This window comes from Gavia stellata, chromosome 5, assembly GCF_030936135.1.
Source record: "Gavia stellata isolate bGavSte3 chromosome 5, bGavSte3.hap2, whole genome shotgun sequence".
Lineage (NCBI taxonomy): Eukaryota > Metazoa > Chordata > Aves > Gaviiformes > Gaviidae > Gavia > Gavia stellata.
Window position 1 is genome coordinate 40,850,942 of NC_082598.1, and position 114,252 is coordinate 40,965,193.

General features: G+C 36.7%; 1 protein-coding gene across 3 annotated transcripts; it reads left to right on the top strand.

Annotated features, from left to right (window-relative positions):
- Positions 1-24,288: 24,288 nt before the first annotated feature.
- Positions 24,289-51,635, top strand: HPGD (15-hydroxyprostaglandin dehydrogenase). Of its 3 annotated transcripts, none has more exons than XM_059818044.1 (7): positions 24,289-24,381; positions 24,563-24,686; positions 28,736-28,842; positions 39,529-39,625; positions 47,854-47,934; positions 49,919-50,078; positions 51,179-51,635. In XM_059818044.1, the coding sequence occupies exons 1-7, from the start codon at positions 24,289-24,291 to the stop codon at positions 51,312-51,314; spliced, it is 798 nt and encodes a 265-aa protein (XP_059674027.1). In that variant the 3' UTR covers positions 51,315-51,635. The 3 variants fall into 3 exon arrangements, with proteins under 3 accessions (XP_059674027.1, XP_059674026.1, XP_059674028.1); XM_059818043.1 differs by having other exon boundaries at positions 47,854-47,930; positions 49,915-50,078; XM_059818045.1 differs by lacking the exons at positions 28,736-28,842; positions 39,529-39,625 and having other exon boundaries at positions 47,854-47,930; positions 49,915-50,078.
- The last annotated feature ends 62,617 nt before the right edge of the window (positions 51,636-114,252 follow it).

A 114,252-nucleotide genomic window follows, 5' to 3' on the forward strand; every position in this document is an offset into this window, starting at 1 on the left:
AAAGATTGCAGGTAACTTCTCTTTTGCCATTGAGTTTACTTTTATGTTTTCAAAATATGTATAGAAGGCTATTAAAACAACTATCAACATGACTAATGAGTTGTCAGAAGAAAGCGGGACAGCAGACAATAATTTCAATGCATTTCTTTTAACTTTTAATATGATGTTCCATGGAAACAAATCTTAATGTGAATGTGTTGTCAGTGTATTTTTTTCTGACTGTTTGGTTTCTCCTAATAGCTCTTGAATGGTTTGGCAGATTTTAAACAAATCTCATAGAAGGGTGGAGATGGTTTCCATGAAAATAGGTGGCCAGGGAGAAAATCCAGACCATGCAGTTTTTCAAACTTTGAGAAAGGATGCAGAGTCAGTTTGTACATTATTAAACATGAACAAATTCACATGTCATGCCTGCCATAGGAAAAGTTGCTGTCATTTTTAGAAACCAAGACAAGTCAAATGTGAGGCACACATTTCTAGCAAAGCAGGGTAGTCCTTGTGATAATTGAGCTATCTGGACCAAGAAACCGCAGTATTTTTGAAAGAAAGCAAAAATATGTACCGCTTTTTTGTGAAAACAGGCTTTTTGAAAACAGGCTATTTCTTGCTGTACAAATCAAACATTATTACTTGCTGTCACTCTAAAAAATATGTTGATCCTGGTAAGAATCTAAATTTATTTTGCTTCTTTAATGATTGGTTTATGTCCAACCTAATGTTTGCTGGCTTGATTCACTGGCTTGTAAATCTGCAAATCATCTAGGGCAAGGACACAATTTAAATTTTAGAAAGCACTATTCAACTCTGAGTTACAAAAAAATTACTAAGACCTCAGTGATACGTTAATTCAGGAAAAGTTGGTAACTAAAAGGCTTTAACCTTTATTTTCTTCCATAAAAGCATTTTATTTTCTCTTGTCTAATTATACTGTTCTCAACAGACATTACCTTCGCTTTTTTTATGCCAAGCGTTTGCCCCTATATCTCTGTACCCTACAAAAATGAAGATATCTTAGAAAAAGTCTTCAATAGCTGGATTTATTTTTCCTCAGCATAATGCTGTCAGCAGAGCAGAGGCTTTACCTGCAAGGAAGACATGACAGCATATGACAGTACATCTCATATTAGCTTACCACATAAAAAACAGGTGCTTTTAAGTTCATAACCCCTAATGTTCTTCTGCAATATAACTTGGGCAGAGTTCTAAAACTTTCATTAGTGACAGCCAAAAGTAAATATTCTATTGTAAGTGATGTAATTTTCAAAGCCTCTTTACTTTCTCTTTGCAAATGTCATAACAAAACTCGATGGCAGCTTTTATAGCTGACATCTCACAAAATCCCTGTTGGCAAAAATAACTTGCTGCTGTTTTAAAAAATCTACTTATTGTCTATAAATACCAATGAAACCCTGGGTTCCAGTGAACTTCTGGTCAGGTCACACACAGATTAATGTCCTTTAAGACTAGAAGGGAGTATTAAGATCATTTGTTAGAATCTGATATGCGTGGCAGATCGGTAGCAGATCAGCAAGTAAATGCCACATCAAGTCAGCAACTTGCTCTTGAATCAGAATATATTACAGTACAGAAGAATTCAACTTCTATCAGTTAAATTTCAGGACCTTAATGGAAACATATGCTGGGAATGTGTGCTGGGAAGAGGGCTTGGAAGAGAGTCTTTACACCAGGACCCTTGCTACTAAAAGCAACACAACATCAGACTCATTTGGTAAACCACATTTAAAGGGAAAAAAGCTGGTGCTAGAGAAATACACCTACAGGGCTAGGCTTTCTGCTTTGTTTGGGCTATCCATGCTCACTTAGAGATGCAAATCTCTTTGCTTCAGGTGCAGGTGTACGCTGGTCCTCCTTGCAGGATGGCTATGACTACTTGAAGAACGCTGTATTAATAGTTAGCAATAGTCTTTAACATCCAGTCCAAGATTTTTCAGGGTCAGCCTATATCTACCTGTTCTTGCGCCAACGTTGTTCCTTGACTTAAACAGATCTGTTCCCTCGTGGTGTTTATCCCTGAGGAGAGCAATCTTATCCCTTCTCAGCCTTCCTTCTTCCTTTTGCAAAGTTAAACAAGTCATACCTTTCCACATCCTCTCATTAGTCAGGTTCTCCATTCCTCTTGTCACCCTAGTAGCCTTCTCTGCAAATGAACTAGTTTCAGTTCATTTTTTTGCATGACTGTGACTGGACTTTTGACTATGCCAGATGACTGCACACCAAAGCCTAGCACCATCGACCCGCTCCTTGGCTCTCCTTCTGGAATTCTCCTGGTGGAGAATTTTTCAAAGTTGCATTTGCCTTTTTTCATGGCTCCATTCCATTAGCAATTTACACCCATGCTGTCATCATCAATAATGCCTTATATTTCTCCTCCTTAACTACTTCCAAGTAAGAAGATGCAAACTTACAGCAAATCTTTTTGTTATCAGTCCCCAAATCATGTGCTCATAACCCTTGATGAAACCCCATATAGATGACGTTCTGGAAGAAATGTCTTCTGGACAGATCAAACAGTAGCAAGAGACATGCATGCATGGGTAAAAACAGTTAAAGATGAAAGCATGGAACAAAATTGCTAAGTTGCCTCATTTAACCACAACAGGATTAAGCATAATGCTTGCTCATACAATAATAAGCATTTAGAGAGAGAGAGAGGAAAAAAAAAAACAAAAACAAAAACAAACTTAGCAGCATCCAAGTGCAGAGAAATATAAGCAAATATTGTAAATAAATCCACAGTGGCTAGATTCTTCTTTCTGGTAAAATGTTTAAAGTTTGGTAGGGTTTCTGTCAAATACCAAAATACTGAATACAGTGAATTTATTAAAAATTCTGCATGCTTTCATACCTTAGAAATAAGGAAAGGATGAAAAGAAATACAATTTTTACTTCCCAAAACTTGAACATACGAATAGCAAGCACCAGCCTGCATAGAGAAGGCTGCTTGAGATTAAAGTTGTGAAAAATTACTTCACAACTTGCTGACTATTTGTATCTCCCACCTCTTACATGAACATCCTTAGCAGTAGGAAGGTGTGCTCAACTTATCCTTGCAAACAATAGTAATTAAAACACTGCAGTGAAATGGGAATCAAGGTGCCTCATTTCTACAGTGAATGTCCCAATGACCAAATAGAGTCACTCTTCTCCTTCCTGTTTTTTGTGTCTTACACTTTTCTTTCTGCAGTTTCCATAAGACAAACCGTAACAGGAGTAGTTAAGACAGCCATTCAGCACCCAGGTAGTCAGGATGCTCTTTCAGGAGGTAAAGGACATGATTTCAAAATCTCTCAGGCAGAACAGAACACCAGACCCCTGACTCTATGTCTGAATACCCTAGCCACCTGCAAAGGGAAACATGACTTTTCACTGGTTTTGTGAATACACTCCTTCCTTTCTTTTGCTCTTCTGTCAAAACCTGGAAAGCATTCCTTTTGAATAAAGTGTTTTGCTAAAGAAGTGAGGGAGGAAAGTAAGGATCAAGCTCATTTCAGTACAGCAAACAACAAAACATATTTTGATTCAATAGAAAACATTTTTTTCTTTGAATTTTCTGGTTCAGAACGAAAACAGAGAACTTATTTTTTGCTTCATTTTCCATATCTTCGTCACCGCAACTTCTTGCAGCTGCGTATTTTGACACTTTGACAGAAACTTCCAGGTCTGTCCAATGGCCGAGGAATGACTCACTTGGAAGCACTGTCACATAACTGCTTTTTAAGGGGGAACTCTGAGCTTGAGTCTGAGCTAAGTTTTCCCTTACTTTTTAGATCTTTATGTGTAACAGGGAAAGAAGCATTTTGCAGTGCCTTGTCTCTTACATCAAAATGCTCATTGCTACCACCAGGAAATACTGGCCATTTGATCTGATTCTGTATGGGATTTTGTTATTATGCTATTACCTATTATGGCGTTATACTTCAGGCACTGCTTTCAGCTCTTTCAAAAACTGCAGCTGATCAGCTAGAATTTCCCCAACAGTAATTTAAAAACAAGAAGACTGTGTTTCTTTGTGCATTCATGCATTCATGCATTCACATAAGGATGACTGCTTTTGAAAACTTATACTAGATGAAGTTTACACTTTAGTCTCCCAGATCAAATCCTGGATCTTTTCTTCAGTTTATTCACATCACTGAAGAAACATTATGCATTTACATCAACCACACTTACTGTGTTCACCATGGCTTTTTGTTCAAAGCTTTTTGGTTCAGAACTGTCACATCAATGTCTCTGGCTTCTTTAACATGCAACCTTTCAGTCCCTTTGGTTGTGGTCTGGGATGTCTTCAACCCAAAGCATATCTTCTAGCACCAGACATTCCCCAAAGAAACACACTCCTAACTTCCTCAAAGAGAGGCACTGCTTTTTTTTTTAAATGTTCATTATGAACACTTTCTCAAGTAGCAAGAACTGTGTTTTCAATATTAGACAGTTTAGTTCCTGTTATTTTCTGTACCGTTGTGCAAGGTCTTGGAGGTTATCTGTCCTTTGTCCTAACTTAGAGAATGTGCTTTTGTAAACAAGTAGATTTGGCTAGAGATGTAAAGCTGAAGTCAGTTCAGCCTTTTTTTAAGAACATGGGGTATTTATGATTTTTTAAATTCTTATCCATTGCATATTAAATATGAATTCTCAACAAAGTAATGCCAGCCTGTCAAAGTAGTGACTAAATTTGTATTAACAGAAAGTTTAAATTTCATAAAGAATGTTTCACAAGATTAATTTTTTTCAGACCAAATCATTCCTTTGATTTGTATAAGAACAGCATAAATATGAAGAACAGTTTTCAGTTACACCATTCAGCAGTGATTTTGTAGTTGTTTTTTAATGATAATTTGGTTTATTTAGGGTTTCTCTTTCCGGAAACATTTTTATAATTGTGGTTGTTATTTTCATTTTCACAATTAGAGGGTGGTGCATGAATTTACTTTGACTTGACAGCATGCAATTACATGATGCAGTGCCTACAATCATGTATATGATTGTGTCAAAACCAGAAAAAGAGCTGCTAGGTTAAAAGAGTTAGAGGAACACATCTTTTTAGGTCATTTTCATGGTCCCATCCACAGGATTAAAAGGAAGATGCATATGTTGCTCAAACTGCAACCAAAAAAACTTCAATATGGGTTTTGTAGCAAAATTTAAAGGCCAATTCTGTCTGATGTGCATACTGTCTTGAACACACATAGATTTCAGTGATGTCTGTCAGGTTTTTTTGGACTTTTTTTCCCTTGCATTGCTGCTTCGTGATGAAAGAAAGGAAATAGCAACTGATGCATCAGTGTTCTGGCTCCTGAATGCACAGAAATGCCGGTTTGCTAGAAGAGCAAAAAATATGACTCACTTTGGATTTTAAAGCAACATCAACCATCTGGAAAATAGGTCTACAAACATTTTAGGAAACTTCTCATTTGTCATGCTAAAAGTTATCATTTTGCACTGCCTATGAACTGTTATTGTCATGTTCCAAAACCTCAGCAGAAGCTTCTCGGGATCTCTTATTCATGACACTGTGCTTTTCCATAGACAGTGTTGGGAACGTGTTAAAAATGCACCACCTGGTAAACCGTTCTTTTAGGACCTGTTCTCCTTACCATATGTTTTTATTTATTCGATCGTGAGGCAGTACCATCCTACAGACAGTTGTTCACCTGGTAGGTGATCAGTTGTATTCTGCCAACAACATCTCTGTACAGTAGTGCTCTTTTCATGGCACTATAGAGCCTGGCAACTGCCCTTTTTAACAAAAGAGACTATGGGGAACCTGTCACTGGAGGCAGCAGCAGCAACAAAGCATCTAATGTCTCTGCTGTTCCCAAGAAGAAAGCGTAACTGTAGTCAGCATCCACATACATTACATGGCCAAGTTCATGGCTCCGGGGTGTTGGCAATGATATTTTTGCTGCCTCTGAAAAGACTTGCTAAAGTCTGTTGAGCCATGCTGCTGGAATGAGCTGATGAAATCATGAGAAGCAATAGTAAGTGTTATATTCATATTGCTAGCAGACACAGTGCTTGTCTCCTTTTCACCTGAAATAACCTTCTGGGGCATATTTGTTCTGTGATTGTTTTTAATTTGTTTTATCATACCTCATGTCCCCACCCTTTTGGGATCACAGCCAAAACATCTGCACAGCCGGCAAATAGCCCTTGTGCCATTCAATAGTGTTAGATTCAAAAGGTGACGGAATTTAACAATTACAAGTACAGATGATCTCTACCAAGTAATATGTCACTTGATCACCTAGTAGGGAACTCCCCTGGCTAGGTGCTGTGAAAAAAAAACATTCTTGCCAGAACTGAAAGCAGACCACTGTTACAAATATTTAATTGATAATCTCTGGGAAATGGCCGGCAACTGTTTAGACTTTGGAGAAGTTATCATCTCAGGTGATCCTATACTGACTGGAGATGCTCTTCTTCGTCCACATCATTAATGTTCTCAAAGTGGTGGGCTGTGCCTCAAGGTCAGAGTTTGGCTTAGGCAAACTCATATGCACTGATTCTTGGGATTCATGTCGCAAAACTTCCAGATTAGCAATTCCACTTAGCAACCTTCCAGAAGTAGAGGACTTCTTTCTGTTTCTCCTTCTGAAGTACTGCTCAGAGGAATGCAGCCTGTGAACAGCCTGTACTGCTGTTCCTAGAACCATAAACACAGCTTGTGGCTTTGGGAACTGTCAGGTTGCCAGATCAGGCAGCAATATTACATTATCAGAGATAGTTCTCTTTCTTTCTTGAGACTAGAAAAATTAATAACTCCCAATCTTCTTTTTCATCATTCAAAAAGTATACTTATGTATGCAATCAGCCTGCTTTTCTAGAGAATCCTCTTCAGCAACTGCTGCTTCTACTTCTGTTCCTCTGGGCAGTCCCTTCCCTGCGCAACTGTAAACAGACACAGTTTCAAATGGACAAACTTATAACTACAATAAGGGGCAGACTTCAAGTGTTATCTCGGTTTGCTACAGTGAACCACGTGTATCAGCAGTGTGAACTCACACAGTCAACAGACACATGCAATAACATGTAACAGAAGTAGAACTTCCTGAAGTCAAACCAGAAGCAAATAGTAAAGCCACAATGCTACCAAATAGGCAACGCATTTTCCAATTAACTCAACTACTACTACTAGCAATTTTTCTGAAGCCAATGTAAATTATGTGGCTTCAGTTTACCAGTATTTTCTGTGGAAAAATGCCATTCATTAAAAATTTGGACCAGCTTTAGTGAAAACCTCTTGCAAAGTGCAGAATAGGTCCATAAAAACTCAGAGATCTGATCTTCAGAGTATTCTCTGACTGCCTGAAAAATCTGTCCTCTATTCAAGGGTGATACAATGGTGTTAGCATTCAGGAAAAAACTGAGGAGCTAAAATCCTGCTCAAGACACATAAGTGAATAGTTACTTGATTGTACTTGTGCAGTAAAGAATCTATATAGCAGCTATTGGCATATAGTCACCACAGCTAAATTAAACACTAGTAATGAATCCATTAGGTAAACTGAAATGAATAACAGACTCTCGCGTGCCAGAGGCAACATTTTTTTTAAATCTTCCATCTTCCAAATACAAATATAATATCTTCTTGGAGTCATCCTGAGGTAATAATTCATTTCATACTCTAGCTGTAAACATCCTGGTATGACAGACAAAATTTATCACCTTATATTGTTCCATGGCTAGGATGCCTTTAGCATGAGTTTTTCTGAGGTGAGAGAGCACGAGACTTAATCTAAAATTACTTCACAATGGGCTGAGAATTAATCATTTATTTGATCTCAAATATTTCATGCTACCATGAACTCATTAACTCCTTGTCTCCACCTATGCATACGTAACACACATATGATTCCAGAAAAACAGAGAGAACAGTTGTCTCAAAGTAGGCTGATACTCAGCTGTATTTATTTACCTCATTTTTTCAAAAAACCCCCACCTTTTTAAACACTAGTCACAACTATTTAATGTCATGACAACTGACAATTCCTGTAGATACAACTTCTAGGTTAAATGAACAAAAGCAATCCCAAATAAGATCAATAGACTCACAGATCCTTCTACTTTACTTCTGCATCTATCCCTCTTATTTCATTCTGTGCTCTTCCTGAAGACTATTTTAGCAATATCTAGATGCAACAATTAATCCCCAGTTATGACAAGATGGATTTTCTAACTGGAGTTGATAATTTCAGGATTTGTTTGATTCCTCACAGGGTGAGAAAGAAGCCTTTGCAAGGAATTATTTAGTTCAGAGTTTAAATGAATCATGTCGGTATATATTTTAACTTAAAAGCTTAAAAACAAATAAACAACAAAAATACCTCACATAAGTCTGGCTGTTTCGGCAGCTACATAAAATGATCATTTAGTTTAAAATACACAGACATACTTCAGGAAGCACTATTTAAAGTGCCTTAGTTTCAAAAGAAGGGCAGTCCCCCATAACAGAACAGTTTCACCGTACACCCTCACAGCCTTGTGGTTAAGACACTTTCTAGGGAGATGTGGATTTCAGTTCATCCATTTTGTGGAAAGTCTTGAACCCCTTAGCCCCATATTCTGTGGGAACGCTCTAATCATTCAGGTATTCCACAAAACAGAGAACAGCTCATCTCTCCTACCTACCCTGTAAATTTAAAGAAAGTGGCCAAAACAACCATGTTTTGTCCAAAGTTAATGTGAAGCAGGACAGGTAAATACTTGGACAGAGAAATATCAATTTTCAGACTATTGATTGGATTTAAGATTCAAACAGCTACCAGTCTTAATCCTAACAAAAGATGGCAGTCACTGAAAAGAGTGGAATCTTCTGCATTAGAGGAGTTTTACTGCCAAAAATATAGTCCCTAACACTGTTCAGCAGGGCTTTTGAGAACCATAGTCTTGGATTTAGATGCTTAAACGATCTACAGATCCACTTCTGGCGCTTTAATATTTTTGTGAATCTTGGCCTGAAACTCCCTGAGCCTCGATTTAAACTAGAATAATTCTAGTGCTACGAGAAACTGGAGAGGTCTACTACGGGAAAGTTACTACTACTTTTGACCCCCACACTATCTGCAGTCAGGCATGCCAAGAGTTACTGGTGCTGGTAGTACTGTATCAGCTACCATGAGGAGTGCTTCCTCACTAATAATAATGGTTGAAAGATGTAGGGCAAAAGGCTAGTATAGACACATCTCCGATCATTTAGGCTGATTATTTTTTCTCAGAGCAATAGAAGGAAGCTATGCAATGAATTTGTGCAATAAATTAAAAGCGTTAAGCAAAGTGTTTTCCCAGTTACTGATATTTTCTCCAACTTTGCTGATTTCTCCAGCTCTCTCTCCCTTTTGAATTTGCTACTGTGTTAGCTCTGCCTGATTAGTCATATACCTAAGTGAATCAGCATGAAATAATTCATGTGTGTCTTAGTTTCATTGGATTATATTTAGTCATGCAATATTTGATTTGTCTTGATTCCTAGATTCCTAGTGTATGATTTTGAATTTGCACATGGCTATTCTCTAAATTTTTGGACATCTTTGCTGGCTGTTGAGACATCCTGCCTTGAACTTTCTCTGCTCCAGATGCCAGATGTGGTTAGTAACTTTGAGCTAGAGCCCAGAAACTAAAAAGAGGCCAAAACAGATATGGAAAAAGAACCTCCAGTGGTGCCAAGATCCACCCTCACTTTTCATGTGTAGAAGGTAATCTGAAAGCTTTGAGCAAAAAAATGCTCCATCCACAGGCCCAAAGCTGCAAAAAAATGTCCTCAGAAAAACTGCCAAAAGGAAACCTGAAAGCTCCAGCCTAGAAGTACAATATGCACTTACTAGCCACCCCTGGTTCAACACATAGAGAGCTGACTTTTGTGCCTTATACCCGGGAAGCCCCTACATAACCAATTTCAAGAGAACGTATTTCTACCCTACAGAACATAGACACGAATTAAATAAAAAGGAATAAACAGGTTTATTTGTAAAAGCAAAAAGTCCAAAATTAAATAAATAAATATATTCAGGAATAGACTATCTGATGATAAGAGGCATTGTGCTAGTCTCCTTCTACTCATTCTTTTACAAGAATTCAATTAGGTCAATAGGCATTAAGGTGGCAGAGAATACGTTTTGCATATTTTTAATGTCTTGTAACTCTATAATTTGTGAAAATAACACATTTATGAAAGTCTCTTCCAACTAGTGCTATTCTCTTCCTTCATCGCCTATAAAATATTGGTTGCGTGTTGTTTTAAACCATATTATAAATTCTGTGGTGGAATTGTCTTTAGTGTGTGGGATCATGATCACACCGGATTCGCAGTCCTTAGAAGCATGAGAGCCACTAAATAACTCCAGCTTGTCTGGAATTAATTTAGAATCACACAGACACTGGATTTATAGGCTTGACCTTAATCTCACAAAGTCCAGGAGAAAGAACAAAATCTTTTACTTTAAAAGTGCTAAAAATATCACATATGAAAATTTCTTTCTTCTCATTTAAACAAGAATAATCTTTTTAAGGTATAAAATCAGATAAGTTCATTAAAAGGCACTCTGAGATACATACATATGCTTTTCTTGGCACTGAACTCTATCAGCCCCACCTAATGTCACCTAAGCCAGGAAGAAAAACATAAACTCACTCTGTAAATACTGTTGCCCTTTTGCCAGGTTGTACCAGTTTGGGGAGTTCGAAATGGGCTAATTTATCTTTCAAATAGAAATTAGTGACATGTAGAACCAAACTATTTCCTAGGTATAGAAAGGTATGCAGGCTATGTATGTATGTACACACACACACACAAATATATTTTGATTATTGAACGCATATTGATATATAGAGAAGGACAGAATGGAATATACCTAAATTAGGTAAAAAAAACCAGACATTCTTCAAAATTACTCTGTTTTCTCTTGAAAAATGTTCTGAAAAATTTGTAGAATAGATTTAGTTAACTTAGTAGACATTATAGTACTGCCGTAATACTGAAAACATGACTGTACATGTTCTGAACAAAGATCCACATATTCTAAAATCCTGTCTTTGATGGTAACCAGAACAGAACAGAACATATATGTATTGTAATTCTTCCACATCTTGCCATCTCACCTTCAGTGATGGTAATTAGGTGTCTAATTAACCTACATTTGATAGATCATTTTTTGAACCCATGGTAAATTACCACAACATCCTATGGCAATAGGTTCCACAGTCTAACCACATTGTGCATGTTGTAATGATTTCACCACCATTAACATCTGTCTTTTGAATAGCCAAATATTCCTTTCTAGTTAGACACTGATGCTGAGAAGGGGTGCTGGAGCCAAATGAACAGACACCCAAAGCACAGGGCTCAGCGCTACATGGTGCTTAGCATTCTTACTTGCAAGTTCTAAGCAGCTCAGCAGAAAAGTTTCCCCTTTAGATCACCCATCTCATTCTCTCCATGAACTGTGTAGAAAGCTTATGTATAGAATGCCTCACATAAGTGATCTGAATCAACCAGCTTGGAGTAGGTGCCTCATATCTTGGCATTGCATCTCTTACTTGAAGGTGGTTGAACAACATTCTGTATTTTGGTCATTAACTGTAGATTTATACGTGTGATATATATATACATAACAGTGCCAACTGGCATCATGAGCCTGAGAAAAAGGTCTGTTGATGTGGACTTCTTTAATTTCAGTGCTGGATTATTAATATCTTCAGATCACCAGAACGCTTTAATTAAACTCTGTTGAAGACTTCTGCTGCAATACTGTAAATTGCCTTACAGATTTTGCTGTCTCAGCTGCTTAGAAATGGATTACGTAGTTCTTTACACCTAGGCTGAGATTCAAAAGCCAACACAAATTTTCCCTCCAAAACTGGGAGGATGATGTTTTTATCATATCCTGGTATATCTGATAAACATTTGTATAGCACAGACTTCAGTATCTTGTGGGAGCTTCATGATTTAAAGCAAAAGAAAAGGCAATAATTGGAAGACATTGAAAATTATGGGGGGATTGAATGGAACGTTTCACTCATGGGAATGCAGTCTAGTAGTATTATCTTTATTTGTTCTCCAGGCAGACGATCTCTCTAAACGCGTTTGTCTAACAAGCCTTAAAAAACCCTGACTAGAATTGCTGAGAAGTTGAAGTTCAATTTTATGGAAAAATCTCACATTTCACAACTACTTTTATCACTACAAAGGAATTCATAGTCAGGACATTTCACAATTATTCATGGAATATGAAATTGGAAATTCTTGGAAAAAAACTGCCAGGAAATTGAAACATATCAAGAAATATTATATGTAACAGAAACTACACTGTGTCATAACACAACTAATAGAATATAAAAGCCTAAATAAAAAATAACAAAACAAATTCAGAATGAAACACATTCATTTTGCCGAAAGAAATTTTACCATTACTAATGAAATAAGAACAGTCTTGTTCTAATGATTTTTTTCTTTGAAACTTGTCAAAATACATGTGGTTCCATACAAGATTTGGACTTTCTTAATACTGAAACACTGAACATCTCTACTTACAGAGAATAGTGACTTGAAACATGGTTTGGTACAGGGAGGTAGAAAGGTGGAATGATTCAGTCTGATTCACTTCACAGTTACAAAAATACTTAGTTTGTCACCAGGACTCATTCTGGTCTTACATGAATCACAGATTTTTGGTAGAGTATTTCCCTATGTTCATTCTCATATTCTTATTTTGGATTTTTAAGTTCTCAGTTTTCAGGATTTTTTCTTGTCTTTTGAAAAAACTAAGAAGAGATCCTTAACATCTCAAACATTATGCTGTTATTCAATAATGTTACAGGGCATGAAATAATTCAAATAGGAGCAATATTTCTCTCTTAACTGATAAAGCATTTCACAAAATTAGAAAAATTTATTTAATAGTATAACGCTAAGGTATTGACAATCACCGTTCCAAGAAATGAAATTCGGTCACATAAGGATGAAGGTCTAGATGCATAAAAAGATGTCTGTATTCAGTAGTTGTGTATATGTTTCATTTATATAGACCATCAACAGCACTGCATTGTAAAATACAGGAGAGAAATTAGGTATCCCAAAAAACAGTCTGCCTAGCTTAGTACAAGATTGTTCAGCTCATTTGCTGTCCACATTTCTAAATATGTTCAAAGGCAGTAAGTAGGAAACAATAAACGGAAGGTATTTGCTGTGTCCCTGTCTTTATATTTCACTTTGTATCTGGCCTAATGAAATACCATTGTTGTCCTGTATCACAAGAATGCTAGAAGCACTTAAGCCCTAAAGCAGCTTAAATTAAAGTGGTAAATGATGCCTCTCAAAAGGGAGAGATGTGGGTTTGAACCTTCCCCTCTCTCTGATAGGAAAAAGAAAAGAACCACAGACTAGGCAAATATTTCGCGATGGAATTATTTTGAAAAGTAGGAGTTTCACAACATAATCTAGCGTGAGAGACATTGCCATGGTATTATGTACAAAGCCTAAATCAGTATCTGTGCCCACTGCTCACATCACAGCATATAGGACCGGTCAGGAGACCAGAAGATATTACACAAATGGGTTTATGAATGTACTAGACAAAGATTAACACACAGTTTACACTTTACACATTAACATTGTCAGTGAGACTGTTTTCCTCGTAAAAACAAAAACATCCAAAGGGTGCAGTGGCTGAGCAATTGTTTGAAAACTACTGAAGTCCTTTTGCAGGTGTAGCTCTGCATGACACGGCCAAAGTACACGAGGCATGCAGCTGAGGGAGAAATACAATATGTATGTGTATAAGTCTACAAAAGGTTACAAAATTAGGAATTCTTTCAATCATCTTGTCCTATGCTGCATTAACAGTTTGAGTATACCAGCTACCATATCTAATCTGTGTAAACATGACTGGCAATGTCCTTACCTGTTCATGTATGTTCACCTTCTCCAAGGCAGCCACTGCTTCATAATCTCAATGTTGATATATTCCTGACTTAATCCCACCATCCACACAAATGTTGTCGGGTTTAAATGGAATATCCTTGTGTTAAACTAATTTCCATGCAAATGTCTTTATGTACATTAGTTCCATCTTCACCTTATCTATGTCTTTATTTTTTAATTTTTTTTATTTTAATCCTCAACCTTCTAACACACTCCTACCTATGCAGTTTTAGCACTAAACATCATCTTCAAAATGTTAAAATAAAGGAAAGGTTTAGGAAATTAAATACTATTACATCATGCATTTTATCCCCAAAAGAGAGTTTCCTGATTTATTTGTTCAGACTCATGCAGATTTCTCAATGCTGCAGTGAAATATTAACCAAAACAAAGCAGAACTGGAAAGCAAAAAATAATTATTAATGCTGTATTAGAAAATCAAACATTTTTGTCAGATTTAATAAATATGGAAATGGAGTTAGCCATCATAAAACAGCCATTGATATCACACAGAAAATATGTGTTGTAAGATGTTACTTATAGTCACTGTACAGCCTTTTGGTACCGCTGCTTAACCATGGAATGACATAGCTAGTATTGGGGTTCAGAGGGAGGAATGAGCAGGAAAGTGGAGCCTCAACTTTGCAGAAAAATGTAATGACTCATTAATTGTTCCAAAACAATGGAACAATGTGGACTATGAAACTTCCAAGGCTTCCTTTCCCTTCTTGTGGAAACTCTATGGCAGACCAAAGATAATTCAAATTCCTGACTACTGTTCAATGGACTTTTTTAAATTTGAAAAAAATGGTTTGTGCACTGCAGTAATTTCAGTGCATGAACAAATCAAATATTTTCTGGAAATCTTTTTTATTGTCCCCAGTTTGTAGACATATGTGACCTTAATCTTTTCATACCATTCTTTTTATGAATGTGCATATATGAGATGAAATAAGGTTAAACTCTTTTTGCTGCCAGTAACTGTCTGATTTACCTCAAGATGGAATTAATCCAATAATTGTTAAGGTCTTTTTAATTCTGTACTGTAACTACTAATTGGGAAATATGAAAACATTAAAAACAGTGTATCAGTTGCTCTTCTGTCAGAAACTGTCTGACTCGACCTCCATGGAGGTGCACAGTATGCATCAGAGACATATCTGGACAATACACACATTGCACATCAAAGCAGCTTCCTAAGTGAGAAAGCCTGATGCAGAGTTTTCATGTAATCCAGCAGACCTTGGTATTAGTGAGGGTTCTTCACCGTTGTAATCAATTACTTTCCTAGTTTGAAGTAAGTGCATTGCTTTGTTGAACACCTTAGTTGCTGTGACGCATGTTCAAAGGTTCCTTGTACAGTTGTATTACTTCAGTAAAAGCCTTTTTCTGATAAAGGTGGCGAAGTGATCTGCTTTCCTTCTTTGTTTCTGCAAAGTGATCCCAGGTTGCTTTGCAAATGTAAATGCATAATGTTATATTAATGACATATTTATGGCCATAACTCTTTTGTACACTGGAAGCATTTATAGTCTAACCATACCCATGTTCATATTAAACAATAAACAAAAAGTATTTACGTGTATTTTGATCTACTGGCTGGTGATTTAGCTTGATAACATTACAAGTGGAAACTGTCCTTAAGATATTCATAGAATCACAAAATGTTAGGTGGGCAGCAACCTCTGGAGATCATCAAGCCCAACTCCCCTGCTCAAAGGAGGGTCACCTAGAGCAGGTTACTCAACGCTCTGTCCATTTAAATTTTGGCTGTGTTCAAAGATGGAGACTTCACAAGATCTCTGGGCAACATGCTCCAGTGCTCACACTCCCAGGAAAAAAGGTTTTTCTGGTGTTTGAGTGGGATTTCCTGGATTTCAGTTTTTGACCATTGCCAATTGTCCTGTCACTGGGCACCACTGACTTTGGCTGTGTCTTCTTTACACCCTTCTATCAGGTATTTACACATACTGATGAGATCCCGCTCAGCCTTCTCTTCTCCAGGCTGAACAGTCCCAGCTCTCGCAGCCTCTCCTCCTATACATTAGATGCTTCAGTCCCTTAATCATCTTAGTGGCTCTTCACTGAACCTACTGGACCTAGCACACCAGATGCATCTCATCAGGGCTGAGCAGAGGGGGAGGATCACCTCCCTCGACCTGCTGGTGATGCTCTGCCTAATGTAGCCTAGGAGGCTGTTCGTCACCTTTGCTGCAAGGGCACAGTGCTAGCACATATTCAGCTTTTTGTCCACCATTATTAAAATCATTGTGAAAAAAAAGCTTCACAGTCAACTGCAATGGTACTTTATGTTAGTTTGAATCTGTTCTTAGATCTTAAATAAATAGTTTGATTTACTTCAGACCACAGTCTTAACAATGTGTTATGCATTGCCCTTTGCACATGACATTCTAAAATTCCAGGTCCTCATTTATTTCACAATAATACTTTATTAGGTTTTCTGTGTTGTCATTTAAAATTGCATACTGGTAACCTTATTGAATACCTAAGTATGTTACCGTATTTGATGTGGCTGTAGATTCTGGTTTTAAATGATTTCTGAAATGTCTTGGAAGACTTATTTATATGGCTTCACATAAAAATTTTTGCAATGCATTATAGGTTTACCATCCCAGCAAAACTATGTCAGGAGGTTTTCAGTTTCATAACATACTCAGAGATATAATTTTTCCAGTAGCAAGAAAATGGATGTTTATTTCTGCATGTTTGAATAGCAGAAATATAAAATGGAAGAGAAATATCTAGTTATTTATATTGTCTTAGAGGAATGTACTTATTAGTAAGATTTTCAGATATCCTGGAATATAACGCCCAATTTGAACTTAGCTCAATAATTACATTGAGAATTTCAGTTTCTTGCTATTGGTCGTATGAAGTAAACACTATCACACAAATAGGAAATAATTTGTAGGTCTCAACAAATAAATTCAGCATGTGCAGGTGATGCCTGATCTCCACGTAGAATTGTACTAAATATTTCAGTCAGAGCTTTTAATTTGGACAGAAGGAAGAGTGTGGCTGCATTCATAAAAAATAAAGGTGCTTATGCCAGCATAACGTGCTCCTTTTACCAAGCTGCATAGATGAGTTCCTTAAAAGACTGAATGTTCCTTCCTAAGTCAAGATTCATCTGAGGATCTCAGCTAGAAAGCCCATAATACATTATTCTCAACTGATTAGCAAATGCAGGTTATTTTGCAACTGTAAACATTTTAAATTATCAGAAATAATATCCAGTAATTGACTGTAAACTTCTAATAGTTAAAATACTTCATAAACAGGTTACTGGCTTAAATTTTAAGTATTGGCTATGGTTCTTCCCTTCGACATAGAACTACTTTATTACATATTTTTATAGATTTTTTTTAAATAACTGCTGTTATTTTTAATATCTACATTTAAGGTTACATTGACTATGCCTGAAATAAAGATTTATGGGTTGTTTTTGTATTTTCACCAACTAATATCAGCAGTTACACTTCCTTAAGAAATTAAGAACTTCATTCTGGTAGTTTTATATAATTTGTTGTTGTTGTTATTATTACTCAGTTTCTGATTAAATTTCATGTATTGCATAACACTAAGCATAAAAAATAATCTAAAAGCATGAACTTCTTATAAGCAAAAGAGCCATGGTGTTGACATTTGAGATTTTCAACTCATTTCTTAATTTCATCTTAAGTGATAAGTGTCATTCCTAGTAAGTACATCACTCATCAGTTCTTTTGCTTCCTTTTCCATACCTTTTCTTTGAGTTTTCTTTCACTTTTCCATATTATTTCTGAATGTCACCACATCATTCCTCTGACCAGGCGGTAATTTATAGTACATTACAAGTATTCTGTAGCACTCCCAAGTTTTTGCACAAAAGACAATTGTGAAAGTTCTCTGGTTTCCCTAAAACATACATATAACGATCACTCCGCAGCACAAAGTATTCTGCTCCACCTGAAAAAAGCTTCGTATGTGATTTTTTTCCTAAATCAGAACACCCAGAAACTGATGTACCTAGACAGTGATTACGTGTAGAGAAAAAAAGAAGGAGCCAAAACATTAGATTGAAGGACAACTTTCACCATCAGACCCTACAGAAATTTGGAGAGCAGAATAAGGAGGATTCGTTGGATTCATGGCTCCCTGCTAATTCATTATATTTCAAAGTTGGAATAAAGGTTTTCTGGGATATATTTCTTTTTTTTTTAGATTCTTACTTTTTAAAAGTTAAAGCATAATCAAAAACGTATTCCTTCTCTCTTCAGCTGGATATTAGTCAAAGAAAACACATTAGTAGTATTTATCAAAAAAAAATAATTAATAAGAGTCCAGCATTTCAAGAAATATCAAAAAGCATGAGTTTTATCTATATGTGGTTATAATCCTTTGAGGAAGTAGACAACAATTCAGTTGCACTAGAATTACACAGTTCTAAGAAACACAGGTTACTTTACTGCATGGCTGGTCTGATTTTAATTGATCACACTAGCTTTTTAAGAAGCCTTTTACAGTTTGAGTGTAAGTCTACAACAATTTCTTTCCAAATGTATAGATATCTGCACTGCTCGATGAGTTGATAATCAAATGAATAGGGTAGACAGTCCTTCATGTAGTGTGTTGCCAAAGCTGCAAGAGGCATGGGAGGGGTTCACATATTTTTGTTTTGTTTTTACTGCCAGCTGCCATACTGCTGTGGTGTTTAAAGCCAGTGCCAAATACGGGGTTTTAAAGGTTCTCCTATAATTATATCAGATAGAGAAAGGGCAGGGCATGCTTTAACACTGAATCCTTCCTTATTCATTTAGAGCCTGGCTCGAGGCTTGAGAAGTTTAAGACGTTGCAGAACTGCCTTCCTAGCAAGGCCTGTACTGCTCTGGCCATACACACTCGTGCTGATATTCTCATTCTTCCAGTAGGCTATAATTTTTTAAAATGTGTTATTGGTTCTCAGGCACGGAAGTAACCCTAAGTTTCTATATTCCCTATATTCCTTAAGTTATCAAGTGACTTTTAAAAAGTGATTTAAATAATAATACTCATATCTTCATTGAGCTTTGTGTTACCTTAATTGCTTTGAGCTTTCTTTTTTTCTTTAAAAGCATTAAGTATCATCTAAGGCGAAACATTAGCAGCTTATTTTTCCCCAGTTATTTCACCTATATGCAGGACAATGGATTGAAAAATTTACCATTGTGATGCCTAAGATACAGGCTGTGGTAACATTGAGCATGACAGTAGGAATTTGATCAAGGAAAGGCATGCTGAAGAGCTAGAAAGCCTCTCTGAATAGGTATCCAAGGCTGGATTCCTAAATCCCCTTGTCCTTAGCTTCCTAGGCAGCTATTTCCTACCACTCTTCAATAGTTATTTTGCACTAGATAATTTTCTTTACTCCAAAACTTTTCTTTCAGTCGTAGTAGATGTTTCCAAAGTCACAGGAAGCAATCTGACTCTTAGCATTCCTTCTTCTCTAATGCCAGTTGAAGGCAATCTAAAGACCAGCCATCACCTCTCTTACCTCTCATTTACTGTAATATCATCCCACGTGCTCTGACAAATCTTTTCACAAAAACTGCATACTTTCTAGGCATTCTTACAAATCAGGAAGTTGCACTGTACAAGATTCTCATTTCCTTTTTTAATGTCTCCAAGTGACTTCTCTTTTCTACTTTATAAAGCAAAGCGATCTAGTCTTCACTTTATGATCCTCCTTAAGCTGCTAAACCAAGCCTTTTTATTCTCATATACTGCTAAGGCATGAACTTCCATTTCTATTCTGACAATACTACTAACTTCAATTGCTATTTCTCATATTTTCAAAAAACACATTATGCTTTCTCCTATCCTGCCTGCTATTTTTGAAAAGACAGACAACCACAGGGCTGTTGATTTTAGTGTCCATGTTTTAGACCATGGAAGTCTTGACATCTTGAACAACTTATGTAGTATGAGCTCTGGTAATAGATTTTTTATAACTATTTTCTTGTACTCTGCTTTGATGCATCCTGTCTTCTCTTATTTTCCCCAAGTACATGACATTTTTGTGCATGTACTGCTGTTGTCCTGGATGAGCAAAATAATCTAGCCACTGACCTAGCATGAGCTGATATGATGTTGTGCTGTAAAAATGCATTTTGGCAAATCTCTGAACCAGTTGTTCATTCAGTTTCTTGCCTTCTAAGTTAGTTTGACATTTCTGGCAGCCAGTCTAGCTGTCTTGAATTATTTTGTATACACAGCTAGGTATAATATCCTAAATAAAGCATAGCTGCATAACCTCATCTTCTTATGCAGTAATTGCTGCCTTTCTAACTTAGTGCATACAGAGAGACCATACAGAAATGGCATTATAAAAAAAACTCTTGCACATGGAAAACTGTCTTATACTTGCTGAACGCTTAAGTTTCTTGTTAAGGAAGGTTTGGTCACAGCACATTAAGTATGTGACCTGAAATCTGTCTTTTAATTACCCTGCGCAAAGCTAGACATTTGGAGCGTTTCTTTAGCTTTGTTTTCCACCCATTCTTCTCAGCAGAAGTTGGGGAAATGCACTAAACTACATGTTTGGATGCCCTCCTAAAGGTGTTGCCTGATAATCCATTCACAGGTGTGATGTCGCTTATTTAGTTTTCATAGCAACTTGAATAGCACCTTGCAGAGTATGAAGAGATGGTAACAAAAATGAGGCACGGGTTGCTTTTTGAAAAACTATTTTTGAATGAACAGGGTGACATATGTCTGAGAGAGATCATATTCCTGTCTCCTTTTCAAAAACAGATTAAAACCACATGGAGTTTCTTCACGCTTTGATGCCGCTGTGGTCTATGCGGAACAGTGGAGCATAAGCCATGGGCCGTGAGAAAGAATAAATGTAAGTAAATGGAGGGAAATGGAAGAGGAAGCACCACAGGCATTAAAGGAAAGCAGAAGAAGACATTGTATTGCTAGTCAAAAGGTCTACTAGAAAACAGTAAATGAAATCACATTCTGCACACAAATAATATGCAAATGTTAATATGCATTTGGCATTGCACTGTTAGCAGGAGGTGTGTGTGAAAGATTTAACCTGAACAGCTTCGGCATCTAAAACATTATTTAGTATTACTGTTGTTTCTTAACTTTGAACAGAAAGTGCAGATTACCTATATGGAATTGCTTGTCTCTCAAAGCACCCAAATCAAACAGTCATGGAGTCATTTAACATGTTTTCATGCCTGTGATTTCAGATAATAGTTGTTTTTGATATTTTTGAGTCTAGCTAACACACTGGATAACAAACCCCTAGGGCAAGTGTTAGCGCACCTTTCGGTGAAAAAATCATAAATGTGATATGATTTGGTTTGACTCTGCCATTCAATAATGCAACATCATTTTAAACTATCTCACATTTTCTTAAATGAGCGTATCAGCTTCTCTCACACACAGCATGACGTACCCAAAGCATATACTCAGCCTTCTATAAGCTGGCCACTTAGGAAGATAGATCCTTTATAGTATGTTACTGCCCATTGTGACAGCTCTTCCAACTTTTCATGTGAAGTCGGGTATCAGTTTTTCTTAAGGATAGATTATCTGAGAAGGTGGACCACTAAAACATTTAAAAGTGGAAGTCCTCGTGCTTCTATTAAAGCTTTCATGACAATTGAAGGCAAGGTTCAAAAACTGTCAATTTATGAATCACAGAGAAAAAATATTTCATAACTACGCCCCCAAGTTTCCACGAGAAGACTGAGATGCTAACTCTGGATTTCTAATAAGGTAAATATCTACAAAGAGCTTTTTCCTATGGGTAACATTTTATCTTCTATGCAGTTGGTCATATTACAAACTTAGTGTGGTAAAGGACCTGTGGTGAGTTGGTAGCAAATCCAGTGCAATTTGAAGGACCAGAGCACACACATCCCTTACAGCCAAGCGATCTCTGCTGGCTCCAGGGGTAAATCACAGAGCCATCCTTCTATTACTTCCTCCTGGATTTGGAGGATTGGCACACACTAATCTAGCTAGCAACACTAGCAACAACTCTAAATTTAAATTTTTTTTGCCGAGGTTATGGGTATCGACGTGGAGCCCTTTTTTGCCAACTTGCAAGATGTGTTGTTTAGATTCTTGAATGGAAAAATGGAAAGAGTCCATTCTGCCAACAAAACCAGAGTTAGAAACCCTGGGTTAATTTATCACAATACTTTTAAACAATTTCAACCTATAATACCCAGGATTATATTCAACCAAGCTGATCTTTGGGACAGAGACTCATGAGATTTGGTTTACGGAAACAGTGTGTGCACTCAGATCTTAAAGCATTCCAGCGTCTCTGAAGAGTCCAGATTGTTCTTAACATTCATGCCAAGTTATCAACAATTTAGAAAACAGTTGCCAAAGGTCATTCCAACTACAGCTGTCTGGAAACACAGAGGGGTTTATTGATCTTTTCCTTTGCATAGCACTTTCAAAAATGCTAATACGTTGTGGAAATAAAGACCATGACAGATGTTGATGATGACTTGGCCAAAGGTTGAGGGGGGGGGGGTAGAGCTTATCAGGGTTGGGTTGAGGGTGAAAGACTCCACTGTAATGCTATTGTTAGGTCCCTGTGTGGTAATACTGTTCTCATGATGTGCCTTTGACCTGGCACTGTACTTGTCTCTCAAGAAATTAGGGAAGCTGGCTCAGCGGGTTGGGAAAGAACTCATTAGGCATGGCAGTTTAGGTGGCACAAATTTCACAGCTCCAAAGCAATCTGGAGCCCTCCCAGAAACACAGGTATCATATTCAAACAAATCACTAATCCCAGAGGCCAGCTCTGACTGCTTTTATGAAGTACTGTGAATCATGATCTTTAGGAAAACTAAATGGCTGCCATCCAATTTAGCAGCTGGATTATATTAGTTCACATTTTTAAGGACAAAGGTTATAATAACAAGATCTTGTGTTACTCAATTTACTCAATTAGGTAACATAGTTACCTTAATGGTTCTGTAACAGTTTGCTGGTGTTAGGAGCGATAGAATTTGTTTCTTCTAGGTAATACAAAAGAAGGGAATTCCATCCATGAAGGCAGCCTAGTAGAAAACAGGCAGCAAACAGAAACAGGGCAAAATAGGCACACTGTTGATGAGAAGCAAGGAAAAAAGGCAACAGATGTTAATGAGAGAGACGAAGTCTGAGTCAGAGTGTTTCAGGGCCTTGAAAGCACAAGCAAAAAGGTTAAACCTGATACACCAGGCAAAAGAAAACAGAGAATCCAAAAGACGAGTGTGTGTGTGTGTGAGAGTGTGTGTGTGAATACCGACGTGCACATACATGATCTCCACATGTTTATGGAGCTTAGGACTGGAACAATGGATCTACAAGATCTACCCAACACTCCACAATGTTGTATTTTCTATGGGATAACATTTGTGAATCTCGTACCAGGGTAATGAACAAGAAAATGGATTTCAGCTTGTAGATCATTAAGGTTGCTCTTCTTTCTACTATATGGTGATACCTATCAGTATTGCTAAATTTTAGTTGCATATAATTCACATTCTGTAGCAGAATTTGGCTTATAAGCTGTAAAAGTGGACAAACGTTTTTTAGGGTACAAGTTATGTTATCCACAGTCCTGAAAATTTCTAGAAAACACTTATCTCAATATGTCTAATATCCATAATGTTTAATGGCTGCTTTTTCATACAAACAGATTCCACTTACTGACAGAATGAGAGGAAGAAGGCTGGTAGGGTATTTTGAAGTGTGAAAAAGGGCTCTAGGTTTGTTTTTTTTGAGACTGAACTTTCTTTCAATTCCTCACCCTGCTGCTCACGCAACTTGGGCCAACCAAAACGCACACAGCCTTAGGAGCTGCCAAGAGCCCTCATCGAAGCTTGTAGCCGCTTCTCACGCGATTTATGGAGGCGCAAAGGCTCTTCCCCCCCTCCGCGGGGAGCTGTCGCGGCCCCGGGACCCCTTCCCCGGGGGCCGCTGCGCGGGAGCCGGTCCTCGCCGGAAAGGCCGGGGGGCTGAAGAGGGGATGAGGCTGGTCCCCTCTCTGGCCCTTGGTTTCTGGGGTTCATCCAGGCACTCGGGAGAACGAGTTGATGACCTACTCCACCCCTGCTCCCCCCGCCCAGGCAGCTCCGGGCGGCTCTCGGTCACACGAGAGGGGAGCGGGGGGGAATGAGCCGCAGCAGCAGCCGCGGGAGGAGGAGGAGGAGGAGGAGGAGGAGGAGGAGGAGGAGGAGGAGGGAGGGCAGGAGGGAGGGAGCGAAGGAGGGAGGAAACCGGGCAGGTGACACCGCGCTAGGTTGCTCCGGCTCGGCGGGCGCGTGGCCGGCGGCAGCAGCGCGGCGACCATGCACGTCAATGGCAAGGTGGCCCTGGTCACCGGCGGGGCGCAGGGCATCGGCAGGGCTTTCGTCCAGGCGCTGCTGGGCAAGGGCGCGAAGGTAAGCCCCGGGCCGCGCCCCCGCCCCTCTGCCTCCCGCCTCTCCCCTCCGAGCGGTGCCCGCGGGCGCGGGGTGGCGGCAGCCCCCTCGGCTGGGCCGGGCTGCGCTCGGCGGGGGAGCCGTCCGCCCGTCCGTCCGTCCGTCCGTCCGCCGCTCAGCCCTTCCCTCCCTCCGCGCCCAGGTAGCCCTGCTGGACTGCAACTCCGAGGCCGGGCGGGAGAGCAAGGCGGACCTGGACGAGCAGTTTGAAGCGCAGAGGACGGTGTTCATCCAGTGCGACGTTACGGATCAGGAGCAGCTGAAAGGTAAGAAGGAAGCTGTCAGCGCTGTGCTCCGGCGTAACATGCAGCAACCTGAAAGAGCCTGGGCTGCTGCACCAATAAGTGTGCAATTAAGGTTTCTGGAGGACAGCCTACTCCCAATCGCTTCTGACAGTGACTCAAAGAGGATTTGTTTCTGAACCTGCAGATGTGGAATATTACTACCAGCATGCATGTATTCCACCGTGTTACTTGGCACACCGTAAAGAAAAACCAAAGAAATCATTTCCGTTGAGTGCTATGTGTGATATTTTTGCATGAAAGCCTCTGCAGAAGATAATTGTTATCTTATGAGTAATATATATAAACTTTAAAGCACGGACTTGCTTTTTATGAGGTTTCAGTACAGACTCCAAGCTGCATTCCCTTGTCACAGGAGTAATGAATTCTGCTCTGGGTTGCAGTGCTCTTTCCATACAGCACACTTCCTTTCAACGCGTGCTGCCTTAGCTGAAAGCAGAATTGGCAAAAGATGGCACGGTGCTTCATCACAGTGTTAAACATGGGGGGATAACATTTCGCACACATTTTGCAGGTGCAGGGAATGGCAAGGAGTTTCCCTCATGTATGATTTGTATTTATGTTTTCACTTAGTGAATAAATCATGTTCCCTACGGAGTTCTTCGAGTACTGTATAATGTTGATGTACCCTTCACAATATTTCATAACAGGCACATCACTTTATCAAAGTTTCATTATTAAAGAGATACATTCATAGGTAGTGACTCAGATTCAGATTCTGACATCACTTTCGTCAGTGCCCATTTGTGTCAGGCTAGATGTGAACATGTTTAGTTCTGCTTTTATTCACGACACTTCAGTGGCTGTTTTCTCAACAGTGGTGATTGAGCATATTCATTCCTCTTTCACAAAACATTGCAGCTAGTCCAGAATTCATCAATATTGTTCACTGCTCCAGCTAGCATGATTATGCCTAATTCCAAAGTTTTACATTGTCTGTCTGTAAGAGAGATGCTGGACTATAAATTTGAGATCTGCTCTAACCAGTAAACAAAGTTTTTATCAGCTAGGTTGATTATTGACTTTTTCTCCAACTGGGAGGAGTCACCTAGGAGCAAGAAAAAGCATCCTAGGGGTAGGAATAGCATGTGCTGCAGCATGGGTGTTACCGCAGTGTGCTTTCTCTCTCATGATTCCTCCTCTCTTTAGTGCCAGGCTAGTGCAGGACCAAGAGGGTGTGCACTGGGAACTGGCAAGAGCAGGGCAGGTCAGCAAGGGAGGTTTTGGACCAAGTTAGTAGGAAAAGAGCAATCAGAGTAGGATCGGACTGGGCTCTCGCAAGGAATGAGAGCAAGAACAGGTGGCTGCTTCTTACGCTTATCTGATACTGCATTATTCCTGCTGCAGGTTTCTTAGCATAAATTTGCAATCATGTCTGACAATCCTTTGGGGTTTCTGGGGTATTTTTTAGTGGGTTTGTTGGTTGGGGGTTTTCTAACTGCTTTATTTTCCTATTTTCTCACTTGTAATTGCAAGCCACCAGTTAATAAACTTAGATTAATTTCACATGTAGTGTTTAAAGTTCTTAGTGGATGCATCAAGTCCTGTATTTGCTTTTATGCTAAAGGTCATGTGCGTGAATGAAGTTCCTCTTATTTTAACTTTAGCCCTTTCGGTATGAAACAAGTCACAGTACTAGAACTAGTATCTATAGGTACATAAGGCTTAGGGGTAGGAAATCAGCTGCTTCATCTACTTTCAAGTCTTACTTGTGCTTTTTTCTCTGGTGGCTTTATCACATAGTCCCCCACAAAAAACTTCTATCTTGTCCCACTTTTGAAAAATTACCATAGATTTACTTTTGCTTTCCATGAATATTTAGGAAGCTCACATATAACTGGTGTTTGTACTTACTTTCCACTGTTGTTCTTACCTCTCCTTTAAAATGGATCCTCCTCTTTATTTCTCATTTTTCTTCATTCAATATTTCATACGATCATCTGCTTTTCATTTTTATGATTCCATAAGCACTAACTAGCGGGCAATGTAAACAGAGAATTATTCTACATTTGAAAAGGCAAGAAAAAGTCAATTTACACTGATGTTTGGGTGATAACTTTATTAAGAATTTATAATGAGATTCTTCTTTTTGTGGATAGGTAATAGATGGGATTACTGTAGGCAGGTAAAATTTTACCAGAAATAATCCAAATTTGGTAATCATTAATAAATCATTAATCATAACATAGATATGCAAAGGGCTGAAAAGCATTTGGCTCTTTTCTCAATGTGTAAACTAGAAAACTACAATTAGTCAAGATTGTGTGAATATAATAAACAAATAATTGGCAAAAGTACTATTATGCATGGTGTTTTTTGAAGGCAAAAGATTCTACTAAGAATGAGGTTGATGAAAGGTGCTATTTAAAGAAGGCTTAAAAGGGACTCAGAGAGCCAGTTTCCAAAATCTGAAAACTAATTGAGGACGAAATTGTATTTTACTCATTGAAACTAAGTTAAATAATCAGTTCTGCTCCTAATAAATCAAAGGTTTTCATTCGCCCTTGCTGATGCAGGATTGGAAAGATGAGAAGTGATTGAAGAGTTAAGTGGAGAAACCAGAGAATGAATTAGCAACAAACGTTAACAAAAGCTAAAAAGGCAGACAGCCAAAAATAGAGGCTTTAGTAATATTAAAATATTCTAGTACAGAATAAGAATATTAGAAAAATCTGTACAATAAAGGCAGCTGGACAAATAAAACCTTTCCCATCAGCTGCCCAGCTCTTGTTCTGATGACAAGATGATGACTGTGATGGACCTGCAGCATTCAGGTAAAGAAAAGGCTGTAACAGGACCAACCATCTGGTGCAAGGAAAAAAACTTTGTAAACCCCTGCAACTGCTGCAAAAAAGGCAGATGTCTCAAAGCTGCTGCTCTGCTCCTGATTGACACTAATAGCCAAAGGCTAAAGATCAGAGAATAAAGATGGTCCTGGGATCACCTTTCAGTGAAGTGGTTTCATTAAAGCCTGTCAAGCATAATTTCAGTATACCTGAAATACACTAGATTTTTGGTCAGTCACCATATGATGTTTTTTAAAACAATATTGGGGGTGGTTTCTTGGTTTATGTAATAATAAATATTCAGTGATGAGGAACAATATTTGGAGGGAAAAACAAACAAGCTATATACACGTCAGAGAATGTCTGCAGTCATGGAAAAACTTAGTCTGGAATGAACATCTGGAGGTCATCTCATCCAACTATCCTGTCAAAGCAGAGCCAGCCTAGATGAGTTTGTTCATCACTATGACATCATCGTGTTTTTCCATACACATCTTTTATCTTAGTTCAAACACTGTCACCTGGGAGAACACAATGTCATTATGGAAGTTTCCCAGTTCCTTATTTTGAAATTCTTTGGAAGACAGGTCACTATTTTCATCAACAGAAGGAATAAGATTTGAATTTGAGAAACACATTATTAGTTACCCGACAAGTAAGATGTATAATAATTTATTCATAAATGGATAAACTTAAACAAGAATTATGATGAAATACTTGTAGTTGAAAGATTCATATCAGTTGTATCACTGAATAAGAATTGTGTTCTTAGGTTAAATTCAGACTCAAGCAAGAAAATTGTTCTGAAAACATGAAGCTTTTATTTCTCATTTAAAATAGATGCTGCCAAATCTTTAATTCTCTAGCTATATCAGACTGTTACAAATCAATCTATAAATGCTTAATTTATATAATTAGGGTGCCAAACACCTTAGCTAATACAAAATGTATGGGTGCTAAGAACTTTCATTAGCTCCTGTTATAGGCATTATAAAACTGAATGAAAAGGCAACTGTGGTATCTTAATCCTTTCAGTTTTCCTGAATATGTTTAATATTGGTGAATGGTTAGATAAAGAATTTAATTGCGTGTTGCTCATTAGTGGTTAAGAAGACAGTGAAAACATTTTGGTAGGCCACTAAAACATTAATTTGCATGCATGCATTGTATTTTTATATCTTACTTTTCATAAGTGCTAAGAAATTTCACCCTTGGATCTTACTATAGGTGCTTTCAAAAAAGTAATTGAACATTTTGGAAGGCTGGATATTGTGGTTAATAATGCTGGAGTGAACAATGAGAAGGACTGGGAAAGCACTATACAAATTAACTTGGTAAGCACTATCTCCTTTCACATGTTCATAATTTATTTAACGCTGCAATACATTTAACAGCCCTTGGCTTGTACAGATTGTGCCGTATGACAGAACATAAATTACTGTATTGGTAAACACAGTTATTGAAACAATAACCACGTAACTACATATGTACTAACCAATAAATGTGTGTGTGGTGGGTCCTTTAAGTTGTCTATCCAAGATGTACAGCACTGTGTACAGGTACTGAGGCTTATACCAGACAAAATTCTCTTTCTATAAAACCCAATGAAATCCCAGGCAGGTGTAACAATTTGGTGCCCAAAGCAGTAGAGCTGCATCTACAGGAGGCCAGTCTGTTTATATGAATGTTTTAGAACATTTTAGTGACTTGTGAGACTCAACTGGCCTGCATTAGAGAATAAGTTGCTATTTGTTGGTAGTACAAGAAAACTTATTCAACCAAGAGCTCCACATTTTCTTCACCAATGAAGCAAGCATATAGTCTGAGTTTTTAATATAGGCCATTTCACCATCATCACTGATAGAAGCACACCACTTAAGAGCACTTACTTGCTAAAACCCACTACATTCAACAAGCCTGTAAAATTTCTTTTCAAACAGACTGTTACCAGTTCTTTGATATCTGGTATCTCATCAGGTGAGACCACAATACCTGTTTCTCAGTTGAATTTTTTTTAATTTAGACTACACTGCTAGGAAATCTAAGTCGCAAAGGAAAGACCAGCTTTCTAGGTTAGTGAAATTCTAACCGGTTTGTATTCTACCACCTGTGAAGTTCTAATTCAATGGTGATTCAGCAAGTCACCCCTATGACCATACTTACAAAATGTTATAATCTAGATCTGCAAAGAAAGTAGCAAAAAGAAGCTTGTAAGAGTGCAATGTGAAGTTTTTTTTCAATCGGTCATTTGGAATTTGTCAACACAACAAGAAAGCTCAGGATAAGAAAATTAAAAGTTTGGTTTTGTCAAAAGTTTTAAGGATGAAGGTTCCTGAGTCTTTGAATCCTAATGCCTCCATGAAAACAAACTAACAAAAAACCCTAGAACAAGTAATGCAAGCTGTATATGAGACAAGTTATAGAAAAATTAATGAGAAAATATGTATTTGAAAAAAAAAGTTAGATTTAATAATACGTTTTCTTGATCTTTTATATCTATCCGAGGTCAAATTTGCTTATTCTTGGAAGGGACTGAACTGATATCACAGATTAAAATTTCCGCAATAAGAGAAATACATTTGTTCCATTTCCTTTGCCTTTTCTGTACATTTTCTTTAAGATTTAACTACACATATTTCTTCCTCACTCTTTCATTTCTAAAATATTCTGACAAATTAAACATCAGGAAATTTCATATTGTGAAGTAACAGGAGTGTGACATCCTCAGTGCTATGCAACATCAATATCTATTAGTACAGATCCCTTGAATTTGAAAGAAGACTTTACCTGTGTTCTAGATGATTTATTTCTCTTTATTTTTGTGCCTGGCTTAACACAGAATATAAGTCACTGTAGGCAGCCATCCACCTGTCAAATTTGCAAGCACAGATAGTTAGTCATCACCAGAAAAATTGAAGTTCATGTGAGAAACACATTTGTCTGTGATTCACCTTTAAATTTAGCTAAAAAAAAATAAAGGCATTTCTGATCAGCAAATCTTGAAGATATTTAAAGTCCTGGTAAATATCCTAACTTAGAGTGACGTCCAAACAATTCTTCAATGCCAAGAGCTTCAAACAGAAGGCATTGAGAACCTCCTTCTACTATTCTTTTTGTCTTATTACCAGTGATTTGGCTGAAGCAGACCATAGGTGAGTTTGAACCATCTCAAGTAGCAGAAAAACTGGAATCCAAGTCTTACAAATCTATATGCTTAACTATCAAAAACTGCCCCTAAAAATTAAAAAAAAAAGAAAATATTATACAGTTATACATTATTGTAGTTCACCATAAATGGCCTAATGACATTTGTAAAAATGACAATGGAAAAATTTCATCAATACATGCTGGTGACTGGAATAAGAACATCTAAAATGATCAAGCAGAGTAGAAGTACAGCCATGTGTGTTAAATCAAGGACACTCTAAGATCCAAATATCCTCATTTATCTTTTGATTTGAATATTCTTTCCCTGTCTAACCTTGAGCCAACTAACTAGCTTATTTCCATAGGGCATTTCTATCTAGTTACTGTAATTTCCCTAAACCAAGATAGAACATTTTGTACTTTTTGCTTTTTAGCTATAACAATGGAAGAATAACAGCTGCTGCATGTAAACTGTTATATCGACTGGTTCCATAAAATATTTTTTGCTTCTTGTAGAGAAAGGAGCAAAATATGTATGAAAGGCATGATTTTAAAATGCTTCTCTTTCCCTGACATCGGACATTTTAAGTATCCTTTGTATTATCCCTGAGAACAGGAATAACTTCTATGGCCACACATTTTGATACACACATTATGCACACATTTTCTACCTTAAAAAAGGGAAAAAATCCTCTACATGCCAGTCTTCATCTTAGTGATATCATTTATATATTGATACAACAAATATTCCCTGCCCCAGTTTAAAGTACAAAGTACAAAAGTAGAGCAGTACAGAGCAAGATAAATCAGAACAAACACATATGGGGTGTGTTCTTTATGGCTAAAACAGTTCACAGAACCTGTTGGTCTTCAGGAACATTTTTAAAGGAGTGTAAGGAAGTTCCCTGACAGTGCTGCTTGAGAAAGCATGAAGAACAGAAATGAAGAAGCAGGTTCAAAAAGTGGGACTTCATTTAGAAGGAAAAAGAGGGAATAAAACACAATTCCTACTTGTATCCATTACAGTTTCCTGAGAGTGAGAAAAGACAGCTTGATAAGGACGGGGACAAAAAGAGCATCAATGGCTAAAAAGAGATTTCTGTGGCAGTGCTTTCCACCATTTTGCTATTTTTTGTGCTAAACAACATCCACCTTTTCATTACTTTATTAATATTTCTATTAACTTTTTTAGTTAAGTATTCCAGCAATGCCATCCATTCCTCACCTCAAAACTCCAAAGCTGAAAGTGTTGACTTGATCAATATCAGCTTGATCAATGGCAGCTTCAACTACTCATACCCATACAAATGTACACTCTTGTTATTATGGTATATAAAAAAAGATCTTGGCAACCATACAGGAATTCCATTTTAAATGGATATTACCAGTGTAGATTCAACAGACCACCATACACACACATACCCATGCACAGAATAGCACAAGGACATATGACACATTCTTATCAAGAGCCCTACCTACAGTCCTCCAGCATGACAAGAACAATGTTTCTTGCATTCAACTTCATAAGAACTTATGCCTAAGGTATCCAGAAATTTTATAATCTGACTTTTTTCTCTTCACACAGTTTGGTGTTCTAAGAAGCTTCCCTAATTTTATCTTGTGTTGATGATGTAGGCTTTCTGCAACCACTGCAATTATAGTGGCTGCTCTAATTACAGTATCTTTTCTCTTTACAAGTGCACTTAGCACATTTTATACTAAGACAATCCCAAAATTTACTTTGAGGTTCCTTTTTTATGCTCATATCAGAGGTTTCTGAAAACTGAAATAGCTTGCAGTATACAGTTAAATGTAGCAGTACTGGTATCATATATGCTTACATTTTAAATATTGTCTGAATCAAAACTACAGAAGCACTTTACATAACATTTTTACTATCTTATTGTTTTATTATGCCAACAAATTATTTTGTACATATATTTAAACTGATCCCCCAAATGAAATTAAACAGACTCATGAAAGAATTTGACAGCAAAAATCACAATTATCTCCTGTTTATGTGATGATTTTGCACATTTTAACACATTATTCTGGCAAAACTTTAAATTGCAGGCCATAACTTGGGCATGAGAAAACAAACAGTCATATGGGGTCCAATTATTTAAGTGTTGCCCAGAGAGAAGTAGAATTCAAATACACATGTAAAATTTGTTTTGATGCATGACAGTCTCATCCTTCATTACTAGGCAAAATGTGGCAGCACCCAACAGTTCCAAGTTTTTACATTTTTCATGGGTATGCATAATTTATTTCCATAAATGACAAAGGCAACAAGTTTCCATGACTTTAGAAAAGTCCTTTTCTAAAATGAAGTCTGCCTAACTCAGGGTTTGTCCCTGCAAAATACTTAGATCAGTACTACAGAGAGGAGAATGCAACACTGCATATATACGTGTGGCTTCGTTCAGTATAACTCGTGATGAAATAAAAGTTCCAGCAACTAGCAAACCTTGCAAAATCAATTCGTTTACTCATCAGTAAGGAACTATTCCTCAAAAGGCCAATTAATATCTCAGCAGAAACCAGAAGCGTAACCAGGCAAACTTCAGAAGCAATTAATTTTATTTATTTTTGGGACAAAGACTTCATGATCATCACAAGGGTGTTCCATTTTGCAAACCGCAAAAAGAATCCCTTGGGAGTATGCTGCAACCTTCTTCTGGTCCGTACACCTTGCTCTCCTTTCCCAGTGTACCAGAAGAAATTACACGGACTGAACTTTCATCCCAAAATAGTGTGACCAGGACACATGGCTGAATTCAGCAGGTGGGAATTACCACCAGGTCCCACAGTACAGACAGGGGCAAGCACTGATTCTTAATCCTAGGAACATAGAAAAAAAACCAAAACAAAACAGTGTTATCTGTAGAAGATAAAATGGCATAGTTTACCAAGCTTGCATTCTAAGACAATCAGAAATACACTAACTCAGTTGTTCAATGGCTTAGTTGCTTATTCTTCAGCATAAGTTGATGTCAGAAAGAGGACCAAGTGCCTAGGGAGAGATGTGGCCACCAAAAAGTGACAGGTACCACTTACCTTGAAATCAGTGGCAGGAGTGCATAAGTATGTAAGTATAATTATTTTTGTTTTTCATATTGCACTAGGAAGGACACAGACTTAATTGCACAGTAAGTCAATGAACTTCTTAGCTTACAGTTTGAATGTATGTTTACAGTAACCAATGTACAACGAAAAGCAAATTTTTTGAACTAAGCACTACTTAAGACCAGCTACTCAAAATGCAATACTATTCCTATATTCTTCAGGAAGGGGGGGGGGGGGGGGGGAGTAAAGAAAACCGCACAGTAAAAAAATCTAAAACATAGTATTTCACTCCCACATTGTACAAAAGATACTGATTTCTGGCAAATGATCAAATCCTACTGCACATTCCTTTCTGCTTTCTGCCTCTCCCTCCCTAGTCTTCTTTTTTTCCACAGTTTGAGCTGGAAATTCAAACTCAAGAGCCTGCAATTTCATTTCATATAGCAAGTAAACTAATCTAGGCATAGCACTTGCATGCTTGCTACAACCTGTCTGTTTTCTAGAAAATCTACATTAAAGACAAAATCAGTCCCACCTCCCTGTCCAACAGCAAAATGTTACATTTTTCCATGGATATGACTAGCAGTGCTTAGTTTCAGACTTGAAGTTCATCTTACGCAGTTCATAAAGTACTTTGAAATGTTTCCTTATAGACAGCCATCAATTTACAACATCACAGTATGAAAGTCAAATGATCTTGGGTCAAATTAAAACTCTGTGCTAACTTGCTTTATGAAACCACAAGTCAATGGCTCTTTCATTTGTTTTTTGTTCGGTATCCCTGTCACTGAACTAGATTAGCTCAGAAACCTACATATAATGTTAGGACTGATTACTGATTACCATTTTTTTCTCTCAAAGAAATTCATATTGCCTTATCACCTTGATAACAATAGAGTAGTCATCTTCAGCACTGAAGGAATGCCGGTATTGTTTCTCAGCATAAAATATCAGCATGCATAAGAAGACAGCAGAAGTATCAGACAAGAGGTGGCAAGGAAAACCTTATTAAATAGGTATAAGAAACTATGTCAGTTGGAACACCTGCCTTGAAACACTACCAAAAAAGCACTGTGTACTAAATTACTTTCAAAGAAGTTGTCACCTACAAAGGATGATGATTAATGATGTTCTGGGCACCATCACTGAAGAACACTTTTTTTTTTATAGATCAAGATAAAATGAAACACAGAGTATGAAAATTGACTTACAGGTGTAATGTTGGAATACAAGAACATTGTACAACACTGGCTAACACTGGTTCCTAACGCCGGAAGAAAATTAATTAGGTCTTTATTGAAGACTTGGAGTCTTATTAGAATCAGAGTTTCGATATATGATCTCTTTTAGAACAACACAATTAAAACTATACAGCCATGGGAAACAGAAAGATCAAGAATCACAGACTTTTTAAGTTTTGTTTCTGATTTTGACACTGATACCTAAATTGCCATTTAACAATTTCTTAAATAAGTTACTGATTAATGATATGATACTTCCAAAAGCAACTGCAAATGTTTTGAGTATTTGCACAATTATTTTGCAAAGTGTACTATGCTGTCAGATACTAAGTTTTGGGTTTATTACTGTATGGTGCTTCAGAATGTCTGATCTCTAATTTAAATCTTTATTTTATGGAAGTTAATACTAGGAGATAGTCCCACACTCACTATTATAATTTCATTGGAAAGAATCCTAAATTTGCTCCTGGCAGTTGAAGAGAAAAATTGCCTCTTTTGGGAGCACACTTAGACCTGCAGTGCATCTTGATGGTCCGTCTTCATTATGGGCTATAATAAAACACTGTATTTTGGTAAGAAAACAAACAGCAGTATCACTAAGATCACAGGTTTTTCAACAGCTAGGAGGACAACCATTTAGATTATTTTCAGATTTTAATGATACTAGTTTTCAGTAGCCAGGAGCAAAAAAACTAGGTGAGTGTCAGCTGTCCCAATTTTCGCTTTACCTGCATTTAATTGCAAATTTGACTACTTTCCTACTCTTTGTTCTTGACATGTTTATGGACAATATCCATGCAGCTAACTGCAGTTGTAAACAAAGGAATTGTAAAAATTTCAACTCTAAAATGTGACATGCTTTGTTGTACAAAGCTAAGTGTCACAGCATATTTTCACCTCAAAACAAGTCAGACTTTTTTTTTTTCTTAGGTAATTTTAAATGTTAACTTTCCCAGAATTTCTATTTGCAATAGACAAACTATGAATTATTGTTGGTTAAGAGCATGGGATTAAATTATTGTTCTTAGAAGTACACACAGAGAACTACACAATCTGAAGACACCGTTAGTTTCTTTCAGTTAATTGAAAGGCAAATTGCAGACATTTTTCATCATATGCCAAAAGCAGGAAACTGGTCTGCACAAAACGCATCATTCTTTGCCTGGTTTACTTTCTATTGTGCATTTCATGGTATAGTGAAGTAATAGATGATAAGCTTTCTTCTAGAATTCAGATGAAGTATTCTGACATCAACAAATAGGAATCCAAAGTCACATTTCATATGAGAGGAGGCCTGAGGCTGCAATTTATGCACTTGCAAAGATGGATTTTGTAACAAAACCAAAAAACAATATGCTGTTGTTCTTTGGAAAACAGTAGTCCAAAGACTATTGTTCTTTGCAAAACCTCTTTCCCATTTGAGTGCTTGGCACTCAGGTAGGAGAGCATGCTTCACTTTATCAACTCAGCTGGATCAACAGGCCTGACTGGAAAGTGGCACTAAGACTTCAAAGCACACGTTGTATGACTTTCGTAATGCAGTAAGTTCAGCCACTGCTGTTCTTCCTTGGAGAACTATTGAGAGGACTTTCTCTCCTGGAGAGAGGGGAATTCTGGCAAGAGAATAGGAGATCTATCACACAACGCCTTTCATCTGAAGTGCCATCTACTGAGTGTGCCTGTATATTTGGTTCAGAGTTTATCTCCAGAATAATTCTCTATGATATTACCAGCCCAAACATCAGAAATAGCCATGTCACCTGAGTTCAGCCACACTCGATGAGAAGTTTTTTGCAAGGATAACAGCCAGTGTTTGGGCAATATCCGAATGACAGTCTGCATTAATTCTGAAGACAACCTCTCACAATACCTACGTAAAGGAGAAGGCTTCCCCAGCCACTTGAAGGAATGCTAAGTTAATGGAGTCTAGAGAGAAAAAAGAGCAGTACAGTGATTTTGATAGGAGAGTCAAGCTACCCACTTTTTCCTTGTCTTATAATTATGGTTTGGCCAAAGACTCATCTAGCACTATTATGTCTTCGAATGCGAAGGCTGGAGGAATAGAAAAATCCTCAAGGAGCCCCAAGCTACTTCCTTCTCCAACTGACTTATTTCCTCTAATCATCCTAAGTGGAATTCTCTTTCTCTGTTCAGCAGGCTCATCCACTGCCCCAGGGCATGATAGGACCTGCACCTGCTCTCCATAGACAGCACTAACCCCTTCCTTTCTAAAATGTCTTGTGTACAGCCTATCGTGTATATATATTAAAAAACACCACCCACCCTTAAGTCCAAGTCTAATTTCAGTTGAGCTGCCAATGAGTTGATGCTCAGAATAAGTATACCTTACAGCAACACTACTGGGCATTAATGATCTTGTTTTTCAATAAATACTTCAAAATTTACATGTGACAATCAACATTAAACAGCACTTGACTACATTTATAATGGCTCTGAAACTTTCCAGGACATGTGAGAGAAATCAGATTTAGTTTAATATTTTACAAGCCACTGAAGACAGTTCTTTGGAAAGTTTCTGTTAAAACATTTAATCAATTACATCCTTTTGATATTAATCAAAACATTTTTAGAAGTATGTTACTTAAGACAAAACTTTCCAGGAGAAAAACAAAAAAGCTTTTTGTGGAAATCTTTTGTTTAAGAAAAGTTTAAAATGTTATTTCAGAATTTTGAACTATTCCTATTTTTTTTTTTTTTTTTTACATTATTCCAGGAAATTGGTATACTGAAAATATAGTGCTATTGAAAATACCACATAAAATGCTGCAACTATAGAAAAATGAAAAAAGCTGACTCTTTATAGAAATTCCAAAGAAAACTTGGTAATGAGTTCTTAAGTTGTTTTATCTCTGTCAATGGGCAGTTTAACTTCATGTTATTTGGGCAACGAACAAGCAATATTAATGAAGTAGGACATACAGTCTTCCAAATCTGATTCCTGTTAAAAACAATAAGTGCAAAGGGCAACTGAACTTGAATTAGGACTTTTAGTTCATGTTTTATAAGACATATGTCTAAAACTATCAGCTAATAAAAAAGAAATGTAATACATGTCTTTAAATTATTCCAATTTTTGTTTGGGAGTCTAGATAATTGTTGAAAAATACTTAATGTTCTGATTTTAAAAGCTTTTTCTTTCCAGTACACCTAGTCACTATCCATTTGGTTTTAGTCATATACTGATCTTTTTTACTGTGTTTTTTTATTACTTTGGGAGATTTCCTTCTCCATGACTCACAATTCTGTACACCTTCCCTGGTCAAAACTCTTAGTGAAATAATTGTGCTCAGATGTGAACATATTTGTAGGGCCACTTCATCTTTTGAACATCTTAATTTATCTGGGTCAAATAAATAGCACCAAACGTTAACACAATATAAACGGAGATCTCATTTAAAAACTGAAATATTATTTCCAGAAAAATAAAAGTAACTCTATACATTTGTTCATTTTAAGGAGAAATCATAAACCAAATGTGAACTGATTATGGAGAGACCTAACTAAATCAGTAAATAATTATGAAACTCATCACTAATGCAGTAATATTGTAACATTTCACTAAAGTTAGTATCTTCCACTAGCAGCACCGTCTACTGCCTTTCTATTACCACTTGCTAAAGTCTCTGGGAAAGCGGCTTACTCGCTGGGAAAGACTCAACCATTTCATTCATTTAGGAGGCTGATAACTTCAGGCTTGGCATATCTTTAGGCGTCTCAGTTTAAAAGTCTGAGGTTTGGTGAGATGAATCCCAGCAGAAGTTCTGACTGCAGTAGGGTTCAAAAACAGATCTTAAGGAATCAAGATTATAGAGGTCTCAGTAAAATTTTCTTCCTCAAAGGTCTTTCTTTTTAAAAAAAATTAAAAACCAGATGCTGAAGCTAATATTATGCTAACATGTTTCATACCTCCTCAAATGTTTTTTTACCCTATCTGTATTTGTCTGTTTGAGTTAACCTTCTTTTGAGGGGAATGGTAAAACTCCACTAACTTCAGTCAGAAAAAAATACAGATTTTTAATATCCTGGGACCAGAAATATAACATATAATTTAATCCTATAGAGAGATCTCATGCCTTGAGACAAATGGAGTTATAAGTGTTAGTATTATCTTCAGATTCAGTCTGGACAGTTTTTATAATGTAGAGCAGTTTGTCTCAATAAAAATGCTGGGAATTGGATCAGTTCATTCACCATTTATATTCTCAGATAAAGTGTGTGTTTCATCTATAAATTATTTACTTCTGTATTTCATTTCCTTCTCACCATTTATTTCATGTTGTAACATTTTAGTTTTTATTATTGATATCTTAATAAGAAAAATAATGAAGCTGCTATTATTTCTATGCATTGCAATTGTGCCTCTGAAGTTATTGAGTTGCATTACTGTGGAATGTAATCTGTTTTTATAATCTTCCAAGTATAAATAAGATCACCGGCAAAGCAATACAGGTTCTAGGCACCATGATTAAAGCAAGATTCAGTTTTTAGAAGCACAAAAGAAACATATTTTGAATATAATCATCCCTTCCTCCCCTATATCAGACATCTGTGATTAGAGGAACCTACCTCGGCCTAGAATACATGAGAAAAGAAAATGGAGGCGACGGAGGAGTAATCATTAATATCTCATCTTTGGCAGGTAAGAATATTTTCTGTATAAACACTTTCTACTCACTGGTTTGTTTCTAAAATAAATGAATCATACGGATCAGTCACACTTTTTCTTCTGTCTTATGGGTCTTCCCTGTTTATTCCCGTTGGTTTTCATCATAGCAAGCAAAGTAGTACCAAAGGACCACAACTTTCATTTGCTTTTTTAAACTCAGTTCAATAAAAAACCCCAGTAATTTTCCTAACCTATCAGTCTCATATTTAATAATCTTGAGCAGGATGTAAATAGTTTTTTTCATGTTTCAGTGCTGCCACACATGGAGCAAAACCTACCTAGCCTCAATTCATGATGCTTATTCAACACTACTCAGTAACACTGCTGAATTAAAACATTATGTACACCACACTGTGTCTAAGAAACAAAGTCTAATGTATAGACGTAATTTGAATTCAGGGTTACTTAAATCTGATTATTTTTTATATTATAAAGTATTTATTGGGCATCGAATATGGAAAATTAGGTAATCTTTTTCACAGAAAGCAAGGAAGCAGTAGCAGGTCCTCCATTCAATTCCATAGGAGCACAGCTGTAGGAATATTCAAGATTACACTGCATCTACTTTATTAATGAAGATTTTCACACACCTACTCTGTCCGTGCTCCAAGTGCTCTTAGATGTGATCTACCTCTGCTTGAGAAGCATAAAATTAGCACTCATATTTCATTGAGCTTAAGCTAGCACATTCTTTGCTCATTACTTATCTGTGCTATAACTGTATTTTAATTTATTGGCATAAAAATAGAATTATATGGCTTCTAAGTCAGTCAGGGTTATTGCTGCTCAGTTGTGAGGCAGAATCCTTCTCCCTTTTCTGTAGGTACACATGTTGCAGTGGCTGGGCTCATAGCAAAAAAGCACAACTGAAGGGGAAACAGTAAATAGAGAATAATGACACCCTTCCTCAAAAAATTTGAAGGAAATACTTGCACTCTCTCCTGTTCATTTGAAGAGTTTGTTCTCTCTTGCTACTGTCATACTGTCTGGGAAAAATACTACGTATGCTGGCTTACACTTGGATTGTCAGTGCTTTCTTTGGTATCCGCGCAGAATACCAGATGATAGTAATTTTATTCTGGGGTAGTCCTATGTTTCATTTTTTCATTGTTTCAACAATGTAAAGCCAGTAAGACAGCAGTGGCCATAGTTCCTGAGCGTGAAAGAGGATTAGTGTCCGATAGGTGTGAATGTTCTGATTAGATTATATTATACTAAATTTTCCTGTAAACCTTGGCTTTTGTGATGAGAAATCCAGTTCACCCTATTGACAAAATGCATGTGGATATTGAGGATCTTAATATATGCACATGCCTCATATGAGTGAGGGGTTCTTTATTAAAAGTTTCCATGTACCTTTAAGTCAGCACTTGCAATACTACCCAACATATTGCCTACTGATGCCAGTAAGTTTATCTCTATTGGCTCAAATGAACATTGTATTGGGACCAAATTAACCTGAAGGAAACTGCTATTGCAGTACAACAGTTCATCAACACAAGTAAAAGATTAAACATTTTCACAGAAGTGCTGATGCCCACACAGTGCTTAAGAAAGGGCAGAGGTAGCAAGTAGTTTGATTCCATTTCTAACTAGTCTCAAACGAACACAAAATTTTTTTGATTTTAAGACCTAATAGCTTGGCTTTTCTCAGTTTGGTAAGAGCTTATAAGTGCCATTTTAATTATTTGATTAAAATTTGCATTTATTTACTTACTTTTTTAACATTAACATTGTGCCATAATGATTGTGGGAACCTGTCAAAAACAAAGTGTTCTTTGCTTTGTTTGCTTTTATATAGGTTGTATTTAGCAATTGTTTCCAAGGTCATAAGCAAAAACACATCAGAAAAGCTGACATACACTAGTTTTTATCATTTATTTATTTACTATTATTTGTGCTTTGCAACTCTAATTCTCCTTTCCAGTCTGAAGGTCTAAGTCCTCCAGTTCATTCCATGTATAAAAGGCAAACGGCCATTGGCTATGTTTAACATTCTCTGCTGGTGTTTTCTTTTCTCAGAGCTAGCTTCTGTTGATCATTAAACTTTTGAGTGGTTTTGATCCCCGCTGTCCAAGTTCTCTATAAGACTTTATCAGATACACTCTGTAGACATCAAATATTCTTGTCTTTTTGAGCAGCAAGAAGAGTTATATTTAGTGCTTACGTAATGTTCAATAATATTTGCTTTGCCCACTAATTAGTTTCCAGTTCTTCACCATGGGAATTTTGCCAATGATTTGAACTAGGGACAGAATCAAGCCTTACTGTTTTATATTTCCAAACACCCACAGGACTACTTAAATGCTTCCTATGAAGTGGATGCTTAAAGTGTTCATTCAGTTGGATGAAAGCCAGAGCATCCACCCTTTCTTTCCAGTATTGAATCTTCCTTTCTTTAGTGTCTCCACAAGACAGGACTAAATACAAAAGGAAGAGAAATATGTAAGGACATGCAGCAAACACCCAACCCCTAACCCACTGCATCTCAAAGCTAGAAAACCTCCTTAATTTTATGGGATTTGTGCATTCATATCAAGAGGCAGTAATGCCACTAAACAACTGAGATAATGGGAAATGTGTTTTACTACCAACTTGCCCCCATAAAAGATAACGCCAATGTCTGCAGGTTTTTGCATTGTAATAAATTTAATTTCAAATTTAAAGAGCAAAATGTTCTAAAATTTCTTCTGTAGGAAGATACGTACATTAATTTTAATTTTGTTTAACAGAATAGTTACAAGCAACAGAAAAAACATACAAAACTAAATTGAACTCCTGAGATTGTTTACATAATTAAATTTAGCATTGTCTCTTACATTTCAGTGGCTGGTACCTATACGCTTAGCTAAGCATATGGTTAACATCACTGAGTAAAGGAAAGACTTTACCACAGTGATACAGTGGAGCAAAGGTGTAAATGGCTGTACAACTGCAACCTTCAGTTCAGCATCGTGGAACAGCTTCTGTTCCCACTCCTTTGTAAAAAAAGAAGATGCCGAGCAAAATCCACAGAAATGAGGTTAGAAAATTTAGAAACTATTCCCTTGAGACTTCAGTTCACTGTTAAAAAAATTCCTAGAAATGACACAGCTTAGAATTTTTGCTAGGATTTCTGTGTCTCCTTTGTTTTGACACAGATCACAGCAGTATAACTGACATAATGAATGTGATCTTGTACCCCCTCCCTATTCTTAAGAATGAGAGAATCAATTCTCTCATCACTCTGCAGGACTACCCTATGCCCCTAGCTCATTTCTCTAGTTACATATCTGCTTCTTCAAAAACAGCTTCAAAGAACATTGTAGCATATTCCATACTGTTTATCCAGACTTTTGCCTGAGGGCGACAAAGGAGATTTCTGTAATGTGGTTTGGAAAGACGTTTAATTTAAATAAATATGGCTAAATCTTGTGATGTTGTTTATTTATAAGCATTCTATGTGTTGCAATAGGCTTTGATAAGTATATTTTATAAAACAAACGTAATATAGAATGGACAAATTATTTTGGCAATATTTCCCAACATATGGAGAAGCACACGTTTGGTTTGCTTTTAAATAGGTTTATTGGTTTGCCAAAACTTACCTTTCAGCATTATCACATCTGTGAATCATAAACAATGAAAATTTAGAGTTTTAGGATGCCACACGATACAGTGATCATCACATTAGTGAGAGAAAATTTAAATATTTTCATGGACTATTTAAATGTTTCAATAGTGAATATATTTGTCTAAAGTATAACTGAGAATAGAGCTTAATCACTGCGTAATCATAGTGTAGAATCACTGCTTTCTGATGAGCCCAAAGCCTCCATGAGATCAACAGCCATGTTACAAAACAGACTTTGGTTCTTGTATTGTCTGTGCCACACCCATCCAAACACGAAGTACGCTATTCCAAGAATTAATGAAACTTAAAGATACTGTCAAACAGAAATTACATTTGTCTCAAGCTGCCTAACAGTGCACCCATGGAGAAAATAGGGGGCAGAAAGGTCATCTAAAAGCTAATAAATCTTATTCAAAGAAAGATACTTGTTCAAATCTCTAAGGGCAACATGTGTTCAGTGGGAAAGCATACCTGGGGAAAAATGCTTAATTCTGTATTCATCAAAGGTCTTCAGTGGACTGAAAGGAAATACTGGTTGCAACAAAGCTTATTGATACAATTCAAGCTTATTGATACAATCCTCCACATCCAATACTAGTTTCTCAAGATGTGGATACTGAAACTATTGACCATGATAAATAAGCAGTTGTAGGGAGAAGCCTGACACCATGTCTCAAATGGTAGAGTGGTCTTGACACTGTAACAAGGTGACTAGAGTATAGCCAAGGGCAACAGCTGCCTCTGTCAGCCTGCCAGGAACTGAGAAAGACAAAAAAAGAGCACAGTTAACACTGGCGCACAGGATTACTGCTGGTCTGCTTGAACTGGTTTTGGTAAACCAAAGGGCACATTCAGTCATCATGAAATCATTTGCAATTCACCAACTAGTTCTCGATGAAGATTGTTTGAGGGGAGAAGGAAGTTCCCTGTCCTCTTTCATGTAACGGTTCAGTGATGCAGCAACATCCAGAGAGAGGGAAATCTAAGCATAGTAGCCTCCCCTTGCTAAGAGCAATTGAAAACCACATGCATCACTTTCCAGGAGTACACTGCCCCATCATCATCCATTTAAACACCCTCCCCTTCCTTCCCCGCCTTACTTTGTGCATAATATTCTCCAGTCTGTTTCACTGCCATTCCACTTTGCATAAGACAAATATTCATGGGAGCAGCAAATAGAATCCAGATTTTCTAACAAATGAATGCTTTAACTACTATGCTATGAACTCATCTTTGCTCGCTGGTTGAATAAATACTCAGGCAGAGCAGGGTCAATGTCACACAGTGGTTCATCCCAAAATACTGACTAGCGGAGTCCCTAGGATACATTGCGAACAGATAAAGGCTCAGCACTCCCCAGGGCAGGGGACTGGCTCAGACCTGGAAATTCCACACCGTGGTTCTGGGTACCACACTCAGGAACAAAAGTGAGACAGGACTGTCATTGTTTTGGGTAAGGAATGCTGGGACTAGTCTTCATTGTTGCTGCTTTGGCTGAAAGCGAGTCAATTGATTTTTTCTTCTTTCTCCATTTTAGCAAAAATAAGAATTTCAGTTAGAAAAGAACTGGTTTTAACACTTTGATTTTTTTTTTTTTTAAAAAAAGATTATTTGTTCCTCCCTTCCTGCTTAGTTACTCCTGCTGTCTTTTGACATTTAAGTAAGCCTTTGAACCTTATTCCACTTCATTATTGTGAGCTGTGCCCTTCCTTTGTTTATCTCTTGACTTTGTTTCTCTTCCCTCTCAAGTAGCAAGTAACGTGTCTTAGTATGTTTAAAAAAAAAAATTCCTCCTCTGTGTTTCCCAGTAGATTTTGTCTTTTGTATGTCTGTCAGCTGCAGCCTCATTGGGATTGGTTTTTTCTTTAAAACAGGTAAAACTACACACGAGTTTAAAAAAAAATAGTATCATAATATTGCTAATGTGCTAATATTCCAATGTTTCCAATTGTTTGAAAAATGGCAACAATCATCAAAAGTCACCAAACAGAGGAATATTAAGCCTGTGTTGCAATCACAACCCAGAGGAGGCAACACAAAAACCATTTTTCATAAAGCAAGTGCTCAATCAGAAGCATAACACATTAATCCAAGATAAGCAGATAAATACAAGTTTAAGAGAACAACCAGCCACTAGGTTAAATTCTTCATTTCCCACCACTGAATAGTGTTAATAACAGTGTTGTTTTCACTGAATCACAGAATCAGAATCACAGAATCACTACGGTTGGAAAAGACCTGTAAGATCATCAAGTCCAACCTGAAAAGAAAAGAAAAGAAAAAAAAAAAAAAAACCAACAAAAAACCACCACACAACAACAAGCCACAACACACCAAAAACCAACCCACCCAACACCACACAGCACCATGTCCATCAAGCCACATCCCACAATGCCACATCCACACGCTCCTTGAATACCTCCAGGGAGGGTGACTCTACCACCTCCCTGGGCAGCCTATTTCAATGTTTCACTACTCTCTCAGTAAAGAACTTTTTCCTAATAACCAGCCTGAACCTCCCCTGGCGCAACTTGAGGCCATTTCCTCTAGTCCTGTCACTCGTCACTTGGGAGAAGAGACCAACACCCACCTCTCTGCAACCCCCTTTCAGGTAGTTGTAGAGAGCGATAAGGTCTCCCCTCAGCCTCCACTGGATCACCAATGTAGCATTTAAACCAAGACAAAACCTTGAAGCTGTCAGGGTTGTAACTAGAACATTGTGCCATCTTAGAAAGTTTTTTCCTTCAGCCAAAATGGATTCCAGAGCAAAGAGCCCATGCAAGTCTCCGGCATACGTAAGTTTTCTGGCAAATCCATACTGAAAGCTGGGTAGTGTATTCTTCATCTCCACTGAGATAAGTCACACCCTTTCTTGATTATATCACTTAAAGAGATGAAATATGAAGAATGAAAAAACACCCGAGATATTAACTGGTATGACTTCCATTAGAATCAAACATTAATGCATCAAAATCAGTATCCAGTTTTACAATACCATATTCAGGAACACAGAAAAATTTTATCCTCTAACTTCAGGACAGGTTGTGGTTTGCTATTCACAGGACCCTAGCTATCAGGTGGAACTACAGCATCCATATGGTCCAGTTCAGCTGTCATTGTATAGCGGAAATTGTTGTCATAATGGGCAGAACTGTACATACACTCATGGTCTGTCATCTCTTCCTGACCAGCTTTTTGCCATCAAACTCAGTCTTATTAGAATTAAGTTCTTAATCTTCCTCCAAAACCTCTGTTCTCTCTTCTTTCTCTACTGTAAATAATGATTTTATGCTTTTCCACTCCCACCATAAAGGTTCACAATGTTAGCAGCCATTTTTCATTCTGCTTCTCCTTTTCCTTACAGAGGATAGCAATAATATTACCCAGGATTGTTACTTCTTTCTCCTGGTCCCTTCTAAAATCTTCATCCTGGCTTTTCATTCCAGAACAGGGCCCGCTGTAGGAGCTACCATACCATGAAATCCTTTTCAGGCAATCTGATTCAATCTAGCAAATGCTTCAAAAATCTTTCCTATCCACATCTCTGCTTTCATTTCTTTCTGCTCACTATCTGAGGTCATCATCTTGTCATTCCGTTCAGTGTTTACTCACTTATCTCTATACTCTCTCTGCACTGAAGTCCTGCATTCGCTTCTTAGTGCTTTTTCCATTTGCTTATTGCAAAATGGTTTCCCTATTTCTTTTAAATGTCATTAAAAAAAAAAAAACTATCACCTGTGAAATATTACCAGAGTAGTATTGTAAGTAAAATACATTTTACAATGCCTCAGATGGTACATCAAGTCTGAATTTCTTTGTTTATAGTTGCTCCTTTGATCAAAAAACAATATGCAAAAGAGTATGTATTTGTTATAGTACTAAATACATTGTGAAATAAAAAAGCAGTAACAACATTGCTCAGGCAGATGTATTGACTGACTGCGCTTCTGTCAGCTGAAGTTCAGCACACTCATTCTTATCTCCCGCATTAGGGCTAAATGAAAAGTTTTATCTGAGGCTGAGTTTTGTTACTATTCCACAGAAGCAACATAAGCAAGGGATTTAAGTCAGACATTATATTTATGTTTTGATATATTACAAAGATAATATTAAATCAGTTACAGTAGTGAAAATGGATTTTGCTATTTCCCTTACCTTTTCCCACACTTTCTCCCTGAAATCACTGTAGATGATTGCAGGTGTCCAGTTTACATATCAGCAGCTAGGGTGTCAACAATCAAAGTTTATCTAAAATACTTTACATACTTTAAATACTTTACAGATTCATAGAAGGCAGCTCAAAAAATCTCATCCTTGAGTGTTTTCTTCTAGATTCTGTCCTCCATTGTAAGTCATGCTTCATAGATACAACTTTTCCTCTTAAAAGTTATACTTTTTTATTACTCTTCTTTTGCCTCATGTTTTTATCCATCTCCATTACAAAATATAATTTGCAAATTTTTAATATTTTGTTGTATCTCTATAAATCCATCACTTATTTTTTACATTATAGACCTATATGTGTGTTTAAGGTAATCATAAATAGGAGTACCCAACATCTTTATTCAGCTACCTTTTTATTTTAAAGGACTCATGCCTGCTGCATTCCAACCTGTGTACTGTGCTACAAAGCATGGTGTAATTGGATTCACACGGTCAATAGCAGTAAGTATGTGTTTTTGAAAACAGTATCAGCAGCTTCTTGGGAACATGCTAAGTTTCTCATGTTCCCTCTCTATTGTCACACAACTGGAACTAATTTTCTTAAAGAAAACAAAGTGTCTGAAGCAGTGGAGGTTCCCTCCTTTCACAAAGGGAATCCAAAGATGGAATAAGTAAGGCATGTGTGTGTTTATGACCAATGTGAGGTTTTGGGAGCATGGAAGAAAGAGGTTGCAAAGTAATTTAAGGACAGTGGGAGGAGCCCAAAAGTCAAATTCTTGCCCAAGCTTTAAAAATATTTTTCATAACTCCATCCCAGACATTTAACATTTTGGTTTCCTTATTTGTTAGTCAGGTTGATGACTTCTTTTTTTTTTTTAAGATAAATAGGCACTAAAGTGTACAAAAAGTGACTTGAAAACAAAAACGTTTACCATTATTTATTCTTACCAACTCTTAATATGCTGAAAATGCAAAATGACACATTCAGGATGGGACATGTTAGATGTTATATGACCATATAGTAAGTCTTAGCCTCTGACTCCAAAACTTTCTAGTCAAACTGAACAAGCAGTAAGATAAAATAACTTGGAGAGAGCAAATATGATTACGCTTTCATAGGCTAAGCTTAAAGATAGTCTACTCATATAAGATTTCCAATCTAACTTCCAGAATAAAGTACCTGAAATGATCATTTGGATAGTTTATCCATATTTTACATGCCCACCCCCCACCCAAATAGCATCTTTTTTAGATTAACCTAAACAGATTAGTATGGATAAGTGTTGCATATAACATATTAGCCATAGCATGAACCTGACACCTGCTTTTCCATTCTTGTTTTCTCATTAAAATATAAACATCACTACCTAAGTTGAAAAATAAAGGGTCTGCTAGAAAATTAGAGGAAATGCTGTCTCTATGGAACATACGAATGCCGAGGAGAAAAAGAATAATAAACATAGCGAATCACTATATTTACCAGGAAAGGCAGTCCAGCCTAGTACGTTGGGCAGGTATGATACAAAACATGTAGGACTTCAGTTTCCTTTCTTCTCCAGACCAAAAGGGCAGGCTACCATATCATGAAAATGACATATGATTTACATAATACCAGAAAAGATTCCTGTTGAATGTTAAAATAAATAGAACTCAGTGCTGAAAAATTGTGGTTACTCTTGGATATATCATGTATATTCCATAAGTTCTGTGCCATCACTAAGTTCATCCAGCATTCAGCATATGCCTGGATGCTGATCAGACTTCTTTGCTACACACATGCATTGGTAGCACCACAAATGAAGGGTCCTACCATTCCTAGCACAATGTATGCTGCTTGCTTTCATCATGTTCCTGAACTGCTTCCTGAAAAAACTCCTGCCTCTTTCCTGGAGTTCACAGGGACTTTCCTGTGGAGATGCTCAGTGACAGATTTGTCTCTTGGCAGGGACAATAGAGCAGCTGGAAAGGTTTAGCATTACAGTTCTAGGAGTGGAGACCAAATCCTATTTCTGTTGACGTGAGGGAGGTAAATACTATCTTAGAGTTAAATCTTGATTTGACTTCACGTAGTTTTCTTTTAATAAGAAAATTCTTATAAGATTGGAAGCATACATTTGGGAGATATTTTTTACTTGGTTTTGCTTATGAGAATTATGTCATCACCCTAGAATACTGTTAATGACATGCCAAGAGCACTAATAACAAAAATATTAGGAAAAAAAAAGCTGCATGGAAAGAAGAGTGTTGATTTCTTGTAGAATTTTCTCCCAGCAAAACAGATTTTTTTCCTAGTTATCTAGTACAATTACTAGAGAAAACGTGCATCAAACGTAGTTGTTGAAACAAAAAAAACAGTAGTAACAAAATTCGCTTACTAGGCAATGCTGAAAAGTACTTAGTGGTAAATCTCATTCTTTGAAAAATTACTTACACAATACTTTTTTAAAATGTTGATGACAAATGCCTAACTTTTTCTCTTTTCTAGTTAGCTGCTAATATGGAAAACTACGGTGTGAGACTCAACACAATTTGTCCAGGATTTGTCAACACACCAATTCTTCAGTCAATAGATAAAGAAGAGAATATGGGACAATATTATTCATATAAGGATGAGATCAAAAATATGATGCAGTTCTATGGTGTGATGGAGTAAGTCAAGTCAGATACAGTGGTTTTTTGTCCTTTGTTAATGAAGCAGCACACACAATAGCAGTTTCAACAAAATTAAGATAAAAGGGAAACGCTGCCTCAGATAAAAGTCTATCGTCAGATGTGTTATCCTATATACAAGGAACAAATGGCAGATATCTAAGGCTATTTTAAGAGTATCACCTACATACTGATATTTCCCTTTATGCTTTCCCATTTCCCAGCAAAGTGCAAATCAAATTCCCAAGTTAAAGATGGTGTATTAGTTTTTAATAGTCTTTGATGTTCTTCCATAAATTTGTTTAATCAAACTTGTTGTGAGATACAGGGTATATAATTTGTGTTGAATGCCTACAAAATTTGCAAGTGAACCGAGACAGAAATCAGACCAAGAACTGACAAAGCTGGGCTAAGTTCATAAGAGCACAGTAGCAACAATGGTGGATCAGATCAAAGAGTTACTTAGCCCATTAAAGTACTGCCAATAAAGGCCAAAAGCAGACAGCTAGGAAGGAGTGTGAGAACAAGACAAGCATAGTGGGTTTTTTTAACACTTTCTCAGTTTCTAACAATTAGCTGCTTAGATACTTCTGCACAAAGGAAATTGCATGACCGTGTTGTTTCGCCCACGCTTTTTCATATGTAAACTATATTGCACATATTGACCACAGCAAAGTGCATGTGACAAAATTCTCCTTACGCTAATTTGTATGTCAGTCCTGCTACAGAAACAGGATAAATCAACAGCAAAGAGCTGCAGGGGATTGTATAAGGATTACTTCTGTCCATTGCCCTGACAGAGAAAACTTTGATAGGAAGCCCAGTGGCAGCTGGATGTCCACAGGGATCTAGCAGTAACTAGAGCAAACAAATGATGATTTCTAAAGTTGCCACTTTACGTTGTATGTACTGGTTGAGGAGACTGAGTTTCTCTCCTGAAATGCTCATACCACCGCTGCTTTTCTTGAAAATAAATTTGTTCAAATACCACATTGTTTAATTTTCAGGGTATATAGATTTACATTGAGTTTCTTTACTTGTCCTTTTCACATGTTCTATTACATCATGATTCTGAAATAACAACTTTTTTTTTTTTTCAGCCCATCAATAATTGCTGAGGGACTGATAACAATAATTGAAGATGATACTCTAAATGGAGAGGTTATGAAGATTACAGCATCCCAAGGGATTCATTTTCAACAATACAGCCAAACACCATTTACATCAAAGAGATAAATAATTGTTTTATGCTAATTATTTTTGGATTTTCTTAAATATAAAAAATTTTGAAAAGAGTAATTTTTGGAAAAAAAGGTTAGTGTTCTATCTCGAGCAGTGACAGTGTTCAAACATTCACATCCTAATAACAAAGAAATGGACAAGAAAATCTGGTGTGAGAAGATGTTACCATCCTATTTTGATTCTATAAGCACTAATAATAGTATTTATTCAGTAGAATAAACACACTGCTCTGAAGATTTTTGATTATATGCTAATAAGGGCCAGTTTTTTCCTTCTGGTAGTTCTGATCTACATACTCCATATGTATTTCGGTGGACCTGACGTACTTCATATAATTTTTTTCACTGTCATAAGTATCTACTTATTTACATCTTGAGTTCTTCAGACAAGGAATTCAGTTCAGGAATCTAGAACACGAATATACCCATAAGGAGTCAAGAATTTACTTTTTCTTAGGAAATGTAAACTAGAACAAGAGGCAAAATTCTCTCCTCATTTATATGTGCAACTGAATACGTTGTATATCACGCAAGAAAGTACAGATTTTTATCTTGGATTTTAGCTATTTATAAAATTGTTCAGAAATATTTTTGTTTTCTTTTATAGAGATATATATATGAATTTTCTCTCTCTGTATATACAAGGATGGATACTTTGGCATTGATTGAAATGTCTGCTTACTCATTAAATCCCATTTTCTAAACCTTTAAATCTAATTTCTTGCCTTGATTGATTAAAACCTCTATTAAATCCTGAGTAATCTGGGGTTTTTTGTGATTTATACATGTCCCTTTTGGTATCATGATACATACTCTTAGATGGACCATGTCATATAGTGACAATGAGAATAAAATAATGAGCTTCCGACGTCCTGAGTGCTACTGGACCTTCTGAATCCAGGTTAATCCCCAGCTACAGTTATGAAACAAACCTTGGTACTCAATGGGTTACATGCGGGACAAAAATAAATTTTTACATGGTAATTTATTTAGGCTCACAGAATAAGAAGATTTAATAACTCCTGGGAAATCTGGGAAAAGTTAATATTTACCCTCCTTAGGAGTACTGACTTCAATTTCACTGATGTAAGCATTGGGTTTTTTCAGCATTGTAACTGAAAGAGTGGAAATGCTAATATTTACCTTCTGTGGAAGTCAGGGAGTAATAAGACTGTGGGGAGAAGAAAGGAAGCAGACACACATACTTTGAATTATTCATCATTCTTCCCCCCACCTCCATTTTTGGCTATGTTAACACTATTTTTAATGCCTATTTTGAATGCACACATGATGCTAGCCACATCATCAGCATCCCTGAAAGCATCTGTATATCCCTCTGGACTAACAACTAGTATCTGATTTGATTGTGCTAATTTCTACTTTTTCCTCATTAAAATCAGAGCATTTCCTAATACGTGACAGAGTAGTGTAAAAGATGCGACGTAAACTTAAAGTCAGCATGCTTCTTTAGATACATCCTAACACTGATAATCATCTACCTCTGCTTCTCTCCTTGTTAAGCAGTATTTCAATATAGTTTATAAACAAGAGAAGGTTTAATAATAATGATAGTATATGCAAACCATGTAACTAGTAAGCACCACACTACGTTAGATAGTAACTCAGCACCTTCTCTTAATAACATAGTTCAAATAATGATGGGAATATTGTAAATGTCAGTATGTATGTTGATGCTATATTGTTGCCTTGATGCTTTTGCTCACCTGTACTCCTTGCTGCCCCAAAAGAAATATCTGTTAAACAGGGAGGGTTGAGCGTTCCAAGGGATCAATCAAAAAATACATAATTTAAGAATGTTAGTTCTAAAAGGCCAGAAGTCCGATGCATGGTCCCTGGAAGAAGAAAAACAGAAAGAAATTTAAAGTTAATTAGAGCAAATCACTTTAGACATTGCACAATTAACTTGTGGTATTGCACTGGTACAAAATTCTAATTCTGTGAATTGGCAGTATTCTAAGAATGGATTCCATTTATGTGGTTTATCAATAGTCACACAAGACAAAATTAGATTACTAAAATATGCAATTAGCCTCCAGGACACCTGGAAAATCTGAGCCTATATCTGGGAAAGAATTAAAGCCATATCTGTCTCGTATGTATAGGTCTTTCCTTTTGGATTATTTTTGTAACTCAAAAGACAGACATTTTCAAATCAAAGCCATACAGAAAACTTCAGGAAAAGCAGAGACAGCATTCATTTCCATCTGATAATCCGCTAAGGAAGTCTCAGAATGCAATACATGCTCATTTGATCAAATAAACATTTATATTAAGATAAATCTCAAATTATTAGCACATCTGGAACTCACTGAAAGAAAAGGAAGTAACAATGAAGTAAAACTCTTGATGCAAATTCTAACAGGAAAAATAGCCATCAAATTTCTACCTTTAAATAAAAAAAAAAAAAAAGCCCCAAACGAAGTATTACAGTTTTCCAGTTTCAGTTAGTCTGTATTAAAACACATCTGAGGGGTTTATCTGCACAGGAAGAACAAGTCCTAAATATGTTTTGGAAAGGTTTCCTGTAAGACTTCCCCCCAACCTTTGGAAGTCTTCCAGAAAGCAAGAAAAAGAGCATATGTTTGATTTACAAACAGAAACACCCAGAGAAGCAGTAGGTAGAAAGATGAGTTAAAGGGAGAAAGTGAGTTTAATTTCTGCACAAAGATTGTTTTGAAACTTTGTCTTCAGTTAGAAGTCTTGACGTAATTCCAAGACTTAATTTATTTTGCCTGGGAGATCATCGTTTTTAAGATGACTGTTCCAGTTTTGTAGGGAAACTCAGCCAAAAGGAAAAATAAATATTTTAAATGAGAGATACTAATTGCCAGGAACATAAAATGACAAGTAATAATCTAGACTCATATAATGATCATTATTTGTAATGAACACTCAATTCCATGTGACATGAGTTTACTTTTCAGTGGGTCTTTACAGTTTCAAATAGGAATCCTTTAAGGGTAAAGAATAAATATTACTAGTGAAGTCCATTTTTTCAGTGTTTATGATCCTACATGAAAGCTCAAATCATAAGGCATTTCAACTGCATTGTGACAGTGTTACTTTATTTGTATTATTTAATGCCTTGATTCAAGGAAATCTTTTTGAAAAGGTACATAACCACAGTCATCAACATAATTATGTGGGTAAAAGACTACATTCTGTACAGTTCAGAAGGACCTAGAATCGACTTGTATTATGTGTATCATAAAATTATATGTGTATCAATTTTATTGTTGAGGGGGTGATCCATGCAGTAACAAGTCCTCCTTGTAGTTTCCTTAAATTAAGGAAGTCCTGATACGAGAGACTAGACCTCTTCCTCTTGTTTGGAACAAAGTTTTGGAAACAGCAAACCAAAAATACACTTAGTAAAACCAAAATCTGGTTTCCACTGAAATCTTGAATATGAGCCTAATCTTTAAAGGAACAGCATTAGATATCTAATGCTATGGCTTTTGGGCAGGATGGGGCTCTTCTGACAGATAACGATTTCCTCCTTCTAGTGTTGAACTGCTCTAAACTTTCTACAGGATGATTCTCCAGCTTGAACTTCCCTTTTAGCTAAGTTTATTTGCTTTGCATCAAGAGATGTTGACAGTTTTCAGCTCTGGCTCCAGGAGTCCAGATGGTTCAATGAAAGTAAGGATAGTACCATATGACTTAGATGATTTTTTTTTTTTTTTTTGTCCCTCCAGTACAAAAAGGAACAGCTTAATGTCAGGTCAAATTTGTAATTCAAACTGAGAGGGACAGTAAACAAGAAGAGTTATGCTCTTACTCTGAAGAGGACAGTAAACAGGAAGAGAACAGGTTGGGTAAAAAAATGCATAAGATGCAAAAAGCCTAAACCTAAAACATCTTTGAAATAAGTAAGTTAATCCCACTGTTTATGTGGAAAGCCATTACTATGAACTGTGGACCAAATCTAAACCTGAATGTTTTCTGACTTGTATACAGAGACAGTCTAACACACTATTCTGAGGGATTCAAAGAATAAAATTATGATCTTCACAGTAAAAATTAATCTTAGTGAAAAAAAATTAATCCATTTCAAGCAATCACACTTTAAGCAGTGAAGCATTTGCAACAGTTACATATTCAGCTCCTTTTATTTTTCCACAAGCTCTGTGCTAATTCACTGCTGGCATCTACTGGGCAAACCTTACAGGGATTATTATCACCAAAGAGGCAGAATTAATTTCTTGCTACAGAACTGCAACTTCTTCAGCTTTTACTTTCATCAGAGTTTTTCTAGCCCTCATGCTCTGACCCAGAAGAGAGGCCACACAAGACAGGATGATCATCTGGTGGCAGGTCTGACATCTGGTCCAGGATTTCTGGATGGTTGAAGGTTATAGATTTAGCCTCATGAAGCAGAAATTCATTGTAGTGACATCCAAGAAGAATGCAAAAGATGTATTTAGTCACTTATCTATCACCCTGACCTTGCCACCTCCTTCTCTGCATCTTTCCATTGGACTACCTTAAACACAAGCTTTTCAGCAGTGAACTACACTCCAGCTACACCAAAACACAACTGCACCTCTTCAGCAGTTACCAAGAACATATTCACTTAAGACACCCGTTTCACCGATTTCAGACAAACTGTAAGGCCAGTTTATTAGCTCGCATGATGCTCCACTCCACAGAAATGGCCCCAGGTATCTCAGCAGCATTTTTCTCTTTGCAATGTGAGCTTTCCTCAGCAGCCGCAATCTTGAGAAACTAATGAAGAATAGGAAATAAGGCTCCAGTTACAACGCTTTGAACTTATTGCTATAGGACATGAGAACAAGCCTGCTTTCTGAGAAAAGCACAAAGACAACTTTGAGTGCGCTTTCCCAGAGCTGCAAACAAAACCCATGGAAGAAAAGAGGAAATAAAGATATTTTTGGAACACAGGAATGTAAAACTCTTCAGAAAAATAGTTGTATTTTAGCTCATCTAGCCATTCCTATGTACATAAATGATTAACACTTCAGAATCTGGTATAGCATTTGACCTTGAAGACGTATTGCTGCAATTAACACTACAAGAAGTTAACCTCACATACACATGAATGCTGCAGTTCTCAAGAAAGACCCACAGATGGGCAGAGACTACTGAAATCTCTGCCACTTATTCTGGAACAGCTGTTACAGAAGTGAATCATCTTCCTTGTACAAAATCCTTCTGGCAATTTCACTTCAAACAGATATGGCATTCCTTTGTGGAGCTTTTTTTCTCCTCTGCATTTATAAGGCTGTTTAAATACACTGCCCTCAGCAACGCTTACAAATTAGCTGACACTTATCAAAACTACTGCCGTTGTTTTGATTTAAGAGAGTTACTTTCTTTGGTATGTATTAATGCAAGGCTAGAGAAAATGCAGCTAGGTATTCATACATGCCCAATGCTACACCAGCATTTCATCTTATAATCACATTTTCCTAGAGGAAGAACAGTACATATTGACTTCATACAGGGACTATTACACTTTCATTTTTACACCCTCTGTACATGACTATTTTATTTTTTTATATATATAAAAATATATATACACACACATATGTCTCCACATATATATATCTACACAGTCACAGAATACACATGTAATAGAAATTATCTTTTGTTCTAGAGCAACATACACTATTTATGCATGTACCTGAAGATAGTACCTTTTCTAAAAGTTGTAAAGCATTATTTTTCAGTGATGTTCATCTGCCAAATCTGTTCTGTGAAGTTCATGGAATATGCTTAAATCTATATAAACCACATTTCATTGAGCAGGTTTTACCTAGACTAAGTTCAATTTGCAATTTCATTTTTCTCCTCAGTTCCTGAATTATAAAAAATTATAAAAAATTATAAAAATATAAAATTATAATTATAAAAAATTATTAAAATTAGATTTGTTCTTTAATTTAAATACACATTAACTGATGTATAATCTTTGACATATTATGTATCTCTAAAATTCCATCTGCTGAGGCAAATCTATTGCCTTATCTGTTATAATATCTTATATATTATCATAGATGGGTCAATTTCACAGTCACTGAAATACTTATGATTCTATGCACTGGACATTTCCCAAATATTTCATGACAGAATCTTTGTGGCAGGAGGAATTTACATTTTTTTCACATGGGTTTTTCTCTTCCTAGTGTCTGAGCTGCTAGTATTACTTTTTACTTTTAGAAGGGGAAAACAAAACAAAACAAAACGAGAAACCCAAACACCACCGGAAAAACAACTTCCCTTTGAAAGCTACTCATCCAAAGAATAACAGCAGGTAAAAAAGCAGAAGAGAGCATACATTGCCATTGCATTTATTGAACAGAACTGTCCACTGAGTGCAACAATGAGTTCTGCCTAAAAAATAGAAGCCAATTATGTTACAGTGTGGCCAAAACCAAAAATGTGTTTGGGAGGCCCATCTCTGGAACTGTATTCCTTGAAAAATCATCAAATATATCATCTGCGTAGTCTCATTATTCCTTGCCATTCCTCATTATGTCTAACGTCTTCAAAAAACAAACATAGAACAAAACGTTTCCATAAATTATGAAGTTTGTACTACTAAGCTGAATTGAAGATAAGTAGTTATTTCTTCCAGTATAAATATTTGTCTATGACACGCACATGGTGCAAAATCTGTGGCTAAAAGAATAAGATTCATTTGTATGAGCAACAAAGAGTCTGTATACATATTAGTATGAATAATAAGGTTGCTTTTGGCCACTAATTTTCCCTCAAGTTGTCATCATACCATAAACTGTTGGGAAAAAAAAATATTTGTACAGCTTAAAGGAAGAAAAATTATTCAGTAATCAACTCTACGCACTGGAATGAAATTCAACCTTCACTTCCAAGGAGAGGTTCTTAGAACACTTGACTATAAAAATACATTGGTAGCATAAATTAAAATACTACAGGGTGCCAACAAACATCTGTGGGGTCTGTTTCACAGACACAGGAACTAAAAACATATTAAACATTGTTAATGGCATTTTCAATTAGTGATAACTTGAAAAGCAATCACAGTTGTTTAAATAAACTAAATGTGTTCAATTTCTATAAATTTCAAGCTTTAGTGCTGCATTTACAATAAAATATTTTTGTTCTCAAATTAAATAGAACTTCGGCATTGAAACATTAGTCATTTTGCAGAAAAATCTGTATGTAAAGCAATACTTGAAAATGCATGCTCAGCGTCAGAGAAATGCTTAGATCCCATCCACTTCAGTGAGACTGAAACCGGCGTACTAGTCAACTGAATCAGAGTCTAGCTCTGTGCTTAGACAAAAAGTCATGAGATAGCGTATAGCACTGAGGCATTAACTGCATACAGGTCCCACAGGCGTGGAGCTTTCCCTCTTTGCCAAATCTTCTAAGCATTTTGGACAGCACTTCTAGTCAGGGAAGGCAAGAACTATGCAAGAATCCCCCAGAGAAATGAGTTGGAAATTTCTGCCTCACTCCAACACCTCCTGCATGACATTGCTCTCCGCCTTCTGGAGAAAAACGAGCTTCGTTAGCTGTCTTAGTCTTAGCTCTTTGCCTCCAGCTTCCCTTAATTTCTGGATATTGAGAGAAGCATTCAGCTGAAAGTAATTTTTGGCCTATCCCAGAAAACTGAAGTTCATCTCCAAATGTATCGGGTCACAGCTTCTGAACCGCACAATCCTGGAGAAAATGCAGAAGTGTTAACACAAGTGTTAACAGAAGTGTTACATGGACTTGGGCACTAACTAACAGTAAATGTTGCTCCAGAGCATGTGATAAACTGTCAAGAATTGCTAATGGTAGTTGAAAATATGCATAAACTGAGATCTCACATTCCATTTCTAAATGAAATGCCAATGTCAAACCAAACTGACCACAAATACTCTTTCCCTCCTCTCCAGGGAGTGACAGAGTCCCCAGTTCTGGAAGTCAACAAATAACATTCTAGAAGAAATGAAAAGAGAAAGAAAGAGTGTTCATGAGATTTTACAGTCACAGGTGCAGGTTAGCACAAATCTACCTATAAAGACTCTAGCATTATAGTAATCATTCTAAATTTTCGATATTTATAGGCATTTGCTTAAGGGGGCTTGCTATCAATTAGCAGGCAATTTTATGCTAGCAAAGGTATCCTCAACAAATATTAATACTTAACACTCATTGCTATTGAACTCTGGAGTATAAATACATTTTACACTTTTATAAACTGGCAAATAACAGTTAATAAGCAGCATGACTGCCCTCTCTTGGAACTTGGCTACCTCTATAATATTCTAAGTCTGAGGAAAGATCTGACCTGCAGAATCATAGTTGTTGGTTTCTAATGATTTACTTTACTTTTTGTTTCCCTTGCATGCTGTTATTTTTTGTATATTTAAAAAACTCAGAATGTATGAACAGGCTTCTAATCATCTGCAGAGCAACCTACACTACCGGATCCTCAATATTTGCCTGATATTCGAAATCAGTTGATGCAGGTGATCAGCAGTTCTGACAGTGGTGTTTGGCACAGGAGTTGGAGTCTGAGTCCCAAAGCAGAAATGCAAATTACAGTAATACAGAAAGAGAATGCATTTTGATTTGTAAATTTTTGCTTTAGATTTAGCATGTATTCATGTCTGATTAAAATTCAGAGACTGAAATATAACTATTATAACTGGATTTCTAAAGCCTACTCCAATTTTTCAAGTCATTAGTAATTCATGCATTTTGATCAAATTTTCACTCTCTAGTAATTCTTTAAAGTGTATCTTTGAAAGTGAGCTGCAGAAGAAGTTCTATGATTAGACAGTTTCAAACTAATTCAGTAGCTTTGTTTATAGGGCAGCTGCCAAGACTTGAGTCACTAAGTCAGCCTGTGACATGCCCGCTTGTATAACTTGTATTCTTTGGCAGCATTTGAGGGGTTTGCATATCTGTTTTTGGATACATAACTCTCCTCACATATCAAAAAAATGAAATGGAGTGATAAATTTGTACTAAATTAGTTTTAAAACTACTCATTAAATCCAGTGGAGATCGCTGTATTTTTTTACATCCTGCACCACCCCCTTACCTGGTGGCCAAAAAAGGAGAAAAACTTGAAGCTGGTAAAAAGCAAGCCTCTTGCCATACATCACACTTTTGATTAAAAGGACAGCTTTAAAATCCACCAGGATACTGTATCTTCTCTGATAGCAGAACTTGGTGTATATACCAAAAGAGCAAACTCAATCAATTCATCACAAGTACCATCAACTTTAGCCTGCTGCATACCCATAGCCACCTCTATGCAGAGAGAGAAAGCACATTCTGTCTGTTTGTCTTGCTCTTTCTCTCTCCATCTACTTAATTGAATTAGGGAAAGGACAGGGGAAAGGGTAGTAAACTTCAAGCACATTTGTTTGCTTTTTAAGCTAAGGTTGAATGTAATACTGAAATAATTGGTCTCCACCATTCAGAGATCTGTTCCACTATTTTCCTGCAGATTTCATACCTCCTGGAGTTGTTTCCTAACTAAATGGTTCGAGAACAACAAAAAACAATAAATATTTTGAGAGATGATTTGCTTCGCTTCCTCTAATGTCTAGCAAATGGTCGTGCTTTTTAAGCCATCAGCTTTTACTCTCATAGACAGCATTTCAGTTCTGGTTTAAAAGAGTTTCTAGTCACCAACTGTTATTTTTTTCCTCCTAAAACAGAGGTTTATTTAGTGGAACAACCAACTCTTATCAATTTGATGACTCCAGCATCCTCTTTCGGTGGTATAATACAATCCAATTTCATATCAGATTTTAAAGCTTGTCAGAGCTTGCATAGCTGTTCCTATTTATCTTTCTCTGGAAAAGAAAGGAAATGTTTTGTTTGCTTTCTTGTCTCATTTTGCCTTTGAGGATTCCAGTGGGCCAGGCTGAATTTCAGAATATTACTTACCTTGTATACCATTATGCCCACATGATCTGGAGGAAACAGATTTTTCTGGGTTTCCTGTTCTAAATGATGTGGGTTAGAGTCAGACAGAACATTTGATACTTGAGGACTGGGGCCTCTCTACATGCAATCGGTTCTTCCTCATCTAGCAAAGCATTGTTTTTAATTTCATGTTCTCTTAATGCCAGACTGAAATGAAATTACATTATTATTTTTCATATTTGACCCTTCCACACCTACAACTTCACGTTTTACACTTTGAGGTAGGGTGTCTGATGGTCAAGGATGAGAAAGTAAGTAAAGGTAGTCATTAAGGAAGCGAATCTGTACAGCTTGAGGTCACCTTAGCAGACATAGAATCGGAGTGTTTCCCCCCATATTTAGAATCAGACTGGTATTGGGTTAGTTTGACTAGAATTCTGGTGAAACACATTCACCAGATGACTAAATAAAGAAGAACTTGAAGAGGAATTTGTCACACACTGGCTGAAGATCAGTGCAGAGCCTGAAAGATGAAGTGTCAAAACTCCCATGGGGGAAGAACATGAACCAGTTCCAGTGAAGAGAATAAAGGGTAAGACGACAGACAAGAATCCACCCAAGCTGCAGAAAAGCCTTCTTAGAGGCTCTGGGACATCTCCTCTGGGACAGAGAGCTCTATGATGTTCTAGATCATCTAGATAATCTGATCCAGGCTCCCTTTCCCATGAAAGGTTGGACCAGATGGTCTTTCAAGGTCTATATAGTGGATGGCTAGGAATTTCCTTCCTAAAAGAAAGTAAGTTCTAGGCTTTGGGTCAGAAGAAAGAGAAGGACAAAATGCCCTTTTGGATACAAAGTTCTTGGTTTCTCTTGCAATCACTGAGCGCGGCTGAAAAGCTCCACTTCCTATGCCAGATCCAGAGGTTTAGAAATTATACACAGAAGAATGGGCTGCAGGATTTTACCTCGTACCAAGTAACTGATAACAACAGTGCTAACTGTAGTGTAACGGGGTGGTGGAGGGGGAGACTACAACAAAAAACCCACAAATACCTGAAACTAGTTGTGATGTTGGCCACTGCCTGAAACAGTAGAGGTCCTGCTTCCATGTGCACATCCTGATGAAGGAAGGGCAACTTCTATTTATGGTAGAAAAAACCCAGTGCTGCTAGCAGCACGAGGACACCAAGCACAATGCCTTCATTGTTTCTGAGTTACCCTTGATGGACAGAAAGAACACATGTAATTCAGTCTGAGAAAAGGAGGTTTTCCTAAGCTGGCCTGGAATCAGCTGTGAAGAGGAGGTATCTGACATTTCAAAGGGCTTCCTAAGCAGCGATATGCTGCAGAAACTCCAGACTTGACAGACTGGAATGGAGTAGAATAATCTGAATGCCTGTCTATCCCTCCAACATCAACTCTGCCCAGGAGGAGGCCTGGGGACATTACTGTACCTGGCTTCCTCTCCCTTTCTTGGCCCAGGCACCGGCAGGTATTGATCAGCTGATCTGGAGTATGCAACAAATACATCCTTGTCTGGTCCTAATTCTACAGCTTGCAAATCATGGCAAAAACATGGCTGCAAGCTTAGAAAGCAAGCTGGCAAAATGGACTGAAAGGCCAAGGAGGGAACTTACATTCATAGATCCATAGGTCATGCAGTATTTACTGAGATAGAGTATTTTTTGGCTTTGCAAATGTAGACAATTTTCAAGATGGAAGGTCAATTAAATGGGATTACTTTAGTAAGGCAGGCTTCCTCACATAAAAAGATCAAATTCTTAATTAGTAAAATATTCTCATACCTCTAATTTCCCTGTAATCTCTTATTTCTCAGGAGACATTGGCTGTGCTAGCATCATGTTCAAAAGGCTTTTAATGTTCTCTAGCATTAAGGGGAAAAGTAGAAATTTCATTTTATCCAAAAGATAAAAAAATGCTTCATAAGAAAATTTTATTGTCAGTGATAAACGCAATCCTGAATTTGTTTGGTATATTTGAGACTAGGAGTATTAGATGCACTTACGTTATTTTCTTTGGCAGGTAGGGAGCTCAGGGCAAAACATTTCTGTTTCAGAGATAATGTGTGCTGTCATAGAAAGTATTTCCAGCATTACTGGCCAGAGGTCATATCATTTATTCTCAAGAACCATAACCTGTTTGGAACTGAAACTCACTTTGATCCTGCATAAATAAGTGCTGCAACTACCCTATTGTGTAGGGGGAGCAATTTTATTTTCTAACTAGTAACTGATATTCAAATATGATTTCTATTTTCTCATGAATACTAGTTGTCATACATTTATCATACTACATTGCAAACAGATTAGGTTTCAATGTACAATATATTTTAGAAGGGAAGAAACTGATTGGGGAAAGAGTTGAAGGATCATTTCTTTCTATTAAGATTTAAAAACACCTACATAACAGAGCACACCATACCCTCCTTACTCTCTTGTAAACATTTAAAGTAACCAGGCAGGTTTCTGAAAGTCACATTGTATTACTATGGATGAAGCTCCAGAAAAAGGCTGAATTGCAATATTTCTGCTATCGTATGTGGCAATATGCAGTAACAAGCATGTGACCTGTACCACAGACCCTGTAATTCCTAAGTTTTTGAAAAAAGAAACATGCTTTAGATAGCTCCATGTGTGTGCTTGTTGGTTTAGGGTTTTTTTTCCAACTTACATATAATCATTTTTACTACACAGGCTCCATGAGAAAAACTGGAACAAATGCATGCAGCTTTCTGGTTTTTTGCATAAAACAAGAGTAACACAAGTAAGCTTATTGAAAAGCTACAGCTTTGGAGGTCATGGTCAAATACAGAGATAGGGCTGAAATTTAGGACGACAGGTTAAAAGGGAAAAGAAAGTGGAGTCAAGAACCTGACTATAACCATGCTGCCCCTGTTCCTTCACTGACAGACGTTCATCCCATTTGGTCACATTACACCCTTTCTCAATGAGCTGTTCCTGTAAACAAGCCAGCTGCTGATAAAGTGGCACAAATAATCCAAGAGCTTCTCCACAGTCTTTTGTACCTCACAATATGGGAGTGACTCAACTTTCAGAAGGTTGAACTAGTTCATACCACTAGGGAGCACTAGCATCAGCACTGGTATGGGGTCATGGAGGCACAAGGATGAGTGGCAAGCCTGCATCCTGACCATGCAGGAAGATGTTTATAAGTAAATGGCCAGGCTTGCATGTTCTGCTTTTCTTTCTTACACTTGGCCTGAGGAGGAAAGCCTACTGGATTAACTTTTAATAATATTTAATTTCCAAACCACAGAAGGCACTTGCCAATGTAAAGCTGCTGAAACTTTTTGGGAATTAAATTGTACATTTCTAATTTTCTCTCCTTTGGCTTCATGCTTTTTTGATTTGAATCATAGGATTCCATGTATCCTTGGTTTCTAAACAATTTGTGATTTCTGGTATGCTATGAAGCCATCTTTTAATAAATATGAATGTCCTCTCTCTCACTAGAAACCTTGCACCAGCCAATGCTACAGAAGAATATGAAAAGTCTATGAACCAAATATCAACAGAAGATGGAGAAAAAGATTGCAAGTAAAATGCCTTGTGAAATTCCTAATTCCTGGGACATTTCCACGTGAAATTTATTCTCAGCAGAAATAGTACAGAGTAAAATCAGTAGCCCCAATTTAAGTAAAAAAGTTTGCTGCAGAAAAATGACATTCATTATAAGTAAGATCTGACTTCCTGCTACAAGAAGGTTTGCAGACGGGGCCTTCCTAGAGTGTGTGTGGGGAAAAACAGGGAAAAATTGATGAAGTACTAAGTGGTTGATAGGCAGAGGCAGACTGCCCTTTCTTTGTCTTCTCCCAACAAGCTCTTCTCAGCAAAAGACAGAACAAGAATATGAAAAATGGTGTGTGTTTAGAGGGGCAGGTAATTCTGAATCTCATTTCTTCTCGTCCTGTTCTTTGCTAGAGCACACTCAAGTGCCTCTTTCATCCAGGAGCTTGTTGGAGCCTCTTACTCTGTCCTTGGGTCTACCAAACCACTGACCTTGACACTAAACCTCTTTCTCAAACTGCCCATATTGCAGAAGAGGAACTTTCAAAAGTTAACAGTACCCAGCAGCTTCTGGCTGGGTAAAGGGATTTAAAAATCAAACTAGAAAACAAAGAGGGAATAATGAAGGTTATAGTAAATAAAACCGAAATTCCAAATAACACAAAAAGATACAATAGAAACATTACACAATGTTTTCTGTTTTCATCTCTTACTCAGTTCTTGTTTTGACATAGCCCCTAAACGTTTACATGACTAATACCACAGCAAAAACGAAAGTCGTTCTCAAAACACTTACCAAGAACCTCTCTCTCAGAAATATGACTTTTGCTGAATATGGGTTATGCAGGTGAGCCTCTTCTAGGAAAAGCAGCCTAGAGGAAAAAAACAAGCCTTTTCATGAGAATCATGATGAAACTTGCAGTGATGATTTTACAGTCCCGTGGCAAGTTTCCCAAAAGGTAGCATCTTGAGCTAGTTTTTAGAAGACTCCCCACCGCTTCCACAAGACCTTGAATACCTTAATTTTAAATTTACATTGTTATAGCTAGCAATAGTTAATCTTGACTCAAGGCTGTGTTGTAAACTACCTTATCTCCTTTTAACATCATGACCTGAATTAAATTTTCCCCACAGAACTTGATAGGGGAAAAATGCCAGTATACTGTCACTAAAATGCTTGGAAAACATGCACGAATTTTGTCAGCTTTTTTCTTTGGAAAAATATTTATAAATTATGAAAATTGAAATGAAATGTTAGAAATGAAAGGAAAAGCTTTAAACCTTACAACAAATCTAAGTTTTGTTTTTTTAATTTAAATGCTTCAACTTAAAATTAAACATTTTGCCTCCCTTGAGACAAACATTGACAACTGTCAGCTTTTGTTTATATTCTGATCAACGTAATTTCTAACCACTAATGAAATGAAATATGCATTACTTAATTTGCTTGCATGCTTTCCTCCAGAGTCTACTGTATGATTTCTGGAATGGTGATTACTTCATAATTTTCCTCTGCACTATCCATAATCCTACTGGGGATCCAGACAGAGAGAAATTCAAGCAAAATTAAATAAATTATAGAAAGCCCACTCTTGCAGTCACATTCTGCCCTGCTATCTTATGTTTTACTACAGTTCCCTGTCTCACATTAATGAAGCTTATTCCTTATTTTGTATGCTTGATCGTGCAGTAAAGAATGACTACAATCTACAGGGGAGGACCTGAAACAGGGAGACATTAAAGATTAAATCCTACCTTCAAGAAGTCTATGGACTTTTACAATTTTCTTTAATGGAGATAGTATTTTGTATGGCAAAATTCATATGGGTGCTTGATGGCTCAGGGGCATTGAAAAAAACTTCTAGGTAGTTCTTTAACCACTTGGCCTGTCCTTTTTATGCAAACCAATGCTGCCCTTTGCATCTAGCAAGCATTTAATTAGTGGAGGAAAGCAAAACAACACTTTCTCTGGGAAACACTAAGCAATGAAACAACCTGCAGGATTACCACCAACCCCAAACACATTCCCAGCTACCACACAGAAGACTATTTCACTCCAGGTGTTGTAATTTCACATTCTAAGAAGTTTGATTTGCACATTTAATTTTAAAGGAGGAGTTCCTGTAATGTGCAAACACTGTTTAATCTCACCAAAACTTCATTTCTGTTTGTTCTGGAAGCTGCTTGTCTGAATCTAAAATGAAAGCAATTGGTTTGCCTTCAGGGTTTAGTACAAACAAAGGTTTGGGGAAGAATTAATTTAAATGCAGAATAAGTTCCGAAGGAAGCATATTAATAGATAAAATTTCGTTTTTCAAAACATTCAGAAAAAATCAGTGAACTGCAAGAAATAGGCAACTGGAAAATGAGCCAGATAAGGAATAAACTATATTTTTTTGCTGAACACAATATCAGTTTGAATTTGCAAGAATTAACTGTGAAATACAACATTAAAAACATGTGGTTGAGTCAAAAACCCAATAGCGAGATACTTAGCTAAACTTTAGCACCAAAAAAAGTCCTTATAAAGAATATATTTACTGAGGGATTAAAGAGCATGTGTATAATATACAAACACGTATGCTAATAAAGTCTCCTGAGAAAGCAGTAAATGTACTGTTGGTTGAACTGTAAATAAAAGCTGAAAATTACCTATTAATCATAGAAAATAACACATGTAGAGATAAACATACACACTGCACATGTAGAGATAAATATACACACTATTTGATCTGTACTAGAAAAGGTAAAGTTCTGGAGATTAAATTGTTTTGATTTATTATTTCAGCAGGGTTAATTTGTTTCATATACATGGTGTTTGTCTGTGGGTTTTAATCAATCTAAACAGTTCTCCAGTTAATTATTAAAATGCCTAAAGCTTCTGCATGTACTTCTTGTAGTTGACATAATGGAAACAGAAGTGAAGAGTTTTTCTAAGCAATTCTGTGAACATACTGTTCAGAGCATAAGAACAGGGACATCCTACCACATTATCTGACGTTAAGAAAGGAAGCACTGTTAAGAAGTTACGTAATTCTGTCTCAGATGCTGGCCTATTAGTGGTAACGTCCCAAAAAAATTAACAGTTAGGAGTTATGAATTCATATACATGCAAACAAAAAATAAGTGATCCTTTCAAAACCTCTTGTCGTGCCTAAATATGGAGGAACCTCCATCCTATTGCCCAGATGCTGAAGGATCATCTGAATATCTCCCATGCGCCATACCTACAATCACCAGTCTTTTATTTTGCTCCTATATTTAAAAAGGATCCAGGTGGAAAATTACTTCCTGCATTTATGGCCACAAGTCACAATAGCCCTGAGCTATGTTTGTAATGACATTCCTTATCTGTCGCAATCTTGGCTTCCTTTTGTTTGCTGGGCTTTTTGGGAACACTTTGTATAGTAATTACACTAATCTTGTTCTTTTTCTTAAAGTACTTCCACATAAAAAAAAGACTGCGATTCAGAAGAATTAATTTACACTGTTAGAAAAAAAAATCCAATAAACAAGAAAAATCTATTGATTTCAGTTACTGTAAACAGGGCAGATCCTGAACCCCAGAACTGACTATAGTCAGGCAGATGACATAAGTGGGAACATTCAGCAGCTGTTTTACGGTGTACGGTTTTTTAAACAGAAAAACAGTGATCAAAATTGTTATGAAAGCCCAAAAAGTGGGACAGCACAGTCTTTTCTGTTCCGTCTGCCTACAGGGCGAGGAAAGAAAAATTAAAAAGTTACATGTCTGAAATGCATGCAGCTTCTCCTGCATGTTTTGTGAAGTACTTCTCTCACACACAGACTTTTCATTTAGTCTTTTTGGACCTGTTTTCTCAATTAAAACTAAAAGCAATGTAGAGTGAAAGTATTTCCCTCTGCTTTATGTAAACAGTGAATGTACCAGAGAGTACACAGGAATTGTCAAACTTCCACATCCTGTTTCTGATAGCGGTCACTATCACTGTCAGAAGAAAGCAGGCAGCAGTAACAAGACATCTGTAACAATATGGAAACCTGTTCCCACCACCTAAAATTGATTCATGCCTAGAACATGTCTATCCTCAAAATAACTGTAAAAAATACTAATAGTCTTGCTACTTCTACAAAGCAGCAGCCTGTTCTTTAGTACTTTGGCTTTGATGTTACATAAAAATTCTTGACCTTCTGCTGTATTTCCAAATAAACATCTCATTTGTCCATCACAGCACAAGATCCCATCTCTTGCTCAATTCTATTGCCTAATGATAGAAGACTGTTCTTCTTCCCAGCTGAGACACATACACTTCTAGTGCAGGATTGCCAATAGCAGCAAAGAGAAACAAATTGTACAGTTTCTACTCTACAACCAATCTCAAGATATATCATTGAGGTTCAAATTATGCAGTGTGTTTGGTCATTATTAAAATTCAGAATAAATTATTACACAACTTTCTACAGAAATGTACTAGCAATATCAAAGTAGTTTCCCTTAGTCTCTACTTTATTAGTAACTATCTACTGGCCTTTAGTGAACCTAGTGTTGCTTCTCAGCATCAGAAAACATAATTTGGAAAAGTCATTCTGACCTTCCTAAAATGCCTCTAATTTTTAAGGCATGCTGTAAAACCAATCAAAAGAACGATTTTGTTTTTTCCACAGCTCTGGTACTCTGTTTACCTGTAAGAAGTCATGTCTTCTTCAAAGTAATCTCAAATACAAATTGAAAAAGAAAATTGAAAAGGGAGCTTTTTCAATGTGAATGTCGAATATTCCCACTGGGCAAACTGCAAAGAAAATTCAGCATAAAATAAGTTTAAATAAGCTTTATAATACTATTGCCCTCTGTAAACTCATTTAACTTTGTCCATCAAAAGCTTCAAAAATGTTATTCTCTGATATCTGATGTCACATAAATCCAATTTCTTGTGAAAAAGTCATAGTTTACAAAGAAGATAATGAAAAGTTACAATTAAAATGTGTTCCTGTATTGAGTGGGAAATAAGTGACGTAGTAGAAGGATTTAGATGAAACTTTGGAGTGATTTTTCATTTTGTCTTAATACCAGCTTACATTCCTCTTGTTATTATTATTACATCAGATAATTAGAACATTAGTATAGGATTTCAACGTTAACTTTTTTCTTTATCTTTGGCATCCAGTCCTTCTATGCCATTCAAAAAAAACCAGCTAGACAGACCTGCTGGATTAGATCATCCAGCATATCTCAACACAGGCTGCTCTTCACAGACAGGATTTGGTGTAGTTTGTTCTATAAAAATCCATCACATTGGGATTTCCACAACTTTTATCAAATGTCCCTTCCTTCATAGATTTCACTCTTAAGAAGCTTTCACATATTCAAAAATTTATTTTATTTTACAGATTTCATCCTGTTGTATTGGCTTCTAGCTCAGTGGATTATACTAAATAATTCCTCTTACTCTTTGTCTCTGTACATGCAAAAACATAAGCAACTACAAGTTGATTTTTGCTTTTTTTTTCTTGGGTTTTTTTCCGCCACTTTTCTGAACTAATAATCAATATCAGGCCATGTCGCAGCTGAGTGTGAAAGAAGAGGGACAGCAAAGAGAGAGGCCACCAAGCACTCTTAAAGTAAAGGTAAATAGCTCACAGTATGAGATACACTGGGAGCCAGCACAGAGATACAAACTTGCAAAATAACTTACACTGCCAACTATTCTGTTTAATAAATAATTAGTAACTGACTAATCTACTTGAATTTTTCAAAATAAAAACAATGTGAAGACTTATTACACAACAGAAAGAGGGGAAGTATAATGTTTACGTTCTTTTCACATGGCAATACCATTTTATGTACAGTGTGCATGCAGAATTAGATGAATAAAAGTAGAAGACCATATAAAAAGAACTTGAACAAAACTGTTCAGTCTTTTGAGATGTTGAATATCTGCATTATTTTCTCTGGAAGTATTTTAATTAAGTCAGGAACCCCACAAAGGAGAGTCTTACTATGAATCACCTTGAGTTGGGCTGGCTTTCGCAAGGCCACAGGAATGTTCCCACTCTGAAAGGTACATTTAATTGGAAGGAATTAATCAACTGTTTAGAGCAGAAGAAAAACACAATAGACTCCATCTGCTTGAGAGCTCAATACTTTTTAGGATATTTGGCTCAATAGTAAATTGTCTTGTAATTTTTTGATGATTACTCTACCTTACTAAGAACTTAAAATATCTATCTTCAGCATAAAGACAACCAGATTCTCATCTCTTTTCTGTTCTTTCCTTTTTCTTCTCACTCCATGTTCAACAATGTGAACTTTGTTGTATATATAGATGTTGCTAACTACTGTCTAAGAAATGTTTTTCCAGGAATCCTAAAATGGTTACAATTTTTCCCATTAAATTATTCAAGCTGCAGACCTTCCACAAAGGAAGGTTTCTACCACTACACAGAAGTGTAGTGGTACCTGGCAAACCCCATTATTTCCAGAGTATGAATGGGTTAAATTTTAATGTGTTATGATGGAGGCCAGTACTGCAGAGCAATCTAGTCATCCCACAATGAAAAAGGAACACTGCATTGCAACACAAAGGTCTCTGAACAGCCTGTACAAATGTCAGTTGATATCACGTCAATGCTAATTAAATAGAGTTGACACAACTTTTGTAAGAAGGTATGGAGTAAGATGTCTCAACTTGGGAAAACTTGTATAGTTTTCTTGAGTAACATTTGGTTTTAGGAAGTATCTGATTTATATAACACCAGTTCTACCTGGGAAAGAGACAAGTATTACATGTGTGTACTCAAATCTGAAAGGAAAGTTAAGTTAATCTGCTTGAACAGAAGTAGCATGTAATAAATGCATAGTGTGAGAAAGAAAAACAAAGTATTTGTACAAAGTAATTCAGCTTCCAAGCTAGAAAAATTCCTGGTACCTGTGGTGGACAGATATTCACTAAGATTACATACATTATTATAATAATACAACTCTCTTTTCAAAACAGTTTCTAGATAGGACATAACTAGTCAGGTGCCTTATTGATTTAACAAAATCTGCAACACAAACACATTAAAAAAAGATAGTAATCGCTTCACTGATCACAAAAGTGATGTTTTGCATTTATTTTAAACAAAATAATATTTATGTGCTCTTAAGTCCTTCTCTCTTTTAGACAATTCCATTGTTCTATCTTACGTGGTAGCTACCCAGACAGTGTCATTTGAATGTTTTCTGTATGAGCAGATTAGTCACTTGAAGCCAAGGATTATCCACTTTTGAATAGGTAAGAAGGACAGATCAAGAAACTCTTCGCATGCAGCACAGTACTCCGGAGTTCATTAGGAGAGAGCAGATAAGAAAAGGTTGGAGCAAGACAACATACTGTCATGGTTTAACCCCAGTAGACGACCAAGCCCCACCCAGCCGCTCGCTCACTCCCCACCCTGGTGGGATGGGGGAGAGAATTGGAAGGGTAAAAGTGTGAAAACTCGTGGGTTGAGATAGACAGTTTAGCAGGTAAACCAAAAGCTGCAAGCACAAGCAAAGCAAAGTAAGGAATTCATTCACTAATTCCCATCAGCAGGAAGCTGTTCAGCCATTTCCAGGAAAGCAGGGCTTCATCACTCCTAATGGTTACTTGGGAAGATAAACACCATAACTCCAAATGTTCCCCCTTCCTCACTTTTCCCCCAGCTTTTATTGCTGAGCGCTAACATCATATGGTGTGTGATATCCCTTTGGTCAGTTGGGTTCAGCTGTTGCAGCTGTGTCCCCTCCCAGCCTACTCAACTGGCAGGGCAGTGAGAGAAATAGAAAAAGCCTTAACACTGTGTAAGCACTGCTCAGCAATAATTAAAACACTCCTGTATTATCAACACTGGTCACAAATACAAAACATAGCACCATACAAGCTACTATGAAGAAAATTAACTCTATCCCAGCCAAAACCAGTACACTAACACAAAAAAAAATGTAATCAGAACAAATGAAATACTTTAACAATATATAGGTCAAATATGCAATCAGAATCAGTTCAGCCCAATTTATAAACCAGGTTATAAGCCATGAAAAGAGAAAAAACTCAAAAAAGAGGGGTGAAGGCAGTCCCTCTGAAATCACTATCTACTCAACATTTTCCACTGAAGGAAAGTAAAACATTATCAAATGCTAAGGGCAAGTGCATACTTTATAGTCTTTTTTTTTGAAATTATTTTTTCCTGTGAAAGCAGACATACAGACATAAACCAAACAGCTCTCTTAAGGTTTTAAGCCAACTGTTTTTTGGAGAGGAGGAATTTAGCAAACATTTAACAGTGGATACATTGAATTTGAGATATCTGAGCACTGAAAAAGGTGACAAATTGCAAAAGTACTTCTGAGTTCACAGATGCAAAGGTGTTTTCCCCATGGTAACAGGAGAATTCTGTTCAAAAAGACGAACAGGAAAGCTGAGAAAAATGTTGGACAGTTGTCTGTGTGAATGGTGACCTCAAGACAGGTACAAGGTCAGTGAGAAACCAATAATGCAGAAGATGAATTGCAATGAAAATTGCAGCACTTTTATATCAAGAAGAAAAAGAACAAAAAACACAGCTTAAGAGCATGTATTGAAGACATTAATTTTACAGTGACACAGATGAGAGGAGTGTATGGGTGTTAAGAAAAATGCCTGACATAGCTTTTTTTCTGCAAATGTTTGTGAAGTAGGTCTTGGCCCACTTAAACACCTGACACTGGAAAAAATGAATAAAAAATTTTAAAAAAATTCAAGGACAGGAACAAACATGGTCAATAAAAGTATCCTTGGGGCTTTCTTTCCTGGCTCTGCTTCTAAAAGAAACGTAAGTTATTAGCCTACACGATTAAACTATTTTGGCTGGACAAAGAAAGAGCACTGGCCACCATGGTCTGAGGCATTACACAGACAACAAAAGCAGCAGTTGTATGTGCATTAAATATACCAGGAAAAGATGACAGTTTGTGACACACCAAGCTAGCTTCCACTTTGAGCAATGTGTAGGGAGGATCAAAATCCCTAAGGGCAGAAAGCTCTGTATCACATTGGATACCAATTGGAGTTTATCATGATACTCTTGAGTCTGGCTCTGACCTCTCTCTTTCCTTTGACCAGATAAAAACAACCCAAACATCTGCAGTGACTAGAAAGCATAAAAGCTCTCTTCCAAGTGGACACACCAGCAAGGAAGTCCAAGACATTGTCTGACAGCTGAGCAAAATAAGTGTCACACTGTTCATCTGAAGCAAGCGAGTTCTCCGTGAGCTGGAAGCACGTGGGACAACAGCCGGCTACAGTTCAGCATTGAATTGTGAAGATGGCTTCAAGGCAGTAGGGGTTCAGAGTGATTGTCACAGCAGACAGAGTAGCATGAAGTCCCAGTTAAAATGATTTGGCAGCTATGCAAAAACTACTGTAAGCTGGAGAAGCAAACAAGTCTACTCTGTGGAGAGCAAATTCATTCTCCTGTCCAGTGAATCTACTTCAGAGTGGCTTTCCTGTTATCCGAGTCATTTGCCACTTTAAATACAACAAATTAAACATACTTGTTGTAGATAAAATTCACTTAACACACAGTAATTCAAGGAAATGCCCAGCAAATTTCATATTATTTTATACAATAGCATTAAGGACTGCAAAAAAAGTCAGCTGTTGCAGTCGCAAAACCAGTAAAGTTTGTTGCCGCATCTTGGCACTAGAGAGTGCCAATATCCACGGCAGTGACAACTCACTGTGCATCTACTAAGTCATTGCTTACAAAGCTGCTGTTGGTATGATATTCTCTCAGTTCCTCGTGTTGCTTCCCCAATATCTACAGCAAGTGCTGGTATGCTGCAAACAAAACTGAAAATGTCTATTAATGTTTATTAGCAGCTTCTCTTTATTTCAAAGGATGAATCATCTCTTGGCTCCCTGAAACTCTGAGTTAATCTTAGCCACTCCTGTACTGACTCATACTCACTATTATTACTATGGGGACTCCAGTGAGATACTCCAGTCCATGTTACTAGTGCCATAACACATATCTGATTCATCCCAAACAGCATATTGCCAGCAAGCACAGTATGATCCCAGATTGTACGGGACAATGGAAATATAACATCAGAAATCTGAAATATTTTTGTTAAAGGATTAGCAACTGGACAAGGCACTTGATAGCTCTCAACAACACATTGCTGCTTGAGTGATTAGATGGAATTAGAAGGTACAAGAGCCCTACGAAGTCCCAAGCAAATAGAGAAGGAAATCATTCACTTGAGGGCAGGGCATCATTGACCAGGAGCTTCCTCATTCGTGCTCCTGCCTCAAGAAAAAAAAGGGGAAACACACTCTGGTCCCTATGGATCACTTTCATCATTCAGGTTTCTCCAAGATCTTGAAGATCTTGTAAATGTGTGCATACCTGGTAATCTCTCCACTAAAGGATGTTGCTATAAGCCTACCACTATCACATATGACAGGTGCTTATAATAACATCCAAAGCAAGTCAGGATTGTCAGGGCTCCATACATGAGTCTTTACAACTCCAGAACTACCTTACTAGAAACATGTAAAATAACAGGTGCTATTACTTAAAGCTATTAATTAAATACCCATTTGCTAAGGATTTCAGAGACAGTAGAAGTAACAATGCAGTAGCATGATCCCTTAATGGACTATTTAGCTTCAGGTTACAAATATCCTGCTGTGACTCCCATCAATATCAAGTTTGTATCCAGGTCACAAGTAATACAGCCACAACTCCTACCCAGCTCCATAGCAAATCGATTATGTCGTCTACTGCCTCTACTCCAAAGCAGCCTCCCCCTCCTGTGGAGTTTTTTGGTATGTTTTGGGTTTGTTTGGTCAGTTTTTTTTCCTTTAAGTGACATTTCCCTTTCCTGTTCCTCCCACTAGTTTTTGCCACTAGGAAACTGAATAGGAGAATAATCCACAGGTCCATCAATACACAAACTGGGGAGGTCATCTGAATTAAAACATACTCCTGAGCTTGCTTAGACTGGAATGCACAGACTCCTTGGAAGTGTTATTCTAATTGAAATGATTTGAATGTAAAAAATAACAAAATAAAACAAAACAACTTCATTCAGTTTTTATTGGACATGGAGTTGGGAAGGATAAGACAGAGAGAAGAAATAACTTCTTACTCTTAATTACAAAAAGATACTTTTCTCTACTTCTCATACCTCTCTTTAGTAAACGAAATGTCAAAAATTTGCTACCGAATTTAACACAAAGTGTGATTACCCGAAAGGATGGTTCACCTGCATTATTGCACTCAATATTCACAAACATAGTTATCATAGAGGATAAACCTAATTACTAGTAATCAGCCTTCTTCCCTCTCACAGTCAAAACCAGACTTAATTTTATTTTATTCTAAGAAATAATCTTCATTGATGTCCTGTTCTGTGCAAAGACTATATGCATACGCTGTCATGCTCTGGATCACTCAATAATCATTTATATTCAATGTTCTTTATAGCCTGCCAAAGGCTAATCCAGACAGGAGGAGAACTGTTTATGCAGAACTTTTGCATAGAAAATGTCACCTTAGAAAGCATGTCAAAAAGAAACTACAATATAGGAAGGTTTAAGTTACTTGGCGAGTTAGTAATCTACACAATAATTAACGAAGGTAAAATCCTGTTCAAAGCAGAGATTATTTTCATACTCTAAAGAAGTGCTACTCACAAAATCTCAGGACCTTGGCTTTTTTTATTATTTTTAAACACTTTTTGGTTCCTATAACTTAGCCATAAATGCATCTGCCTTTCTGACATTCCTCTTATCCTCACCTTCCTGCACCCCATACACTATAGCTGTTTTTTTCAGAAAAGGCTTTCTAAGCCTTCCTTCTCTTCATTTTTCTCCAGTGCGTACTTTTATTAACTATTCTAATGGCTCTTCCTTCTATTTACCAGTTTTTAAGTTGTTTCCTTTTGGCGTTTTAAGTTCATGTCTTCAAAGCTCCCAATAACACTAGTCTTCTGGGTTTTTTAATCCAAAATTCTTTTTACAAGGTCTTGGGACTGGGAAGATTATTGCTTCTCTCCTTACAGCACACAGCTTCCCCCTTCAAATTTTTGTCTCCTATTTTCTGATGAAGCTTTTGCTATCTGAACAAATGAGAACGTATACAATGCTGTAGAATAAGAAGGAAAAGGGTCAAATGAAAGAAAATAGCAAGTGCAATGTAAATTCAGCCAAGTCTTGCAATAATGCAACATATAAATGTGAATACAGTTCATACAGAAAAATTAAATAAGAAAACTCATAACTGATGTAGAAACAGTGTGATAATCCAGAACACACAGAAGCTGAGTAAGGCAAATCAGGACTTACTCAATCCATCTACCTTATCCATCTTCAAATTTGAAATTAAAGAAACAAATTATTTCTTGTGTTTTCACAGAATCACAGAATCACTAAGGTTGGAAAAGACCTGTAAGATCATCAAGTCCAACCATTACACAAAAAAAAAAAAAAACAACCACACACTCCACACAACACCACACAACCAAAAAAACCACCACACACCACCATGCCCATCAAGCCACGTCCCACAATGCCACATCCACACGCTCCTTGAACACCTCCAGGGAGGGTGACTCCACCACCTCCCTGGGCAGCCTGTTCCAATGCTTCACCACTCTCTCAGTAAAGATATTTTTCCTAATACCGAGTCTGAATCTCTCCTGGCGCAACTTGAGGCCATTTCCTCTTGTCCTGTCACTCATCACTTGGGAGAAGAGACCAACACCCACCTCTCTGCAACCCCCTTTCAGGTAGTTGTAGAGAGCAATAAGGTCTCCCCTCAGCCTCTTCTTCTCCAGACTGAACAACCCCAGCTCCCTCAGCTGCTCCTCATAAGACTTGTGCTCCAGACCCCTCACCAGCTTCATCGCCTTTCTCTGGACTCGCTCCAGCACCTCTATATCTTTCTTGTAGTGAGGGGCCAAGATAAATCTGTTCAGTAAAACTAAGCAAGAATTCCGGTGACCTTGACGATGGACCTGTAACAATTGTGTTATATAAATAACTATGGTTTTACTGACAAGATACTCAATTTATGCACAGTGATTCTCTTGTAAGTGATAAAACACATCACTATCACTGTTAGATGAGATAAGAAAGGACAGCTTTAAGTTTGATTAAAATTCAATGGCCTATATTAGCACACAACTATGCAGGACTTGCACTTGAATGCTCCATGAAGTACTGACACTGATTTGATGAAGTAGTGTGTTTTGAAATAGAGCAAACAGCATAGAGCAGGCCAGCACTGAGCTTGCAAAGTAATTGATACACTTTGTGACACAGACTGGGCTATTATTGATCCAATAAACCAAATGAGACAAATTGCTTTCAAGAAAAAAAAAAAAATCTGTTCTGAAAGCAGTCAGGTAAGATTTCCCACACAAAGTTCATATCTGTTCTTTCACCTTCAAAATGCTGAGGAATAATTGAAAACCTTCCAGGATTAAACCCTATTTCTCTCACCCTGACTTTTATATAAAATACTGAAACTCAACCTTTTCTGGGCCACTTTTCTATGTAAACAGTTTGCTCTGAAGATTAAAATAATCCTATCTCCAACTACCATATGATTTTTGAACATAAAAATCCACCCCTTTTAAAGCTTTCACTGGGCAATGCAAGTTACCTCATTTTCCACTGTATTCCTTCAGTCCTAATTCCAATTTAATTCCTCCTGTACTTGATTTAAATACTCAAATTATTTTCACTGGCTCACTAATAGTGGAATGCAAGGTATATGATATCTGTCATGCATGGTGTATCATGGTTGGCTGGGCTAACAATTTTCAGCCAAGTAAATTCAATACAGGTTTGTTATCTCTATGGATCTTTGATTGTAAATTCCGCAGGGCAGTGACTGAGACCTCAACAAGGTCCTGAAATCTACTAAACAAACATCAGTAGTTAACCTGTACAGTAAGTTTCCATGACTTCACTGATTGCCAAACACTTTTCACTACAATAATTGCCAGTCAACTAGGGAAGTTCCTGAACATTGTATCAGCTTCAGAAGCTGATATAAATTTAAGCAGAATATTGAAATTGTTCGATAACCTACGTAACATAACACAAATCCTACTGGGCACCAAATAGTAAACATATTTGCACCAAATCACTGGTTGTTGGGATTAACCAAACATATTCTTTCTTGGCTATCTTCCATACACTGGCAAGACATTCTTTTCATTGTATCTCAATACACTTATGGAGACATATAATACACAAAATGGCTGTATTGCTAATCAGTAACATACCTGTGGAAAACACCAAAAGCCTCAACACTTCCCCGAAACCCATACAGATTTGGCTGTGCCAACCAGATAAGAAATAGGCCAAAAGGACAAAGATAAACTTTTTCGGCCTCCAAGACTGTAGCATAGTTTTTGTGCACTACTTACAACAAAGCAAGGTATTCGATACATCATTACATTTTACACAGTGAGGATAGATGGTTCCTTCCTACTGAAGCTCTCCTTAATTTTCTCCACTTTCCCATGGCTGCAGTCAAATCAAATTGTAGGAAGTTTAAGTTTTCACATTCTGGCTTTTCATTACCACTACACTCGATTTGGAGCAAAATAGCTTACAAATGAATTAATGGGAGTTTAAAGCACAGTTGAGTTTCTGTTACACTGTCAGATTGCGTTCTGAAGCAATCATCTGGTTCCTATCCATTCCTTAAAAAAAAAAAAAAAAAAAAAAAACCAACCCCAAGAAACTTTCTATCACTTCTACTTCAACAATAATTCTACTGAAAGCAACAGAAATAATACACTAGACATTCGATATGCTCTTAATGTCCTATTTGGGCAAGGCACACCGACCATGGTTTGGCCTTTATTCTTTTCCAGCTGTATGTTTGTCTTTTCGGGTACATGGGAACATGGGTGGGGGGAACATATTTTAATTAAAGTCAAGAAAATTCCATAACTCACATTTTACAAATAAGATCACTTACTTTAATTGAAAACTCTCAAGCACTGTGTGCAAAAGCCAGCTGGAGCACGTATCAGTGGACAAATTTTTATTATACTGATTAGATTATTTATACTGATTAGAGCGAGATACCACTGGATGAGATACGCAGAAATTCTTAGATGTCAGAAGAGCTCATTGCTGTAAGGTAATGGCCTTTTTCTCCTTTTTGGGAGAAAGGAAAAAAAAAAATATCAGTAAATCCAGTTTAACTCTGGAAACTTCTCCTGCCATTTATTGATCCCTGACAGGTATAGAAGAGCATTTATAGTTCCACTCCCAAAACACACTCTACAGTCACATATATTGCTTGACAAGTGTTTAATTTCCAGTTTTTTGCCTCTCCACCTTCCTTGTTTTGAAGTGGTTTCATTGTTTCTCTTACAACGATACCATTACTCTAGGCAGAACCAAATTAATTCTACAATGTATTAAAAATCCCAAACAACATGCATGGAATATTTGTAAGTTTCTGTTATTTAAGAGTGTAATTATGCCTTGCTTCTAAACTTGTAACACAGACAGCAGTTAATAACAAGTAGAGGACTGAATGCATTATCAGGCCTTTAAGAATTGTATACACACACAGATAAACAGGTATACAAGGAGAGGACCACAGATGTATATACACAGAAATTCTGACTATACAATAATGCACAGAAGTCTGTTTTCAAACATTTAGTGACTCTAATTAAGACGAAAAGTAGCATTAACTATCCAGTTTGCTATCACTATCAGTCCAGTAATGATATTTTCAAAATATAGTATTGCCCATTTTCCTCCTCTGTAAGACATGAAAACACAGTTGCTGACTGCTTATGATTAGTAGAAATTCCCTTACCATTTTCCAAAGAACTGGGAGAATGCAACTACATTTAATTTGCAGCCTTATATTCACATAAGTTGTCCTTTTGACTGGAATAATAATTTATCTTTTCTGCTCTAAGATACATCAACTTGTTATTAGTATCAAATACACATTGTATTACAGTAATTTATTATTTTATGATGTAGACAGTGAGCTAGAAAATTTCTTTCAAGTGCCTAAAAATGATATTGCATTTAAATTTTAATTGGTTATTTCCAAGACTTCAAAATATTCTAAATACAAGTGCTTTCAGAGTCCTTCATTTTCTTTTGAATGTTTGCACCAGTTTTGTAGAAATGAAAACACACAGATCTCACAAACTAACAAATAGACAAAACTACCATTCTTTGGCCACAAGCAAACACAGCAAAAAAAAAAAAATCACTTAAGACAAACAAGGATGCAAAGGTTATTTCTTGACCTAAAAATGTACTATTTAATTGAAAAATATATCAATCCAGCAGTCATTCCCCCATATAAAGGGCACCAATATACTGATCTTTATTGCCACAACATGATGCACATCTAAAACATCCATGCAGAAATAGATTACTCGCAGACCTACCTTCAATGAGCCAATGAAACACAGAAATTAGCATATTTTTGTCCCCAACTCCTCTCCTCCCAGTACACACAGGACAAATCCCTTTGTGTTTGGAATGTCCTACAAGAAACTTGAAACTTTGAGAATGGCAAAGAGTTTCTCTCAAAAGGGAATATTTCAGATTTCCTCTCCTAAGAAAGAATTGGGGGGCAGGGGGGAAGAAATAAAGTTCATGCAGAATCTGTGTTGATATGGCCAATACTTTTTTTACTTTAAACAAATTAAGAATAGTCTTATGTAATTCTCTGATATTTGAATCTTCTTACTTTCTCAATGTGGTTCCATAATGCCTTTTCTTTTCCTAGTAGCTTTAGATAGCCTTTTTGTTTCATGATCTTGCAGAGTTGCATTTGAAGTCCACATTGCATTACAGACAGATAAACCTCTTCTACATTCAAAGGTGCAAATAATAACTTTTCCACTATCTATCCACTTTTTTGAAAGTCTGAAGATTCAGAGTAAGAGAAAAATACAGTGTTTCACAAAAAGTTTGTAGGTAGATTATTTTTTTATTTAAAGAAATGGTTATTCTTAATTTTTCCTACTGGACAGTCTAAAAAAAAGCAGTCTGGCAGAACATACATTAACATCCTACATTTTCGTAAAAGGCACACGGGTCTGGAAAATAGTCTTTGGATGCCTCTCAGCTCTGTTCAAAACAACACCTATCTGTATTGTGAAAGCCCTTTTTGGGAATCTAGCAGATAATCTCTCCAGCTCTTTCTGGAAAGCAGTGCTAACAGCCGTCTCCAGAGAGCCTCCCAGCTACGTTTTTCAGTCCTTTGCAGATGCAGCAGTTGCTCCTGTATAAAATGCAAAGTTCTCAACGGACATCTGCTGGAGAGTCTCTAAAACAACACGTACAAAAAGCTGTGGTTTTGTCAAAACACAGGTTTGTGATTTTGGTATTCTCTCAAGACACACTGCTACATGAAGTACATACTTTCTAGTATTTCTCTGTGAGATTTGTACCACATCTCCATGATTAAGGAGTTTTAAAAATCAGAATATGGATTTGTGGGTGCACATGAAATTCCACTCCCTGATGGGCCAGAGAGAGCCATCAGTCCTGCTGAATGAAATACACTGCAGCAAAATTCATACTGATAGAAACACTTATGAAAGGCACCTTGTTAAATTGAGCAGAGACATTAGTTAAAACCCTCAGTGAACTTCTAAGGGGGAGCGGGTACCCACCCACACCCACCCCACCCCGACTCCAAAAAAACCCCAACACCTATCAGCCGCATCTTGAAAAAATGTAGGACAATTAAAAGCCAATAATACTTAGGGTAGGGGCCATTTTGTTTCTTAACATCAAACCAAAATATCTTTTCCTCATAGAAACTTCTACTCTGTATGTTTTGATGACAAACCTTAGTCCTGATTTTACTAAAAAAGATGCAAAGGTTTCTCATCATCTTTGGTGTTCCCTCACCGTACGTTATCTAAACAGACATCTCATTGCTCAGAGTGCTTATGGCTTCTAACCACAAAACAAAGGGCAAGAAAGCAGTTATATATATTTTAAACAAATGATACTAAACCCCAGTGGTAATGGAAGTTACTGAAGTTCTGTATTACTCAGGATTTTACTAACTGCAATAATAAAACACTCAATAATTATTTTGTAGTTATAAATGGCTAGGTTATCACAACACTTGGTTTTTTGCAGAACAATTTATTTTAGCTCAGAAAAGTGAAAAAAATGCACCTACACCGCCATCTTGTGGAAAGTGTCCATTTCGCATTCATTGGACTTCTTCCTTTGCTGGATCAAACACCATTTCAAAAGGAAATCTCCTTTTCTTTTAGTATGTTGCTCTTACCTATTAGACATGTAAACATTTTTTTAATAGGACAGTATCAGTTTAAATTGAATTCATTTTCCTACTCTATAACATAAAAAGGATGAGATAGCCCTGCACCGAACTTGCAGTTTAAAGTGCAACTCGGCTAAAACCAATAACAGAGAGGAAAAATCTATCACACAGAATGCATCTCAGTGACCAACTTGTTGAATATTCTCATTTTCCAGAACCAGCTTTGTAAAATCCCCCTTTCAAACACATCCTCTCCCCTACAATTTAACCTTTACCTGCTCAGCAGCTCCAATAAGGCCCTCAGTAACACCTGCACAACATTTCTCACCCTCAGAGGAGCTGTCACTGAGCAGAATTCAGAGCCAGACTGGGACCAGCTCTGCAGTGAATATGAAGGAAGCACCTGGGTAAGAAGCTCTCCATCACCCTTTACAGGTTAAAACACACTTCCTCCCCACTATAGTCTGTAAGAACCACTGTGTATGTATTTTTCACTCAGGGCTGATAAGTAACCATTATCCCTTTACAACTAGTGTTATATCAGGTAGACCCAGCAAAAGGATAAGAACTTGTCTAATTTTCTGTTTACCTGAATTTCATGATATTGAGACTGATAATATTGAAGCAACCACCCATAAAAGTTAAAAAAGCAAAATACCACAACACAGGGTACAAAACTTGGCAGCATGAACTATAACTGCAGCAAAACTACAGCTGGGATCAAGTCTGAAGTTTTGCACATGTGCTCTGATGCCTCTTTTACAGGCTGTCATTTTGATATATTTAAGAAACATGTCATCAAGTCTTCCACACTTTCACCTGGACCTACTGTGTCTTCACATTAATCTCCCTAATTCTTCTCCTTTAACCCTCTCTACCACACGTCCACGGGCCATTACGAGTATGAATATATCTTGGTGCATGCTACATCCACCAAACAGCTCTAAGAAAATACTTTGGCATTCTTGAGGTGATGAAGATTATACAGCATTTTCTTAAGACAGTATTACTTTATTGTCCCCAGCAGGAAGACTACGGAATGCTAAGATCCTGAATGCCACAGAAGAGGACATTTGGGAATTGTTTGCCCCCAAAACACAAACAAGCCAACCTTTGTCCATCATATATGGGGCAGAGGAGATTACTGGGCAAAGGCTGGTGGGAGACCAACAGTAGGATGGAACATGTTTTACTTGAGTGAAAACTGCAACAAACAATGAGACCTTCCTCAGTTATGATGAGCTACTGAGAAAGAGAGACAACTGCTATGTCTACTCCAGACCATAAATACCAGTTACCACTGGAACAGCAAAGAGAAGCTAGATGTTGGTAATCCGAGAATTCAAGTATGCAGCATATCAATTAATTGCCATGATACAGTATTTTACAAAATATACTTACAGAGACATTATCAGAGATAAAGAGACCTTGAAGTCTTAATAAAATTCTGTCCACCTCAGCATGGTAAATCTCAAAATTAGACAAACGACAATAAATTTTCTGACTGAAAGTAGAACCACAAGCTGTCAAGGCTTTTTCAGTCAGAGTTGAACATAAAGTTACAATCATCCTTATGGCATATAGGACCACACACCTGGAGAGGGGTTCAATTTCCAATCACAAAATCCAGCTATTTTTTATTGCAATCATGCATTTAAAAAAAACAAAACCAAAACCCCAAAAAACCCCAGGTAATTCTCCATCCCCAAGTGGCTAGTTGGATAGAGAACTTCAATGCATTAATTTCTTTCACAGCTCCCGGGCTGAGCTGGAGTTTGCATTAGCAAGAAGTGCAGCTTTGTCAAAAATATGCTCTGTTTTTATCCTGCAAATATAATATCATCTTTTGCATAGCCTATTAAATCTGCCTAGTTTTGCATGTCTGTTCAAATGGAGAAGTCGGTGTACTTTAAAACAGAGTGAAAAACTAAAACTTCTGCTTCCACAGACAAGTACTATATCAAAATTTTAAAAAACAGTAAGTACAAAACTGCTTACATATTTATGATTATAGGAAATAACTCTAAACATTTACTAATGTAAAGATGTGAATTAGTCCCTACCCATCCTGGTCTTCTCCCCTCCTGCCTCCTCAGGCTCTTCTTCAAGGACAGCAGCAGCACCACCACCACATACTTTGTCCAATTCAGACACCCTCATCTCTACCTACTGCAGTTCCAGTTGTGAGAAACAAGAACAAAATTAGTAAGAGAATTGTATGTAATAGGTTTATTTTTAATAAATAAATATTATTCAATGAATAATACGTCTGATATTCTTCAGCATCTCAAGACCATGAAGTTATTTTCTCAGAGACCTTTTGGGGAAGGTACTGTTGTCCCAGGTTAGGTTAATACTCATAACAGCCTGGGATTTTTGGTGCAAGAGAGGAAAGAGAAGGGGAAATAGAGTTTGGGGAAGTTTCAGATGAAGATAGAATAAATCCAGGTAAAAGTGTGAGAAACTCTGAAAACACCTCTTTATTAAATTCCAATAAATGATAACAAACATGAAAATAATTACTTAATAGAAACACTCAAATCTTTTCAAACAAGTGTACACAAAAATATATATGCACACATTAACTGTGGCAGGTCTAAGACCAAATATACATTCTGTACCTTAATATGCCAGCTATCTCTGTATCTGTCTTGACCAACATATAACATGTTTTAACAGTGTACATAAATAAATCTTCAGCAAATCATTTCCACTTCAAACACAGAATATCAGCACAATATCAGTAAGGTTGGCAAAGAGCTAGACACTGCTGTTTCCTGGACATGATATAACATATATTGGATACTTGCCTGTCAAATAACTCTAGCAAGCACATAATGCCTGCATGGACAGACTGGGATACCTCAGGCATTTGCAAAATGTTGTGATGAGCTAATTTTATTTCTGATATAAATTAAACAAATATATGTTGTCATATGTGATATTTTCTCATTGCATTATCACAAAATAAATGACATTTTAAGGCTGTTCCAAAGATTAATGTTGAAATTATAAAATATCATGCTAACATTTTTGTCACAGTTCCAGTTTTTAGAAAAATAGGTATCTATCATGGGAAGAAGGACTGAGTTAAAGTGCTCAGAAAACCAAGATCCTCTCAGGTGAAATCTGAGGACAAACAACCAAAATATAAAATGCATTCATTTTAATAAATCTATAAGGGAACCAACTCAATTCTCAATAAAATTAGATGGTAACACAGAGATTTACATTTAACTATTTGCACCTGGTGACTTACTCTTTGAATTCATTGTCTTTATAAGACATGATTATTTTAGCAGAGCCAAATATGTCTGTGCACATGTGTGTCTGTACTACTGTAGTGATAAACAGATAGATACATAATATATGTACAGAATTAATATTCTTGCCAAATATTCATATTAATTCTCAAACCAACAGATAGATATCTAATTGGAGTAATGGATGCCTGACTTTGTGAAGAGGCATTAACCAGTTTCACATGCTTTCGGGACATTTGGTCATTTCTTTCAGTGTTGTTGAATATACAGAAATATTTTGGAAGAATTCAGTGTGTTGATGGTAAATATGCTGCAAGGTAATTATCACCTGGCATACCCTCACAGCAGACCAAATATCAACAGTACCTCACCAACTGGGCTGAAAGTAAATTAGAACTATATAATGGTACTGTGAAATGTGTTGCAATGAAAACAATTCAAAGAAAAATAAAACCTGTTCTCAGAATTCAGTTAATCCCAAAGAAATTCTGTCTTGAATTTAGCTCAGACAAATTTGAAGACCTTCAGAATTCATCATATACTGCATGTATAAATACCTACATTGCTTCTTAATGTATTTGATAGGAAGCATATGATTGGAATCTGTCAGTCCTTAGGGACAGGCATAAACTTAAATCCAAGCATGAAATATCAGACATACTTCACATGCTTAAAAAAAAAAAAAACCACCAAACAAACAAACCATAGTGCTCTGTTATTTGTTAGGCAAATTCTGCAGATTCTGCAGTTAAAAATCACAATACAGCAGAACACCATAAGAATACATTTCCACATGTCTAATTGTATGTGAAGTCCCAGACAGCTGCACTTAATCACTTCTCTTGAAAACTGATTCTAAATGAAGACAGGATTTTCCTCCTTACATATCATGAAATTATTTTCCTGTGTTTTCCAGTTTTTACTTTTAGATCTCCTTGTCTCAGGGAGTATGTATAATTCCACAGAATACTGCAGAAACCATTATATAGGTGTCACACAGGGGGATAGAGTATTTTAACACAAATTACCAGCAGTTATTAGGAGAAAGATAATTTGATCTGTAGATGAGCATACATTACATATAAATATGACTATCTGCCTTTCTTAAATGTTAAATTATTTTACCTATGTAACTGCAGATGGAAGTACCCCATTCTGTTTAGTACAATCTAGTATCTCATCCCTTATTTGCTGGTATGAGTAGACTTGCTTCTCACTTTATAGAGCATATTGGTAAAATTGTTCTATACATGCTAATGCAAATATCCTAGAAGCTTTGATTTGGAGCTCCCAGGCACTAAAAGGAAATTACCATCCTGGAAAACTAGAGCAACAGGACAAATTCACCAAAACTGACTCCATTGTCAATTCTTAATAGCTTTCTAATGTTCAAATATCAAGTTAATGGTGATGCATTGAATAGCAGAAACTATGTTTTCTGGCTTCAACTTAGACTTGTTGACTCAACTTCAGTTTGACTGTAGAGAATTAGAACCAACCAAAGAAATATTTTGAGATGCTAGTTTAACTCTCAGGTAACATGGTTACCAGGAAAACTGAATGAATTGGAATTTATAGAGCAAAGTCATTTGGACCTTACATAATGAATCATTTGTAGGACATCTCTAAGGGCTCTGCTGTGCTCTGTAAGACTCTCCCAAGTCTATCAAATAGCATGCTTGGCTTTAGAAAATAACAAATATTTTTCTCGGGCACTGCACTCTTCTGTAGTTGCCTGCAAAAAATTATTTAATGTTAAAAAGTAGGGGAGAAGTTTCATGTCCCTACTTTTATTTTCTAATACTTTTGTCAAAATATAAACTGGAATGGTGATATTATGTGATGAATGCAAGCTGAAGACTCAGTGTCCTTCAAAAATCTTCTTGTTTCTTGCCTTTTTTAGAAGGAAAATAATAATTAAAAAACAAGCTAGAAGTAAAAACAAACAGCACCCTTCAAGATTTTGACAAAACCACTTCCAATGCAAAGAATGCTTCTCTATGCTCACACTATTTTTTTTTTTATTCATCATTCATTCATGCAGGGATAACTACAAGATGGGTTTGCCATGGAAGAAATCTACTCTTAAAAAAAAATTGAAAAAATGAGCAGTTCTATCTAGGTTACTACATTGCCCTTCTTCCAAAGACATAAGCCAAGAATGAATATCCAAGAATAAAGCCACCTGTTAGGATAGGTCTTTTTCCTACTTTTAAAACCACTTCAGGACATCTTTAATGCTTTCCTTTAATTTAGAACAGAACAGAATTAAGTTGCTGTGCCACAAAGAGCAAATGGTGACAGCTGATTGCAAAGCCATCCCCTAAGACAAGTCCTGACTGCCACGCATGTACTCAGCACTGAGATAGGCTACTCAGAGGCCAGATGAACAAGAGTTTTTGTTATGCAGCCTCAGTGGTCTCAGAACTGCAGACTGAAACATATGGGTAGCATACCAGCACCGAAAATGGCAGGTCTGCAAATGTGCAGCATCCTCCTGATGGCCATTATTATTCTATAAGCCCAGTTTTCATACATAAAAATTTGAAGATCTATTTTTATTGCCTTAGAGCTGGACATCAGAAATCACTTCAATATTTTAGAGCTATCAACTCTGTGTGTCTGAAAGGACCACAGTTCCATGCTCTGTTCAATAAGGATTTGATATTAGTTCACAATTTCTCTGTATCATTTAAACATCCACCTTTTGGGGATTTTGTGCCCATTTTCCCCACAGTATACATGCATAATTTCTCACAGATTCTTGGGAACTCATAGAAGTTTTATATATGCACATCAAGATGAGAATAACCACTATCAGGTAAGTAAGAGTGGGATGTATTCCGAAAACTATAGGCATCAAGAGAGCTAAATATTTCTGGGCTGCTTTAAGGCCTTGACTTTGCATTTATTAATATGTGGACTTCAGAAAAATTCCTACTTTCTACATGTTGCTTATATTAGTGGCACAATGATACACACTCACAATTCCTTCAGTGCTATACTCTTGGACATTGAACAGTTTTTCAGGATGCAGAAATCAGGGACCTTCTTTAAAGGATTTATTTTTAAAGCATTCCTCCTAAAAGTTATGATTTTGTTGTGCTCAAGTCCATAAATATAGCTTGCGCCTTCAGATTCTCCTAAATCTGAAAAGACTGTGGTGCTCTTTTAAATAGCAATTTTATGGTTTATTCAGAGAGTCAGTGATTACTGCACAAGATATTATTGCCACAGACTTAAGTGGTGCAGGTAAGTAAGTCCTCACAAAAGCAGTCATCCCTGTCTTTTCTGTGACTTCTAAATCTGAATTATTTTACTGGCAGTTTTCTCACAACAGTCTCATTTTGGCACATTACAGAACGTTTATAATATTCAAAGTATTCATTAATGTAATAATTAAGTATATCCTACAATGTTAATTTATTTAGACACTATTTAAAAGGCATAAGATCACAGTATTTTATGCTCAATACATATTTAAACTATCTATCCAAGACAGAAGTTTTTATAGACCAATTATTCTTCTATTATTCTTTCTTCTTTCTATATATGCAAATCTATTTATCTATCTATCTCCTTTTCAGCGCAGCTTGAAACAACACAAAGAGCTGGGAATACAAAGACAAGAATAGACCAAACAGCAGTGTTAATTCTGAATCATGATCACTGCCCCTGAAACAAGTTTTCCCTGCGCATGCCCCCCCTTACTGTTAAATGTGGGTTATAATTCCCGCAGGTGGCCAGAAAATGTATCACACTGAACACCTGCACATCTGTATCCCTGAAAGAAATTACAAACATGCTCACTCTCTTGCTAATGCTCTTTGTTTGAGCCAAGGATATTCTCATGCAATAGTGATACACATATCAGACAAAAAGATTACATAAAATTAAATAAATAATTCAGCTGATGTTAAGGACTACACAAGAACTCCGAGACTTTAAAGAAAATCCAACTAGCCATCTCCTCAAATAACAGAACCTTTCATTAATACACTCTTAGATACCATTCACTTACTGTGCAATGAATGACCTGCTGTAGACTTCTTTACACATAATAAAAGAGAGAGTTAAATTTGTGAGTATCGGTACTGAAACAACCTTATAAACTTGTGCAAGACTGACATGGCCATAAAAACTCTGTTCATCACTAATAAATCACTCCCTTTCTTTATTTTAATAGCACTAGCACAAATCCAAATGATAACAATTACTGTCTAGATTTACAACTAAGGTCAGCACTTGGATCCATATGTTTCAGTGCATGGTTATTTCTATGCATATTTAAAACTTTGGAACCATATAGAACTAATGAGGATGCAAACAAAGTTAGGCTCTACTTTTAATTTGTCTGTATGCCCGACACAGAGCATCTGTGCATAAACACAGAAACAGGTCTCTTTATAGCAGAGCTAATTTGAACTTTATATTTAAAGGCATATATTCAGCAGAGGGAAAGGAAGCACACAGTATAACAAGACGACCACCAAACTGACTTTCACTACTGCCCTACTCTGTCTCTGTACAGGCAAGTGATCACTAGATTGCATGACAAAGAAAGATGTGTGGTTTCAAGAGGTCTCATGGAATAGAAAGTAGAGGGCCCTGGAGCTCAGTTCCAGAAACTAAACAGTCATATTGAACACAGATAAATAATTCAATCAACACCACAAACTACAAAATGCCTTTGAACACACACCAATCGATTGCAGAAATGCTACTGTTTAATTTAGCTGGGAAAAAACCCTATGACTATTTGCTGGAGTGCTGCATTTCACTTCATGTGGATAGGGGACAGGGGACAGAGAAAGGGAAGGAGACCAAGGTAGTATTTCTGTCTGTACTCTGGTAGAGAACTGGGGATGTGTTCTCTATGCTGCTGATGGAGACAGTCAGATCACAGGTCATTGAAAATGCTTCTAAAAAGATGCTTGTGTCTGTAATTTATTTCATTGCCCAGCATTGTACCGGAAAGCACTGTAGGACATGTAGACAGTACTTAAAAGGGATCTGTCAATTTGTTTTCATTTAAGTGTTTTGTTTTCACTTCATAACCATGCCAGTGTGCCACTGAGATAGTCCTTCTATCATAAGTTTACTGTCCAACTACATTATTACAACCAACAAATGGAGATAAAGATCACAATGAAGGTAACTGATTTTGTTACCTCAATTCACCTGTTAGATTGTAAGCTTGTTTTGATAGCATCTACTTTCTTTTTTGTATCCACGAAGTACATAAGGCAACAAAGCCTGGTGCATTTAATGGGATCCGAGAACACTCCTGGAAGGAAAGGCACACACATAAAATTATGATTTCTGGAGTCCTTATTTTTGTAACCAAATCAAAACTTCTCCCCACCCTGTTTAAAGTCATCTTGCCTACAATTTTATTCATACATCTAGAAAATCTCATTAAAACGTTTTTGAAGAAAGATAAATACCATTTCTTTTGCTCTCAAATTTACACATAGGACCATGGTATTTTCAATAGGTTTTGTATGTCTCAGTACCACACCTCAGATTCAAAACACTGCAGAAAAATAAATTTCCAAATGGCATTTCTGCCTTTCTTCCAAAATGCATTTGGCTTATATAGGAAAACAAAGCAACAAACCCCTAGCCCTTCAGTGCAATCCTCACTGAGCTGACATGCACCCTTCCACACCAGATTCTCACAATCTGGAAGGATTCCAGAGAGTCTCCAAGGACAAACTTTAGAAGGAGGCCCTAGTTAAAATATTAGCAGCACATAAATTTGTCTTTTTAATGGCAACCACTTTACATTGTTTAGCACATTTAGCAGGATTTAAAGATGAATCTAATATAGTCACAAACTCTCAGAAAAAGCCTGTGAGGTGGAGGAAAAAAGCTGGTGAGAGATGAAATACATAGTCACTGCCAACAAGTCTTGAGCAAGCACTGCATGAGCAGGTGAAAAAAAAAAAAGAAAACTAGTGACTGTGAAGAGCTTGATGACAGCTCTGGGTCTGCTTCCCTTATTCAACTGTTTCCACTTATATTCACTTCTGCATCTGTTATATATTTAGGGGTGTTTTTATTAGTAGCTTTGGATCTATTGAAGCAGGTGAGCATGTGTTCAAAAGACAACTAAAATAGAGAAGTTGAAAACATGAAATGGTTCAGAGAAAAGTAGATAAACAAAGCATGCTCTCTGCAAATAAAGGCATCCACATTTTAATTGGGTCTAAGCCATTCGAAGAGAGACAAAATGAATAAAACAGTTTAAAATTAAAGCAAACCAGGGGAAAGTAATTTGATGCAAATAATCCCTCTTGGCAAGCATTGCCCAAGATGGATAACAGCAAATACACACACACCCCGCATGCAAGCTATCATACAGTGATCTTCCTTAAGCAGCTTTCCCCCATCTTCCCACCTTTCCCACCCTGCTTTAAGATATTATTTAAAACTCACTTTATAATCTTACCTGTTTTCCTCTGTATTTATGTGTTGACAGAGGTCTCAAGTCAGGAAAGCATCTCGTATGCACTTGAAATCCAAGGCCATAGTGGTGGGAAGACGAGTTAATTCCCCACAAAATGCCTTTCCAGAATAGGAATTTTTGGCCAAGGGTGATGAATTTATGCTTTTGTTTTCAAGCTGTTCTTGGGGGCAGGGGAAGTAGTAACACACAGACTTATCTCCAAAGTACTTCTTATCTTTTGGGTTATATGTAAAAGGTTGTATTGCCTTTTTTTTTTTTTTTTAAATACATATAACCTTATTTTAATACTTTAATTGCTGGTTCGCCCCAAACATAAGGATGCATGTTGTCCTATATGCAAAAATATTAAAATAAATTGTAACAACAATGAATTTCCTTTGTACAGCTGAGAGCACTTAATTCTGACAGGAGCTGTGAAGGACTCCACAGTTTAATAAATTATAATTTCACATCTAAAGTTTAGAGGTGCTGCAGAACCACTTAAGCACTTGACCAGCTCCTCCCTCAAAGGAATACAAAGGAATCCAAACATCTGTATTAAGGCGTAGTTATGTGATACATTGTCTTGTCTTCAGTTAGCAAAGCCAGTTTAAGATATTCCCATGCCTTTTCTCCCTGACCCCAGCCACTCCTCCCTTCAAGCTGCTCCCTGAAATGAGCCAATTACAGAAAACTGTTATAAAAAAAAAATTTTCTTTGGGGCTTCAGTGTTTTACCTACAGTAAGATACCTCTCTATTTGGGATCACAGATGAAAACACTCTCCAAATTACAAGTACCTACATATTATTGGAAGGGAGACATTTTTCTATTTTAAAACACACATGGTGATGATGTTTATAAAGTAATCCAGAGAAAATTGTCTGGGCCACAATGACATAAAAGCTATGAAACTCTGGTCTAGCCATCAGGGAGCTCAGAGAAAGACAGATTACATACCCCTTCCTTTTCCCAAGACTGCTTACCTTATAACTGTATGTATAATGCAATAACAAGTGAAAAGTTTTGTGAAGCAGGAAAAAAAATGCTCCTTATGTGAACTACTCTACATATTGGTGGTTAGGACAGTCCCTGAAAGTGGAGAGACATATCTGCATTCCCACCGCGGAGGAAACTACTACATGTCCTAAGCCATAATACAAAAGGCAAGTCCTGCCACCAATCTTGCAAGCAGATCAGTGCAGTAAGTGAGCTCTGAGGACATCTGTCAGATCAAGTCCCAAGAAAATTAGTGTAAACAAGCTGGTTGATTTTAGATACTGACTGGGTGAAAATGCTTCTCAGAACTGGTTAGGACTGGACACAAATAGAGGTACAATCCTTTGGAGCTCTGGACTATCTGAATTTTTATTTTAATACTTCTTTTGAATTCTGGTGGCCTTTGAGAGACAGCTTTGTGCGTAGGCATCCTAATTTAAGTTGATGCCAACTTTCTTCAAATTTAGTTTAATAGCTCCATTGAATCCTCCTGTTATTCTAATTTATAAGGCAATATCTTTGTTCATATCCCAAAAAGGAAATAAGACACACCTGATGTTACTAAAAAAACAAAAGTAGACAGATGCTTTCTTAAAAATAATCATCATATGGAAGAATACATATCATGATTTAATTTAATCAGTGAAAACAATTCAGTTCTTGAAAGGTATATAAATAACAAACACATATGCCAAAAAGAGCAAGGCATCTGTAAGCACAGAATTTTGAGAAGCAGAAAGTATTTCTCTCTGAAAATTTTTTATAACAGTCTGCAATCCTGCAAATTAGGGCAATGCTCATCATTTTGTCCAAGCTACAGTCACTGTGTGAAATTAAAAGATGATAGAGTAGACATATGAAATTAATTTGCCACTAATTGCATGCTAGCCTCACATGAAACTGGATTTAATTTTTTGTCACATATTTGGCAAATTTACAGATACCTCTGGAACGTTAAATCGGCCAGATTTAACAAAAACAACAGTTCGCTAACTGTTGGTGAGGGGGCAGCTAAAACATTCAAACTGCTGATAGGTATTCCGCCTATGGAGCCAGATCAGGTCTAACCCAAATCAACAGATGCAAAGTATACACCATAGGGGACACTGAGTCCACATTACCAACTGTTTCACCTTAAAGGTCTAGTCTTACAGTGATGGAATGCTTACCAAGATAGACAGCCTTACAAAAATTGCCTCTCCCCACATCTCAAGAGTTAATTTTTGCTGTAACATACTTTCTGAAATCCATTCACTTTTAATTTCTTGACAATTGCCCTGCCCAGGGCATCTATACTCATCTTGCAAGTTCCAATTCTAGGCCAAATGACCAGGTAAAAGCCACTATAAGAGACTTTTATTGGGCACAAAATGAATTATCCAGCAATCCAGTATTCAATATTTATAGAAAATTGAGTGTGAAATCATCCATGAGTATTACAATGTAATCTGTGTGACAGTCACACTTTCAGAAAAGAACAACAAAAAAAGGCTTAGTGGGAAAAAACCCCACACACTTCTCTGAACTGTGAGCAAATAAAGCTTTTCAATAAGCTTTGATTTGATGCCCTGACAGGGGTAAAAATGAGCACTGAGTTTTTTTAAACATAACAGTACCTGAAGACTTACATATTACAAAAAGCATGTAAAAAAATATTTCTTCAGTGAATAAAATAAGGCTTAAAACATGTATCAGTTCCTTAAGCTGAAAAGAGAACTAATGTCACATTGGCTACAGAAGAATAAGACCTATTCACAGTACAAACTAGACTAAGTGGAGAAAAGGATACAGGGAGGGGAGACAATACAATGTATAAATTAGTCCTGAAGATTTAGGCAGTAGAAAATAAGACAGTATGATCTATTTAGAGACAGATTTGTCAACTTTTGTCAGTTCCCTCCAATACTTGAAGAAATTTTGTTTTCTCCAGAACACATTTAGGGAGGTAGACAAAAATAATACATCACAATTTCATTATAAAAATAAATGAATAATCAAATACATAATTTTAATTTATTTTGTAGTGATTTTTAACAGAAAAAAAGTTTTACCCTCTTCAAGAAACTTACAAAAAAAACTTTTGCTGACAGTCTTAATAGAATTTGCTTGCCCCTTTTGTGAAACCATAAAAGATCACTTTCATTTTTACATGCAAAACATTTCACACAGCTGTAGAAATACTAGAAACACTTGTTGCTTTCAAGTTCCTGAAGGAACAAGTGTATTTTAAACAAGTGTAACTCAAAATCCCATTTCACAGAGAAAATAGCTTGAATAGAAGAGATTATCCCAAGACATACTTGTTTCTCATTCAGGAAGCAACCCATCTTTCCTAGTTAAAATATCCAAATACATTAATGGACACCTCTAAATGGTGCTGTTACGTTTAAGTCTTCAACATTCTGCTGCGTGGAAAGACTAGCATTATATTCTTAACAGATGTAGTGTTGGAATGGTTTTATACTCTTCAGAGAAATTGTATAGTATGATTTATCACCCTAACTCAAGTGAAACGATACTGAATGGAGTGCTGTCAGTGATGAACTACAATTCCAGCTGATTGAAATTTACTAAAGAAAGCAAAAGTTGGCATCATTGCACTATTTTAAAGCTTGGAAAAGCAGCCTGGAGTGCTGAAACCTGCCAGAATTTCTATAATTAGTGGCCTTCCACTATCTACTTTAAGCAAGGGAATTACGCAGTGTAGATTATGGGGCCTGAGGCCACACACAGTCTAATTTTCATCATTTCTGGAGAAGGATTTAAACATCAGTACAGCTTTACGCAGACACAAATTTTCCAACTGATATGGCAATGCTATACAGAAGCACTCAAAGTTAGATATTTTCAGATCCTTGCATCTTGAAACCTAGATTTCCAACATATTGGGCCTGAATTTCTCTGCTACAAGAAAAAGCTAAACACAAGGTAACTTTCAGTAAGAATCAGATATTTCAATTCTTTGAGAAATAAATCAGTTTCCAAGTCTCTGAGTGGTGTACGTTATCTGTGAGGATTTAAAATCTGCACATACTTATTCCAGTGAAATAACTTTCAGGAGAACTTGAGACCTTTGTTTTCAATACCAGATCAAGAGAAAATAAAGAAGCAAGCCTTGTTCACATTACAGCAATGTCCCTCAGATGCCTTAAAACTTGACTGGTTTTTTTTTTTCAAAAGGAGAAAAAGTAATTTCATTCATTAAAGATAAAATATTTGAACTTATTGACATCTCCCCCTTTTTTAACATTTTAACATTAATATTTGGGGTTTTGACGTTCTAGTCAGCATTGCATTAACTGTTGCACTAACAAGTGTTAATGCAGTTCCTGCCTTTCCTCTAAAGAGCTATAAAAACACAGTGCTTTCAGAATTTAGGTAAGGATATAAATCTTGGCTCCAGGTGTTTCTAAATCACTTTCCATAATCTGAAATGAAACTAGTCTTGACCAATTCTGCATAAAGTTTGAATGCAGTATAGGTTTGTACTAAGTTAAACTATCTTGAGTATGTAAAATAAACCCAAATTTACTGACATATTTACTTTTTGAAAGGCATGTTAAATGAACTTTAAAACTGGATTTGAAAATCCAGCTGTAAAAGGGGTATGCAAAAGTGATGAATGAGGGCTGAACACCATCCAGATCACATACTTCGTTGTAAGAACTACAGTAAGCAAGTAAAAATCCCACCCTGAAGTAACAACGCAGTTTAAATTAGAACTTGCAGTTACTTTTCAAATTTTAAGTCAATAGCTATTCTGTGGTTGCCACGTATCAGAGAAACATGCTTAGTGAGAGTGTAAAATAGCTCAGCGTAACAAATATAAACAATGAACTTTTCAAACATCATTCCCGAGTGCAGAGTGCAAAACTTCTTCACTGCTAACCCTAACACAAATCCTCCCAAGCCTGTACCCACTAATCATGTTTCTACTTTCAATGAGGTTCTGAATGTCTCCCCTATCCCCTCCGCCACCCACTAGAAAATCCTCCCTCATTATCTTGACTGATTGCTTCAATTAGCAAGCAACTCAGTCACTCACATTATGTTCTATGCTTCAATTCCAGGAAGGTAAAGGCTCAGTGATATACTTCAGGTTTACTTAATTAGAAGCAAAATTAACTTAAATGCTCTATGGACACAGTGCTGGGGTAGACTGCTTGAATGCTCATATACTGTTTGCACCAGCCAAGACCTTCCTTGATTACAGATTGCTTTCTCTATATAGAGACATATATTGCTCTTTATATTTACCTCACAATAACAGATGAGTAATGGAGATTTCCACCAGAAATGCTGGGAGTTTAAGATTTGGAGCCAGTAAAACATCCACTACAAGGTAACTCATTGAATCAAAATAGCCCAGTTACTCTTAAAGTGATTATTTTCTGATCATTGTGACTTAGTCGCAATAAGTATTCATAGAATCATAGAAACGTTTAGGTTGGAACAGACCTTTAAGATCATCAAGTCCAACTGTTAACCTAACACTGCCAAGGCCACCACTAAACCACGTCCCTAAGCGCCACGTCTACACGTCTTTTAAATACCTCCCCGGATGGTGACTCAAACACTTCCCTGGGCAGCCTGTTCCAATGCTTGACAACTCTTTCAGTGAAGAATTCAATATTTGCTTTAGTAAAACTAAGGATTCTTCAAATTTTAGTTTTTCTTTTTTTTAAGTACTTAAATACAAACACTCATTTGGACCTTTTTTCCCTTAAATAATACAAAATACTGTTTACATTTTATCTGCCAATGAACTTTTGTCAGTTACCACTGATTCTATGTTGCATTTAGCCTATCAAATTCCAAGTCCAGAGTTCAAATAATTTAATTATCCAATTTTCTTGCTGCATTTCAGATTTCTGTATCAGTTCAGCTTTTCTAGCTCTAGAAAATGAACTGGGTTGCATATGCATACATGAACAGGCAGCAGTACTTTCTGGTGTTTCCTATTTCTTCACTGTTCTGAAAACTAGTCAACAAGACTGAGACCTGCTGTATGCTTGACACCTGTTATTCACATGATTTAGTCACAGGAGTGTACCACAATGTGAATAATATCTTCCAAATCTATGGTAAATATGTAAAATAGAGAACATAATTGAGAATTGTACTAAACATTAAAGGGAGCAAACACAGAGTTTGCGCAAACACTGCGCATTAGTAATGTGGCTGGCTATTACCAGTCTGGCTATTTTTCTGAAGGAAAAAACAGCAAAAAGGATTTTGTGCCTTTTTTTTTTAATTGTACATTAGAATAGGTAACAAAATTACACGAACATCTTTATCCTAGCCAATTTTGGGTCTTCAATCTGTTCCGTATTTAGAAATAGATTTACACAACCCTCAGAAGCTATCAGAAGTGGAATTTTTTCAGGGAGAAAAATATTTTATGTTGAAAAGTAACTTCTTTCCATTGCTTAAAGTATAACTTCATTAACATGTGTGAGGAAGATGACAAAACTTACATGTTACTAAACATATTTTTGCATCAGCAAAGGTATAACTGCACCATCTTTTTCGAATGACTGTTCCTGTAGAAGTTTGCCAGACACATCACAATTCTGATTTGTTTTCTTTTCTGAATATAAGGGAGACTTGCAGTAGCTGTTATGTCATTAGGAAGTAAGTCAGTAAATACTAGCAAATTTTGAATAACAACTCAGTTTAAGAAGAGGTCACTGTTAAAGTAAGGGTTGGAATAGTTCAAGCTACTTCATCGATAGCAGAACATTGCAAAGCCCCCTAGCACACAGAAGTACAATTCACATGTAGTTTAAATCTCATGTAGCTTTCAAGTACGAAAGCCATACAGAAAACCTAATTAAAATTATAATAAAGCCAAAAGTCTGCATAAAATCCATAGAGATTTTAAAAAACACTTTCAGAGTTTGTTAAAAGAAACCCAAAAGAAACCCAAAAAACTCAGGTATGTCTTACAGTGTACCTCAGGTTTTTACCAGAAGTCATACCACACATGCTAAGAAGGGTCACGGTAACCTAAAACAGTACCTGGAGAGATGAAAAAAACAATGTAGGGTTGGAGGCCTTGGAAAACAAACAAAAAAACCCAAAAAAATCATCTACCTACACACAGTCAGTCAACAATTATTAGGGTTGCTTCTCCATCAGGGCTTCAGCACCAAGAAGACCTTATCGCTCTCTACAACTACCTGAAAGGAGGTTGTAGAGAGGTGGCCACTGGTCTCTTCTCCCAAGTGACAGGACAAGAGGAAATGGCCTCAAGTTGTGCCAGGGGAGGCTTAGTCTGGATATTAGGAAAAACTTCACTGAAAGGGTTGTCAGACACTGGAACGGACTGCCCAGGGAGGTGGTTGAGTCACCATCCCTGGAAGTATTTAAAAGATATGTGGATGAGGCGCTTAGGGACATGGTTTAGTGGTAGACTTAGCAGTGTTAGGTTTACAGTTGGACTTGATGATCTTAAAGGTCTTTTCCAACCTAAATGATTCTATGATTCTAAGAACATGGCCCTGCTGTAGCCAACTCACCTTCAAACATAGAAGAAACATCTTAGTGTGGATACACATTAAAAAAAGATCCCTGAATGGTCAGGTATTACTTAACATTATACAGTATTTTCCACACCAACTAACCACTTTCCACCTACAAAACCCTCCTACACCTTCTTAAGGAAGATGACAGTTTTATGTAAGACAGCTAATCCTGATCCTAGTTTCGTCAGGATTTCTAACTACAAGGTTGAGAAATTAAGGACTCTGGTTGTATATACTCACTTTACAAAAAATATCCTGCCTTGTGATACCACAAGAGAGATTCACTCCTTAAACAATTGGCTATTTAAACTGTTCTCAACAGTTCCTAGATAGTGTTTGAAACAAAGAATCAGCGATCCTTACAGGAAGGCTACAAAAGAGAAAACACAGGGTTTTTGCAATGTAAGAAATCCATAAAAGTCAAGTTTGAACAGTAAAACAGCAATGTAAAAAAAAATCTTCAGGTTCAGCAATGGCTTTACCTATTAAGTATTTATTTTTAAGCTTCTCAACAGTAACACCATTTAAAAGTAGAAAAAAAAAATGAGACAAAGATCCTGTTTTCTGTGGGATTCGGATTTATTTTTTTCCCCCCAAGACAACACTAAGCTTCAGGTTATTACTACCAGAATAGTAATAATTATAAGATGCTGTCATGCACTATAAACAATTGTTAATGGCCTTTCTTATGCTTTTTCCAAGTAAATTAACTATCCCATCTCTAGTCAACAGCAGCAGTTAAACTCTCTACTGAAGTGACAATTATGCATTATTTTGTTAAAAAAAACCCTTCACCTTCCACCTTTTACCCCATTCGGAAATGCAATGTGGAAACTTAAGTTTTTCTTAGCTCTCAACTTCTAGATCACCCTGAGCTTTGAAAAACCTCTGGAAGCATCCGAGTAACTAAAAAGAAGGTGAATCTAAAGGAAATAAACCCAGTCCTTTGTAAGTGGTTGAAATAGCAAGTACACACATTAAAGTAAAGCCGAGGATGAAGCCACAAGGAATATTATGGATAAATAGTGGAATATCTACCATTTTAGAAAAAGGAGGAAGCGGGTTCTACAGGACAGGGATATGGAAAGCAGATCAGAAGGCTTCTGCTTATCTCAGAAATTATTAAATAATTAATTGTTTTACAAGTAAAAACTAGCACAGCAAGTTTCAGCAGTTTTAAAGAAATAGATGATACATTCAGATGCAGAGCATTTTAAGAATCTGAAGATAAATAACAAAGTAGCCTAAAGAAGAAAAGTTAAACAGACTGCATAAATTATGTTGGACCGATTATTTCTAGAAAATCATATTGTCACAAATGTGACCTATCTATACATCAAAGATGTGCTGAAACCTCATGTAAGCAGAAGCAGTTTGGACCAGCTGTCATTCATTATGGGTTCCTAGCTTAGCTGAAGGTTAGACCCTCAGGTCTCTGTTGACAGATGTTTGAGTAATACTTTATTTGGTTGCTTTTGCAAGAAAAGGGCTGAAATGATTGCCTTTCCTGACAGGAATCTTAACAGTAACTTGAATTTGCAATGCTACCTGTTTCTCACAGGTCATCTGATGCAATTTTAGCTATGTAAGTAAGCAGCTTTGAATCTTCCTCAGTTTCGTCACAGAGACTTCTTAGTAGCCTTAAGGTCTCAGGCAGACAAGTTGTTAAAGCTTAGTACCAGACAGAGGGCCTTGGAAACCCAAAAGAGGGAAAAATGCATAAAGTCTTTCATACTAAACAGACACCATGGTTAAGTGAGCTGAGTGTTCAGTTTAAAGGTGTTTATCTTTTTAATGGGAGTTTAAATGTAAAATCATTACCCCTAAGCTAAAGTTGTTATTAAGTACCAAGCAATAAGTTATGTTACACCATTGACATTAGGAAATTAAGTTCCTTTTGAAGGGTGCTGCACTCAGTTGCAGAAACTGCAACTTTAAACTATGTGAAAGGTAGGCAGATTCCTCAGAATCCATCAAGTTTATCTATATTGTCTTTTTGCACTTTTCTGTGACAAATGTCTAATTTTCTTCACATCTTATAAACATTAGATATGCAATACCCTCAAAGGACTCAAAAGGAGAAGGAGAAGCCTTCTTCAGCATCTTCATTTTAAAGGGATATTTAGGTGAGAATTTCTGTTTAATACTATGCTTCCGGTAGTCTTCATTAAGGATCACAGTACATATAGAGCTAACATGCCAAGAAGAACCCAATGTTTTACCTAAGAGAGGTAAAAGGAATTGAAAAGATAAAATTGTTTTGCCTGGATAAATCAGGGGGAGCAGGTAAAGAAATAGAAATATATGGATATACAAGGCTGTAATTTGGAAAAGGTTCTGAAGATAATAGACATTCCTGAATTTTTAAAATTTTTCTTTCAGAAAATTCTCTGGAAATTTCTAGAGTGACATCTTGTTAAGGGTCAGATAACATACTGACAGGCTCACTGTTTTCCAGTAAAAACTTAGAAAAGCTAGCAGTAAACAAAGTGTAAGAGGCAACAAAAAGCTGAAGCAAACTTACAAGAAGGCTGTAAGGTCAAAGATTTAATGTGTACTATCCTTTTCACAGATTTAGCTCAGCAGCTGCTGCTAGAAGGTAGAAATATCAAATCCAAATCTGTTCATAAATGTTCTGGAAGAGGTGATTATCCTGTGATATGATAATTTTTGCTGATAATATTCAGGTTGTTAGGAAAAGAAATAGTGAAAAAATATTTACTGAAAATTCTGCCTGAGAGAAAAAAATTGCTGACAAAGTTAAATGCTGACAAACATAAACAAGATATATGACAACTCTAACTTTGCAGTGATGGGTTCTGAGTTGATTCTTTATATCCAAAAGTGAGATACTGGATGTACAGATGGGTCTAAGAGGCAAAATAGGCCCTTTTGAAAATCTCAGAGACATTACATTTTGCTATGAAGAATTCAGGTCTCAAACAGAAAATAGAAAATGGAAGATGAGAATATGATTTATACAGAATCCCAAACTAACATTTACCTCTTCGAATAACACTGGAAATACTCATGCTAGTTTCCTGCTGACCTATTTATATTCTGCAAGCATTGTTTTCATACTTGAAGTTTATTGTCTAGGTATTTTGTCTCCACTGTTTCTCTCCAGTCATGCAATTTATACAAATATAGTCACAATTTTACTAGTATGCTGAACTACAGCTTCCCTTGGAAATTTCCCAGCATTACTTTTTCTAGACCGTCACCTCTCTCATGGTCCATGTTCTGCAAGAGCCTGCAGAAAGTCCACAATGACCTCCCTTTTCTGAAAAATATCCTAAGTGATGTAGAATCTCTACCAATACAATGGCATGAAGTAACAAAAGCAGCACTTTTGCTATGGTACTTGACTGATCCTGTTTATTTATTCCCTCTATTTCTTGTATATACACTGGAACGCAAATCCCATCACAGTAGTAGCTGTCTCTTTCTGAAATGCAAGGCATAAAAGAAAGTATTGGCAAGCAAAATACACAAATATTCACCTGACACAGTAATAAACACCATTAATAATTTCTTCCTTACTGAAGGAGAGAAAAATGATTCAGCTTAATCGCAATGTTATTCAAAGAAGATAATGCAAGGGCTTAAAGTAATAGGTATGCTCAAAGCTATATTATAATAATACGGCTGGAAAGAGTATTTCTGGCATTTCTTAAAGCTCTTGCTTTTGGATTCTTTTTCTTTCAAATAATCACAGAGTAAATTCTGTTTATCCAAAAATATGGGCAGTGCTGATCTTTTTCCTTTTTTCATTTTCAACAACAAGAAATATGAAGATAAAACTAGAAAGGAGAATCTGCTTCTGCTACCAGTACTAAAGCTATGAGCTCTTTCTTCTCTCTTCTCCCAGATATGTATTCCAGACATTAAATGCAAGAAGCAGTCTCTGAAATAGAAGAGCATAGCTTCAACTTGTAAAGAAGGAAAGCATTAGCAGACCAGGTATGAGGAAAGTAGAGGAAAGGAGCAGAAAGGGGAGTAAAACTCCCTTTCAGCTACAAAAATAGTTCTAACTGAACTTACGATAAGGACTATGTGACACACCTGCTAATAATGATAATAAGAGAGCTGGAACTAACTGGATCATTTTTGATACTGCACATCATTATGTGCAATGGTGTATTTGTCACTGACATCAGGAAAATCTTTCTTATTGAGGGAGTATATAGACATTTATAGATGCAAGAAATGCAAAACAGCAATTTCTATAGAGATTTTAAGAAAATATTCTTGGGTATCTTCTCTTAAAAGTTAGAAAAAAATAAACAAATTATAGGGATTATATCTGCAACACAGGCTCAGTGTTACAAATAAGGGCCCACAAGAATAAAAAGTGAAAATAAAATTTAATTTCTCTTAAAAAGAAGACCCCACGATTTTGAAATTCTCTATATTGCAGACAGCTTTATAATTTTAAAATTTAAGAACTTAAGCTTTTTATAATAAGCTGTATAATTTAACATGTTTATCTGAAGTTCATATTTCTAAGATATTGAGAATTTTTATGCAGAAAAAGGGCTTATTTTGTCAGCTTATTGGGAAGTTCTTTAGTCTTTAATCTTTTCCCAAACACAAAGGCCTTGCTGCAAACTCGCACCATCGCTCCATTATTCAAAGCTGTTCTTATCTTCTCTGTGACTTAGAGAACTGCAGCTAACCTTTTTTGTGATAAGACAATGTTGGCTACCGTTATCTGGAAAAAGCAGCAAATGCCAATCTTTTATGAAAAAAATGTAGCTTAAAGACTAAACTGTTTATATTATAGTAGACACATCTGTCTACGTTTGCCAATAAACTACACTGAAATAGAAAACATGTATCATAAATTATATGCTTTATTTAGATGAACATGCTATATATAGGTTCTATTTGCAGTAAGAGTTAACGTTTTATTTTGTATAATGATTAACACTGGAGCAACAAAAAAAGAATGATCCTCTAGTAAATTACCTGACTTAAAGTTCAGATTTAAAAGCATTATTTTTGCATGAATAGCAGGCTTATTTACATGAGTCAGGATATTATTCCTTAAATCACTCCAAATAGAACTTCAATTTTTAACAGGAAAGCACTGAGCCCATTTTAAAACAGAAATCTTGAGTTTGGGTAGTTCAAGCTTAGCAGAAACTCATTAGTTTTAAGGTGTTATGAAAAAACTCAAAGGTAAGCAAGGATTATTCCTTACTTGATTTTGCCATTTCTGTTAAAAACTAATATTAAACTAAGCTATGTTTTGAACCTTTTTCTTCATATTTTTAAACATATTTTTCCCTTTAGTTCCCACAGGAAAACACATAAAAATTACACGTAATAACAATCCTTGTGGGATATGTGGGATATTACAACTGTGTAACATGAACTACTGAGAACTCCATTTAACTTTAGATCCCACATTCAGTTAATGATGTATATGCTGCCGTCCAAGTTGTTAAGACTAGAGTTATCAAACTAGTGCGGTTATCAGCAAGAGCACAGTTACAGCAACAGGGATTGGCATGTTCTAGCCAACAGACTTCCTGGGTCTCATAGCCTGTGCTGACCTCAACATTATAGCCCTGGTAACAAGTCAGGACCTGAGCTACTTCATTTACTGATAATTTATGTATGCTTACACAGGCTACAGTTACAATTTTATTTAAATGGACTTAGAGTGAAAAGACCAAAGATTACCTGAGCTAGCTTACTCTGCTGAGTACACCTGGGGTTTAAGTGTCCACATTAAAGCTCTCTCAGGTAGACAACAAAAAAATACTCCAATCATTCTCCCCCCACAACCATTAAATACATAAGCATAAAGAAATAAATACTGTTAGCATACCTGATGGGACTTGTACCATGAGAAAAATGCAGCAGACACTGCAAACGAAGAAAGAGCTAAATGACTAATCAAGACAACTTAACTGAGGTGGATTTCTTTAAAGTTAGCTATGTGCTAAAGTGTGCTGCTGAGTGTCAGCACAAGTCTGAAAGTTCTAGTATCTAAAGCCCGAAAACCCTCTCTGACATCTATGCAATTTTAAATAACGTGTCAAATTAAGTTGTCTCCTCTCATTTACAGGTCTGTGACTTGTACAAGATTCAAGATACCAATTGTCACATTCTGTCCTCACATTGACTAAAAGTCTATGAAATCATTTGCTGAAGCAATATTACTGTCCTAGTACTGGGACAGTACACATTAAATGATCTGTAGCACTTTAAAAACCTGCAAGAAAATACAAGACTTGCACACTAGGTAAGGTTCAAGTAAAATCAAGTATACAAACAATGATATCTAATAATGAGAACACACACAAAAGGTTCGCTGAGTAGCTGCAGTGGTATAGTTTGACTATCTGGTAAACCAGTCTGGTCCTGGTCTTGCTGCTTTTCTCAAGGAACTGCTGCCATTCCTGCATAGGTGCTTGGCCATAATGGTTCCCTGCAGGGTCAAACCGCTTGTTTTAAAGACAAAACATGGAACTCTGGAACAGTTCTCTTGAGGTGAGAAAAGGCGTAGGACAGTGAAAGTGAGTGAAAGCTTGCAGTCAACCGTGGGGAAAAGACTAGGATCTTTAAGCAGTATGCATCTGTTACATCAGTTCAACCATACGGCCACAAGCACCTACATAAGGAATGGCTGGAACTCCTTTTGCTGTATTCCAGAGGCTTGAAAATAATTCATTTTGTGTACTAAACACTATTTTAGCAGTGAGCTGCTTATTGTGCCAGTGTTTGGTTTTCCTTAACGATCTGTTTATTTCTCCTTTTTCACCTCATACAAAATGAAATAGTTTAGAAAGCATTGGAAGGTATATAAAGATTAATGAAAGTGACTGAATGTTACTAATTCACTGATCAAAGGAGAGTGTTTTGTGTGCTTTATAGAGCTAGGAATGATGACAGTATTTATTAATTGTTACACTTACTACTACAATGTTTTATTATTACACAGCCATGTAGTCATGGCTGTCTTCTTAAGACAGAAAAAGAAAAATATAGACAAATACCAGAACACACAACTCCAGCTGGCCAGTAACACCTAAAAGCTGGCTCCCAAACAAAAAAAAAAAAAACCACCACAACAATGCTTTAGTTCTCATTGTATTCAAGGTGACTGTGATAACTGCGATACTAGGTCTGACCTCATATATATCCTAAAACATTACATCACTCAAAAATCACCATAGCAGACCTAAAGAAGGTTGGGAAGAGCCTCTCTGAGAAGGTACTATAATAGGAGACAAAGTACCGAAGTATTCACTCACCTTATAAATAATAAAAGAAGCAAATTAACCTGTGCAGGCAAGCTATTAACAAGAAAGTCCTTAGTAGTGACGGGATTCTTAGTCTCCAGAAAACTGAGGGTGATGTGCAATAAAGATCATAATGCAACATTATCACAGTCTGTTACTGCCAAAGAGGGTATGCACCCCACGCTCACTTCTGGGTACCCCCAACTGCTTACTCCTGTCCTCTCCCTTTGGTGTTACCTTGTCTTTGTGCCTTCATGCCTAGCCAGTTTGGCTGAAATCTGTTTCTCTCTTGCACCTGGTCTCCCCCCAGCTGAACCGACCCAGTTCACACTGTTAGGTGTGCACAACTTCCTGACAGATAAACCAATTCATTAAGAGATACAGACACAGGGTCAGGGCAGAACCTCATGGGAAAGAGGAGGGCTGCCAGTTTTGGCTTATCAAAAGTGATGTACCTCCAACAAGCTTCTGCAATGGTGGTTGTCTGATTAGCTGAGATATGCCCGAACAAGGCTAGAAAGCAAAAACTGACTTCATGCAGTACAGAAAGTAAAATACCTGAGATCTTTAACACTCCATCCGTGAGTCAGAGGGGACCATGACCCTGAATAACTGTCAGTGTGGGTGTCAGCAAAGGAGGAAAAACATACCAGTAAAGATTTATATTACAATTTGCATAAAATTTGTATTGAAATATTAGCATAAATTCATATTAGCAATGAACATTGGACAATATATTTTTTTAGAGAAACAAAAATCCCATTCCATCCCCCCTAAGCCCTCAATACACCTCACCTACCATGCATGCACTGGACACAAATTCCTCCTTGACCTTGCTGGCTGTGTTCTAAAGCATGAGATTTTTATGTTTTTGTTTTAACAAAGAGCTAAAAGTGTTCTGATGAAAACATGGAGAATGCAGATGGGATTACCTAAATCTGGGAAGCAGGACAATAGAAAAAAGAGGCTTTGAACAGAAACACCATTTCAGATTTTAAGTCCAACCACCTCCCTCCAAAGGTATACAGCCTCATTTTTTTTCCCCCCAAGTACAAAACAGAATTATGTCAAACATTTTCATTTTTACACCACTGCTCACCACTGTCCCAGTTTTAGAGGGGTTCCTGGGCGGAAAGTTTGCTGACCTTCTGAGGAGTCTAGGAGTCTGAACCATCTCCTCTCTTTCCGCACATGACCTTTGAAGATTAAGTTGTAATCATCATTTTGCTTTGGTCATGAGAAGAGCTATTCCATTGTATCATCAGTATGACCATCATACTATAGTGTATTTTCCCTACTCATTTGAGATGTTTTAATTTCAAATGGTTCTCAATACTAGTGTACTTTTAATGAAATGCATTTGTATTTCATGCTGCTTGATTGTCAGACATACTACACTGTGAACCTAACTTTTTAAGCATTATTTGAATAAAATATGCCCTGCTGACACCTGCTTTTGGTTCATCCAGAGCCTTTTTCCTGCTTCTCTTGTAGTTTCATTTTTCTCTCATCCAGAAGAATCTCCTGCAACCAGGAGAGACTTCCATATTTTGGGCATACATTTTTCAAGGCCATAAACATCTCTACTAGGACTTCAGTTTGCTCTTTACTCAAGACAGCTTCTCTCCTTAAGCAAGAAGTGATTCATGATGATGATTAATCTAACTTGTTGTTAAGATGAAACTGTGCCTGTACAGCAAAGCTCACAAATCTTTCCAGAACACCTACAGATCATCACAGCTTCTTGTAGTTCTAGATCAGTATTAGTTAGTACATATTAACGTCAGTATTTTAAGTTGGGGGCAAGACCATCAGAAAACTCACTAAATCAAAATCCAAAAGTATATCAAAGCCATGCCTGTAACAAAAATACTTTCACTCAAGGCCAAGGTCATGAAACCAACTATGAAATAAGTAAAGACATTAATCTCTTTCAGTACCCTCCCAATCACTAGAACAATTGTGCTTTTTTTTCCATGCTAAAATAACATAATGATTGTATCCCTTCCCTCTGCAGAGGTATGAGGATATTTTATCCTGAAGACAATTTATGATCAGTGCATCAACACAGTATTATGCAAGTCAAAGTCAGCTTCAAATTGAAAGTTTTAACAGGTTTTAATATGACATTCAATCACAAAATACTTAAGAGCAATAAACTGTTTGCTGGTACATCTTCATGAAAAAGGCCTTATGTAATATAGAGAATATAGAAATGTTTCAACAGTGATATGCAAAAAAACCTACAGAAAACTTGAGTTACTGGTCCTAAATTGCTATATCACAGCTTAAAAAGGAATTTGGTAAAGTATTCAGGTTAGCAATCTCCTACCATATCAACACTTATTTTTCTGTAGTTCACACAACAGCACAACTACTTTATCTGAAATTATGACAGCTGTCAACTACTTTTATAACTACAAGAAGCTGGAGCTTAAGTTACTACTAATATATAAGCTCAAGTAAGTTCATGAACTCACCCTTTAGTTCCTTCCATAGGTTCCAATGGAATGGTTTCAATTAAAAGAACTCTTAACCAGACTACATTTTTTTCCATTAGCTTTCTTCCTAAGTAATTCTTAAAGTGGGCATAAACAATGAACAAAACCACGTAATACTCTCCGGAGGAAAACAAGGGGAATCACTTAATTTTACAGTTGGAGAAAGCAGACATAACGAAGTTACTATAAATGACTTATGCAACGATATAGGGATAAAGACTCTATGTAATCCCAGATCATAAGTCACTATGATAGGAAAGGCATAGCACATTCAACTTCATCACCTATGAAACAGACAAACATGCACTGCTAAAAATAACTGGAGAGTCTTCATGTATATTAAAACTCACTTATATTGATAGTAACGAAATGCTTTGAACTATATTAATTATATTGTCTAGCTTATCACTTTACAGTTAAACTAAGTTTGAGAGGATGGTGTGTTTCACATTTTTATAATACGCTGTGATCACCTATATGAAATATTATTTTAAATGCCTTACATGTGCACATGTTTATAACACAATACAGAAGGTTTCCAAACGTATTCCCTCAGGACTGGTTTCGCATTTGCCTGTACATTTTATGGTCATTTTATATAGCAACAGGGGAGAAATTTGTATTTTTTTTAACTTTTTTTTTTTTAAACACAATGAAAAATATGCCTCTAAATCCACAAAAATTGGCCAAGGGAAAAAGAAATCTGAAGCACATGTAATAAATAGAGCTATTTTAACACATGAAAACTGACCCAGTTCCAAAATGTAGATTCCCTTTAATCATATTTTTCATGTTTTTTCTGACACACATTTGCCCCTTCATTCAGTCAATTCAAACATAAATGAAACAAACATGCAATAAACAAGTTTTCATGAATACGTACATTGGGACTTTGCATAGGAACTTCTTCACTTGTAGCTCACTATGGGCTCAGAGAACAAATCCTTCAGCAGTAAAACACTACCTTGACTCAATCTCTCTCCTGCTGCCCAGTTACTTATTGACACCACAGCACACTGCTCCAACTGAAAGTTCAGAGACAAATGTTCGTATGCAATGTCATAAGCTGGATCACAGAGATGATGTGGATGAAAAAAAAAAAAAAAAAACAACCCAAAAACCCTCAACACCCCTCACAATTTATTTTCGGAAGAGTATTTTTAAGTCACATCAGTTACAAAATACAGTTCGTAGCATGGTCAGATGGGAATGAGCAGCAGCAGGAGGAAATCCCTTAAGCTGCCAAAAACTTCAGCTTTGTGAAACTATTCTCAGCATTCATGGAAAGTATTCAAGGTGCTCTAACTGCAGTTCTCTTAATCCCAGTTCATATTTCAACATCACTCAGTGAAGTGCAGCAACTCCAGGTAAGATGAGAATAGACATACAAGTGCGAAAGTTTATTAAGACCTTGCAGTGTGTTTTACAAATATAATTGTGTCTTTGATTAAAGTACCTGAGGCATCATATTCTCTGATATCACTTATGCTAAAAATTAATCATTGTAAACCCAGCATTGGCAAAATTCTATTTTTGCTGATTCCAAAGCCTATTATCGAAAGTTATTTTGCTTTATGGCATATGAGACTTCCTTTACGATAACTGGAAATTGCTGTATTAGAACATCAGTGCCCCACACTACGGCTTACTGTTGTTAACCTACAATTGGAGCAGTTTTCTCCCAGATAGTAAAAAAGCCTCACTACTTCCAAATCAAGCATCTGCTCTGGATACAGCCTAAAGAGGATGACTTTTGTAACCATAGATATAGCATCTTATGAGGAGCAGCTGAGGGAGCTGGGGTTATTTAGTCTGCAGAAGAGGAGACTGAAGGGAGACCTCATCGCTCTCTAAAATTACCTGAAAGGAGATTGCAGAGAGGTGGGTGTTGGCCTCTTCTCCCAAGTGACTAGTGACAGGCCTCAAGTTGCACCAGGGAAGGTTCAGGCTGGATATTAGGAAAAATTTCTTTACTGAGTGAGTAGTGAGACACTGGAATAAGCTCCCCAGGGAAGCCGTGGAGTCACCCTCACTGGAGGCATTCAAGGAATGTGTGGACGAGGCATTGTGGGACATGGTTTAATGGGCATGGTGGTGTTAATTGATGGGTTGGACTTGATGATCTTACAGGTCTTTTCCAACCTTAGTGATTCTGTGATCTTTCTCTGTTAGATAAGGTCACATTGCACAAACAAAGCTACAAGTTTACCACACCTCATGAAATAAGCTGTAGGATGCTCAAGTGAAGGAATATCACAGTTTTAGTATGACTTCTTTTCCCCATTTGGAACACTCATGTTACAAGTGTTTTAACTAGTATCCTTGTATTGATTGCATCATCCTAAGTATCCTACAAAGAACACAACCAGACCTCTATCACACAGAAATCTGCCTACATGCCACAGGAGCAACATACTATCATTAAACAATTCTTGCAGATTTAATACCTTTCCTGAAGAAGCATATTTTGCTGTCTGAGGATTATAAGTGTGCTACTTAGATCTTCACCACATAGAGTTAAAAAAAGATCGTAGAAAGAAACTGAAAAGGAACTACAGGTGACATAAGGAGTTTGGAAAGATAACTGTAATGCCAAATAAATAACTTTAAGGTGGGATATATTACAACTGCAACTGTTCGAAATGATGGCTAATGTTCAATGTCAAAACAAGCATCTGACAGAAAAAGCTGGTTTAACCCCTGTTCACTAATGATTAATAATGAATTTTAAGCATCTCTAATAAATAGTAACTAAGTAAATTCCACAAATATTACTAGCTTCTCATACATTTTGATCATCTTACTTTTCTCTTTGTCCAGAAAAACTAACCTTTACAAGATAAGAATGCACTTCTCAAACTTCAGTGTGTCCATATCCTTGATTTTAGCTTTTCATTACTATAATAAAATAGATACAAGAGATCAAACAAAAAAGCCAATAAGCAAGGCAAGGGGGCGGGGGGGGGGGGGAGGGGAAGGAATAAAATAGCCATTAGAAAAAATTGGCGTTTAGTATGAGCAATAGGCTTATAGGCTGGTTGTATCACAGGCTGTAATAGCAACTTTAGCAACACTTAAAATTTGCTGTGAAGCCACATAGGCACCAGACAGCTATCCCCACAACTCAACACATACTCTTGTTTAAGAAATTAAAAAGAATAGCTCATTTGAAAGAACTATCACCTAATCGATATTCCACAGGGAGAGAAGAAAACTGCCACTCTCTTCAGGTATAGTTAAATTGAAGTCACAACACTACGTGCTACCAGCAGTTTAAGCTGAAAAAAAAAAAAAAAAGAAATATATATGCAGTATTTTTCACATTGGAGTATTTCTTCAAAACCCTATAATAAATATACCACATTACCAGGAAAAAAAAGAGCAACAAAATTATTTTTATATTATAATTCAAACAAGGTGGCTCTACTAGTCACTGCTAGCCTGACAAAGTAACCTCCTTCCCCACAGAGTATAGATTTCAGTTCTGGAAATTCCTTGAGAGATTTTCTCCTTAATTGAACTGATTTCAAGACAAGTGTTCTGTATCAGGCAAATTTAAAAGAAAGTAAAACTTTAAAAAACATTTTCAGTCCAGGTTTTTTCTGCACCATGTTTGCTGTTGGCTAGAAACTTAATTGAGCCTGACATGGGATACAAGACTAAACTAGGACAGAAACACATAAAAGAATTCCAAGAATAAGCACAAGAAAATTGGATATACTTATAAAAAAATAGGACACACTTAGTAATTAAGGCCTTGAGCTTTGAATACACTTCTGACGATGCAAAACAATTCCAAGTTAGGCATAAACACCAGGATATAACTGAACTCAGCCTGTCTCATACTTAGGTACAACCAAACTTGAGTGATCTGCAATACAATTTAAGTATCAGATCTCAAACATCAAAAGTAACATCATAAAGAATATATTCTAGTGTCATAACTGCAATAATTTTCTTAGCATTTATGACTAAGAGCACTAGAATTCCACAACATCTACCAGTATATACACGAACTGAAAATATAACTAAAAGAGGTTATCAGACTGCTTTTCAATATTACAAATTTGGGGTGAGAGAATTCTTATTATGTTTTCTACAGCATGTTTTAATTTCAGTAAACGAATTAAAGTGCATACTGATGTTAGATAAGGCAGAGAAAAAAAAAATCTTAATGGGAATCCTGTGA

What these genes read in the sequence shown, in the direction of transcription:
- HPGD (XM_059818044.1), top strand. Translation starts at nt 24,289, where the DNA reads ATGCACGTCAATGGCAAGGTGGCCCTGGTCACCGGCGGGGCGCAGGGC. An exon ending in GGATCAGGAGCAGCTGAAAG is followed by an intron (nt 24,687 to 28,735) that starts GTAAGAAGGAAG and finishes ATCTTACTATAG; the next exon opens with GTGCTTTCAAAAAAGTAATT. An exon ending in TAATATCTCATCTTTGGCAG is followed by an intron (nt 39,626 to 47,853) that starts GTAAGAATATTT and finishes TTTATTTTAAAG; the next exon opens with GACTCATGCCTGCTGCATTC.